This window comes from Talpa europaea (assembly GCF_964194135.1).
Source record: "Talpa europaea genome assembly, chromosome: 13".
Lineage (NCBI taxonomy): Eukaryota > Metazoa > Chordata > Mammalia > Eulipotyphla > Talpidae > Talpa > Talpa europaea.
The window spans coordinates 59,666,514-59,792,718 of record NC_140080.1 but is presented as its reverse complement, the minus strand read 5'-3'; the positions used below and the strand labels follow the sequence as shown (position 1 = coordinate 59,792,718).

Genomic DNA, 126,205 nt, shown 5'->3' with positions numbered 1-126,205 from the left:
GAGTTCGTTCTGCTGCTTCTCGGCTTCTCTTTCGGCTTCAGCTTCGGCTTCTACTGCTGCTGCTGGCGTCCCTGTGATGCCGCCCTTAAAAGCACAGTCTTAGCTCAGCTGAATCCCATCTACGTATGCCCACACCCTATTCCAGGTGCCCGCCATCAGGCATGCATTCAGGACAAAGATCCATCATCTATCCTGATGGCGGAAGGGCAGAAAAGCCTGATATTTTCTTTACCCTACAGGTAATAAAAATGTTTTGAAAATAGAAGTTATAATAGCTATACAACATGATGAAAATGTCATTGAATTTCTGTAAAGGCAGGAAGGCACAGAGCAGGTTCTCTATGGTCCCAGCACATGGGTAGAGTCCAGGAGCCCTCGGTGGCTTTTCAGGCTTTTATTGAGCTTTTACTAGGTACACAGCAAGCAGGAGTGCTGGGGGGCAAGGGGCTGGTGAGTCTTCACTCTTTCTGGGCTCTCTGATGTTCTCTTGTGCTGTCCCTGCTGTCTCTGCTTCTCTGCTGCTTCCACCACTGCTACTCTCTTTCTCTTCTCATTCTCTCATTCCCCTCCTCATTCTGTTGCTCTCGTCTCCTGGTTCTGTGTGATACTGCCCCTATAAGCCCCATCTCTGCCCAGGTGTGCCCACCTATGCATGCCCACACCCTCCTGCAGGTGTCTGCCATGAGGCATGCATTTAGGACCACAGGGATCCATCATTAATGTTAATGGCGAGAGGGCAGAAAAGCCTGAGTTTTTCACTTACTCTACAATTTCACACTTAAAAATAATTGAAGTGACATTTGTCATATCTATTTTACCACGATTTAAAAATATATATATATATATACATATATATACTATAACATATTAAAAACCATTGGATTGTACACTAAGCGGGTGAATGTTATGGCATATGAATGTTACTAAAGTGAAGCTGTTTTTAAAAGCAAGATAGATAGGCTGAATGGATTTTAAAAAATATTAAACATGACCCAACTATATGCTATTGAAAGAGCTTCACAGAGTCCAGCAAGATAGCAGAGTAAAGACTCAAGTCTCACCTTCATATACTCAAAACTAAATTGGGTCAGAACAAAGTCAGTTACCACTGAACGATAAACAGATAACTACAGCATACAATAACAGCATCAGTTCAACAGAAAAGGGCAGGAAAACCTTTATCCAAATAGTGTTCACAGTGATTCCAGTACAATTCACAAGAGGAAAGGGTGGCTCCCATATAAAACCAGCTACAACTGACTCAGGAGAACATGCCTATGTCAGGAACTCTGGAGACCCACCACCACATTGAATAAAAGGTGCACAAATTAACTTGGAGCACTGAGTGCACTATCAAATAACTATGGGAGTAGGAATGCAGTGTGATAACTACTCCCGTGAACCTGAGGCTCCCAATAAAGAAAGTTGGAGCCTGAACTTGAAAGAAGAAACAGGTTGGATGACCTCTCACAGTTCTCATAGAAAAGTCAATTATTTGGGGCCCAAGGCTGCAATATTCTAAACACCTGCCACCTCCCTCCCTCACCCAGGGCCAAAACCAAGAAAACAACTGAACTCTTTCACTACAAGGTTAACAGTAAGAACAGGCCCCCTAGGGTAAGGCTCTGTACTAGAAAATAAAAGAGACAGCTCCCAGCTTGCAGCCTTCTCAGCATAGCCTAGAGGTGGAAGCTGGCATGAAACTACATTAGTCATTTAGATGGGGGAGCTGACCTGGAGGGGGACATCACTGTGGAGCCCCACCAAGCAGTTTTGTACCTACAACAAAGTAAAAACTTGAGTCCATGATGCTCACCAGAGAAGACCCTTTGGTGCCCTTCTGGCTGGTTCCTTTCTACCTATTACCCTTGGTGCATAGCAGTTCTCCAACCATTTGAACAAGTGAAAAGGCAGCAATCTGAGCAGCTATCCCTATCACCACTTATAAAAACTAAAAATGAAGGGACAAAACAACATATCAGCAATGCTGAAGCAAAAACCCAAGAAGGAAGTCTCAATCCTGCAGAACTGTAGAATATGTCTGAAAAGGAAATCAGGGTAACAGTCAAACAATGCTTACTGAACTGGAAAAAAAAAATGGATGATGTAGAACTGGAACAGAAGACCAAGAAAATATGACTCTTACAGCTAATGGATCTAAAAAGTACTATAATTCAATTTTTAAAATACAATAGACAAAAACAAACAATGGAGAGAATTAGTGACTCAGATCTTACATCCAAGTCTTTTATCTACCTCATACTGTGAGGACGGTGCAATTTAGAAAACCAGGAACAACAAACGCTGGCAAGGATATAGTGAAAAAGGAACTTACTTAAACTGCTAATGGAAATGTAAAGTGGTCCAGCCACTTTGGAAAGCCATGTGGAGTTTCCTCAAAATACTAAAAATGGATCTACCATATGACCCAGTGATTCCACTCCTAGGAATTTATCTAAAGGACACAAAGACACTAATCTGAATGGAAACCTGCACTCCTACTTTTATTGCAGCAATAATTGCTAATAGCCAAGATATGAAACAACCTAAATGCCCCAAAACAGATGAATGGATCAAGGAGATGTGGAATACTACTCAGGGATCAAAAAAGATACATTCATGCCATTTGCAGTAACATGGATGGAGCTGGAAGGGATTATACTAAGCGAAATAAGTCAAAAGGAATAAGAAAACATTGAATGGTTTCACTGAGAGGTGGAATACAGGGAAACCAAACAAAGGATCAGGAAAATGATAAAACTTGCAAGTTGACCATGGATCTGAGACATACAGCAGAGGAGGGGAAAGGAGAGGGGTTAAAACAGGGAAGGGAAGACCACAAGGGATGGTGAAGATGGATCACAGATGCCATGGTAGTGGGAGAATTATGTCAACAACACCTAAGGGGGGAAATAAAATACTGTCCAAAAATTAATGATGTAAGGAAATAATTTAAAAAAACTAAACAAGATGGGAATGGAAGGAATCTACCTTAATAAAGTTCCTATACTACAAACCAATAGCCAACATTATATTTAATGTTGAAATACTAAAAGCTTTCCCTTTATGATCAAGAACAAGATAAGGATGCCCACTGTTAGTGTTGTCATTTTTGGAGTTTGTGGGTTTGGAGTGCAGGGTCCTTGGGTTCACTCTGGGAAAGGTTTCACCAGAGCTCCTATTTCATCAACACACAGTGAGTTTCCCTACGAGTTTCTCCATGAGACAGAGACATTAGTTATATTTAAAGGGCAGGTTTATTAGGGAAGGGATAAAACAATTAAAGACACTTGCATAGACACAAACGGACAGGAAGAGCTGACCCAGAAGGGACAGGTTTGCTAAGAGAGGACTACATGGTTGCAGGCAGTCAGCCTTGACAGGTCACAGGCAGGCAAGAAGCTGCTGCCCTGCAGAGGGAGAGAGTTGGTGAGAAGAGGCACCTGAATAGTCAAAGATGGGCAGTGGGATTGCTGCCCCGGGCCTGTGCAGAGACTGCACTGATATAGTCTTCTGTTTGGGAGGGGCTCACTCCTTGTGAGCTGTCAGTTGGTTGTTAATTTTGGATAGATATGTAGAATTTGAAAGGAACTGGAGATTCTACAACTGGCTCAGTCTCCATATCTTTACCTTTGGGGTCTGTTGAGCTCAATCTCCATATCTTGCCTAAGGATACTAGTGTCTACTGCACCGTGCCTCACCTGGGGATACTAGTTTCTGCAACAGTGTGGATGGCTATGCTAATCTCTTCTGCCCCCACTATTCTTGTCCTCCATCATTAGCATTCCTATTTAACTCAGTGTTAAGAGTTCTGGCTAGAGCAATCAGACTAACACAAGAAATAAAGGGAATTTAGGTCTTCCTTGGAGGCACAGGGGTTAAAGACAGCACAAGCTATCAAGCTATCGCCAGCCACTGCCACACAAGTTCGATCCCGGCTGGCCAGGGAGCAACCCACATGGTGCAGCAGACCTCTCCTGCCTTACCCGCTGCTCCCTCAACAGTGTATTTCAGTAGATCTCCTTGTTCTGCTCCCCACTCTCTCTGGTGAATCCTCTCACCACCAACCCCCCACTTCTGGCTTACACCCCAGTTCTTGTATGCATAAATATTTTTAAAAAGGGGGGTGTAGGGTAAGTGAAAAAGTATCAGGCTTTTCTGCCCTCCCGCCATTGGGATTGATGATGGATCTTTGTGGTCCTGAATGCATGCCTGATGGCGGGCACCTGGAGTAGGGTGTGGGCATGCATAGGTGGGCACACCTGGGCAGAGATGGGGCTTATAAGGGCAGTGTCACGGGGACGCCAGTGGGAGTGTTAGGGGGAAAAGGATGTCCCAAAGCAAATTCCATATAGGCTTTGTGGACTCCACCCCCACCCCAGGTCAAAGCCAAAGACACTGGGAACTCCAAATCCCATCACCACCAAAGGGAAGGTGGCTGGGACCTGAGGGTGGGGTTAAGCAGCCAGGTGGATACAAAAGGCAGACACGTGGGCTTTGGGGGGGGGCGCTCCATTTTTGGCTCTCCGCCAGCTCGCAGCGTCCGGCCAGCTCTGAGAGTGACTTTGGGTTTCCAGGTCCTCGGATCGGGTAGGACGCATTAAAGACTTTATTTCCCTATTTTCTCCCTGAGTTGTACATTTTCCTTATTTCTTTTTCTCTTGTAAATAAACCTTTTATTAACCCTTTTGTGTGTTTCTGTAGTAGAGTATTCATAAGTCCCTTTAAAGCGCGCGGGTGAGGACCCACAGCCAGGAACCCGTTTAATATCGGGGTTGCTCTATAACAGGAGCAGAGCAAAAGAGCAGAGAACGAGGCTACGAGAGAATGCCAAATGCCGGTGAGCCCTGAAAAGAGTGAAGACTTGCTGGGGGCTGGGAGGGCTGGTGGGGTTGGGAGGCCTGCCAGCCTCCCGCCCCCACCACCACCCCACCACCCCACCACCACCTCCGGTACCTTTGCCTGCTGTGTACCTAGTAAATCCCAATAAAAGCCTGAAAAAGCCACCGAGGGATCCAGGACTCTCTCCTTCACCCGTCTGCTTGGATCATAGAGATCACTGTCCCTTCCTGGCACTACAGGGGGAAAGTGAAATTATCACTATTTTTAGACAATATGTTATATATAGAAAACCCTAAAGAATCCCCTAAATCACTATTCAAAGCAATAAATTAATATAAGCAAAGTGGTAGGTTACAAAATCAATGTACAAAAATTCATAGCGTTTTTAAATACAAAGAAAATAATTTCATTTTCAGCCATTCCAAAAAAAATCAAATATCTTGGAATTGACCTAAGTAGGTGAAGGACTTACACAATGAGAACAAGATATTATTCAAGAACTTAGTGATATGAGATGGAAGGACATCCCATGCTCACGGTTGGAAAGAATCAATATAATCAAAATGACTATCCTGCCTAAAGCATTGTATAAATATAATGCATCCCCATCAAAATGCCAACAATAATTTTCAAAGTAACTGAATAAAAAAAAATACTGAAATTTATATGGACCCTTATACAAAAGGCCTAGAATAGCAAAAGCAATCCTGAGAAAAAAGGAGATGTTATGGCAGGAAGGGCACGGAACAGGTTCTCTGTGATCCAAGCAGATGGGGTAAAGGAGGAGTCCTAGAGAGTCCTGGAGCCCTCGGTGGCTTTTGCAGGCTTTTATTGGGATTTACCAGCTATACGACAGGCAGAGGTGCCGGGGGCATCACATTACCCGACTTCAAATTTACTATAAAGCAACTGTACTAAAAACAACATGGCATTAGCACAAAACTAGATACATTAGTGGAACAAAATCAAAAACCCAGAAATAAATCCACATGTGTACTAACACTTAATTTATAATAAAGGAGTCACCACCGCACAATGGGGAAAGGAGAGTCTCTTTAATAAAAGGTACTGGGAAAATTGAAAAGCCACCAAAAAAATAATTAAGTTGGATCTCACTCTATTTCCGTGCACAAAAATAAAATTCCAAAGGATTAAAGATTGAGTTATAAGACCCTGTAGGGTAAAGAAAATGTCAGGCTTTTCTGCCCTTCCGCCATCAGGATAGATGATGGATCTTTGTCCTGAATGCATGCCTGATGGCGGGCACCTGGAATAGGGTGTGGGCATACGAGATGGAATTCAGTTGAGCTAAGACTGTGCTTTTTAAGGGCGGCGTCACGGGGACGCCAGCAGCAGCAGAAGAAGCCGAAGCCGAAAGAGAAGCCGAGAGAGAAGCAGAAAAGCAGCAGCAGAAGTAGAGAACGCCAGAGAGCCCAGATAGAGTGAGGATTTGCTGGGGGCTGGGAGGACTGCCAGCCTCCCAGCCCCCCACCCAGCACCCCTGACTGCCATATGCCTGGTGAACCCCAATAAAAGACCTGCAAAAACCCACTAAGGACTCTGACTCCTCCTTTACCCAGTCTGCATGGGATCAGAAAACCTGCACTGTGTCCTGTTCCTGCCCTCCAGACCCTCAACCACATCAGTGATCTGTTTCATAACATCAATGATAAAGATGTTTTTAGAGACTTGGCCCCCCATGGCAAGGAAAATAAAAGCAAAATGGAACAATTGGGTTTATGTCAAAGAAAAATTGGAATCACCTCTACATGGCAAAAGAAAATATAAGGTTAGGGTCTCCCTGCTGGCCTAGGGATTAAGTCTTAGCACTATTAGCACTATGCCAGCCTGAGTTCAACCCACAGCCAGGGAGCTAACCCACATGTGATGCAGCAGACCTCTCCTGTCTCACTCGCTGTTCCTGCTATCAGGGTCTTTCAGTCAATCCACTTATTCTGCTCCCCACTCTGTCGCTGGTGAATCCTCTCACCCACTGCACCACTGGCTTACACCCCGGTTCTTTTATGCAAAAATAAGTAAAAGAATATAAAATTAAAAGACCCTCAACAAGTATTGGAGAGATGCAGAGAAATAGGAACTCTACTGTTGGTGGGAATGTATGCTGGTACAGCTATTATGAAAAGAGATCTGGGTCTACCTGAAAATCAAAAAACGGAAATACTGTGTGACCCAGCAATACCAACTCTGGGCATCTATGTGAAGAATAAAACCATTAACAAAAAGAACTAGGGCCTCCCTGGTGGCACAAGGGGTTAAGCACAGCACTATGAACACATCCGCAGCTTCTGCAGCACGAGATTGATCCTCAGCTGGCCAGGGAGCAAACCACATGGTGCAGCAGACCTCTCCTGTCCCACCCGCTTCTCCCCTCAGCAGTGTTTTCAGTCAATCTGCCTGTTCTGCTCCCCACTCTGTCTCTGATGAATCCTCTCACATTCCCACACCTCTGACCTGTACCCCAGTTCTTGTATGCATAAATCTTTTTTTTTAAAAAAGGAACTATATACTTTACAATGTTTATTGCAGCACTATTCACACTGAGACATGGAAGCAGTGTAATTAACTATCATCAGAGAACTGGATCAAGATGATGTGGTACATTGGAACTATGAAATGCTATTCAACCTTAAGGAAAGATGAAATGCTGCCATTTATAGTAAAATGAAAGGAGTTTGAGGGAAGTATGTGTAGTAAAGGAAGTCAGAATCACAAAGACAAATACTGGACATTAACATAGTGGACAATTTGACAGAGTAAAACGCCTACAAAAACTAATAGGTGTTAATAAATAAAGGGAGGGTTTTGAGGTTAAAGGGAAGGGTGAGGGAGAAAGGGACAAGGAGACATAAGGGATATGATGGGGGAAAAAGAGATCCACTTTAGTATCACAAACACAAATAGTTTGAAAGGGAAAATATAAAGATATTCCATTTTATTAGTTCCCTGTGACAAATAATCACAACCAGGAGACAGAAAGCAATGGAAATTTATTCTCTTGCAGTTCTGAAAACCACAAGTCCAAAATAAAGGTGCCAGTCAGCCTAGTTTCTTCTGGAGCTGAGGGAAAATTGATCCCTTGCTTCTTAGCATCTGGTTTCTGGGTTTCATAGTGTCCGGTGCATCACTCCAGTCTCTGACTCAATCTGCAGGTTGCCTTTTTCTTTGTGTGTCTCTCAAATACCCTCTCCTCTCTTTTCTCTTATAAGGAGATTGGATTTAAGGTTCTTATTGAATTTAAGGTCCATCCTAACACTAGTGTTGTTTCATCGCAAGTATCTTTTCTTTTAATTTTTTTAAAAGTTTATTTATGCATACAAGAGCTAGGGTGTAGGCCAGAGATGCAGTGGGGGGAGGGGGGCAGGTGGGGAGTGAAAGGATTCACCAGACACAGAGTTGGGAGCAGAACAGGTAGATCTACTGAAATATACTACTGAAGGGAGCAGCGGGTGAGACAGGAAAAGTCTGTTGCCCCATGTTGGTCACCTCCCTGGCTGGGGATTGAACTCGTGCTGCAGTGGCTGCGGATAGCTTCATAGTGCTGTGTCTTAACCCCTTGCACCACCAGGGAGGGCCCCTCATTTCAAGCATCTTAATTACATCTGCAGCAAAGACCCTATTTCCAAAAGAGGTCACATTCACAAGTATCAAAGTTTAGAATGTAGACCTATATTTCAGTAGTCACTATTCAACTCAGTACACATGCAAGTAGTAAAGACAGCTGGGGTAGATGGGCTAATAGCAGACAAAATAAACCTTAAGTAAAAAATTGTTCCAGAAGTCAAATACATCAATAACAAGATCAATCTGTGAAGCTACAACAATTGTAAATATATATACACCTAATAGCAGAGTCCTAAAATAAATGATAACAAAAATGAAGGTTTAAATCGTTACATAATAATAGTTGCCATTCAGTAATGACAATTCAATATAATGTGGTGATATGCTGTTTCAGTAATGGATAGAACTATCACATAGAAGATCAATAAAGAAATAAAAGACTCAAACAAAAACATAAGCTAACTACACCCTAAAGGCACATATAGAAAACCCGACCCCGCAATAGAATGCACATTATTCTCAATGGCACATGGAAATTTCTCTAGGACTGACCACATGTTAGGTGACAGAATAAGACTCAGTAAAATTTAAAAGACTGAATTCATACAAAACATTTTATCTGGAAAGGAAAATTGGAAAATTCACAAATATGTGGAAAGCAAACAACCTCTGGTTAAAAAAAGAAATCAAAAGGAAGGTTAGCAAGTAATTTAAGGTGAATGAAAACAAATCCAACATAGCGGAACTCATTCAATACAGTGAAAGAAAGCAATGCTGAAAGAGAAATGCGTAGTTTAAAATGCTAAGACTTAAAAAAGAAGAAACATTACAAATCTTTAACCTAATCATATGCCTTAAGGAATTATGAAAAGAAGAGCAACTGTAGCAGAAGGAAGGAAATAATAAAGATTAGAGAGAAATGAAATAGAAAACAGTAGAATTAATGAAAACAAAAGTTGCTTCTTTGAAAATATCAAACAAACCTTTAGCTAGACCAAGACAAAAGATGCAAATTAGTACAAACAGATTTAATATGAGGTCATTACTGCAAATCTTATAGAAATAAAAGGGATTAGAGACTACTGTTAACAACTGTATATCAACAAATTAGACAACCTAAATGAAATGGACAAACTCCTAGAAAAAGATGCTAACGAAATTCAAAAAAAGAAAAAGAAAATTTTGAAGAGAACTGTGACATTGAATAAAATGCTTATTCCCCTAAAAACCCAGGACCAGAAGTCTTCACTGGTGAATTCTACCATTTAGGGAGGAGTGCTCCTCAAACTCCTCCAAAAAATAAGAGAAAGCACCTCCTAACTCATTCTATGATACAAACATTACCCTGATACCAGTATCAGAGAAAGACAACAAAAGAAAGTTGAGACTCCACCCAGAGTAATACCCTTTGATTAACTCAGTCACTTAATTAAAGAACTTAATTACATCTGCAAAATCACTTTTACCCTATAATGTAACATAGTCACAGAGATGATTTTCCATTACAGTCACTTGTCTCCCCTCAAACTCAAAGGTGTATGCACACCTTATAAAAAGGTGTATATAATAGGGGGAGGAATCTTGAGAAAGAAGGTACACCTTAGGATTCTGCCTACCATGCATCATGATCTTTGATGATGCACAAAAAGATATTGCCTTTACCTGTGTTTGGGTCTCATGACCACCATTCCCACCCCACCGCCCAACCTGGAGGATCATAACCCATTAGTCACACAAGTGTGTGACTCACAGAAGGTAAGTTTGGAAATATAACTAAGAGCTTTTTTTTTTTTCAACTTAAATGAGTCGCCTTGCTTAAGAACTGATTTTAACACATCCTTGCAGTGTTTCACATAATCACTCCACACTTGTTTTCTATCAGTACATTTATTTGTAAGCAAGCTATTTGGGAATTAACAGAGCATGGTGTTTTCACAGATGTCAAGGTGGCCAAAAATATTCCTTTTACCAATGACATATGATCAGAAAAGTTGCATCTTTGCATGAAGGGGAATTATATTGAATTAAGAGAATTTTGAGTCAACTCTTTCTTTTGGAACTCATCTAATTTATTTTGCTTTTTGTCTGTCTTTATGTCATTCTATACAAATTGTGTCTTTATGTCCTTCTTACAGTTTGTCTTTGTCTTTCCCCTGGGGAAGGAGGAAGAGAGGAAGCATCAACTTTATGTTCCTCCTGTTGGGTTACAACCTGTAAATTAATCCTCTCCATAGGAAAGTACTCCCAAATGACTCCAGTTACCTTGGAGGAAGCAGGGCAAATTTATCTCCCTATTATGGATACTACTTGGCTGCCATACCTGAACCTAATAAACATAAATTAACCTTGAGGGAAGCTTTTCACAGATTTTTGCTCAAGACTCCAGTGACATATCTAAACAATACAGATTACGAGTGGCTGGGGAACACAAACTCATCTGCCCCCTCGATAACCTCTTAAGCCTTCAATCAGTTCAACTTGCTTCTTCCCTAGGGCTTCACTTGTGTGCTTCTCTGATCCAATACAACTTTTTACCTATTACTTGAGCAAGTCTTAATTTTAACTCCTTTTCTCAGCTTGAGGTCTCTGGCCTCAATTCCTTGGATTTAGTGCTCCTTCCAGAGAAATCAATCAGTTGGAAATCAGATGGTTAGTGCTAAGGCGGGTCTTTGTTAATGTGAGGGATTATTAGTGTTAAAATTAGGGCTACAATTAGTGCAATGACAATTGAGGAGCTGAAGATCACAGTGAATTACTAATAAATAATTTGGTGACAATCACATATTTTTTATAACACTCCAGATAATACTACAATCTTTTTTTTAATTAAATGTAACCTGGGCCTCCCCTGGTGGCGCAGCGGTTGAGCGCTGGGCTGCGGGCTGCCCGCAGACTCTACAGTGCCGGTTTGTTTCCCTGCCGCTGCCAGCGAGGGTCCCACCAAAAAAAAAAAAAATTAAATGCAACCTATAATTTATGTTTTATTAAGTATGTGTCTTTGGATTTTTAGTTCTGACATTCTCTGTAACAATAAAACTAATTTCTATTAGGTTTCTAACTAATTTCTCTTGATTATTTGCCATATAATTGAGGAAGATAAGGATATGGAGTGTATCCTATTACATATGGAATTTTTTGCTTTATTCAAATTAACGAAAAAAGTCAGAAACATTACTATGAGATTTAATTCTCCCTAAAGACACTCAAGAAGGGCCTCCCTGGTGGCGCAGGGGTTAAAGACAGCACTATCAAGCTATACCCAGCCATTGCAGCACAAGTTCGATCCCTGGTGTAGGGTAAGGAAAAAGTTTCAGGCTTTTCTGCCCTCCCGCCATTAGGATAGATAAGGGAACCCTGTGGTCCTGAATGCATGCCTGATGGCGGGCACCTGAAGTGGGTACACCTGGGCTGAGAGACTGAGTTTATAAGGATGGCGTCAGGGGGACGCCAGCAGAAGCCAAGAACGAACAGAAGCCGAGAGAGAGCCCAGATAGAGTGAGGATTTGCTGGGGGCTGGGAGGACTGCCAACCTCCTGGACCCCCAGCACCCCTGCCTGCTATATGCCCAGTAAATCTAAATAAAAGACCTGCAAAAGCCACTGAGGACTCTGACTCCTCCTTTACCCGGTCTACTGGATCAGAAAACCTGCTCAGTGGCCTGTCCTGCCCCTACACTGGCCACCCGGGAGCAACCCACATGGCACAGCAGACCTTTGCTGCCTTGTCCCACTGCTCCCCTCAGCAGTGTATTTCAGTAGATCTGCCTGCTTTGCTCCCCACTGTCTCTGGTGAATCCTCTCACCACCACCCCCATCTCTGGCTTACACCCCAGTTCTTGCATGCATAAATAAATCTTTAGGAAAAAGAAGAACCTCAAGGAGTCCACATAAAAGAATTATACTCTGAACTCACGTTAAACTTAATATAAATACAAATGGATAGACACAGAAATGTGTGTGTGTATTCTAATACTTAGGAGTTATCAGTTAAGAGGGCTTAAATAATACCCAGTAACAACGACCACGCCTAGTGAACAGATCTTAGTGTCTAAATACCTTTCCTCAACAAAGGAACCAGAGTATATTACACAAAATTTGTGAAGATGTGTTCCTATTTAAAATTTGTCTTCCATTATATCTTAGAATGTTTTGGCCTTTCTTTAGCTATATATCTTTTCATATGACTTCTTTACAGTTAACTTTGTGTTGGTTTTTTTTTTTTTAAAGATTTATTTATACATACAAGAACTGGGGTACAGGCCAGAGTTTTGGAGAGTGAGAGAATTCACCAGAGACAGAGTGGGGAACAGAACAGGCAGATTGAAATACACTGCTTAGGGGAGCAGCGAGCGAGTCAGGAGAGGTCTGCTGTGCCATGTGGGTCACCTCCCTGGTCGGGTATCGAACTTGTGCCATTGTGGCTGCGGTGAGCTTCATAGGTTGCATCTTAACCCCTTGCACCACCAAGGAGGCCCCTAACTTTGTTCTTTTAAAAGACTTTTTACTATTTAATAAATAATAAACGTTTATTGTGACAATTACACAAGAGAAGTGCAAAGAAAAACCAATTTCTCAATGGTTTCTGAAAGCTTAAAACTTCAACTTATTTAAAATATTCAGGGGCCTCCCTGGTGGCACAGGTGTTAAAGACAGCACCATCGCCAGCTACTGCAACATGAATTCAATCCCTGGCCAGCCAGGGAGTTAACCCACATGGGCAGGAGACGTCTTCTGTCTTGCCCACTGCTCCCCTCAATAGTGTATTTCAGTCAATCCACCTGCTCTGTTCCTCACTCTGGTGAATCCTCTCACCCACCACACCTCTGGCCTGTACCACGGTTCTTGTATGCATAAATAAATAAATCTTAAAAAAAAGACATTAATAAATATATCAATAGGCAAACATGAGCAGTAAGATTTGCTAATTTTGAATGGTTTTTTGGAACCTTTTAATATTTTCTATTAGTTTCCTGTTGTTGCATAACAAATTACCACAAATTTAGCAGCTTAAAACAACACATTTGTTATTTAGCAATTTATAAGGTTGGGAGTTTAAGTACAGCTAGTTGAATCTTCTACTCAGGATCTCAGAGCCTGGCCACAGCTAACAGTCAGGCTGTGATCTCATCTGAAGACCTGACTGGGAAGAATCTGCTATCAAGCTTGTTGGCCTATTTCCCTGCAATTGTAGGACTAAGAAACTATGTTTTCCTAGTGGATCCCAATAGTTCCTTGCTATGGAGATCTCTTCAAGGGCAGTTCATATGACTCTGCTTCTTCAAGGCATGCAGGAGAGAAGGAGTCTCTAGCTCTAGTCTGTTAATCTTAAATCATATAACCTAATAATCATAGGAGTGTTGACATCACATCACTTTTTCTGTATTCTATTGGTTAGACACAGCTCCCACTTACAATTAAGGGGAAAGGACTATACAAAGGCATAGATTACAGGAGGAAGAGATCATTGGAGTTTATGTTAAGGTCTGAGTTATTTCCTCATGTAAATTTGAACCAATACTTTTTATTTTAAGGAAGAATATGAATGTTTGTCTAACAAAAAGGAAACCTGGACACCTTCCACCCCAATCATCTCATTTATAAACAAGGAATTGAAGCTTGGAAAAGAGTAAATGATTTTTCTAAATTTGGTGGATGAGTTCAGAGCTGGTTTTGATCCCAAGGTTAGCTTGCTTTCTATGCACTGTGATGCCTGTCAAGTAATTTATTTTACTTTATGTTTTTGCTCTAAGGTTAAGTAAAGTGAAATATATATGTATTTATTAGACCAGGCAGAAGGCAGGTAAGGCATTATAAAGAATGTTATATATAAATTGTCAAGTATAAATTGTCAAGCATGGCAACCAGAGTAAATATTTGTGTACTCAGGAGCAAAAGTCACTGAGTGAAAGAGAATTACTTATGTTCAGGGGAGATTCTTACACTATTTGATTTAATCATCCCAACCATAATGCAACAATTAATATTCTGCTGATGAAAAACAAAACAGGCTGAGGAAAGGTAATGAGTTATTCTCAATACTGGCAATCATCAAGTTGTAATGATCAAATAAATTGCTCACTTTAGGCCCATCACATTTCCCTGTCATTAATTTATATCTTTAATTTAGAATCCTGTGAATTATTTTAGTCTATACGAACCCTTACCTTTTCCCTGTAGCCTGCTGAAGTCTGACCACTCCTGGCATCTATGGATGATAGCAGAACATACACTTTTTTTTTTTTTAGAACATACACTTTTTAAAGATTTATTTATTTTTACAAGAACGGGAGTACAGGCCAGATGTGCAGGAGGGTGAGAGGAGTCACCGGAGACAGAGCGGGGAACAGAATAGGCAGACTGATGAAATGCACTGCTGAGGAGAGCAGCGGGCAAGACAGGAGAGATCTGCTGTGCCATGTGGGTATCTCACTGGCCGACCCTGCTCCAACCCACGCTGCAGAGGCTGCGGATAGCTTCACAGCGCAGCACCCAACTGCCTGCACCACCAGGGGAGGCCCAGAACACAATTTTTTTTTAAGATTTATTTACCCATACAAGAACTGGGGCACAGGTCAGAGATGGGGGGAGGGGAGAGGACTCACCAGAGTCAGAGTGGGGAACAGAACAGGCAGACTGATGAAATATACTGCTGAGGGGAGCAGCGGGCGAGTCAGGAGAGGTTTGCTGTGCCATGTGGGTCACTACCCTGGCGGGGGGATCAAACTCCTGCTGCAGTGGCTGCAGATAGCTTCACAGTGCTGTCTTAACTCCTTGCGCCACCAAAGAGGCCCCCATAATAAATTTTTTAACTCCTTCAGATATGTTACCTCGGGCTTTAATCATGTGGGCATAAGGAAGTCTAGGAGAACCTATTTCAAAAATGGTTTGTTGTCTGTACATTAGGTGACTGTAAATTCCCGTTAAGTCTATGAAGCCAGAACATAAATGAACCATAAACAGACTTAAGAATTGTTTTAATCCCAGTTCCTATTCTTGATCTTCTCACTTATTTTCGATATGTCTTCTTACTTAAGGCATGCGTTGGCTACTAAAAGGATTTACAGAGAGATTTAAAGCAAACTATCAATGTCCTGACGTTGAATCTTACAGCCTTTGGAGGCAACACAACTTCCCGGGGAATGTAGGATACTTTCAGTAAGTAGTGCATTCTCCAAACATATCTCTGGCATTAACACCCCCAAATCTTGGATTAAGTGTACCTCAATCCAAGGCACACTTCCTGAGTGCCAAACCCGGTAGTTTACGGGAAGGATTTACCGAGACCCTGCGCTGTGCGCAATAGCTCAAGGTCACCCGGGCACGTGCCCGCCCCGAGCCCTGAGCGTGTTGCAAGGCCCAGCTCCTTTTCCGAAGTCGGAGGCCGCTCTTGCCCCATTCTTGGGGTGCACCCGGCAGACTACGACGGGTCAGGAGACCCCTCGCAGTCAGCCGTGTGGAGGAGCTTGGAACCCCGCCTCTGGAAGGTTCCTGAGTGGCTGGCGGCGGGGGCGGCTCCGGAGAAGGCGGGGCGGAGCCGGCGGCGTCCAGCGGGCTGGGCTACGCCTCCCGGGGCCGCTCGGCCGCACCCGTTGGCTGAAGCCGCGCTCCGTCCGGCCGCAAACGCTCGGGTGGAGGGTCCGCCGCGACGTCGCGCCGGCTCTCGCCGGATACCCGAGTGGCGGTCCCCTTGCCGCCCTAGCCCGCTTGCCTGCTGGCTGGGCGCCCGCCGCAGTACCCGAGCGTCGCGCTCCCCGGGCTATGCAGAGCTTAGCCATGGACCTGCGGATGCTCTCCCGGGAGCTCTCCCTCTACCTGGAGCACCAAGTCCGGGTTGGATTCTTCGGTTCGGGAGTGGGCTTATCCCTGATCCTAGGCTTCAGCGTCGCTTATGCCTGCTACTACCTGAGCAGCATTGCCAAGGTGAGCCGGGGGGTGGAGCGGGCGCCAAGGCGCAGGGCCGCGGGCGGCTTTGCCAGGAGCGATAGCAGCGAGCGAAACCGGGGTGGGCAGTTGGCAATGATTGGGGCGCTCTTGAGGGCGACCTTAGTGCTCAAGAGTTGTTGACCTTTGCCGGCATCTAATGGACACCCTTGGAGCGCGCGCGGGAAAGCTGACCAGCCCCTGACTTACTGCCCGTGGGTCGGGTCCGGGTCCTTGAACCGCAGCTCAAAAACCCCAATTTCTCCGCGCGAGTGGCACTGCCCTGCCACCGTTCGCTAATGCAACAGTGCTGCTCGGCAGTGCTGTAGCACTTTTCCGAATGGTTCCCTTATCTCAACTCTCATCTTTCTCTCCAGCGGGCTGATGAAGTAAACACTTCTTAAGTCCACTGTGATTGTGATTTGCCTTAGGCTTCCAAAAGGAAATGTAACCCAACGGGTTACGCGCGCGATGGGGACAAGTTTGTGCTCATTTGTCGTTTATGGTTAGCAGAAACTTTGCTCTGTTCTGGATCCTTCACTAATGCTGTTTTTCCCAAACAGAAGCCCCAGTTAGTGACGGGGGGTGAGAGTTTCAACCGCTTCCTTCAGGACCACTGTCCGGTGGTGACCGAAACATACTACCCGACAGTCTGGTGCTGGGAGAGTCGAGGACAGACACTGCTGAGACCTTTCATCACTTCTAAGCCCCCGGTGCACTACAGGAAGTAAGTACATTGACATTTTCAGTCATTTCTTCAAAGCCACAGTATTTTGGATACTCCCAGTTCTCCTCGGTTAATAGAAACCTCTGGTTTAGTAAGTATATAAAAAAGAAAGGGGACGTGAAAGTGGAAGATATAGCCCCCTTATCCAGCTGAAAGAAAATGTTCAGGCATTGATTTTCCCTGTTTTACACGCCGCCCACCCCACCCCCCCACCTCCGCCCTGTGTCCTGATGTAAAATGTTTATTACTGGGATGAGGGGAGTGTTTGGGAGTTACTGTTTGCCAATTTGTCATGCATTGACCCCAGGACCAAAATCCTTTGATGATGTGCACCAGTTCATGAATGGTGGTGGTGGGGACCAGAAGAATACCAATGAATTTGGATTTTGTGTGATAGAACTCTAAAGTCTTCATATTGATAAGCAGATAGGTTTTTGATGATAGTGTCCTTGAAATGCTTAAAATATGACCCAGAATATCAGTAACCAAGAAATTTAAATGGTGCCTATTATTAATTTCCCTGAGTCATCTAGTCTTTCTGGAATCCCTTTTGTTGCCTAGATTTTGTTTGGGAAAAATGTATAGCTTCATAGATACTGTGTGAGAAGTACTTTAAAATGTTAAGGAAGCAAATGTTGTAATACACTTTACCAAGTGAGGGACTGCATGAATAGAGAGCAAGATCAGCGATAGGTCAGCGTTTTACTTATTCATAATTCTCTGTTGAATTATTTGGGTGACCTCAATCAAATAGGGGTTAACTGCTGGGTATTTTAGAGATATAAGGAAATGATTAAATAAACATTTGAAGTATTTGGAAGTTCATTTTTATATATTATCTTTTACTGAAGTTGCTGGAAATATTTTATGGTGCTGATCTTCATAAAGTTTCTATAATAAAAGTGAAATAAGTACATGTGTTAGTGAACATCAAAAAAAGTTATTTTGAGATGATCAAATGTCATAAATTTATAGAATTGAGACATTAATGTTAAGATATGACTTAGAACACTTAGTATGTAATGTCTTTTGAATTATTTCTTTCAGTGAACTTATTAAAACTGCAGATGGAGGACAGATTTCACTGGACTGGTTTGATAACGATAACAATAAGTGTTATATGGATGCCAGCACTAGACCTACTATCTTACTGTTGCCTGGCCTCACTGGAACAAGCAAGGAATCATATATCCTTCATATGATCCATCTTAGTGAAGAATTGGGATACAGGTACCAGTAAAAGATTTTTTTCATTTTTCACTTAATTTATTCTATTTTTAAAATTTATTTATTTATGCATACAAGAACTGGGGTACAGGCCAGAAGCATGGGGGCTGGGAGGACACACCAGAGACAGAGAGAGGAACAGAACAGACAGATTGGCTTATATACACTGCTGAGGGGAGCAGCGGGCAAGTCAGGAGAGTTCTGCTGCACCATGTGAGTTGCTCCCTAGCCTGCAATTGAACTCATGTTGCAGTGGTTGCAGATTGCTTCGTAGGTTGTGTCTTAACCCCTTGCACCACCAGGGAGGCCTACTTAATTTATTCTAAATGAAGCACAAATATATATATATTTTTAAAGGTTTATTTATGCATACAAGAGCGGGGGTGCAGACCAGAGTTGCAAGGAGTAAGAGGTTTCATCAGAGACAGAATAGGGAGCAGATAAAGCAGGTCTACTGAAACACACTCCTGAAGGGAGCAACGGGTGAAACAGGAGAGGTCTGCTGCACCATGTGGATTAAGTCCCTGGCTGGGGATCGAACTTGTGCTACAGTGGTTGTGGATTGCTTTATAGTGCTGCGTTTTAACCCCTTGTGCCACCAGGGAGGCCCCATATCTATGTTTTTAAGAAATACTTATTATTTATTGCATGGCTTAAGCAATTCCTTAAATAATTTTTCTCTGCTTCCTCCTTTTCCTCTTTTTCAGATAGAGACATATTAAATCATCTGACAGGAGATGGCACTTAGTATAATAGACACTCAGCGTATTTTGAGTGAATGAATGAATGAAATTAACATCACCTAGGAATTAAGAAAAGAGCCAGGTCTGAGAAGCAGTGGACCCCATTGGAGGCCCCATTAGGCTACGGAGAACACTCATTTCAAACCCCTGAGAGAGTACAGTGGCTTCCATGTCACACATGTGACACTCTCGGGCCCTGGATCCATTAATTTTTCTCTCATCAACTTATATCCCAAATATAGCAAAATATTCATAATCAGCTTGGAGGTCATCCTTATTTTTCCAAAAGTGACTTGTGCCTCTTCTGTCCACCTGAGTTTGCAGGTGCACATGGCCAGTGTCCAGTTGATGATGCCACAGCATTTTTGAGTAACCATTATTCAACTCAGGCACCAGCTAGAAATTTTTTTTTTTTTTGGCAATTGACTTAGCAACTTTAAATTTCAAGTTTACTTCTAGAATCTTAAAGCAGGGTCATTGCAAAAGATACTGCTTTTTCGTGCTTCAGTCCTTTTTATTTATTTATTTTTGTTTAAAGATTTATTTATTAATGCATACAAGAACTGGGGTACAGGCCAGAGGTGTGGGGAGTGAGAAAATTTACCAGAGACAGAGTGGGGAGCGGAACAGGCGGATTGACTGAAATACACTGCTGAGGGGAGCAGCAGGCCAGCAGGAGAGGTTTGCTGTGCCATGTGGGTCAGCTCCCTGGCCGGGGATCGAACTTGTGCTGCAGTAGTTGCAGATAGCTTCATAGTACTTATGCTTAACCCTTTGTGCCACCAGGGAGGTTTCCCAGTCTTTTTTAATTGATGGCAATTATTATAATGGAACACTGATTTGCATTTAAAATAGAGTTGTATTATTTCCTGAACTTGAACACTTGTTTGAAAAACTTTTTGAGTTATATGTTGAGTTTACATTACCGAAAATAGATATAAAAAGGAAAATGCTTTAATATTTAATTCAATTTTCACACGTTAACTTTGGTCTTTTACAGATAAGGCCTATTTTGTCAATGAAATGAACTTTTCAAAACTATGATACAGTGTTCCAGAATTATGGTTCCAATGAAATTTTCACTAAGCAATAATAAGAATTCATCATTATTGCATGTTTAAGCACCTTCCATGTAAGATGTAGACTTGTTCTAATTTTTTGTAATTCAGCAGTGCTCAGGAAGTATAGACCAAGAAACCTTTTGTACATATTTAAATTGCTGGTCCTATACTTGGCCTGAAATTCTCCCAAGACTTAGAATGTGCTTTTAGCAACAGCTCCAAGAAAAAGAAAAAGCTCCAAAAACTATCCCAGGAAGATTAGAATGAATGTTTCCCTCATGGGATATATGCCATGGTGACATTTCTCAATCCATTCCTGTGCCCCAATAAAAACAAAAGCCCCCCCCCCAAAAAAAAAGGCCCTGAGGAAAAAAAGAAAAAAAATAAAAGTGCTTTTAAAAGCAATGTAGTTGAAACTCAAGGACTAAATCTCATAAGTTCTGGGGATGCCAGTAAGCATGGCTTTCTTCCATCCTTTACAAAAGTTACCAAATTTTATTTCCAAGGCTGTCATTACACTGTTTCAAAAGCTACTGGAAGATTCAGAAATTTTATTGTGAAAATATGATATAAGAAAGGCTTTGTTCTAGGTACTCTGAGGAGATACAAGAGTTTTTTAAGTTGTTCTAGACTCAATGAGGCTATGAGAGGAGAAGACAGTGACCAGATTAAAAGTCAGCTTATTTGGTTTTTGGAAACTAAAACACCAAATCAGACTGGGCTTGAAGGTAGCAGAATGTATGAATATGCAAAGGTCAATAAGCTTTTTAATGGTGGTTTGGTCTTCCCTTTTTCATTTATTTACTTACTGTATTTTATTTATCATTGAAGAAAAACCACAGTAGCAACTTCTGTGTTGCCTTCAATAAGATCAAATAGTTCATCTTTAACATAACTGCCACGCTTCAGAATTGAATTCAATACAATCATTATTACATTATTACTTATTACCCCCATTTATTTTTTTTTTAAAGATTTATTTATTTGTACAAGCACTGGGTACAGGTCAGAAGTGTGGGAGGGTGAGAGAATTCACCAGAGTCAGAGCAGAGAGCAGAGCAAGCAGATTGATGAAGTACACTGCTGAGGGGAGCAGTGGGCGTGGCAGGAGAGGTCTGCGAGCCATGTGGGACCCTCACCAGGCGGCCAGGGAATGAACCGGCACTGCAGAGGCTGGGGGCAGCTTTGCAACCCAGCGCTCAACCACTGCACCACTGGGGAGGCCCTACCCCCATTTATTTTTAACTGCAAGCAATCTCTGGATCTCCTTTGGAGATCCAGTTGAAGAGGGTGTATCAGTTAGCTTTTGCTGTGTAACGAAATATCCCAGAACTTCGTGGCTAAAAGCAACAACCATCTACTCACAATTCTGTGGGTCAGCTGGGTGGTTCTGCGCTGGTCTTGGCTAAGTTCATTGGTGGATTTGTATTCAACAGCAAGGAAGGTCTGTGCTTGAGGGCCCTCTGGAGGAATGACTCATCTCACTTCTGCCAGGTCTCTCATTCACCATCAGACTCCCCTCAGGGTTGTTCATTAGATGGCAGCGGGTTCCAAGAGTTTCCAAAAGCAAAAGCTGCAAGGCCTCTTACGACCCAAGATGAGAACAATGTTGTTTCTGCCAAACTCTAATCAAAGCTAATCATGTGGTCAAAGAGTAAGGATATAGACTCCCCCTCTTGATAGGAAGAACTATAAAATATTTTTATAATCTGCCACAGACAGTTTCAGAAACTACTGGTAGTTTCAAAGATCACTGAGGTAAATAAAAAATGGATTTGAAATTATGGTACAAGGCTGTGCTGAGTACTTACGTGGCAAAGCATCTAGTCATTGATACTACAGCATGGGGTCTAGTAGCTAACAGAGTTTGTTGGAGGCTGTGAAATACCTGGAATGTGCATGGGCTCTGGAGCCAGGCCTGGGTTCAATGTTAGAAGCACCACTTACTGATGACCCTCAACAATTAATTTTTTTATGGACAATTAATTTTTAATTTCCCCAATCAGTTTCTCACTACAGATAATTTATTTTTTTAAAGATTTTATTTATTTATTTATACAAGCGCTGGGTACAGTCAGAAGCGCGGGAGGGTGAGAGAATTCACCAGAGCCAGAGTGGGGAACAGAACAGGCAGACTGACGAAATACACTGCTGACTGGAGCAGCGGGCGTGGCAGGAGAGGTCTGAGCGCCATGTGGGACCCTCTCCTGCGGCCAGAGATCAAACCGGTGCTGCAGAGGCTGTGGGCAGCTTCGCAGCCCAGTGCTCAACCGCTGCGCCACCAGGGGAGGCCCACTACAGATAATTTAAATGAATTAGAACATATAAATTATTTGGTTCAATATATTAAAAAGGGGGGTCTTTAGAAAGGTTTGATTTTTCTTCCTTTCTGTTTCCTGACCAGAATAGAATATTTTTCCATGGGGGACCTCCCTAGTGGTGCAAGGGGTTAATATGCAGCACTATGAAGCAATCTTCAGCCACTGCAGCACAAGTTTGATCCCCGGCCAGGGAAGTGACCCATATGGTGCAGCAGACCTCTCCTAACTTGCCTGCTGCTCCCACCGAAAATACACTGCTGTACTTTTGGTGGATCTGCCTGTTCTGCTCCCCACTCTGTCTCTGGTGAATCCTCTTACCCCCCCATCTCTGGCCTGCACCCCAACTCTTGTATGCATAAATAATAAATCTTTTATAAAAAATAATTTTTTAATATAATTTAAAGCACAAGTACAAGCAAACCTACTTCTTGGGAAATAAAACATTTAATTTCGTTGTCGGAATACTTGAATATTATTATAATGTCCTTATACAGCAGACTTTAATAGGCAGTATAACTACCCCTGTATTATGGGGATGTACTTACCTTTGGTTCCCAGCTACTATCTTGTGTAAAGGTTGAATGTTGAGGGAAAGTCATGACTTCTGTCATGTCTCCAGGAAATTATTGATGACTTACTTGTAAAATACAATTTAGGCATTAGAGAGAATCTAACTCCTGGCATGTAGACAAAGCAATATAAAGGTTGACTGTTATTGCTGCTAAACAATTTTTTCCCCTATACCTGAAAACTAAAAAAAACATAAAACTTTTCTGCTAAGGTTCACCAATTAAAAATTAATAATGGATAGGATGGAAACTAAGCTAAAGATAACTCTGAGTGAAGAGCTTACTAAGTCAGAGATAAATAGAATTGAATAAGGAATATTTGACTGGCCTACAGTGTCCATCTTCACTGGCAGAGTATAGTATGTACTCTCTGGATAGACTTGTCCCTCAGAGGAGAATTGCTGAGCCAAACAGCCCTTCATTTGTCCAAGTTTTAGCAATCAGAGAAGCCCTCCACCTCTTAAAGAATGAAAAAAGTGAGAAAGGCCAGGAGACCAGGAGTATGTTTAGACAAAAGTCCTAATAGAAATGAGAGGGCTGGAGAAAAGGTAGTTTCCCTCTAATAAGTTATACCCATGTGAATAAAAAAGTAGTTATCTTTTTCTTCAAGATTCTTTTTTTAAATTCTCTATTTGGTAACATAGCCTGGCAGATACTATTTTATCTGCCTGAAACGATATGTTTTCTTACTTCTTTTTCCTATTCTCTGAATTGACTTCTAGCACTATAATTAAAACCAAAGAAAAAAGTAGTAACTCTGAGACTGCCCAGCTCATCTTTTATTTGTACTTTTTAAAAAAAGATTTATTTTATTTATTTATGCATACAAGAACTGGGGCTTAGGCCAGAGATACCAGGGGTAAGAGGATTCACCAGAGACAGAATGGGGAGCAGAACAGGCAGGTTTACTGAAATACACTGCTGAGAGGAGCAGCAGACGAAACAGAAGAGATCTGCTGTGCCATATGGTTCAGCTCCCTGGGCAGAAATCACTCATATGGCAGTAGCTGGTGATAACTTGATAGCACTGAGACTTTAACCCCTGTGCCACCAGGGAGACCCTTCATATACTATTTTATTCTACCCATAACTAATATTTTAAAAATGACCTACCCAGAATTATGCAATAATATGTTTATTGAAATCTAGGTCAGTCATTAAGTATTTTGGTACTATAAAGTTCAGTATCAGAAACTGTATTCCCAAAGAGGATGTGGTCTAGTTGAAGTGACTAAGAGTATGCACTGGGAGGGAAGAAATGCATTAGAGAGAACCAGATTTGGCTACAAGTGAGAGAAAATTCAAAACAACAGTACTGAAACAAGTTACAACTCCTCTCTCTCTCTCTCTCTCTCTCTCTCTCTCTCTCTCTCTCTCTCTCTCTATCTCTCTCTCTCTCACCCCCTCTCCGGTAAAAATTCGAGAAAGTAGACCAGGACTTCCATGGTGCTCTATAGTGTCAGAAACTAACTTTGACTTATCCTGTTTCAATACACATGGTTACGCCAGCACCAGCAGTCCTATCTGCCTTCTAATACCCAAGGAAGAGACTGCACCACCTTCCTTTAAGAATGCTTCCCAACCATTGTGTGCACCACCTTGCTTATATCACTTGGGTCTGATCTTTCTTAGCTACAAAGGAGACTTAAAAATGAAATCTTTATTTCAGGCAGCCAGGTACCTAATTGGAATTGGGATATTCTATTATTGACAATGAACAGGAAAATGGATATTGGGATAAAACTGGCAGCAGCTCAAACTGAGTGATCAGAATACTACAAGTGCCAGAATTCTGGAATTTCAGAAAAAAACAAGAGTGACATTTTACAGAGGGAAGGAAGAAATGGGTCAGCAGTGTCAGAGGCAACGGAATGGGAAGGAAAATGAAGACAGATAAAGCAATATTTGAGAAGATTCAGTAGAACAATGAGGAAGGAAGCCATATACCTGGGAATTCAGATGACCTTAGGAGATAAGAACAAGAAGGGATTTCATGTTAAATTTGACAGAGAAGGAGAGAAGCTAAAAGGGATTTTTTAAGGCTGTAGGTTTATGTTTTCAAGACTGTAGGTTTATGTTTGAGGGATTTTTCAAAAGAGTGTAGGTTTATGTTTCAAGAAATGTCTTTCTGTATTTTGTTTACTACTTATAGAAATTACTGATTTTTTAATATGCTTTGACATGAGCAAGATCTTCTATTCTTCACTACAGAGTCTGCCTATTGGTAGTGAGGATGTCATTATTGTGTATGTTTTTTTAAAAAAGGTTTATTTATGGATACAAGAACTGGAGTGTAGGCCAGAGATGCAAGGGCTGAGAGGACTCACCAGAGACAGAGTAGGGAGCAGAACAGGTAGATCTACTGAAATACACTGCTGAGGGGAGCAGTGGGTGAAACAGAGAGGTCTGCTGTGCTATGTGGGTCACCTTCCTGACTGGGGATCAAACTTGTGCTGCAATGGCTGTGGATAGCTTCATAGTGCTGCGTCTTAACCCCTTGAGCCACCAGGGAAGCTCTCCATTGTGTATGTTTTTGAGAGAGATTTGATGTGGGGAATGACTTCATAGTGGTTCAAATTTGACTGCTTTTAAATGTCCCTTTGCATTCTAGTTTGGAGTTTGGCCTATGCATTTTTGATGTAGGGGAAGTATCACCAGTGTATATTCAGCCTTAGGTAACATTTAGCTTTTCTTGCAACACTAGAAGTGCATTGAAGGGTCATCCACTTAATTCTTCCTGAGGGAGGAAGGAAGGGGAGGCTGAACTAAGGAACAGAGGCAGTTAAACAAAAGGGCACGTTCTGACAACTCCCCAGCCTAAAAGCAGTATCTTATATAAGAAGTCATTTTAAGTTACCACCAGAATATTTTTATCTGAAAGTATTTTATCATTATTTTATTGTTAAAATAATTTGTTTTTGAAAAAAGTTTGAGAATGAGTCAGTTAACTGATTATTCATGAGACAAGCTAGAAGAAATGATACATACTGGAAAGCACTAAACAAAGAGTTTAGCTTATTTAATGGTATTTTTGGGAAAAGTTAAGGTGATACTGACAAATGGTCCCATTCTCTTGGGAACTAAATGTTAGATATTCCACTATAAAATGATAGCTCAATTAACTAACTTTCAGAGTGAAAGCTCTTTTTATCAGTGCTAGCTTGCATTTATCTATTTTTTAAATTTTTTTAAAAAGATTTATTTATACAAGCACTGGGTACAGTCGGAAGTGTGGGAGGGTGAGAGAATTCACCAGTGCCAGAGTGGGGATCAGAACAGGCAGACCGACGAAGTACACTGCTGAGGGGAGCAGCGGGCACGGCAGGAGAGGTCTGCGCACCATTTGGGACCCTCGCTGGTGGCCAGGGATCTAACCAGCGCTGCAGAGGCTGCGGGCAGCTTGGCAGCCCAGAGCTCAACAGCTGGGCCACCTGCGGAGGCCCTAATTTGCATTTAAAGGGCATTCTGTTCAGAGCAACTGTCTTCTTTGGAAAAAGACTTTAATGTTACCAGTTTAAATAACATGAATGGACATAGTGAGATCGTTAAGTGGATTTCTGAATCAGATCTGCCAGGGCTCAGCTCTCAGCTCTGTCTCACAGTACCTGTGTTCTCAATGATACATGATTTAATCACTCAGTACCTTGGTTTTCTCAACAATGAAGATATCTATACCTCATAGAATTGTGACATATATGTATATGAAGAATTTGACTAGTACTGGCTTTTGAAAAGTATTTTATGTTGTAATGCAATGTTACAACAAAAAAGAAGATATAAATATTTTTTAAAAAGAAAGAAAGAAAAAGGAACCAGGTCCTTAAATAATGTTGCTTTATTTGAAGTTGGGAGGGATTTTTTTTTCTGTCATCAGCATGATAGGGAAGCAACAAAACAAAATGGCATTATTCAAGGAGCTGCTATACTTTACAAAGGCAACAAATTTTGACTGCTCAAGGTTTTTAGTCATTGGCAGATTATAGGTTTTTTTTTTTTTTTTTTCCCTGAAATACACTGCTGAGGGGAGCAAGAGGTGAGACAGAAGAGGTCTGCTGCGCCATGTGGGTCACCTCCCTGGCCAGGGATTGAACTCGTGGCTGTGAAGAGTTTCATGGTGCTGTGTCCTAACCCCTTGCACCATGAGGGAGGCCCCCAGATAATAGATTCTAATGGAAGCAGTTTAACATCAGAGTTCACATTTATCAACATTTGTTCAGTTATGTATTAAGTATAGTTGGCAATATAAATAAATATATAGGTATATTGATTCACAAGTATTTTGCATTTAAAAATATAAGTTAGGGAACGTAAAAGAGTGAAGCATGCCATTGTCTGGCTTAATTAGGGAAAACCTTACTCTTTTAGTCTGGTCGGAAGGAATGGGTGCTTTCTGCCTAGACCCTCAGTGAGAAATCATCCCAGGAGGATCCAAAGATAGCAATGTGCCTCATAAGTCAGTGGGTGATACAGGGAGTAAGAAGGAAATGCCTTTCTACGGTGGAGAGATTGAGGGATTTATATCCAAGACTTGTCTCTGACTCAGTTTTGGATACCAAAGTTTCCAGTAGTGACACTAGAATAGTGTACAACACTATTGATGTAAAACTATTAAATAGCATTTCCCATAGATTAATTCAACTAGGTCCTTTGTTGACAGAATCTATAGAAATACAAGAGAGACCCAGCTAGAATTCAATGAGTAAGATAAAATATGAGAACACCAGAAAGCAACTGAGTAAATGTTAGGTAAATGAGAAAGCTAGTGGGAAAAAATATAAAATAAAATATGAAATCAGTATGAGAACTCTTCATGCTCATTGTATAATGACTTTCAGCTTCATCACATTTAGAATAACTGACTCTTTTTTTTTCCCCTCATAGCTACAGGTTTTGAGGTATGCCTAACAAATAACATGCATTATATAAATTTTAATTTCTTATTTTTTTTAATTCATAAGGCCACTTAGAGCTTATGATCAGCAAGAGAGAACCAGAATTGCTATTTTGGTTTAATCTCATCAAATTTAACTTTGTTGAATGTCTGCCACATGATAGGCTCCATACTAGGTGCTATACATTGGTTACCTTATTTAATATGCACCAAATTCTAAATATATATTATTATCCCCATTTTACCACCCCCAATCAGAACTCCAGTATTAATAATTTCACCAAAATTAGACAACATGTGACAAGTTAAAATTTCAACTGTGGGCCTCCCTGGTAGTGCAGGCAGTTGAGCGCAGTGCTATGAAGCTGTCCGCAGCCTCTGCAGTGCCAGTTCTATCCCCACTGGCCACAGAGATACCCACATGGTGGGGCAGACCTCTCCTGTCTCGCCCACCGCTCCCCTGAGCAGTGTATTTTGGTTGGTCTGTCTATTCTGTTCCCCGCTCTGTCTCAGGTGAATCCTCTCACCCTCCCGCACATCTGGCCTGTATCCTGGTTCTTGAAGAAAAATAAAGAAATCTTAAAAAAAATTTCAACTGTACAGGCTTGTGGTAGATAAATGTGTGATTTCTATTAGGTCTGTTGAGATGTTGACTATTCTTAAAAACTCTGTTGCTTTTTTTTTTTTCAGATTTATTTATTTATGCATACAAGAACTGGGGTGTAATCCAGAGGTGAGGGGCTGGGGGAGGGGTGAGAGGATTCACCAGAGAGAGTAGGGAGCAAAACAGGCAGATCTACTGAAGTACATTGCTGAGAGGAGCAGCTGGGTGAGGCAGGAGAGGTCCCCAACAACGTGGGTTGTTCCTGGCCAGCTGGGGATGGAACTCATGCTGCAGTGGCTGGAGATAGCTTGATAGCGCTGTTTTTAACCCCTGCGCCACCAGGGAGGCCCACTATTGTTTTTTTTATATCCTGTGATGTCTCATACTTTTAGCTTGCGAACAAATCCCATGATTGTTGTTTATTGGGATAATGTATACCTTTAATAGCATAAGATTCAAATTCAATAACTTTTATTTCAGATATTGTATTTCTATGTTCTAGAATTTTGATTTTTTATAGGTTTTATTCATCTACTTAGATTTTCCATTTTGTTATTCATGACAAGCTTATTTTCCTTTATGTTTCTGAGTGTAGCTTTGAGTAGATGCTTTAAATTCTCATCTATTAACTTTAATATCCAGATTACCTCAGGGTCAACTACGTTCTTTTCTTTTGAGTATGAGTCATGTTTTCCTGTTTCTTAATTGTCTAGAAACTTTGAATATGTACTAGACAGTGTGAATGGTCCATTGTAGACTCTCTGGATTCTGTTGTATTTTTTCCAAAGAATGTTCATTGACTTGTTTGTTTTATCAGGCAGAGAACTCATACTCCTCTCTGGTAGACAGCAACTGAAATAACTATTCATTTTTAATCCTTAATTGAACTACTTAGAGTTCTGATTCACACATGTATAAAGGGACAGCTAGAGCTTTGCACCAGAATTTAGGACACTTCCTTTGTCTCTTTTCCAAGGTTTTCTTCCTCCTTTTGTAATTGTTATAGTTGCCCCAAACTCCATTTCCTGGTTTTTCAAATCCACAAAACTGCGAATTTCGATCTGATTTTTGTCCAGCTAGATAAAAAAAACTTATCTAGGGTTAATTTTTTATTCCAAGTGTCAACTCACATTCAGTTTCTGCCTGCTTTTGGTTGTTTTCTGTTGCCTTTATAATGTCAAAGGTTTATAAATCTTAGTCTACAGAAGAATTGATTCAATAGGACCTATTTTGACATTTCTGGGAATAGTACCTCTTCTTTTCTTAACCTGGCATGTAAGAACTCTTTGCCTATCTTAGTCCTAACCTATTTTTCCATTCTTATCTTCTATATAGCCATATTTCAACTAAGATAATGCATCTCTCATCCCTTAGAAAATTTTGTATATTCCTACCATATCTTTGCTTACATTGCTTCCTTTCTTCCACAATATATGCCATACTTTCTTTCTGCTGAAATCATTCCCTTTTCTAAGTGCCAATTTAAGATCTGCCTTTTCCACAAATCCTTTCCTAATCAACTTTGCCCATCCTTACCTCTTAAGGCTTTTTTTAAAAAAATTTATTTATTTATGTATACAAGAACTGGGGTACAGGCCAAAGGTGTGTGTGTGGGGGGGGGGACAGAACGGGCAGACTGACTGAAATACACTGCTGAAGGGAGCAGTGGGTGAGTCAGGAGAGGTCTGCTGTGCCATGTGGGTAGTTCCCTGCCTGGGGATTGAACTCATGCTGCAGTGGCTGCGGATGGCTTCATAGGTTGAGTCTTAACACCTTGCACCACCAGGGAGGCCCTTAAGGCTCTTTGAGCTATACCACTAATGGACAGTGAATCATATGCTGCCTTGTTATAGTCACAGAACTGAAAATATGGCACATTTCTTTTCAGTCTAACTAGACTGTACTCACCTTGAGGACACGAACCTTATATTGTTATTTCATTTTTTTCTACAAGCTGAACTCAGTCTTTGGTTCTGTATATATTCTGTTTAATAAATTTTTGAAAGACTGAGTCACTCCAAGATTAATATTCATGTAGCATTCTAGAACATGATCTGGTACTGAATAAACACTAGTATATGCTATCTGTTGTTCCTTTTTTAATCTGAAATCAGTGTAATGATCTCTGCATCTTCCTCTCACTCTACCCTTTGTTGATAATTATTTCTATTCTTAGACTCAAAGACTTATGGAATCTTAGAGCTGGAAAGTATTTGAGGTCATCTGATAAAATTCCTTTATTCTGGTTGATCTCTGGGCTTGATCAGATTCAAGACTATTTAGTCCTTTCACTGTAACAGGAGTTCTCAACCAAAGGAGCCCCCACTGCAAAGAATTATTTAAAACATCCATAGTGCTAAATTTTGAGATCCTGTGCAGAGAAAAGTTCTCTGCCTTTTATTTAACTTTCATTAGAGGAGACTTGCCTGCTTTTTTGGTGTTTAGTTGTCACAGAAAGTTCTTAATGCCAGATTTATTCTTCATTTTATATTTTCTTCACTTTATATTTTCCATTTTGAGCATAAAATTTAGATAGTTAAAATAGGCAGGAAAGGTACATTTTGCCAAAGAAATTTCCTCATATAGATACCCTTTACAATTGCAAATATATATAAAGATAATTTGAGGGAGCAGTTAGAGGCTTGTAGAGGCTGATTGACTGTCTTAGAAATCATAGTTATTTTACAACCAGCTCTTTTAGCTTCATGTGTAAAGCTGTATCTCTGGGTGAGTGTCAGGATAGAAAATGGGTAAAATGAAAGAAGAAGCTGATTGCTTGTTACCAGCTAGAGTGGTGAGAGGGATAGAAGGCAGCCCTCATTTTGCCTTCCTCTGTAGCTGCTTTGCTCCCTCATTCTGCTTTATTTCTCTACCCCAATCCAAGGCTAGAAATGTACAATGATGACTGCTATTGAATGAGCATTGTCGGGAACACAGGCCTATGGAGAGGTCAGTACAATTCCTCCTCTAGTAAGAGATGCCAGAGTTGTGATCCACTTTTCAAAGTTGCCTGAAGGAAAGTATAAACATCCCAGTCTGCAGTTTGGAAGAAAATCCCAGCTGTATTGGCTGCTTTTTCATGAGTCTGCAGATCATCCTTTTCTTTCCCTTTATAAATCCTGTTCTCTTCTCTCTGTGGCAGTCACATGAAGATGTCTTGCCTCAGACACTGTTTTTATCCTCATTTAATATTTGCACTTTATTTTTTATTTTATTTTATTTTTTAAATTTTTAAAAGAGATTTATATATTCGTGCATACAAGAACCGGGGCACAGGCTAGAGGCGCGGGGGCTGAGAGGATTCACCAGAGGCAGAGTGGGGAACAGAACAGGCAGATTGACTGAAATACACTGCTGAGGGGAGCAGCGGGCAAGACAGGAGAGGTCTGTTGCATCATGTGGGTAGCTCCCTGGCTGGGGATGGAACTCATGCTGCAGTGGCTACAGATAGCTTCATAGTGCTGATACTTAACCCCTTGCACCACCAGGGAGGCCCCAATATTTGCACTTTAAAATGCTTCTTTGCTGAATGGAAACTTCAAGGTTCAAGGTAACAGGTAACTTTAACTGTAGTTCAGTGTGTAACTTAGGTGTAAATACAAGTTAATACAAGGCAAGCTTCAGTTCTATTTATGTGTAGTTTGTCTTACCATTCTTTTTACCAAGAAAAGATTAAGGATTACTGACCCTGACTTTTCCACATGTTTGATAGTATATTTAAAGCCTTTCTTTGACTAGTCAATAAAACATATTCCTAGCTTTTTCTCAAATCAGATTTCTAAGATTCTTAAACATTTCTCTTCTTTCAATTGGGCCTATTAAAATTTTCCATATGACTTTTCAGATGCCCAAGAGAATTCCTTTGCAGAAACATATCTTTAATACCACATTGAAATCTAACTGCCCTGACTTGTGCATCTTTTGGAAGGCAATCAATTCATTGCTGCTTAGAACCTATACAGTGATCAGAGGCACCCTAAAAGTAGAAAATTAGAAGTTTAAATGATGTAGATGGACTGGATAAGTGAAATAGACAAAAAGAAAATGAATCTTAATTGACTTGACTATGGCTTCACTAAATTAAATAGACACCATGTAGATGCAGTTAGGAATTTTGTTTGAAGATGTGAAAAAAAATACATATCTGGGGATATGGTTGATTAAAAGTTAAATGACAGTTAAATATCTTACTTGAGCAATGACTTTTTAAGCATGCCACCACAGCTACTATTTTTATTAATATCTAACTTTCAGTGTACATTTATTATGAACCAACAGTACACTACACTCTTTACATGACCGTTAACCCAGGAGAAAAAAACAGCATTATAGCAAACAAAGGTAGTCTTTCTTCCCCTAGGTCAACTGAACACGAAGCAGTAGCCTAGCGGGGACCCATTTTACCAGCTCAGGTGTCAGGCTCCTTGCAGTTCTACCTGTGATGTTTTCACCTGGAAGAAAGTTCTGGTCTCCATATTTGCTGAACCTTGCACATGGAATAAGAGATTTTTCTTAGGATAGGAATAGATACTTGTTAATATTACAAATAGAATGGGTAAATAATTTTTTTTAATTTGAGGCAAAACATTTACATTTGACTTTTGACTTACATTTAGCATTATTTTAATAACATTTACTAGAGGTCTATACATATGCATAAAAAGAGGTGATAAAAAGTCTGCCCTTTTGGTAGGAAAATGAACATCATTTCAATATATAATTTTCTAATTTGAACCCACATGTTTGGATACCTGGATTGGACCTTAGTGCATTTAGATAAAACTGTCAAACATTCTCATGTCTGTGAAAGTTTTTTAATAATAACTTAATGCTCTAAAACAGTGACTTTAATATTCTATTGTATGCAAGAATTATATTAAAAATAACAAAAATTACTTTCCTCGTTTTTCAGATGTGTAGTTTTTAACAACAGAGGAGTGGCAGGGGAGAATCTCTTGGTAAGTAAATTTAAATTAATGACAACTTATTTTTAAAAAATCATATTCAGTTTCATAATGAAAAGCATATTAATATTTATTTAAAATAACTTATTATGTAAATAATACAAATTTATTGTGAAAAATATAGACAAGCTAAACAGGAGAAATTTGCAAGATCCGTAATTACAGAAGCAGGGAAATATCCTTAATTTACATTTATCCACACCTTAAATATAAACAAAATATATGTAAAGTGTTTCTAGTATTATAAGAATTAAGGTTCTATTTTGTAACTTTTGTATTTGTTATATTTTAATATCAATACATGTTTATCTATATTATTTTAATGTAAAATACATTTCTTTAAAAAGTATACATTTCTTTAAAAGGTATGAAACAAACCACACAATCTTGCTTTTTTTCATTTAAGAAATTTATTTTTGTCATGAAGCCATGTATTTGTGTATTATATGCCTTTAGTCAACCAGAGTTTACATAAAGGGAATTTTATATAAATCCTTTTGTTTAAATCAGTTTTATTTCCCTCTAACCTCTGGAGTTTTTGCTAGGATAGGCGTTCTTCTCCCTATTAGAATATCATCTCTATTTGCTGTTAAACCTGTGAGTTGGAATGAGAACTATTCACTCACTGAAACTTTCTTGAAACTTTTCAGCTGTTTGTTCCTCACTACTTCAATAGATCAGAGGCAACTCTATTAGAAGTGAAAGAAACTTTTTGAGGGTGTCACTGATAGAGAAAGATATTAAGACTCTAAATAATCAAGTCATGCTGAAAATAAAAATTTACAATCATGTCATTAATATCAGAGCTTTATGATTATTTGGAAGGGAGAGGAACTCTTGTACTTTGCTTTCTAGTGGCTTAAGCCTGGAGGAATGTAGATCAATATGATTTCGAAAGCTAAAGTTATAAAGTGTTTATGGTTTTACTCACGTACCTCCTAATAAATAGTTTGGCACGAAAGTTCATATTTCCTTATTTACTCCAGCTCTTTAAGTTTTGTAGACACATAATAGGTACTCTCAAGGGAAAAATGTATTTTTCACTGTCACCTTGGGCCAAGAAAATTGGTTTTAAGCAATTCTTGTCTGCTATGTATCCTTTAGGTGCTTCTAGGTCACAGAGATAGGGAAGACAAGGTCCGAGGCTCTCAAGAAAATGATGTGACACAAAGTAAAGTCCACTAGATCCCATAAAATGAGTGACAAAGATCTATTTATTCAGCAAAGCTGTGTTGTATGTCTATTAAATCGAGACTGTACAAGGCAATAGGGTGAGCAGTGTACACATTATTAGACATAACCCTAACCAGTGAAAGCTTTAACTGTAGTTGCAGGAGAGTGTCAGATACATAAAAATGTATGTAATACAGTACTAAGTATAACATAGGAAGATTTAGGAAAGAACAGAAGGTAGGAATAAACTGTCTGGGGGAGTTAGAAAAATATAGTGGAGGCAGTGTTGGATGTTGAACTCTGTGTTATTGAACCAAGAGTAGAGAAAGTTTTCAACATAAAGAACAAGGTATTAAAGGGCATGGAATAGCAAGTACTTATTGTGGAGGGATGATCATAATGACATTTTTGTCTAATGTTTATTCAGTCCTTAGGTTGTCTCAGTTATGTTTTTTCTTATTTACCAGCAATAGAAATAAGCCTTGGCTTAGGTAAGCATAAGCACCATCGTTCCCATTATACAGATGAAGAAAATAAGGCATAAATAGGTTAAGAACTATTCTAGCCAAAAATTGAGAGCAAGGGTTCAGACCCAGGTAGTTTGACTATGTACTTATGTTCTTGACCTTCATGCTATTTTCTCTCTCGTTATTTAGAGGTGACAGAAAATCTTCTAGAGGGGATAGGGACAAATTTTGAAAAGAAGTGTGTATAATCCCAAGGAACCTAGTATCAAACCGTCAACTTTTAAAGAAAGTTAGCTTTATTGATATATAATTGACATATAAAATAATTTTACTGTGGTCATGTTTTAGAAAGAGGACCATGGCAGCAATATATAAAAGAGATAAAGGGGAGGAATCTAAAAGCTGGGAAACAAATTAGGAAGCATTTAATACAGATCTACCCAGAATTTGAAAGAAGATGTAGGAGGAAGGGGGAGGAGAGGACAAAAACAAGGGGTATCCATGAAGTAGGAAGAATCGTGTTATTTGTATTGTGGGAAGTGAGGATAGGAGAGATCAAAGTGGATATTTCTATCTTGACTGATTGGTAAAAGATGCTGATATTTGCCAAATAGGAAAATTTTTTTTAATTTACAAGATTTTGGTGAGATAAAAATAACAAGTTCAGTGTTAGATGTTTAGGGTACTTTTTGATGATTCAAGTGGAAATTTCTAGTAGTTGAGTATACTAGACTGGGCCTCAGGATCGCGGTAAGGGATTATCTGCACAAGTGGAACTCGGAGCACAGGGGTGGCTGAGATTACTTAGGGAGGGTTTGTAATGGGGAGAGGTCTATGGACAGCATCTTAGTCACAACAAGTAGGAAGGAGGAAAGAAAAAGAGGCAGAAGCAATTTGAAAAGTCTTCTACTCTTAGCAATTAATTAATTGGAAATTGAAAGAATGGAGTAACCCAGAATCTCATCCATAAACTTTAATTGGATTTTTGAAAAACCTCCAAGAACACATTGAATTCTTATGAAGAGATGGTGCATACATAAGCTTTTTTTTTTAAGATTTATGTATTTATGCATACAAGAGCTGGGGCTCAGGCCAGAGGTGCAAGGGGGTAAAAGAATTCAACAGAGACAGAGTGGGGAGCAGAACAGGCAGATCCACCGAAATACACTGCTGAGGGGAGCAGCTGCGGAGATGGGAGAGGTCTGCTGTGCCATATGGGTCGCCTCCCTGGCCAGGGATTGAACTTGTGCTGCAGTGGTTGTGGATAGCTTCATAGTGCTGCATCTTAACCCCTTGCACCACCAGGGAGGCCCCATAAGCTTTTTTTTTTAATTGTTTGAAAGAATTTGCTGAATTGTAAGCAAGAGGATGAGTTGCTTGGTCTCTGGGATCCTACACTGTACACTAGGTTGAATTCTGATGAACTAGTAGTCCCAGAAAATATCTGTATCATAAAGGCTAATGTGGGCCTCCCTGGTGGTGCAAGGGGTTAAGACGCAACCTATGAGCAGTCCACAGCCTCTGCAGCATGAGTTCCACACCCCAGCCTGCCAGGGAGCGATCCATATGGTGCAGCAGACCTATCCTGACTCGCCCATTGCTCCCCTCAGCAGTGTATTTCTGTCAGTCTGCCTATTCTGCTCCCCACTGTCTCTGGTAAATCCTCTCAACCCCCACACCTCTGGCCTGTACCCCAGCTCTTGTATGTATGAATAAATAAATCTTTAAAAAATAATAAAATAAAGGCTAATTGATATAATTTCAAAAAAAACCCAAGAATATAAAAATGACCAAAATGTAATTTTAATTATATCCATTAGTAGAACTATTGTTCTAAAAGGAAATTTAAGGTAGTACATTAATTATAATTTATATATACTACTTATACCTTAATGGATCACAAAAATGAGATACCAATAGTGATTATTAGAGCTAGCTCTGATATTTAGATCCCTTGATAATCCTTTTCTTCCTGCCTTAGAGCTATAAACAATTATTTCAGACTAGAGGAACTCTATGTTTATTTATACCTCACCTTGTTCCAGAAAGAATTTAATGGAATCAGACTCAGAGTAAGTAAGAGTTTAGGATAGGCATAAAAGGAACAAAAGATGAATCAGCAAAAATCAAACTAGAAGGAACTGTCTCTAACTGCAATTAGCCCAAAAAAGCTAGCAAAGGTATATTGGAATTTAAGGTCAGCAGTTCTCTTAGGACTAGAAATGCAAAAGTGAAAGGTCTGGTGTAGCATGTTGGCAATATACTTAGCATTTATAGGGATACTATAGCTTTTGCAAAGGGGAATAAGAAAGTAGAAATTTTCCACCACTGTATTGTTTTCATTTCCAATTAGTCATTGCAAGATTGAGAGAAAGCCAAAAGCCTTGCTTACTAAGAAATGAGAAAACTGCACCTCAGCCTCCCTGAGGGTGTTAGCTGTAGGAAACAGATCATCCTAGTCTCAGTAGACTGATCCTCAGATATTCCTGCAGGGTTCTTGGAGCCCTAGGACTACATGGTACTTTTTTTTGCTCTCTGCAGATTAGTTTTCAAAGATAAGAATCGAGGAATGCAAGTTTTATGCCAACTCCCTGAAATTATTGATTACTTTGTGAAGTAGCAAGAGTCCAACTTCATCAAGGGTACTAACTTAAAAAGAACTCAGCTAAAATTGAGTTTGTTGAAATCTACATAGTGACCTCTTTCCCTTTTGGTTATAGGATCATACAGAATTCTGTAACTCTAGACCCAACGGGAAAACCTTCCTAGTCACTTTGGAAAACTGTCTGGCAGTCAAAAACTCAAACATAAAGTTATATGACCTAAGTATGTCACTCCTAGGTGTATATCCAAGAGAAAGAAAGTATTTGTTTACTTTTTTACACAATGTTTATTGCTGCATTATTCATAATAACCAGAAGGTAGAAAGAACCCATATGTCTGTCAGTGGGCAAATAGATAAATAAAAGGTGGCATATCCATATTGAAGAATATTATTCAGCATTAAAAAAAGAAATGAGGGCCTCCCCTGGTGGTGCAGGCGGTTGAGCGCCACCCTGTGAAGCTGTCCGCAGCCTCTGCAGCGCTGGTTCCATCCCAGCCGGCCAGAGAGGGTCCCACATGGCGTGGCAGACCTCTCCTGTCGCACCCGCTGCTCCCCTCAGCAGTGTATTTCATCAGTCTGCCTGTTCTGTTCCCCGCTCTGTCTCTGGTGAATCCTCTCACCCTCCTGCACCTCTGGTCTGTACCCCGGTTCTTGTATAAATAAATAAATCTTAAAAAAAAAAAGAAATGAAGTACTGATGCATGCTATAACATGGACAAACCTTGAAAACATTATAGTTTTCTCTCCTCTCTCTCCCTCTTCCACTCTCTCATCTCTCTCTCTCTCCCACTTCGCTTCTCTCCCTCCTCCCCATAAGCACACACTGAAAAACAACATTATCCTGAGAGAAGCCAGTTGAAAAAGATCATATATTGTGTGATTCCATTTATATGAGATAGTTAGAATAGGCAGATTTAAAATGACAGAAAGTAGATTTGCCTATGGCTGTGATTGCCTATGGCTGGGGGAGGGAGTTTCTTTTTGAAGTCATGAAAATGTTCTAAAATTGTGGCGATGGTTACACAATTCTGAATATACTAAAAATCATAAATTATACATTATAAATGGGTGAATTTCATGGTATGTGAATCATATCTTATAAATCAGTAAGGAAGAAAACCCTCTTTCAGGTGCTTTCCTGTTCCAGTTAGAGCTGGTTCAGCAGGTAAAAGAGGCCAACAGGGAAGGTAGAAGCCAGAAGATACTATAAAGTAGTGCTGCTCCAAGTTGGTTTGTGGACTAACTTCCACTTCTCAAATATACCTGTCCCAGACAAGATGAGGGACTCCAATAGCCTGTTAACCAACTTCAGTTCTGAGCATACTATTTGGGTTAACTGATCTTTTTTTCTTGTAGTAATACTCTCTTAGTGAGAGGTGCAGTGTGCTGATTTGTGCCCTGACACCAGCAGTCATGCTGGACTGGCACTAGGAATAGCTCTGCTTCAGAGAGCCTCTAATTCCAAAATCCTCATTTTATAGATGAGGACACTTCTGGAGAGGTAGTGTGATAGGCTTTTAGGACAGGAGCAGATTGGGATTGAGGGCAGGAGCTAATGTCTAGCTAAGAGTACTCAAGTTATTTTCATTATCTTTCAGCTCTGGTTTTAAGTCAAGTCAGCTGAAAATCTGGACATAAAGTTTTTCAAAGAGAGTGCTTATAAAACAATTAACAAAACACAACAAAAAATAACTCTGAGACTCTGAAAAATATGGTAGACCCTTCCTTTCTCACACCCAGTGCTTTCCTACTCAACACCATCACATCACCCACGTCTTCCCTTCCCTAATTGCTCAAAAAAAAAAAAAATCCCTCCACTCTTCACCCCTATCAGAACAACCTAAGGAAGATTGATCTCAGCTATATATGGGTGTGAATGTATTAAGTCCCCTTATTTTTTCTAACATTGATAGTTCCAGATCAGTAATATCAACTGATGTAAATGGTGGATACACAAAGGATTGCACAATTCTCTCTGTATGAATAATTTCTAAGTAAAAGGAAGAGTGTTTAAGTAACTGAAGAATTTTAGGACTGGTGGTCACAATAATTTAACAGTTACTACCATTTATTGAATGCCTAAAAAAGTATGAGCTATTGGGCAATATTTCCCCATGCAATGCAAGGAATCCCTGTAGAACCAGATTTCCCTCTACCCATGGTTAGATAGTTTTATCATTCTTGTCACTACAGTGTCCTTCTATCTTGGCTCAGCTCTCACCCTGTTTCATTATTCTTTCCAAGCAATTGGTTCTCAATCCTGGCTGCACTTTAGAATTTACTGGGAAACTTTGAAAAATACTGATCCCTGGATCCCATCCCCCAGAGATACTAATTCATCTGATTGAGGTGGAAACTAGGTATCTAATTTGTCTTAAAGTTCTCCCATGTGTCTAATGTGCAGCCAGGGGCTGACAACCACTGTGAGGTGGTGGGTAGTATTGGATGCGGCAGTCGCCCTTAAGATACAGGCCTGCCACCTCTAGCCCCAAATCCAGCCAAGGCAGAACATGAGATTTGTGTCATAGAAGTCTAGACTGAGGATAATTCCTTTCTGCCTGACTGACCTGCTCTAAGCCACACACAAACTGTACCCATTTATCAGTGTGATGTGTCATATGATAGCATAAGCAAGTGCCATAGCCATCTAGAACAATAGCAAGAACATGGCACATTTTGGCCTCAGAATAGGCCAGGAAATTTTCTGGGATCCATTATTTTGTGATTAGTTATTTTAAATAGTTAAGAAAATCTCAGGCAAATTTAGGTACTTGGTCATTTGCATGACTATCCATGATTAGGTGAATTCTTTTTTTATTAAAATGCTGGTTTTGTGGAGAGAAAAAAGAAAGGATGACAGGAAGGAAGGATAGATTCATGCTAAGGCACAGTGCCATAAAATGTCAACATCTATGAAATGAGAAAATAATTCTAAAGTATTGTAAAAATATTTTTAAAATTAGTGCTAGGTTTTTATATACTCATAGTTTTGTTTTCCCTAACTCCTTATTTAAACTCATCTCCCAAATATAAGGTCAATTTATCTAAGAACAATTTGGGTTTTTCACTAGGGACTGGACCCAGCCTGGTTGAAATCAAAATAAAACAAAACAATAATAAAAATATATTGGAAAAGTCAATTTAAAAACATAATTTGTTCTCTATAAAAGGGTTATTCCTTTTGGGGAAGCCTATAGCCACTCAAGAATCACAGAGTTCATTAAGGCAGCATCTTATCAAATACTTGAGTATAGGTCATTAAATGCATGAGAGGAAGACTGTAAGATGAAATATTCAAACTCTTTATGATTATCAGACATTACAATTAAGTAAATGTGGAATTTAAATGGTTTTTTTGAAAGATAGTTGTTTATCTTTTTCGGTTTTCTTTTTTCTGGACAGAAAACTAAAATCCTAGCTGGTCAGGCTCAGTATTGGATGTATTACAAACATAGCATTGAGAGCAGGGTCCTAGGTTATGGCTTCAGTAGATTAACAAATTAATCTCTTCAAGAATAGCTAGGGAGGGTCTGGCTGCCTGACTAAACAGTGAATTTATTTTGTTTCTTGACCAAAAAAAGAAAAATTTTCAGTGAAATTTGCATTTTAATAGAGGATAAGAAAATTATCTTTCAGGTTGGGAAGAATCAGTTTGTCCATATTTTAGAAGGTGGTAAAGAAGAAAAGGAAATATATGCTTTATTTTTTTCTCATCTCTTTAAATATGAATAATAAGGAGTTAATTTTACTTCATTAGTATTTTCCATATCTTTTAAAAACTAACTTCTAGTAGCCATTAAAGAAATTACAGTTATTTCTCTCTGATTGTAGTTGCAGTTGAACAACTTGAAGAATCTTGTTTTGTAATTATTGCCAAATTATTCTAACTTATAAAATATTTATGGCCAAACATCTGCTGGAAGGTTATCTATCCTTCAGATTTTCTGCATTTTTCCAGAATACCTTTCTTGTCCTCATTTCACCATAGGGATTGTCACCTATGTGACAACTATGAGTTTACCAGCTGAATTCTTTTTTTTTTTTAAGATTTATTTATTTATGCATACAAGAGCTGGGGTACAGGCCAGAGATGCAGGGGCGTGGGGTGGTGTGAGAGAACTCACCAGAGACAGAGTAGGGAACAGAACAGGCAGACTGACTGAAATACACTGCTGAGGGGAGCCCTGGGCGAGACAGGAGAGATCTGCTGCACCATGTGGGTTTCTCTCTGGCCAGCCAGGGATCGAACTCATGCTGCAGAGGCTGTGGATTGCTTCATAGTACAGTGCTTAACCCATTGCGCCACCAGGGAGAGGAGAGGGACCATCTAAATTCTACAAGGACTCCCTTCATCCATTTTCTTTTTCTTTTTTTTTAAGATTTATTTATTTATTAATATAAGCACTGGGTATAGTCAGAAGTGCAGGAGGGTGAGAGAATTCACCAGAACCAGAGCGGGGAACAGAACAGGCAGACTGACGAAATACACTGCTGAGCGGAGCAGCAGGCGCAGCAGGAAAGGTCTGCGCGCCATGTGGGACCCTCGCTGGTGGCCGGGGGATCGAACCAGCACTGCAGAGGGTGCGGGCAGCTTCGCAGCCCAGCGCTCAACCGCTGCGCCACCAGGGAGGCCCCTTCATCCATTTTCTGATTAGCTGTAGCTTGACCTTTTTTTGTTCTGGCATGGAAAAAGACAGGAATTATTGCAGTATAGTTGTTGTTTGCATTAGCAACCCATATCCAACTGAGAATTAACGTTTTTTTAAAATCACAGAGCTGCTAGTAATATCTTCAGACCTGAAGAAAATTTTTGCAAGTGTCTTTTCTGTGTATTCTATATGAATGTTTTCTTTAATGGGTCTCAAGTTCTGTAGAGAAAAAAGGCATATGATGTTTCCTGTTGCAGCTCATCAAGTAGCAAGAGTTTGTGTAATAGAACTATAATCCTGTGTGCATTAGTGGTAGTCAACAAGTATTATTGACTGTCAGAAACCAGAGACAGAAGTAAGATAGTCATAGCAGGAATCTAGAAAACTTAAATAAGGGACCAGGAAAATGAATAACTATAAGAAAGTGAAAATCAAAATCAACAAACAACTATGAACCAGAGACACTCTATGAGGGGTAAGGGGCGGGGAGGGGAGGGATTGGGGTCAAAATAAGGGGGTTGCAATTGTATGGAGAATATAAAAATAAAATTTATTAAAATAAATAAAATACCACAAAAAAAATATACTTACCACAATTAAAAAAAAAAAGAAGTAAGATAGTAATAGAAACTGACATAGATAGGGACGGTAAGGAAGATAAACAGGTTGGACAGGACAAACTAGGGGTAAAATTGGAAAAATCTGTGAGTTCTCGGTGACCAGTTGCAAGTTTTACCTGCTGTCTGACATTTACTCAAGGCACAATTTCAGCAAGCAAAGTTAACAGTTTCCAAGACACTTGGCAGATGAAGGTTACACAGGTGGCAAAGATATTAAGAAGCCTAGTAGGCAAGAGAACAGCTTTTCATGACCTGACTCATACCTAGAGAAATGAAGAAATATTTCTCATACTAGGGAAATAGTAAAGTACAGAACCATAAAGTACACTTTCAATATTGTGAACAGCCTTGAATGTTTGCCAGAGGAATTTGTGCTTAATTCAGTAGGTAATGAAAACTAATGAAGAATTTTAAGCAGAAAGTCTGTACTGTTGTGATTAGAACTGGAGTTGTCTTTTGTGTGGTTAATCTTACAGGGAATGGGATACACAATTATGCATGGTTACGTAAGGAATGACTGGAAGTTAACCAGGTAAGAGGTTATCTCAATAATCCAGATATGAGGCAAAAAGCCTGATAGCAGAGACAGTTGGTGCCATACCTTTACCACACTTTTACCTGCCTTGGCTCTTACCATTCTCAGGAATGCCTACCTGAGGGCTTTCAGCTAGAAGCAACTGCTGCTCTTCGATAGAAAGGGGCATTCTGGAGCCACTGGAGGCTGCTGGGCCTGTGCTTGGAGTAAATCAGAGGGCCATGGAGTTATCCTCTGGGAATATTCTTCACCAATGACAGAAGGGAACTAGTGGATAAATAACCCACCTCCCTTGCCACCAGGCTGCGATAATTGAGCCATGTCTGTCCAGGTGCCCCAAGGAGAATTGAATCTTCTTTGGTCACAGTTACAAACTGCTTGGTAACATCTTCATTATTGACTTCCTACCTTTCCTGACTTACTTCGCGTCCCCCCCCCACCACCACAGAAAAACACACACACACACTGGGATATCTGGTACCTTCCAAATGAAGTGTTTTCACCTTTCATTGCTTACTCAATTAAGATTCCTCTGCTAAGTGTTTAAGGTTGTCCACAATATGACAAACAAACTTTGACTCAGTAGTTCACTATTTCTCTCATGTCCTTGTCTCAAGGGCCCTTCTGAGAGAATCTAATATGCCAGGGCTTTGCCAAGATGAAAAGAAGGGTTCTTCTGTGTTTCTTGCAGGAATACTGAAGGAGATTAAAGAAGGAAAGGGCAATGTCACCTAAGTTTTGACTAGGAAAATATACACGTCTTTTGTAGAAAAAAATGAGAAGTTAGGAAAAACATTAGGAGTTTTTATGATGAAAACAGTTTTACTTTTGGGCCATTGAGTTTGAAGTACTATCAAAATATCACAGTGAAGCCACCTGCTAGAACTTTGAACTTTGAATTCAGAACTCAAGATCAAGGTAAGACTATGAAAAATTAAGTTTCATTAGGTACAGCTGGTTGTTGAAACTATGGAGGTAAGATCTTCAGCAATTGGGTTGACCAGACTAGGTACAGATGCAGGCTTAAGATAAAACTTTTTGGAAATTAATACTCACATTTGGGGTTGGGGAAGAAAGACAAGAACTGGGCCAGAATTGGAAATCTAGAAGCAGAAGGTGAAGACAGGGAAGCAGCTGGCAAAAAGCAGATCATGCCAAAAAGGGTCTAGATCTGCCAAGTATGAGAGTTCTGGTAACTTTGATCCATATCGTTGTTATCAGTTTTTCTTCTGTGCATTGTGGGTTGCTCCCTGGCCAGCAGGGGATGGAACTTGTGCTGCAGTGGCTGGCCATAGCTTGATAGCACTGTCTTGAACCTCTGGGCCACCTGGGAGGCCACAGTTTCAATCTTAATGTAATCCATTTGGAGAAAAGCATTTAAGGAAAAATCAGTTCCTATATCTGAGGGAATACCAGAGTATGGATTTATTTACAAAATACCTATGGAATCCCAGTGCTTGCAGGGCTTTACAAGAACTAATTTACTTATTAACAAACACATAATCCAGGTTCAGCTATTTCATGACCTTTGGCAAATTGCTGAGCCTCAATGTTTCATGTGTAAATAAGGAACCAGGTACTATCTATAGTTCTTGACACTAAGATTGTCTGATCCTATAATTTTCCGCAGGCCATTTTCTCGTACCCTAGTCCTCTATGTGTGTTCATAGTATGTGTTTGTGTGTATGCATGTGTACATACACATGCACACATACTCCACTTGAATCCTGCATAACAAGAGTACATGCTGATGACTGTTCATAAATGATTTCAGACTTGAAAGCTAAGCAGTGTGAGTAGAGTCATGTGTAATAAAAATGCTGAGTAAGGATGATTTCTTCACACAAATTCTTTTTTTTCTTTTATATATTTTTTACATCATTTTTTCATTTTTGTACAATGTGTGTGTTTTCATCTTGGCTATAGTCCCAGTAATATTCCCACCACCCTTGTTTTGATCCTACTCCCTTCTCTCCCCCGTAATGTGTCTCTGGCTTATAGTTGCTTGTTGATTTTGATTTTTACTTTATTATAATTAGTCTTTTTCCTGATCCCTTATTTAGGTTTTCTAAATTCCTGCTATGAGTGAGACCATCCAGTATTTTTCTTTTTCCTTCTGGCTTATTTCACTGAGCATGATCCCTTCCAGCTCCATCCATGTTGCTACAAATGGCATGAGTTTATCTTTTTTGATTGCTGAGTAATATTTCATGGTGTATATATGCCACATCTTCTTGATCCAGTCATCTATTTTTGGGCATTTGGGTTGTTTCCATAGCTTAGCTACTGTAAATAGTGCTGCTATAAATATAGGGGTGCAGGTGCACTTTTGAATCAATGTTTTTATTCACACAAATTCTTACGACGAGTTTTGCTCACTGTGAGTGAGCATGTTAGTAGATATAATTTTATTTAGATTTATATTGAGTTTGTGCCCCCCAAATGCATTTAATCACAAAGTATGTTTTCAGAGTATCTCAGCATAATCACTTATTAGCTCTTAATGTGTTAGAGGGTTAACTTCTCCAAACGCAATTTCCTAATTTATAATATGAATATAATAATAGGATCTTCCTCAGGGTTTTGTTGGCACAAATTAAATTGTTCAAAAATTGATAGCCACTAATTATCAGAGGAGAAGGATTGGGGAGGTATGTGGTAGGGGGGATTGATTGGTTGGCCGATGATAAGGATGGACTTTTGCTGGTGCGTGTGGTGTGGTATTATTCTGTTGCTGAGGTGAGAAATTGTACACCTGGCACCGATACTGTATTGTAGACTAATGTTACCTTTAAAAAAATTATTAGCTATTTTAAATACTACCAGGCTACATTTGTCTTTTGGAGAGCTCATATTTGCACATCACAAAAAGATAACATCAGTAGTGTTTTAGGCTTGAATTTAATTGGAGGGGTCATTGAAAATTGTGATTTTTCCCAGACTTGTTAATAATTGAATAGTGGAGGGCCATAATCTTCCTTATTGTGATCATGGTTTATTGGTATATGAAAATCAGGATGGTGCAAATAACTGGTTTCAATGTTGTTATCAGAATGATGTTACTAGATTTTATTAAAGTTAAGCTGCTGGTTATTTTATCTCATGTATACTTTAGTCACATATACTGTTACATATATTCTAGAATTTGGATTCTCCTGTCCTCCCAGATCTCAAAGCTGTGAATCTTTTCTGCTAGAAACAGAGCCCCTTTTGATGAAGTTCACATGAAAATCATGTTTTAATGCATTATGTTTTGAGGCATAATGCGCTTTGCATATTTTACATTTTAAGTGTTGCAGTATATCATTGTAAGTGTTGCAGTGTATGGATATATAATTGTAAAAGAAAAAGTTTAATAAGTAGACTAGCTATTGCTTTCTCTGAGGTGAAGGTAGTGCCAGGAAAACACAGTACTTCATTGGTAGACAGCAATCGCTCAGGCTAGAGAAAATGGTTCCCCAGTTAAAATTGATCCAAAGGTTAAGATTTTGGTGGCATTGTTATAAAGTCTTTTTGTTTGCTTACTTTTTTTAACATCCATAAAAAAGTATAATTTTCCACTTTTTCTTCTTAAATTGACTCTATTCTTGTTAAGTCAGGAACACATTTGAATTGGGTACTGCATATCTGTTTAATTCAAGGTATTTGTATTGACCTTGCTCCATTTCCATCGTGCATTCCTTGCTTGAACAGAGCCTTTCTTTGTTAGTGACAACTCAGATAGTGTTCACTTTGTGAAATATATGTGTACTGCAAGATATGAAAAGGATAAACTATTATTACTATGTACAAAGGTTATTTTCTCATATTTATGACTTCTTGCTTTTTTTTGCATTTCTGCATTTTACAAATAATTAACCTCACAATTTTAATTTTTGTGTTTTACCCGTCACCACTTACAGACGCCAAGAACTTATTGTTGTGCTAACACTGAAGATTTGGAGACAGTTATTCACCACGTACACAGTCTATTCCCTTCTGCCCCTTTTCTGGCAGCAGGGGTTTCAATGGGAGGGTAAGGTTTTTCCTTTCTATAATGTCTCCTTCAGAGGACACTTTTGAAATAAATGTTTACTTTGCTTTATCATGTTGCACCACATGTAGCTGAATGAAGTAATTAATTCAGGTGAATTTTAATATTTTCCTTTGACTACTGGCCTCTGTGACAGAAAGGATTCAAGATGTTCAAGGTTCTGTGAGCATGAAAGCCTGTCTGAATCCCATGCAATTGATTTCCATCACTCAGCTGGCTGCCATGTTGACCTTCAGATTCCCTAATGTACTCCTGGTCATCCCTGTAATTGAGTTTTCCATTGAAAATTCAGGAAGCTGAATTTGTAGTGTGACTTTCATCACTGTAATCATAGAAATAATCACTTAATACTATCTCCAAATTGATGAGGTTTTCGACATCATTTTTCTCCAGTGTTTTTTTTTGTTGTTGCTGCTGGGCAAATAGACCTACCCTGGAATGCTCTCCAGAAACTGTAAGGTTTTGTTATTAACCCCTTACTCTCCCTTCTACTTTAAGCATATGAATAGTGTGATAATTTGTGCTACTTGCAATTATATTGGGGGCTATTTGGAACTTTTATTTGCCATGTTTATATTTAGGCTCATTTCTACTAATAATTGTTTGAGGTTTTTTTTCTTCTAGTAATGTGAAAAATCTGGCATTTCACTGTGCTTTCCCTGAACATTTGCCCAAAACTCAGCAAACACATGAGACAGGAAATGATCTATTTTCTCAATTTTGCAATTGATTTATCTATCATTTCTATCTTTAAACATCTTAGGAGTTTATTTACTTGAAAATGAACAACCTTTACAAATGAAGGATTCTGGAAAATAGACTTTAACCACAGCTTTTTAGAATCTGATAAATATAAAACTAAGAAGAATACGTTTCTTAAATTAGCATGGAAGGTCTGACTTGACCTACTAAAAGAAGAAATTGAATCGGTGCTGAAAACCCAAGCAGAATCTCTCTATTGTGCTTAGTGGACAGTATTTTGCTTCTCTTTCCTTTGCCCTATAAATTGAACCTTAAAGGACAGTGTGCCCACTGATCTTTTTTCACCTTAATCATATAAATTCTTGACTTTTTAAAGGCCAGACCTTACATAAACAGGCCCAGATTCTCTATTCAGAAACTCCCAGGAAATGCCTATTCATGTGGGATTGAAGCCTCTGCCCGAAGGCAGAACTTGACCATTAGCCTTTGCAGCTGGTTGAATATTAATGTCTTGTAAATTGTTTGAAGAAAGCACCCTTTCCAGTTGCCTAGCACTGTGACATGTTCCCAAGTGGGCTTACCACTTGGGGATGTGTTTTACAGTTTGACACATTTTTTTCTTTTGGAGATGCAACAGACAAAAGCATAGTCTGTTGAAGATCCTTAGGCGTAGGTGCTCCCACAGAGTGGGGTAATCCTCAAATCTGTGATGCCTGGGGCCAAGTAGGGGCTTTGAGCCAAAACTGACTCTAGCCAAGGAAGCCATGCCACTCTAGAGCAGTCAGATTCTAGTCTCCAAATGCGCTGGGAAGCAAGTTTTTAAAATGAAAAATCCAAGTATATATAAAAGTAGAAAGGAGTATACTCACCTTCCATAATACTCATCATTCAACTTCAGTAATAATCAACTCTCATCACCCAGCTTCAATAATTATCAACTCATGGATAATTTTATCAATATCACCTCACCCACCCCTCCCAAATCTGATTATTTAAAAATAAATCTCAGATATCATTTATAAATATTTTATTATTTTTAAAAGGTAGTCTCAAAAAAAAAAAATCAAGCTACCACAATACCATTATCACAACTGAAAAACCTAACAGTAATTCCCAAATGTCACCAAATATTCAGTTCTTATCACATTTCCTCAGTTATGGGTTTGTTTGTTGCTTGGTCTTTACAGTTTGTGTTTGAGGAAGGAGCCAAAGTCCACGTAATATACTAGTTCTTTCTTTCAAGCTCTCTCTGGTAAATTTTTTTCTTCTGCTTGTGAAAAAATGGAGTCCTTTTCCTATCAAAGTAAAACAGCTTTTAGGGAGACAATATCTTGACATCCTTTTTCTCCTTAGTAATAACCAAGTGGTATCCATACCTACTTGGTCTTCGCTAGTTCTGGAACTTCCAGCTCCTGATAGCTTACCTATAAACCCTTACTATTTGCCAGTTATAAGCCTCACAGCAGTCTGACTTCCAGCCAAAGAATAAGGTCACTGTAGGGTCAGGAAGACCACAGAGCAGGTTTTCTATGATCCAGCAGACCAGGTAAATGAGTCAGAGTCCTCAGTGGCTTTTGCAGGTTTTTTATTTAGATTACCAGGTACATGGCAGGCAGGGGCACTGGGGGGCTGGGAGGCCTGCCAGCCCCCACCAAGTCTTCACTCTGGGCTCTCCAACCTTCTCTCATTCTCTGCTCTTCTCATGGCTCTGCTACTCTCTCAGCTTCTGCTGGCGTCCCTGTTGATGCCGCCCTTAAAAGCCCAGTCTTAGCCCAGGTGAATCCCATCTACCTATGCCCACACCCTACTCCAGGTGCCCGCCATCAGGCATGCATTCAGGAACGCAGGGTTCCATCATCTATCCTAATGGCAGGAGGGCAGAAAAGCCTGACATTTTTTCCTTACCCTACAGTCCACTCCCTCAGGGCTTTCTGCTATACAATCTACATATATACAATTTTCTTAGCAAACATAAGCAATGCAGCCATGGCCCACAAAGCAAATACATCACAATATAACAACAAAATACAACAGAACACAAATAAGCCCAGGCAGGGCCCCAACCTAGTGGCAAAAGACAATTATTGGTACCAGCAGATGATCCACCAAATCTGCTGCCAAAGGCATTGCTCATACAAGGGAGGGGAAATCACTCAGACATCTCTGTCACATGCCAGGAGCCATCAGGCTTCCTGACCTCTGGCTGTGGTCTCAGCTACAAGCCACACACATCAGCCACCCCCAGGATGCACTCACTCTGGGATTGTCGGTTCTATACTGTTGGGGGTAATCGCCAACCCTCAGGGTTTCTGTCTGCAGTTGCTCCAACACTGGGCCTTCATAGCCACCAATGCGACACATAGACCCATGCACTCAGGCCAACCCATTACACAAGCACTTGGGTCGGGGATCCAAACTCTACATGCAGCCTCTCTTGGGTCCCCTCTTTGTCTTGGTCTTCACCCCAAGCCACGTTCCCCACCCATCCCCCAAGGACGGGTTCCTCAGCACCTCACCCTCGCTCAAGAACGAACAGGGCATCACCCACAGGTGATTTTACGAGACTCACTGTCCTTCCTCAGCTGACTTAGTGCTTAACAGCCACTCAGGGCTTCCCAAACTTAGCATCAGCACCAGCTTTTGCCTTCTCAGCTGGCTTTTCTCCTCTGCCTAGCTGCACTGGGTACACAGGCTGCTTTTGGCCATCAAGGCCCACTGGCCACCCCAGATTCCCATCTCCTGGGGTATACAAACAATAGCATCCTTCCCCAGGGTCCCAAAAACTTAACTTGCCAAAGTTCTTCCACCTTCTGGCAGAATTGTCAGTCCAAGTCCATCAGTCCAAGTCCATTAGGCTCTCCCTGCATCAGCACTGGCAAGCTGTGAATCATGGTCCTCTCTTCACCGAAGATTCTTGCTGCGTCAGGGGTCATTGGCTGGTCCTCTTGGGCATCTCCTTCACGTGAGGACTTGTCCTGTAGCTCCCGGACCTTGTCCCTCTCCTATGCCGCCATGATGCCTCCAGCGTTGTCACAGGCAAAAAGTTTGTTACAACTCCTTAGTCCCTTCAGGTCTTCGGAGGCTCCATACCCCTCTGCATGGATCATCTTGCCGACTTACGCCAATTGTAGGGTCAGAAAGACCACAAAGCAGGTTTTCTATGATCCAGCAGACGGGTAAAGGAGGAGTCAGAGTCCTCAGTGGCTTTGCAGGTTTTTTTATTGAGATTACCAGGTACATGGCAGGCAGGGGCTAGGCGCCTCCCAGCCCCCAGCAAGTCTTCACTCTAGGCTCTCCGACCTGCTCTCACATTCTCTCTGCTCTTCTCATGGCTCTGCTTCTCTCTTAGCTTCTGCTGGCGTCCCTGTGACGCTGCCCTTAAAAGCCCAGTCTTAACCCAGGTGAATCCCATCTACCTATGCCCACCCCCTACTCCAGGTGCCAGCCATCAGGCATGCATTCAGGACAGCAGGGGTCCGTCATCTATTCTAATGGTGGGAGGGCAGAAAAGCCTGACATTTTTTCCTTACCCTACAGTCACCAATACTAGAACCCAGAACCTCTGCAGGAGAATCAGCATTATTTTTTAAAATGACTTAGTGAACCTTAGTACTGTATATAAGGTGTAAGCTGTTGTGGTCATTTTCAAAAACAAAATCTTCACTTTTCATCTAAAACTTCATCAAATTTGCCCTGCAAGTGAGTTTTCCATTTGGGTTGGATAAAAGAAAGAATTTTTACATATTTGTCCTATTTCAGAGTCTGGCAACTGGAGAAATAAAAGAAAATACAATGAGAAGCAGGATTTAAGATAGTACACTTTCTCTTACTTTGGAATGTTAAATTTCTCACATTGTTATTATATTAAACTTCATTATTGTCCCTCTTACCAAATAAAACAGGATAGAATCAGGAAAATTAGTAGAACAAGAGGAAAATATCTGATAGGTGATAAGGACAAATAATAGGAAGGAGTAGGAAGAGAAAACAAATTACTTTAGGCCAGTTGCTTGGCCATGACTCAGAAAGTCTGACTCTAGACTAGGGAACTCTTTAGAGACTTGGAGTAGGTATGAGAATGCCTAGGTGGCTAGAATCGCCACCCAGACCTATTACTTGGACTCTCTGGGGTAAGGCATCATAGTAGTTGTAAAACTCCCTAGGTGATTCCAGTATGTAGCTACCCCCACCCCCCGCCATTAGGATAGAACCCTGTGGTCCCGAATGCATGCCTGATGGCGGGCACCTGGAATAGGGTGTGGGCATATGTAGATGGGATTCACCTGGGCTGAGACTGGGCTTTTAGGGGTGGTGTCGCAGGGACGCCAGCAGAAGCTAAGAGAGAAGCAGAGAAGCAGAAGCAGAGCCCTGAGAGAAGCAGAGAGAATGCAAGAGAAGGCCGGAGAGCCCAGATAGAGTGAAGACTTGCTGGGGGCTGAGAGGACTGCCAGCCTCCCAGCCCCCGTCCCAGCACCCCTGCCTGCCATGTACCTGGTAAATCCCAATAAAAGCCTGCAAAAGCCACCGAGAGCTCCAGGACTCTCCTTGCCCTGGTCTGCTGGATCAGAAAACCTGCTCTGTGTCCATTCCTGCTCCTACACCACAGCTATTTCATTTATGCCAAAGATTGGCAAACCGCAGCTGGAAGGCCAAATTTGACCAGCTGTCCATTTTTGTGCAGTCCGAGCTAAGAATTATATTTTGAAATGGGTGAAAATGTGAAAATTATATGAAATTTAAATTTATGTATCATAAATCATGTTTTATTGGCCCACAGCCACATCTATTCATCTTATATTGTCTACAGCTGCTTTTATACTTTAAATCATAAAGTTGAGTACCTGCAACACAGGTTATATGACCAGCAAAGCCCAAAACACTTACGATATGGCCCTTTATTGAAAAAGTTTGCCTGAAACACCCCTCATGTAGTAACTTTAACTTTCTTTTTTTCTTTTTTATTTTTTACATCATTGTTCATTTTTTTTTTTTTTTGGTTTATCATCCTTTATCTTTTTCTTTTTTTCTTTTAATTTTATTTTTATATTCCCCATACAATTGCAACCCCCTTATTTTGACCCCAATCCCTCCTTTCCCCACCCCCCACCCCCCATAGAGTGTCTCTGGTTCATAGTTGTTTGTTGATTTTGACTCTTACTTTCTTATAGTTATTCTTTTTCCTGGTCTCTTATTTAAGTTTTTTAAATTCCTGCTATGAGTAAAACCATCTGGTATTTTTCTTTTACTTTCTGGCTTATTTCACTGAGCATGATCCCTTCCAGCGCCATCCATGTTGCTACAAATTGCATGTGTTTATCTTTTTTGAATGCTGAGTAATATTCCATGGTGTATATGTACCACATCTTCTTGATCCAGTCATCTATTTTTGGGCATTTGGGTTGTTTCCAAAGCTTAGCTATTGTAAACAGTGCTGCTATAAACATAGCAGTGCAGGTGTTCTTTGGAATTGATGTTTCTGTGTCCTTTGGGTAGATACCTAAGAGTGGAATTGCTGGATCATATGGAAGTTCTATGTTTAGTAGGTCCAGAAATCTCCACACAGCTCTCCATAGTGGTTGGACCAGTTTGCACTCCCATCAGCAGTGCAGGAGAGTTCCTTTTTCTCCACAACCTCTCCAACATTTGTTGTTGCTAGTTTTTTTAATATGTGCCATTCTCACTGGTGTAAGATGGTATCTCATGGTAGTTTTGATTTGCATTTCCCTGATTACAAGTGATGTTGAACATTTTTTCATATGCCTCTTGGCCATTTGCATTTCCTCTTCAGAGAAGTTTCTTTTTAGCTCTTCTGCCCATTTTTTGACTGGATTATTTTCTTTGTTTTTGTTGAGTCTCATCAACTCTTTGTAGATTTTTGTGATCAGTCCTTTATCATTAGTGTTGTGTGCAAAATTTTTAAACAATATTAGCTTCCCCCACCGCCTCAGGTAAATTTAACTTTTAACTGAAAGTTGTGGCTCAGGGATTTGTGTATTTATTATAAATCCCTAGTATCATTTTGAGAAAAAGAAAAGAAAACCACTCTCAGGTAGATTTCTCTCATGTTTTTAATTTATAGAAGGACATCCATGTAAGTAGCAAATGTATGATTTGCTTTATTCACAATGTTATTGACTATGAGATAAATATTTTAATATAAGGGAAGAATGTAAATACTTACTTTTTTTCCAAGATAGAGAACTTAAAAACTCTTTTATATTTTCTTCTCTAAGGTTAATATAAAATCCATAGTTAGAAATGGGTTGTCTTAAGAGATGTAACTGAGTTCCTGGAGTTAATCACTGAGTTTCCTGTTCTCTTCATTTCAGAATGCTACTTTTAAATTACCTGGGCAAAATTGGGCCAAAAACTCCTTTGAAGGCAGCTGCAACTTTTTCAGTTGGTTGGAATACTTTTGCTTGCTCAGAGTCATTGGAAAAGCCACTGAACTGGCTACTTTTTAATTACTATTTGACAACCTGCCTTCAGTCTTCAGTTAATAAGTGAGTCATCTATAAAACCTCATATCTGCAAATGTTTTCGATTATGTATCCCAACAGTAAAAAGGCTTAAAGCGTAACACTGCTAACATATGCATATTTATTTATACATTATATGCATTTACTCCTATACCAAAATCTTTTTCATTTTGTAAATATATATGTAATACTTTAAGTGTAATCTACAAATATAGATAAAACTTGTGTTTTCTTTTTGTACCCCAATGGATTATTTTGTACAAACCCTAAAGAACATGCTCCCACTTTGAAGATCACTGTTCTTTTGCTGTTCCAGGTTATTCCAAAAAACTTGAATAATTACTATTATGTGTTGAGTAAAATTATGGATGATTTCCCTGGATTTTCTACTTGTAGATAATCTTATCAGTTCCTAATTCTCTCTAAGTAGTGTATAATGTATTAAGTGCTTTTCAGTGCTGAATAATATGATTTCTTAAGCATGTGCTTATGTGCTTAGTCATGGTTTTGGAAAGTTAGGAGACTCAATGGAGGACTATGGGTATTTTGGTAGTAGGAAAACTATGTTGACCACACCTGAGGACAGAAATCCTATATAGAGAAAAAACAAACAAGAATATAAAATAATGATTCATCATAGATCAAAAAAAGAAAGAAATTTAGGAGAATGCAGCTCACTTGGATAATCTCAGCTCCCACTGCTTTTTTTTTTTTTTAAAGATAAATTTTTATTTATGCATACAAGAACTAGGGTTTAGGCCAGAGGTGCAGGGGTGGGGGGCAGGTGAGAGGATTCATCAGAGAGAGAGTGGGGAGCAGAGAACTGGCAGATCTACTGAAATACACTGCTGAGGGGAGCAGCAGGTAAGACAGCAGAGGGCTGGTGTACCATATGTGGGTTAACTTCCTGGCTAACCCTGGCAGGGATGGATCTTGGACACAGAGAAGATAGCACTGAGATTTAACCCCTATACTACCAGGGAGAACCACTCCCACAGTTCTTTCTTTTTTAAAAAAAAATTTACTTATTTATGCATACAAGAGCTGGGGTATAGGCCAGAGGCATGGGGAGAGTGAGAGGATTCACCAGAGACAGAGTGGAGAACAGAACAGTCAGATTGACCAAAGTATACTGCTGAAGGGAGTAGCAGGTGAGCCAGGAGAGGTCTGCTGCGCCATATGGGTTGCTCCCTGGCTGGCCAGGAATTGAACTCATGCTGCAGTGGCATGGGTTGCGTTTTAACCCTTGAGCCACCAGGGAGGCCCCTCCCATAGTTCTTAACACTACCAAAATATTGTCTATGCATTGGTGTTTCTGAAATTTTTTGCATATCTTCTAAGAGTTAAATAAGTGTGACAGCAAAAAAAAAAAAAAAGATATTTTGTTTATTTTGATGACTGTATCCATGCATTTTTAAAAGATTTATTTATTTATGCATACAAGAGCTGGGATATAGGTCAGAGGGGTGGAGACAGTGAGAGGATTCAGCAGAAACAGAGTGGGGAGCAGAACAGGAACATTGACTGACATGCACTACTAAAGGGAGTAACGAGCCAGTCAGTAGAGGTCTGCTGCACCATGTGGGTTGCTCCCTGGCCAGGGGATCAAACTTGTGCTGCAGTGGCTGCTGATAGCTTCATAGTGCTGAGACTTAGCCCCTTGCACCACCAGGGAGGCCCTTTATCTGTGTATTTTTAAGTGAATTGATTAATAAATTCTCTAAGTAACTGGTACAGTTAATATGTACATTACTTATTGAAAACTGTAGCTCAGGCTTCCTGGTAGTGCAAGGGGTTAAGTGTCAGCACTATAAAATTATCAGTAGCCACTGCTGCATAAGCTCAATACCAGGCCAGGGAACTAATCCACATGGTGCAGCAGACCTCTCTTGCCTCGCCCACTGCTCCCCTCAGCAGTATATTTCAGTAGATCTGCCTGTTCTGCTCCCTACTCTGTCTGTGGTGAATCCTCTCACACCCCACACCTCTGGCCTGTACCCCAGATCTTGTATGCATAAATAAATAAAGTAAATATTTTTTTAAAAAAGAAAACTGTAGTTATCCTGTACATTGACATTAAACATTGGATTAAAGTTAACCTAATTGATAAATTGCAGATGTTGATTATAAAATATTGCTTACAATATTAATCATCATATCATTTTGGTGGTCATTGAAATGGGGGACTGTATCAAGAAAAGTATAGATGATTTAAATTAAAATATTAGTTATACAAGAAAAATGACCAAAATCTTATATACTTATTTCTGAAAATAAGTATACAAAAATTGTAATTTTCAGTATAACAATTTAAAAAATAGTGTCTTCAAGTAATTTATCTAGTTAAAGTTTCTGGCTCAAGTTAGTTCTTTTTGGCAAAATTTGTTTAGTTCCAACTGTGTGTAGGTACAATTTGTTATGAAATAAGACATGTTTATTATTACAAAAAGGTTCATTCTTTGTCAATTAAGGAAAAAGTACGTTTAAAATGTCTTTAGGACAAATATCATGTACTACTTCTTTGTCTGGTTCAGTAAGTATTTATTGGAATACACCAACTTTGTGCTTTATACTCAGCTTAGTTATTATATATTTTAGGTATGATTGAGATGGGAATGACCTTAATTTTTTACTTTTGAAATCTTTCTTTCCAGGCACCGGCATATGTTTGTAAAACAAATTGACATGGATCATGTCATGAAGGTAGGAGAGAAATTTAGGTAATATTTTGATTTCCTCTTTGGATTCCAAGAATAGGTATAATCTGTTTTTGTATTTCAGGCTAAGTCCATCAGGGAGTTTGATAAACGATTCACGTCAGTCATGTTTGGATACCGAACAATTGATGATTATTATACAGACGCCAGTCCGAATCGCAGACTGAAATCAGTAGGAATTCCAGTGTTGTGTCTGAATTCCGTGGATGATGTTTTCTCACCCAGTCATGGTAAAATTAACTTCTTTGTATACATTATGAAATGAATAAACTGTTTTCAAAATATTGTCATTTTTAAAGAAGATACAGTTATAAGAAATAAAATGTCAGTCATGTAATGCTGTCCACTAAAAAAGAAAAGATAGCTACTCATAATTTAGTATCTAAATGTCTCAGATGACTTTAAAGGTGTCAGAGACCCTTATCTAGTCTATTGTCAGAGTCTCAAAAATTGACTCAATTTTTTACTTGTTCTTATTTTTTATAACTTTTCCTTCTTGTCAAATGCACAGTTCTTTAGACAGATTATGTTATGGTATCAGTATAATCCTCAAGAATACATTGCCTCCAGAATATGTTACTTTTTCTTCCTAAAGTGCCTATACTTTGGAATTTTTCTCCCCTTTGGATCTAGAAGAGAACTTGAGAGTTCATAAATATTATATCACTGAACATCTCAAGGAGTATACAGCACATTTCAGGTTACAAAGTCATATTGATGGGAAGTAGTACTTTTTCCTCTGGATTCTGGAGAAAAGAAAATTTATGCCAAAATTAACTTCCTTGCTGCTTTAACTCAAGAAATATTGAATTTGGTATGGAGAAAAAAAATCAATAAACAAAAAATGTGGAATTTGGTAACAAAGATATTTATGCATGTGTTCATGCATTGAAGCAATGTAAGATGATGAGAAGTAATCATGCTATCTTAAGGATCAGTAGACTGGCATCTAATTTTTTCCTAATGACATTTCACAAAACATTTTATAAAAAATGTCACCTTGTTTTCCCACTAAATATTACACAAATATTTTCCTCAATTGTTTCATTTAAAAAATTATTCTGAGTACAAACACAACACATATATATTGTGAAATTTTCAGAATATCCCCAAAGTATATTTTAAAAATTACCTATTATATCTATAGGTGATAATTTTTTATCATGTAATTTATAAGTAATTATAGTTAACTTTAAATAGCTGGAACTTCTGGCCTTTGCCCACAAATCAGAAAATGAAACTGAGCTTTAATATCAAAGAAATTACATGATTAATGTAATTTCATTGGATTAAAGAAGTTTTTTATTTTTCCATCTATTTCTGTATTTCACTAACCCTTCTTTTACCAACCAAAGTTTGCCAACATTTAACCTGATCCACTTGGTCAAAGTTTAAATTCATTATTTCCTATTCTTGCCCAAGCCCTTAATGTAGTCTTATCACTCTGACATAGTGGACAATTGTCTGCATTCTGAGAGCCAGCGTCTGTCACATGACTCAAGTGTGGCACAGCCTTTTGTTCTTCTGACAAGACTGTAACTAACAGTGTTAGAAGTTCCTGAGTGCATCCAGAGTGTGAAATTGGGGCTTTTAATAATTCCACTAGGGGCAAATGAAGTTCTCTACATCTATGCCCTTAATGCCTGATGCAAGAGGAAATGCAAAAATAGTATTAGTCATCTCACCTGCTCCTCCCCTTAAGCGCTCACACTTGATACCAAGATAGGAGATACTCATTTTTAAGTGTGGCTGGCTAAGGATGTATGTTCAGAACTCCTATCAAATAAGGATGTGACTCGCTGTGCCTTGATTTAGGGTCTCTAAGTTTATTTTTCAGGGAGTGTTGTGAGAGGTCAAATTTAGAATGTCATATTAAACAGGCAATTTGTGCAAGCAACAACTCAGTTTGGAAGGAACTCAGTTCTCTATAGTGTGTCAGCTTTCTTTCCTTCATTAGATAGGTGTCAGGTAGGGAGACATTATTTTTAATTAGCTCAAGACTCTGCCAAAGATGTGAAGTCTAATTATTGCATCAACTCTGTTATCTCCATTAAAAAGATAACATGTAGCAGTATCTGAAATCAAAATACTTGTCAAGCCAGGTTGTGATCTATTTGTCACAGATCTTAAGTGAAAACATTTTCACTCTTTGAACTCTAAGCAGAGAAGAAAAAAATAAAACAACTTTTACTCAAATCATTTCAAGTTTTCACTCAGGATAGATTTTAAAAAGCAAATGATGGACCTCCCTGGTGGCACAAGGGGTTAAGACACAGCATTATGAAGCTATCCACAGACACTGCAGCACGAGTTTGATCCCCAGCCAGGGAGTTGACCCACATGGCACAGCAGACCTCTCCTGTCTAGTCCGCTGTTCCCCTTAGCAGTGTATTTCCACCTGTTCTGCTCCCCACTCTGTCTCTGGTGAATCCTCTCATCCCTCCCTCCTCATCTCTGGCCTGTACCCCAGCTCTTGTATGCATAAATAAATAAATCTTTTTTTAAAAAAAAGCAAATGAAAAGACTGTCATTACTGGCAAATTATTTCAATAAAGCATTTATGTTTTCAAAACAGTTTTACTTTTTACTGATTATAAATAGAATTTCAGAGAACAAAGAAAAAAGAATCACCATGTTTATCCAAACAAAGATAAACATTGTTACAGTTCAGAATATTTTATTCTATTCTTTCTTATTACCTATATGTTTTTATTATGTAAATCATATTTATAATTTAATAAAGAGTTGTTTATTTATGCATACAAGAACTGTGGTGCAAGCCAGAGGTGCAGGGGCTGAGAGGATTCATCAGAGACAGAATGGGGAACAGAACAGGCAGATCTATTGAAATACACTACTGAGGGGAGCAGCGGGTGAGACAGGAGAGAGAGGTCTGCTGCACCATGTGGGTTAGCAAACTGGCGGGCTGGGAATCAAACTCATGCTGCTGTGGTTCCTGATAGCTTGATAGCTCTGTGTCTTTAATCCCTGTGCCACCAGGGAGGCCCATATTTATAATTTTTAATCATTAATATACCCACCAATTGGCTTCAGGAATCTAACTCCTGTGTAAAGTTAAGCAAAGTCATACATAATGAATTTATAACTCTCACAAAAGTAATAGCATTAGTTTTTTCCCTTGTGTAACACCTAAGTGGAAATCATGCAATATAGTATAAGTATTCACTATTCCTTGAATTATCTTTAACTTCTTAAAACATGATTGGGCCTATATTTTATGTAATAATTAAACACCTAGATTGAATCTAAACTTGATGGTCTGGCATATAACTTTAAACATGAAATATTATAAGAATATTGATGGTTGATATCAGTTAGTCAGACTTACTCCATTTAGCCAAGTTATAAAAAACTTCTTGATGTTTTATATTATAATGATTGGAAATGATAAAGACATATGATTTTATTAACAAAAACTGGTAATAATTATATTTTTTGTCTCTTCTTCCCTCTCTTAAACTTTCCCTTTCTTTTTCCTCCAAGCTATTCCAATAGAAACTGCTAAGCAAAACCCTAATGTTGCTTTGGTCCTTACTTCTTATGGAGGCCATATTGGTTTTCTGGAAGGAATCTGGCCAAGGCAGTCCACTTACATGGATCGAGTCTTCAAGCAGTTTGTGCAGGCCATGGTTGAGCACGGACATGAACTCTCTACCATGTAGTTCTTCAGGTGCATTTTGTCTGAACCACCGTAGAAAGGCAGCTCAGCTTAGTGCACAAATCTTAACTATTGTATATAAAACAAATAAGCCAGCAAGTGGGGAAGAAGTCTAGAAGGACATGCAAAAACTACTTTTTAGGGAAACAGAATAACTTTGTAGCAAGAAATGAGGTATAGATTAGGATTGTAATTTATGTAGATTTTATTTTTACTATGCCTTACCAAGTATGACCTTAAATAAAGTAGTACAAACATAAAATTGCACTTAACCAAAACTATTGTGTAAACAGATTTTAATTCCTCAGGGTTTTAATTTAGGGTAGTATTTTTTTAGATTACTCATTTTAGGTGACTTAATGGTACTTTAATAACTATTAAGAGATTTTGTTTATTTGAATGTATGTATAAGTTGGCACATTCCTAAAGATATTTATACCTAATGATGATAATGTGAAGACTGAAATAAGATAAAATACAATATGCTAAATATTTTATGTACTCTAACTTTAAAAGGCAGTTGCAACAATGTTAGACTGACTTCTATACATATTCTTTTACTTGGATAATATTAAATTAAGGCTGGATTTATGTTTTTTAATGATTATAGTTCACATGCTTATTTTTAAATAGTGTATGTGCATAATATATATCATTATATTAAAGTAAATTCTACCATTTTAAATTGTTTCTTTGTGAGTTTTTAATCTACAGAAAGGCAATCCCAAGAAAGTAATTTATTATACTTTCATGAATGCATTAGTAAGAAATAACTTTTGTTTTACTATTTCCAGAATATTAGGCTCAAACCGTTTGCACCAAATAAAAATACTTTCAGGAAAAAGACAAAACTTGCAAGCTGACATAGATGTGAGGCATACAGAAGGGTAAGGGAAGAGTGAGGGGTCAAAACAGGGGAGGGAAGAGCACAAGGGTTTATGGTGATGGATCACACGGGTGCTATGATGGGGGGAGAACTATGGGGACTCACCTGAGGGGAGACATCAAATACTGTACAAAATGAAGAATGGGGCTTCCCCTGTGGCGCAGCTGTTGAGCGCTGGGTTGCGAAGCTGTCCGCAGCCTCTGCAGCACCAGTTCGATCCCCAGCCACCGGCGAGGGTCCCACATGGCGCACAGACCTCTCCTGCCGCCTGCAGCTCCCCTCAGCAGTGTACTTGGGTCCTTCTGCCTGCTCTGCTCCCTGCTCTGGCTCTGGTGAATTCTCTCACCCTCCCGCACTTCTGACTGTACCCAGTGCTTGTATAAACAAACAAACAAACAAACAAACAAATAAATAAAATATGCCTCTATTAAAAAAAAATGAAGAATGATGTAAGAAAATACATATATTTTTTTAAGTTTTTATTTTTTTGTGTGTAAAAGAACTGCGCTGTTGGCCAGAGATGTGGGTGATGAAAGGATTCACCAGAGACAGAGTGGGGAGCAGAACAGGCAGATTGACTGAAATACACTGCTGTGGGGAGCAGCGGGCAAGACAAGAGAGGTCTGCTGTGCCATGTGGGTTAGCTCCCTGGCAGGGATCAAATTCAGGCTGTACAGTGATAGCTCTGAGACTTAACCCCTGGGCCACCAGGGAGGCCCTCAATAAATAAATTTAATAAAATAAAATAAAAATACTTTCAGGCACAGGAAGTCTGCCTGACAGTGACTTAATTTTCTTCCATCACAAGGAGTCTCCAGGTATATAGGCCAGGAGTAGATATAGGGCTACTGGTGTCATCAGAGACTCAGGCTCTTTCTGTTTCCACTCCATCCTTAGGGTTGCTAGTTATCTGCTATTCAGAAGGGGTTGTGATAGTGGCTGCTGCAGCTTCAGATATCATATTTGTATTCAGAAAAGCAGACGGGAGGCCTCCCTGGTGGCACAAGTGATTAAGACATAACCTGTGAAGCTATCCGCAGCCACTGCAGCACAAGTTTGACACCTGGCCAGGGAGGTGACCCACATGGTGCAGCAGACCTCTCCTGACTTCCCCGCTGCCACCCTCAGCAGTGTATTTCAGTAGATATGCCTGTTCTGTTCCCTACTCTGTCTCTGGTGAATCCACTCATAGGCCCCCCACACCTCTGGCCCGCACCCCAGTTCTTGTATACATAAATAAATCTTTAAAAAAAGAAAAGGAGAAGGGGAAACATAGGGGGGGTGAAACACATCTGCCCTTTTAGGAAAGTGAAAGTTTTCCCCAAGACTTGAACTTAATATTCATTGCAAAACTCCCGTCACACGGCCACCTGGTAGAGTGGAGATTTGGAAACAGTGTGTAATTTTTTCCAAGTATAGTGGAGGCAAGCAAGGGAGAGGCAATTATTATTTCTCTAGTCCAACAATGGTATTATCTTCCCTAACATTTAATATTGTTTCCTTCTGGTTTTTTTGTTTGTTTTTTAAGAAATCACTATTGTCTAAATGGCTGTCTCACACCACACTTAGTTGTAATAACTCTTTAACTGCTTTTCCCCAGCTGACTGTAAGCACAGTGAAAAGAGGAAACGTACTTTCTTTGTTCTCCACTTTATTTCTTGGGGCCAGTACAGTGCCTGCCTCATATTAGGTTTATTGGTAAATGATAATATTTAATAATACTTGAACCTTAGGCCCTTAACCTCACAGAAACATAGAAGTTACTGCATACCAGGAACAAGAAGAGAGAGGGATTTTTGCAGCCCCTCTCGAAATTGGAACATCTATGACAAGTGTGTGTCCCATGTAGACGTCAGGTCAAAAGGATAATTAAAAAATTATCTCACAGTTGCTCTGAACCTAAAAAACCACTGGTTATAAGGTAAGCACCCAACTTTTTAGAACTTAATTTAGAGTCAATGAGGATAATTTATAAGGTCAGGTTAGGAAATATGCTGTTTTAACTTTAGTTCTCTCTTGAAAGATAGTATTTTGGCCCTAACCTTTTCTAAAGCCAAGGTACTGAATGGAAGTTCTCTTACAATGTGATATTAATGTCAACATTGAGATCTTCCCCCACACTCCCATACCATTGTTTTCACTTGTCTCCCTCACCCTCTTTTGTCAGTTTTCAAGGGTTGGTTATAAGTTTGTCTTGGTTTGACCCGTTGTCTGTTTTCTCTATATTCCACATATAGGTGACATCATCCAGTATTTATCTTTCTCCTACTAGCTTATTTTGCTAAGTATAAGCCCTTCCAGCTTCATCCATGTTGTCACAAATGGCATGAGTTTATCTTTTTGATTGCTAAGTAGTATTCCATTGTGTGTGTATGTGTGTGTGTATTTGTATATAACTACACCACATCTTGTTGATCCATGTGTCTGTTTGGGGGCACTTAGTTTGGTTCAGAATATAGTGCTGCTATAAATATGAGAGTGCAGGTTTCCTTTCAAATTAGTGTTTTTGTTACGAATTGCTTGTAAATTGCTAGCTTGTGTGACAGATACATTTTTGTAAACATTTATTCATTTATGCATATAAGAGCTGGGGTACAGGCCAGAGATGTGGGTGAGGGGGGGTGGGCAGTGAGAGGATTCACCAGAGACAGAGTGGGGAACAGAACAGGCAGATGTACTGAAATACACTGCTGAGGAGAGCAAAGGGCAAGACAGGAGAGGTCTGCTTTGCCATGTGGGTTGCTCCCTGGCCGATGGGGATCAAACTCATGCTGCAGAGGCTGTGGATTACTTCACAGTGCAGTGTTTAACCCCTTGCGCCACCACGGAAACTGACAGATAATATTTTTATTCTTTCAAGAAACTTCCACACTGTTCTCCATAGGAGCTGGACCAGTCTACATTCCCACCAACATTGTAAAATGGTTCCTTTTTCTCCACATTCTCACCAGCACTTACTGTTTCTGATCTTTATGATTTGAGCCATTCTCCTTGGTGTGAGGTGGTAGCTCATAGTGGTTTTGATATGCATTCCCCTGATGATAGGTGATGATGGACTTCTTTTTTTTTCATGTGCCTGTTGGAGATGCATATGTCTTCTTTGGAGAAGTGGCTGTTTAGCTCCTCTGCCCATTTGTTTTATTATTTGTTTTCTTTTAGTTAAATTGTATGTGTTCTTTGTAGATCTTGATATCAGTCCCTTGTCAGATATTTGGTGGTGTGAAGATATTTTCATTTTCTTTTTTTTTAGAATTTATTTTTATTTACTTATGCATATAAGAACTGAGATGTAGGCCAGAAGCGTGGGGAGGTGAGAGGATTCACCAGAGACAGAGTGACAAGCAGAACAGACAGATCTACTGGAACACACTGCTGAGGGGAGCAGCAGGCAAGACAGGAGAGGTCTGCTTGCACCATGTGTGGGTTAGCTCCCTGGCCAGAGATGGAACTCGTACTGCTGTGGCTGCTGATAGCTTCATAGTACTGAGACTTAGCCCCTTGTGTCACCAAGGAGGTTTGGTATTTTATTTTATTATTATTTTTTAAAGATTTATTTATTTATACAAGAACCAGGGTACAGGCCAGATGCATGGGAGGGTGAGAGGATTCACCAGAGACAGAGTGGGGAACAGAACAGGCAGACTGACTGAAACACACTGCTGAGGGGAGCAGCAGGCGAGACAGGAGAGGTCTGCTTGCCATGTGGATTGCTCCTAGGCCAGCGGGGATCAAACCAACTCTGCAGAGGCTGCAGACAGCTTCACAGCGCTGCACTCAACCACCTGTGCCACCAGGGAGGCCCTGTTGTGGTATTTTAAAGATCATTTCTTGGGACAGAAATTTGGTCTTGAGGGCCTACCTGGTGCCTCAAGGGGTTAAGCAGCGCACTATGAAGCAATCCGCAGCCTTACAGCACGAGTTCGGTCCCTTGCCAGCCAGGGAGCAACACATATGGTGCAGCAGACCTCTCCTGACTCACTCGCTGCTCCCCTCAGCAGTGTACTTCGGTCAATCTGCCTGTTCTATTCCCCACTCTGTCTCTGGTGAATCCTCTCACTCCCCACACCTCTGGCCTATACCCCAGCTCTTGTATGCATAAATAAATAAATCTTTAAAAAAAAAAAAGAAATTTGGTCTTGAATTTTATTCTCAGCACTATTGATCCACCATTTGATCTGAGGCAAATGATTTATCCTGTGTGGGCCTCATTCATTCATTCATCAAATGTAGATGGTAATATCAATGTTGCAGAGTTATTAGGATTAAATGATGTGTGGGTGTGTTATACTTTGTAACAATTAGGTGCTATAGAAATATAAGAAGTTACGCCATACGCAGCAATGTGGATGGAGCTAGAAGGAATTGCGCTCAGTGAAATAAGTCAGAAAGAAAAAGAAAAATATTGAATGGTTTCACTTATAGGCAGAATATAGGGGGACCAAATAAGACATCAATATAAAGAAATAATAACAATACAAAAGACAACAAAACAAAAACAGACATTATAAATCAGAGACATCCTGCAGGGGAGGAGGAGGGAGAGGGATCAGAGGGAGGGAGGGAGGAGCACAGGGGACTGAGGTGATGGTGCACAGGTGCATTGGGGAAGGAAACTCTATGGGGACTACACCTGATGGGGTGGGGGAAAGCAAATATTGTTTAAAAATGAACAATGATGTAAAAAATTACTAAAAAAAGAAATTTTAAAAAAAGAAATATAAGAGGTCGGGGTTTCCCTGGTGGCTCAGGGGTCAAAGTCTCAACACTATCAAGCTATCACCACCCATTGCAGCACAAGTTTGATCCCAAGCCATGAAGCTAACCAACATATGGCACAGCACACCTCTCCTGTCTCACCTGCTACTCCCCTCAGCAGTGTATTTCAGTAGACCTGCCTATTCTGCTCCCCACTCTGTCTCTGGTGAGTCATCTCACCTTTCCCCTGCACCTCTGGCCTACACCCCAGTATGCATAAATAAATAAAAATAAAAAATAAATAAAAAATAAAAAAATAAAATAAAATGAAATGAAAAAAAAAAAAAAAAGAAATAGGGGCCTCCCTGGTTTCACAAGGGGTTAAGACGCAACACTATGAAATAATCCGCAGCCACTGCAGCATGAGTGCCATTCCCCAGCCAGGGATGTGATCCACATGGTGCAGCAAACCTCTCCTGACTCACCTGCTGCTCCCCTCAGCAGTGTATTTCAGTCAATCCGCCTGTTCTATTCCCCACTCTGTCTCTGGTGAATCCTCTCAACCCCCACACCTCTGGCCTGTACCCCAGTTCTTGATTCCATAAATAAATAAATCTGTAAAAAAATTTTAAAAATTAAAAAAAAGAAATATAAGAAGTTGCTATAAAAAAGATATTTATTATTATAAACTTAATCAAACCCAAATGATATTTTATTACTCTTGTAATATTCTCTATCAAAACCACTTTAGGTGCAGCGTTGGGAAAAAGTATCCACTGATCTGTATGGCAACATTAACCTTGATCCCTTGGTTGAAGTGATGGCAGGATTAGACAGTGTAAAGTTACTAATTTTCCCTTTGTAATTACTTGATATTCTATGAGAGAGTGCAAAGATAGTTTGAGACTATCTAAATATCTTATCACCACTTAAAGTTCTCCCACTCATTGGTGGATCTTGCCTGCCATGGTTACTGCTGTGGTTATGGTGGTGATTTTCTATTTCCCACATTCCTTCTATGTTTATAAATGGAAATTCTTGTTATTCCTTCTATGTTTATAAATGAAATTCTTTTTTTTTTTAAGATTTATTTGTTTATTTATACAAGCACTGTGTACAATCAGAAGCGCTGGAGGGTGAGAGAATTCAACAGAGCCAGAGCGGGGAACAGAACAGGCAGACTGATGAAATACACTGCTGAGGGGAGCAGTGGGTGCAGCAGGAGAGTTCTGTTGCGACATGTGGGACACTCGCTGGCGGTTGGGTATCAAACCAGCACTGCAGAGGCTGTGGGCAGCTTCTCAGCCCAGCGCTCAACTGCTGCGCCACCAGGGGAAGCCCAAAGTGAAATTCTTAAAGGAAGAATTGTCTTTTCTTTTCTCTCTCCCTCCCCCATATCTTCATTTAATTTTTGTTTTTACTCCAGGTTATAATTCAGTATCATTGCTATTATATTGTTCAAGTTGTTTCAACTTGAGATTTTTTTCCTGTTGGTTTCTATGTCCCTTTGACATGTTTTTTGGTTTTGGGATGTGTGTGTGTGTGTGTGTGTGTGTGTGTGTGTGTGTGAGAGAGAGAGAGAGAGAGAGAGAGAGAGAGAGAGAGAGAGAGAGAGAGAGATTTAGCACTGCAGGCATTATTAGATGCTCTAGGCACATCTGGTATTCTCCCTACTCCAGTCCTGGAATCAATTAGTTCTCCAAGGAGTTCTGGTTCCTTTTATTAAAGAATGGCATTTAAAAGCCAAGATCTGGAAACTAGCAATGCTCATTGCTACTGAGGTCACACTGCTCTGGCAGACAGGAGAGCAAGGCCATCTGAATAGATCTGAAGTCTGAAACAGTATGCAAAATCTGATACCTATGATTAAAATCAGTCTTTTAGCCCCACAGATGATCAAGTATTTAATAACGGGTCCTCAGCCTTTGCATCTCCATAGTATATTCTTTAGAAAGAAAGAGATTAAATCCTGCATTACCTTCCTCTATGCATAGACAATATCCACATATCTTTAGTTGGGGACAACTTAGAAGTCCCTGTCAGGAATAATTACATTTTTAATGTTAATGACTCACTGTTACTACCTATATAAAGTAATTTCAAATTTGTATTTGTTGGAACTGTTCTTGCAAAATAAACTGTTGGATTGCTTCTTGGGTTTGAATCCTCATTTTGGTTATCTAGTAAACTTTTTTTTTTTAAGATTTCTTTTTTTTTTTAAATACATACAAGAACTGAGGTGTTGGCCAGAGGTGCAGGGGGTGACTTCTCACCAGAGACAATAGGGAGCAAAACAGGAGGATCCACTGTAATACACTGCTGAGGGAGCAATGGGCAAGACAGGAGAGGTCTGCTTGCACCATATGTGGTTTGCTCCCTGTTCAGGAATCAAACTCATGTCATAGTGGCTGTTGATAGCTTGATAGTGCTGAGACTTTAATCCCTGAGCCACCAGGGAGGCCCTTTAGTAAATGCTTTACCATTTAGACTTCATTTCCAACACATACATAATGCATATAACACACATATTTATCTGTCATCTATTTGTTGAACAATGGAAATAAAAGTAGATTGCAAATAGAGTAGTAACAGAATTCCTAGCCTACCTCCCAGTGAGAAACAAATTTCCTAAAGTCTTTAACTCTTTTCAGTGTGGTTATGTGACTCATTTGTGGTAAACGTAGATTTAACTGTACCATCTGCATTTTTTTCTTCCTCTCCATATGCTGGTGGATTTTAAATACACAAAATATACTCTTTGTGAAAAACAGTTCTATAGATTTTAATAAAAGAGTGTGTGCCACTGTAACAGTTCCAAATATAACCTTTCTATCACCTGCCTGATTCTCCCATAATACATATTTATAGAAAACCATTATTTTCGGGCCTCCCCTGGTGGCGCAGTGGTTGAGCGCTGGCCTGCGAGGCTGCCCGCAGCCTCTGCAGCACTGGTTCGTTCCCAGGCCTCCAGCAAGGGTCCCACAAAAAAAAAAAAAAAAAAAAAAAAAAGAAAACCATTATTTCCACCCCCACAGTGGCTGGTAAAACAACTGATCAGCCTTCCTCCCTATAGTGTTTTGTGTTTTACAGAGTGTTATATAAATGCAATCATATATTACAAAATCTTTAGGTCTAACTTCTTTGTCTCAGAAAAATGCATTGATTCATCTATACTGTGTAATTTAGTAATTCATTCCTCTTTATTTCTGAGTAGTCTGTTGTATGGATGCACCACCCTTTCTTTATCCACTTGCTGATTTAAGGGCATCTGGGTTGTTTTTAATTCTTGGTGACCAGGAATAAAGTACTATAAACATCTGTATACAGATTTCTATGTGAATATAAATTTTCATTCTTTTTGAGTAGGGACCTGTAGTGGAATTGCTGGGGAATATGGCAGGTATCTATCTAAATATATTAGAAACTGATGATCTATTTTCCAAAGTGGTTGTACCATGTGTATTCCCATCAGGAATTTATGAGTTTAATTACTCTGCATGCTCAAAGAATTTGGTATTTAGACTTAAAAAAATTTACACATTCTAATAAGTGTTAAATGGATGAAAACTAAGCTAGCTCAAGATTAAATTAAAATTATGTAGATGTGTGAATTTTGCCATTTTCTCAAAATGTATCAAAGAAAAATGTGAAAATATCCAGAAATATCAGAACCTGAGAGACAGAAGGAGCTATGGGAATAAAGATACTTATTTTTATATTCTTTCATTGTTCTTAACCTAATGGAAAGATAAATGGTATCTTTATAATTAAATGATAGGCAAAAGTCACTGCATAAAAAGACAAGAGAATTGAGCAAATGGTTCAGATATCTTACACCTTCAGTAATAGCATTAGGGATAGATTAAAGCCAATATACTCTTCTCACTAATTTCTTGCAACCCCAATCCTTTGACCTTTTGGCCTACAAAAGGTAACGTGACATCTCCCAAGAGGAGGCTGTCCATAGACACAGTCCCTATGTTATGAGATATATGTGGAAATACCCAAAACATTAAAAATGAAAGTGCAGGGCCTCCCTGGTGGAGCAAGGGGTTAAGACACAGCACTATGAAGCAGTCTGCAGCAGCCACTGCAGCAGCCACAGCAGCACCCAGTTTGATCCCCAGCCAGGGAGGTGACTCACATGGCACAGCAGACCTCTCCTGTCTAGCCCACTGCTCCTCTCAGCAGTGTATTTCAGTGTATCTGCCTGTTCTGCTCCTCACTGTCTCGGGTGAATCCTCTCATCCCCTGCACCTCTGACCTACACCCCAGCTCATGTATACATAAATAAATAGATCTTTAAATTAATTAATTAATTAAAAATGAAAGTGCTACATGATCCTCAAATCCACATGCAAGTACAGGGGGCCTCCCTGGTGGCGTGGGGTTAAAAACACAGTGCTATCAAGGTATCGCCAGCACGAGTTTGATCCCTGGCCAGCCAGGTTGCTAACCCACATGGCGCAGCAGACCTCTCCTGGCTCACCCGCTGCTCCCCTCAGCAGTGTATTTCAGTAGATCTGCCTGTTCTGCTCCCCTCTCTGTCTCTGGTGAATCCTCTCACTCACACCCCCCCCAACACACACACCTCTGGCCTACACCCCAGTTCCTATATGCATAAATAAATATATCTTTAAACAAAACAAAAAAACAGTTAGTATAAACTGTGCTGTTGGATAGCAGGATAATGATTTCCCTTCTTGAGAGAATCTCAACTAGAAGGCACTCTGGGGGACTTCTTGATTACTGTTAATGATCTGTCTCTTGATCTGATTATGTTGCCCACTATCCACACACTGTCACCCTGACCATCATTTGGTAAGTTAAATGTGAGAGACAGAGCTGAAATTCAGAAAGCTAGTTTTATTTAGAAAATTGGGATTTCTGAGGAGATGGCAGGTAAATGTCCTAGAGAAACCCTCTCAAATCTTGGGGCTCAGGTAGGGTTTTTATAAGGTTATTGAAATAGATCAAAGATTTTGGGGAGATCTCATGGTTTTTGGGGTCTTACCCTTGTGTGCACAAATGCAAGACACAGTTCAATCCAGGGTGCAACAACAATAGGGTTTATTTACAGAGAGGAAGTTGGGATAAGCAATGAATTGCAAATGGCAAACTGTCCTACCCCAGATAGTGCCCACAGTGTATAGTACCAAAGCTGCTGGCATAAGATAGTATTGTCCCTTAATGACAGCCTGGAGCTGGTGGCACACCAGTGAGTGGTGGACCAGGATTCAATAGGTGGGTTGCTGAGGCAGCATCACAGCAGCATCTCTCCTGAAGCAAAGGTCTGTTTCCTGAAGCCAAAGTCAAGTCTCCTCCTAATGCTACATGATCCTCAAAAACATGCAAGTACGGGGGTCTTACGTTTCTTCAAGTTGAGTCAAACTTTATTTCTCAAGCTGATTCAAGCCTCAAACTGATCAAAAATCTTCCCACACAGCCTCAAGCCTCTCCCACGTGTCTACTTATATCCCCCTTCAGAGTACCTGCCTTTCAAACCCAATTGGTCCATTTTCCAAATAAGCTGCTTCCAAGATTAATTGGTGCCTATGCGGGCTTGAATCTAATTGGTGTCAGTGGGAGCTCAGATCTCTTTGATTCAGTTTCAAAATCAGCTTGGGGTTCAAAACCAGAACCCTGGCAGTGGATCCAACCTTCCTGTGTGGTCTCAGGCCAGAGCTGGGCAGGTAAGCTCTGCTGTAGCTGAATGGCACTGTGCAGGTTCAAACCCAACCCGCATGTCTCCAAAACGGCCATGGTTTTCTTTCTTTTCCCCCAAAACTCAAATCAGGCTGCACCAGGGTGGGCCATCAAAGCCAACTTCTGTGGTATAGTCCAGGCTGATACCACTCTACTGTGGGCCCTGGCACCTTCAGAGAATCAGAAGTCATCAGGACTACTCTTAAAATATCTTGAGAAAAAGCTGAGTTTCGGCAGGTTCCCTCTAGTTTTTTGCAAGTTTGGAATTGTTGCATTGACATGTTGGTGGAATGGGTGGTCTGAGTCATATCTCCATGATTCATCTGTCAACAAAGAAACTGAGTGGGGAATGCTGGAGGTTTGTGTAAGGTTTTTAAGGCAGTTAATATGTGAATGATCTAAGGGACACAACTGAGTATTCCAAAGTTTACAGTAATGGCTAACTGAGGCAGAGACTTTTTTTTCCCTATTTGTACTTTTTTCTGCTATCAGTCACATCACATATGGTTCAGATATGGTTTGTGAACTTTTTCTGTATGCATGTTTATAAAAAATCACATGAAAATTCCTGACACTGAGGAATGGGCAGCTGATGAAAAAGTATGTTGGGCCTGCTCTTCCTTTCTATCATGTCCTAGGTCTTCTATTTTATCTTTGGTCTCATCCAGAAATTAAAAGAATTTAATTTTCTTATGTTTTAAGAAATTATTTATAGATCTTCAGCTTTACTGAAAAAAGGTGTTAAATGGAATGATTTTGTGAAGAAAATTATAAAACTTTCTAAGAGGGCCTCCCTGGTGGCACAAGAGGTTAAGATGCAACCTATGAAGCTGCCCACAGCCACGGTAGAACGAGTTCAATCCCCAGCCAGAGAGCTGCCCACATGATGTGGCAGACCTCTCTTGGCTCTCCCATTGCTCCCCTCAGCAGTGTGTTTCAGTCAGTCTGCCTGTTCTGTTCCCCACTCTGTCTCTGGTGAATCCTCTCACCACCCAAGCCTCTGGCCTATACCCCAGTTCTTGTATGCATAAAGAAATAAATCTTAAAAAAAAAAAAAAAAACCTAAAACTTTCAGGCCTCCCTGGTGGCACAAGGGTTTAAGATACAACCTATGAAGATGGCCACAACCTCTGCAGCATGAATTCAATCCCTGGTCAGGGAGCAACTCACATGGCGCAGCAGACCTCTCCTGACTCACTCGCTGCTCCCCTCAGCACTGTACTTCAGTCAATCTGCCTGTTCTGTTCCCCACTCTGTCTCTGGTGAATCTTCTCACCTCCCACCCCCTGCACCTCTGGCCTGTACCCCAGCTTTTGTATGCATAAATAAATAAATCTTAAAAAAAAACTTTCTAAGAAATAGAAAAAAAATGATCTGAATAAACAAAAAAACATTTTAACATGCCAAAAAAAAAAAATGGTTCTAAACTTTTCCAAGTTAATTTATAGGTTTAATGAAATACCAATTAAAATTGAAATGGGATATCTTTATTTTATTATTTTTTTTAAATGTGCTTCCTTTTTTTTAAGAACTGGGGTACAGACCAGAAGTGTGGGGGGCGGGGTAAGAGGATTCACCAGAGACAGAGTGGGGAGCAGAACAGGAAGATTGACAGAAATACACTGCTGAGGGGAGCAGCAGGCGAGTCAGGAGAGGTCTGCTGCTCCATGTGGATCACCTCCCTGGCAGGGGATTGAACTCATGCTGCAGAGGCTGTGGATAGCTTTATAGTGCTGCATCTTAACCCCTTGCGCCACCAGGGAGGCCCAAATGGGGTATCTTTAGAACTCAATAAAGCAATTGTAAAATGCATCTACAAAAGGAAACAGAATTGTCAAAAATATTTTTATAGGAAGGGAAATAATGCCTTACCAGATCTTAAAAGGTAAATTCACTTGTAATATTTTAAACAGACGTAGGTGTAAAATTTGTCAGATCACTAAAAAAGAAAGGAGAACTAGACAGAGACCTTATAGGCAGAATTTAAGCTCCAAAACCACAGTGAGAAAAATGGCAAAAGTGAGGACAATTTATACACATATGCAACAATACAAATAGCTTTTACAATAACAGTGTTTAACCTCCTTCATAAATAACAACTAAAACTATGAAACATTTTCTATTGGATTGGCAAAGATTTTTTTTTCATCTTTTTAAATAATTATATTTATATATTTTTTTAATATTTTATTTTATATATTTCTTACATCATTTTTCATTTTTGCACAATGCATGCATTTTCATCTTGGTTATATTCCCCATACAATTGCACCCCCCCCTTATTTTGACCCCAATCCCACCTCTCCACCCCCCCCGCCCCCGCAGTGTGTCTCTGGTTTATAGTTGCTTGTTGATTTTGATTTGTTCTTTATTATAGTTATTCTTTTTCATGGTCCCTTATTTAGGTTTTCTAAATTCCTGCTATGAGTGAGACCATCTGGTATTTTTCTTTTTCTTTCTGACTTACTTCGCTGAGCATGATCCCTTCCAGCTCTATCCATGTTGCTGCAAATTGCATGAGTTTATCTTTTCTGATTGCTGAGTAATATTCCATTGTGTATATATACCACATTTTCTTGATCCAGTCATCTATTTTTGGGCATTTGGGTTGTTTCCATAGCTTAGCTATTGTAAATAGTGCTGCTATAAACATAGGGGTGCAGTTGCCCTTTTGAATTAATGTTTCTGTGTCCTTTGGGTAAATAGCTAGGAGTGGAATTGCTGGATCATATGGAAGCTCTACCTTTAGTAGATTGAGGAATCCCCACACAGCTTTCCATAGTGGTTGGACTAGTTTGCACTCCCACCAACAGTGCAGGAGAGTTCTTTTTTCTCCACATCTTAGCCAACATTTATTGTTGCCAGTTTTTTTAATATGCGCCATTCTCACTGGTGTAAAATGGGCATCTCATTGTAGTTTTGATTTGTATTTCCCTGATTACAAGTGATGTCCAACATTTTTGTGTAATGCCTGTTGGCCATTTGCATTTCTTCTTTGGAGAAGTTTCTTTTTAGCTCTTCTGCCCATTTTTTGACTGGATTATTTTCTTTGTTTTTGTTGAGTCTCATCAGCTCTTTGTAGATTTCTGTGATCAGTCCTTTATCATTAGTGTTGTGTGCAAAAATTTTCTCCCAGTCGGTGGGGTTTCTCTTTGTTTTGGTTATTTTCTCTTTTGCTGTGCAGAAGCTCTTTAATTTGATGTAATCCCAGCTGTTTATCAGCAAAGATTTTTTTTTTTACCATGAATTGGCAACAGTGTAAGGAATCAGTCATTCTCATACAGTGCTGGAAAATTTAATTGGTGAAACCTCTCCACCCCCATAGAAACAATGGCACAAGTAAAATAACAAAAGGCTGAACTTATTTTTAAAAATACTGTATAGCAAAACTATAAATGTTCAATGATAGGAAAGGTAAAATTATGATTCATTCTCACAATGGAATAATATGTAGCCCTAAGTTAGAAATACCCTATGTACTAATATGACATGGATTCACTGGAGAAAGAATTGAAAAAGCAGGTAGAGAGATAGAAGAAAATGTAACCCGAAGCAAAGATGCAGTATTTGGTGAAATAAAGAAGGGGGATTATCTTTCATTGTAATAGAAAAAGAGGAAATATCCAAATGCAGAGTGAATAATAGAGCTTTTCTTCTCTTTTCCAAAACCCTCTCTACTTCAACTAATCTAGAGGTTCTACTTTTCCTTCCCTTTCTAAAACCCATTTACTCAAAATACTCCCAAGCCACTAAAGCTTTTTATGTCATGTGCAATCTCAGACTACTCAAGGAGACACAGTCAGTCATTTTTCCAATTTTATATTCTTTTATTGAGTTTCAGGTAGGTAAATGAAAAAGGGAGTGATGGTTTCTGAGAGCCATAATCGTTCATATGTGATTTGCACATTTCCATTTTACAAAGTAGATTTAGATAAATATAATGGCAGATATACATAGTGCTTTCAGAAAATTAATTATGATGGGAGCATGGATTAAAAGAGGTTTCACAAAGAAAGTATTATTTAAATGAGACCTTAAAGGAAGATATTTTTGATTGGTTCATATGAAACCAAAGGGATTCCAAAAGAATAAACTAAATTACAGAAGAGAGGAAGCAAATTAAAAACCAATCATTTACATAATTTCTCTTCTATAATGATTTTATTCTCCCATTTCCTACAAGTTAATTTTTCATCCAAATTGACTCTTGGAAAGAGGATATTTCTATCTCAACTTCATATCTCAGTGGCCTCTGGGTGATATTCTGCAGCTTCTTTGTACAAGAGAGAGCAGTGTAAATGAGTTACCCAGAGTAACAGAGAGGATACATAACTTTGGAGAATCCTGAACACAAGATTTAGCAAATCTCTCCAGAGGCAGAAATTCATTAGTTGTAGTTTCTCATTAGTTCTTTATCTGGCTTTCTGCTTAGTCTACTGCAAAAAAAAAAAAAAGGCAACAAAAACTGCAACCTAAAGTGAAAGGTGGAACTGGTTAATAGCCAACATAAAACATAATAACCAGAACAATTTAAAAATATATACATATTTGTCTCTTTTTTTATTGTCTTGTTTTTCCAGGGAAAATTTTAAACATCATTTGAAAATTAATGTGACTCTCTCCCACTTCTAATTTCAAGCTATGCAAGCATCAAGAAGATAAAAACTAGTTGTGGGCATGAGTTGATATTATAGTTGTGTTCAATGTATCTATAGTTTACTGCTCCATTGGCAATCTGTAATCATGGTTTTCATTAGCACTAACTAATCACCAATAAATAAGGGAGTGCAAAAGGGAACTCCGATTCATAAACTCATAAATACACTTATTGTGTTATAAGTCATATCTTTGGTCCAGTTTGAACAGAGTTCCCCCCAAATTTTATTGGTTTCCTTTAATTTGCCAGTATGTTAAGATTCATGTTAGCCAAATCTCTTAGATAACACCAGCAAGAAGAAACAAAGAAGCAATTATCAAATGCTTTAGATGTGCGCAGTTAAGGGGGAAATATCCAATGACAACAAATGCCAGGCCTCTGGCTCAAATCCTAGAACTGCAGAATAGAATTCAAACTCAGATGTAGTCTGTGACAGATCAGTCTGTGACAGCAAATGTGCAAGTAACTCTTGTTTAATTGCAAACACCCTGCTGGAGCTTTTATCTTCACTGAAATTATAAAATCTCCCAGATTTAGAAGGCCTTTTATACAAAAAAGGTAATTTCTGAATAGCTATTAAACTGGCCACAATCAAGATACAAAGAAAACCAAAGCTCTAGTTTAGTTCTTGTCTTTTCCTTTGCATATTTTATTTTGGCTTCTAGAATTAAAATGTTCTCTTGTTGTGTAGAAATTTTTTTCAAATGCATCAAATTCCCCAAAGTAGGCTTAGGGACTGCTTTGTCCTCAAATGGCCAGTTCTAATACTATGAAGGCTTTTTATAGTAAAGTCAGGACAATTGAGGTCTTATTGTCCAGCAGTTCCCATGGTCCAAGACCTACTTCTCCCCTGCAGCCAGTTGACAAGAAGCAATTATTATACTACCACAGTGATTTGGAACAAGAGTTGATTGGAGGGCCTCCCTGGTTGCGCAAGGGGTTAAGCACCACACTATGAAGCAATCCACAGCCTCTCCGGCCAGGGAGCAACCCACATGGCACAGCAGACCTCTCCTGGCTTGCCAGCTGCTCCCCTCAGCAGAGTACTTTGGTCAATCTCCCTGTTCTGTTCCCCACTGTCTCTGGTGAGTCCTCTCACCCCCCACCTCTGGCCTGTAGCCTGGCTCTTGTATGCATAAATAAATAAATCTTTAAACAAAAAAAAAAGAGTTGATTGGAGATTTTGTTTTTGGAGGCACACAGCTTGTTGGAATTTTATTTCGGTCATCAAGATACTAGATGGCATCTCACTTCCTCTGCCAACGATATGCCTACCTAGTATGGTTTGTTCCTCACTAGTAGTTCTGGGATTAATATAGTTAAAAACCTAACTGATATTTAGTGTTCCTAAGTCTTACTTTATGCAGATAAAAATGTTGTCTTATAGTGATTTTGATATAAGCTTGTCATGTTGTAAAATTTAGCAACATTCTAAGAGAAAAAAAGTGCCATCACGCCCAGGAAGCAGTGTTTACTTCAGCTTCTTTAATCTGGCATAGCATGGATATTGTGTTTCCTATTGTTATGGCAACACAGGATAAGATTTATATTCAAATGTCAGATAACAAGTGTTGGTGAGGATGTGGAAATTGGAAGCATAATACATTGTTGGCAGAAAGTCAAATGGTATGGTCACTTAAAAAAACAGTCTAGCAGTTCCTCAAAGTGTTAAGCATGGCTACCATACTATCGAGTAATTCTATTCTTTGTAATAGTAATTGCATTCCCCTGTGTGTATACACAAGGGAACTGAAAACATATTCACAGAAATTTATGCATGAATATTCACGGCAGTATTTCTTATAATAGCCCAAAGTAGAAATAACCTGAAACAGAAAGATTATTGGTGTGAGGGCTGTAGGAGGAGGTTAGAGAGTGATGGCTAAGGAGGATGGGATTTCTTATGGCAGGATGATGGATGCACAACTTAGTAAATGTACTAAAGTCATTGAACTGTACGCTTTAAATGGATAAATTGTATAAAATGTGAGTATCTCAAAAAAAAAATAGCTTTTCTTTTTAAAAATACTCAAATCTCAGGCCTCCCTGGTGGCGCAAGGAGTTAAGTCGCAGTACTATGAAGCTATCCGCAGCCACTGCAGCACCAGTTTGGTCCCCAGCCAGGGAGCTGATCCACATGGTGCAGCAGAGCTCTCCTGACTCCCTCACTGCTCCCCTCTGCAGTGTATTTCAGTCAAAGTGCCTGTTCTGTTCCCCACTCTGTCTCTGGTGAATCCTCTCATACCCTGCACCTCTGGCCTGTACCCCAGTTCTTGTATGCATAAATAAGTCTTTAAAAAATATTCAATTCTCAATAAAAATTCAGGCATATTGAAGACTTAAAATGAGATTTCAGAAAAAATAAGACAAAATTTAGAGGAAAAGAGGTATAATAAAATTGCTTAGAACTAGCAATTGTTACATTAATTTGAACTATAAAATATTTCTCAGCACTAACATAAATATAATTCTTTATAACAAGTCAACTAATTTAATATTTGATGTAACACATTATCTTGATGTCTTCACCAGAAACAAATACTACTTAAAAGTCTAGTCTGTGGATATATATTGCCATTCACCAGGAATCCCCAGTGCCTATTTTCAAATGTCCAATTTCTCTACATTCTTCAGGAAAGTGATTCCTAGTATTTAAAAAATATATGGGCCTCCCCGGTGGCACAGCGGTTGAGCGCTGGGTTGCGAAGCTGCCCACGGCCTCGGCGGCGCCGGTTCGATCCCCGGCTGCTCCCCGGCCACCGGAGGAGGGTCCCACATGGTGCGCAGACCTCTCCTGCCGCCCGCTGCTCCCCTCAGCAGTGTACTTCGGTCCTTCTGCCTGTTCTGCTCCCCGCTCTGGCTCTGGTGAATTCTCTCACTCTCCCGCGCTTCTGACTGTACCCAGTGCATGTATAAACAAAACAAGCAAGCAAATAAATAAATAAATAAATAAAAACAAAAAAACATGCCTCTATAAAAAAAAAAAAAACGATTTAAATAAAAAAAAAATAAAATAAAAAATATATAACAGATTTATGGTCAACTAATCTTTGACAAAGGAGCAAAGAATATGCACTGGAGCCAAGAAAGTTTGTTCAATAAATGGTGCTGGGAAAACTGGGTCGCTACATGCAAAAGAATGAAGCTTGACTACTATCTCACACCATGTACAAAAACCAACTCAAAATGGATTAAAGAACTAGACATAAGACCTGAAACCATAAAATACATAGAAGGAAATATAGGTGAAACACTCCATGATATGCAAATCAAAGACATCTTTACAGACACATCACTCAAAGCAGTGATAGTGAAGGCAAAGATAAACAGCTGGGATTACATCAAATTAAAGAGCTTCTGCACAGCAAAAGAGACAATAACCAAAACAAAGAGAAACCTCACTGACTGGGAGAAAATTTTTGCACACAACACTAATGATAAAGGACTGATCACAGAAATCTACAAAGAGCTGACGATTCCATATGATCCAGCAATTCCACTCCTAGGTATTTACCCAAAGGACACAGAAACATTAATTCCAAAGGGCACCTGCACGCCCATGTTTATAGCAGCACTATTTACAATAGCTAAGCTTTGGAAACAACCCAAATGCCCAAAAATAGATGACTGGATCAAGAAGATGTGGTACATATACACAATAGAATATTACTCAGCAATCAAAAAAGATCAACACATGCAGTTTGCAGCAACATGGATGGAGCTAGAAGGGATCATGCTCAGCGAAGTAAGTCAGAAAGAAAAAGAAAAATACCAGATGGTCTCACTCATAGCAGGAATTTAGAAAACTTAAATAAGAGACCAGGAAAAAGACTAATCAATACAAAGTAAAAATCAAAATCAACAAGCAACTATAAACCAGAGACACTGGGGGGGGGGGAGGGAAGGGGAGAGGAAGGACTAGAGTCAAAATAAGGGGGGGATGCAATTGTATGGGGAATATAACCATAATGAAAATGCATACACCGTGCAAAGACGAAAAATGATGTAAGAATTACATAAAATAAAATATTAAAAAAAAGAAAAAAAAAGAAAAAAATATAACCGTATTCAAACACAACTTCCAAGTACTACGAAGGAAATTTTTCTTCTGTGTCAACAAAAATGTCAATTTAGACATTGGTACACTTATAACTAAAATGGAAAATATCACCTCTCTGTGGTTAAAACAGGAAACTGAAAACAGGTGATAGAGTGGATAAACATGGGATTGTAGAAACATTAAGAGAATGAGACCATAGGCTGTACCTCAGTCAAGCTTGAGGAAATTTGGTCCAAAGAGCTAGCCAGAAAGCCTACAGATAAAGATCCTGTGAACCACTTAGGGTATTTTTGGTTTCTTATACCCATAACTTTAATTTCCAGGACTTTTATCAGTTAACCACCTCAATCAATCTGACCTCCATTTTCTGTAACTTCTTCCCGACTGAGCCCTACCAAAAGAGGCCTAGTTACCAATCTTCTTACTAGAACAGAGAAAAGAACTTTTTTTTTCCCATGGAGAAGATAGGGAAATGGTCAAAGTGTACCAGTATACAAGGGGCAATTGTCAAAATTTTGGAAATGTTATGAGCTGATTAACAGCATATTGGTAGCTTGAAATTGCCATGGTAGGGAATTTAGCAATGCTACTAATTTACCTGCCCACCACAGGTTGACAATAAATGTGCCTTTACTAATTTAAGGGAGTATTTTATGCTTCACTGTTAATCTCTATTCCTAGCAAGCTTTGTTTCATTAACCAAACATGATAAATATCTACTTTTTATGCTCATACTCACCAGTATGATATGGTAATACTTAGACTAATACTTATTTTCCTTTAGCCAAATTTGGAAGCATAGCTTTAAAATATAAAAAATGCACAGAAAAGCTGAATCACCTAAAACTGATATATTTATAGGTCAAGATAAATTATCAGCAATTTAAAATGTTGCAACCTAAGTATGTCCCTCACCTTGCCTAAGAAACAGAACATTACCTTAAAAGTCTTAGGTCCCCCTCTGCTATCACACTCCTTATATTTGAGGTGATTGTTCTCCTAAATGTATTAATCATTCTCATAAACGTCTTTAAAGTTTAACATGTTGGCATCCTTAAACAACTTTTACATGTTTCTTACTTTATATAGTGATATAAAATTATGAGTATTCTGATACTTGCATTATTTGCCCAGAATTGAGATTCATCCATTTTGATATATGAAGTTCTAGTTCAACATATTTTTTAAGATTTATTTATGCATACAAGAACTGGGGTACAGGTCAGAGGTGTGGGGGGTGAGAGGATTCACCACACACAGAGTACAGAACAGAGTAGGTGGACTGACTGAAATACACTGCTGAGGGGAGCAGTGGGTGTCAGGAGAGGTCTGCTGCACCATGTGGGTGGCTCTCTGGCTGGGGATTGAACTCGTGCTGCAGACAGCTCCACAGGTTGCGTCTTAATCCCTTGTGCCACCAGGGAGGCCCCTCTAGTTCTACATATATATATATATATATATATATATATATATATATATATATATAACATATAGGTAGTTAGCTTTTTTTTTCTTTGACCACTAAAAAGTACTGCAGCATTCTTGAATATAACTCCCTGGGTAAATGAGCATTTTGTATTTCCAGATTCTAGAATGTTAAGCATCTACCCTCCCTTATGTTGTTGAACTTTGTGTGAACTTTATCTGTATATTCTTTAGTCACTATTAAATTCTTACTGATTTAAGGGAGTATTTTATATTTCACTGTTAATCCCTATTGCCATATGCTTTACAAGAATCTCTTCCCAGTCAGTGGATTGTAGAAACAAAAGCAAAACCATCTCATTCCCCAATGGATTAGAAAGAAAAGTGGTAATAAAACAAGGTAAAACTCCTAAAAGGAGACATTGGATAACTGAGCTGGGTTGATAAGGAGAATTATGTGATATATATTGCTTATTTATGCTGTATCAAGATCACTTGTATCTACACTTTTTGGATGTGTTTAGGGAAATATTTTTATTTGTATGTTTCTGTACCTACTTAGCCTAGCCAGTAGTAAATATGTGATATCCTTTTATAAATGCTGTTGTATTCTGGTTTGTGAAGTACTAAATTTCCTCTCTAGTCAGATCTCACAGTAATGTCCAATAAAACTCTACAGTGTTGGGGAAACAAACAAAAAAAAAAAGGCAAATGGGCTATAAAATATTCCAGGGGCCAGCAAACTATAGCCTGCCAAGATGAACTCAGTCCCTGACCATTTTATGAAAATTTTGTAAGCAGAACAGTTCGGCCCGGTGGTTTACAAATCGTGCAGTTGCTTTGGGTGAATAGTTGAGAGACCATATGGCCCTCAAAGTCTAAAATATTTACTATCTGGCCCTTTATAGAAAAAGCTTGGTGACTCCTGGTATCCATTCCCCTAATTGGGAACATAGTGGTTTTCCATTTTAATGAAGAATTGTGGGGCCTCCCTGGTGGCGCAAGGAGTAGTCTCAGCACTATGAAGCTATCCGCAGCCACTGCAGCACAAGTTGAATTCCTGGCCAGAGAGCTAACCCACATGGTGCAGCAGACCTCTCCTCTTGCCCGCTGCTCACCTCAGCAGTATATTTCTGTCAGTCTACCTGTTCTGCTCCCCACTGTCTCTGGTGAATCCTCTCCCTCACCCCCCACACTTCTGGCCTACACCCCCGCTCCTGCATGCATAATCTTTAAAAATAAAAGAAGTACTGTGATAAGTATCTTCATGCCTAAATTCTACTTTCCCCCTTGGATTCTCAAATGGAATATTGATAAAAGTACAGAAAATTTTTTTTTAAAGATATGATAAACTGCTTTAAGTTTTTCAATTGATCTTCCCACTATTCTAATTTGAAAAGTTCTTCTATTTTCATAGTGATGCCTGTTACATCAATTATACATTAGTTGACACACTGTCAGTAACAGGGTTAAAAATCCACCAGGATAACTACATTAAATGTATAATTTGAGGGAATTTGTACCTTTATGTTGTTCAGCCTTTTTCTCACTCTGGAATATGACACTACTGGTTTTATGACTCAGGATTTAAAAAAATTGATTTTTCCAATGGTTTCACAAGTGCTTAAAGAGGGTGAAAATTTTTTAGAAAACAGAAAATCTCTATTCTCCTGACATTCACAATGCACATAATCCTTCAAAGACAAAGTGGTTGTAGTAACTCACGTGGCTGTACTTGAATCATATGCATCACATTTCAATTTCTAGATCACAGAATTTCAGACATCAAGTTTTTAGATGCACTTGTTATTTTATGTAACAAAGTTTGCCCATTTAAATGTGAAACCAGATTTAAATTCTTATCATTTGGTATTCTCAATTTCAGATACTAAAATATTTTTTAAAGTCCACCCTAGATGAAGTAGAATTCAAGTTAAGTGGTATGCCTTCACTTTAGTAACAATACATAAAATACCTTGGCATAAACTTATTAGAAGTATGGTCAATCATCATGATCCATGGGTTCACATTTTGGGAGTAGCTGCCTACTTACTAAATTTTAACTCCAAAATCAACATGTGTCACCTTTGTCATACAAGGACTTGCAGCACAACAAAAATTTTGTCATCTGATGTGCATGTTCCCAGAAGTTGAATGAAGCAACACTGCGTTTCAGCTTTCATACTATAAACAAATGCCCTTTCCATGTTCTATTAAGTGGCCTATTATTTTGTATTTTGGAACTCTTTGATGGTTATTTTATTATTTAAAATCTTTTAAGTGTAGAGCTGTCTATTGTTCCTAAGTGCAAGATGGCTGTGATGTATCTTTTAGACAAAATACATGTATCAGAAAAGCGTCACTCAGGCCAGAGTTACATAGTGCTGTTGGTCATGAATTCAACATAAACAAAATATAATAAACAGAAACACACATAAAGCAAGTAATGTATAGGTAAGTTGATGGTAATGTGACCAGAGGTTCATAGAAGTCTAACCCTCTAGGAGCAATGGTTCAGTATTCACTAATTCAGGTTAACAGGGATTTATAAAACATAACTACCACAAATAAGAATGTACTGCATTTGATACCTAGTCTTTGTTATTGTCAATTATAATCTCATTTGTAACCTGAATCTTTTATCATATACTAACCTTATCCAAAACATGAAATACCAAACAAAACCTTAAAACTGCTGAGGCTGGTTTGGATGAATCTCAACACTACATGTTCCTACACAGAAGCTAGAAAGGTTGCAAACTTCCTTTTCAAAAGTTTATTTTCTGGACCCACAAGAATTTTCACATTAATTAACAACATTAGACATACTTTTCTATTGCTGTTTTAACTGGGATTGCTAGAAAATGTCTGCTATTGGTTTAAGGGGGACTTTCTTCATCTTAAGGAAGTATCTTCTAGTTTAGCTTTTCAGAAACAAGTGCTGTTATTGAATGTCATTCTCACATCTATTATAGAGGATCATAATGATGTGTGAATTTTCTGTGAACACTGACTATATTATTTCAAAATACTAAGCCATGCTTGCATAAGCTAGTGTAATTGTAAGTTAAAACATGACATTTTATTTTTCTATTATTTCACTTATAGTTTTATATCTAAACTTACAACTTTAAAATTAAATCTTACATATAAAACCTTAAGCTTTAAAGCTATCAAATGTGTGCAGAAAAAAATGCAGCAGCATGAAGACCTTACATAGTTTTTTAGGAAGATGCTAGGTAAAAGAACCAATTCAGTCTATTGTTGTCTATTGCATGTTGTAGTGTGCCCTGCATAATTAATAATAATGGCAAATAATTGCTTTTTTCACTAAATTAAATGAAGTTTTTTCCACATAAAATTATATAATGACCTCTAGTGGCATAAAAATCTAATGCCCACCACAGTTCAGTCGGACATTTAAACTTTACTAGACTGTTTTCACACTGTAAATATCAAATGCCAAAATTCTCAAAACATAGTTTTGAGTTTAAAACCTGTTATATTGGAATTTGACTTAAAATCAAAATGGATTGCCAATACAAACTGCTTTTAAATCAGCCAAGATAGTGCTCGCTTCGGCAGCACATATACTAAATCAGCCAAGATAACATAAAGTACTCTATCATTTGAATAACCACAACTTGCAAGTACATTATCAATGTTTGGCTCTGCTTCTCTTTAAACTATAAATTTCATAAAGGCAGGAATCAACTTCTGTTTATTCATGGCTATTGCAAGGTTATTGTTTGCCTGCTTCAATTTCCTCTCTATCTTGCTGTATCATTGTTTCTTGCCTTCTATTTGGGCTCAATTAATAGGATCACCAATAGATGAGACACACACAAAGACCACACAAATACTCTTGCTCTCTCTCAATTTATGTAACCCTCTCATAGGGTTTAAATCTTTTAGATAACAATCTGCAGAAAATTTCCTTTTCATTTAAAAAATAAAACTGCATATGCACGATTAAATGAAGATACAGACTTAGCCTCCCTCTCCCCTCCTCAAAGCTAAAAATCCATACTAACAATTGAAACGAATCCTTCATTTGCTATGAAATGAAGTCTTTTTCCCTTTGCTTTTATAAAGCGTTCCTTGTAAAAGTACTTGATAAAGGAATAACTAAGGGGTGCTCGCACATTAACAGGTTTCAACACTGCTTATGATAATCTAGTGAATTATCTGCAGTTTCAACTCAGGATAATATAAAACTATGTTATATTGATAACCTATTTTTAAAAAGGAACAAAACATACATTTATAATGACCACAAAACCAAAGACTTCTGAATTAAAAGATGAAAATAATCTTTTACTAAGTATCCAAATCTCCACAGAGTAAAACTTGGGAAAGGAGAATCATTTAGAGCCCATTAGATCTAAGGACTAGTTTCTGAAGTACCAAAAACAGCTAACTTCACTTGTAGGTAGGTTCCACAGAATTGAGTCAAAATGAAATGCATACTTACTGCATGTTAAGTAAAAAGGTATATATTCTCTACATATGTTAATACGGGAAAATTTTTAGTCTAATAAATTTAAAGCCTAATATAAGAATGGAGTGATTCTGGGGCTGCCTAATAGTAATGCTCAACTCTTCCTGATTTAGGGTCAGTAATATATACATACACTATTAAATTTAATTTGATATAGTCAATAGACAACTGTGCCCTACATTTATGTTTATTAAAAACTGACATAAACAAACAAGGCCTGTACAAAAAATATCCCAAATCACATATCGCTTTGAAACAGTAATCTTGGGCGGTATTATCGCCTCGGACCCCCTCTTCCTCTGCCCCGACCACGTCCTCTTCCTCTTCCTCTTCCTCGGCCTCTTCCTGCAACTGAGGGAAGAGAAAAACAAAAATAAATTCTCTTCTGTATGGAATTAACGGACCACCACAAACTGCATCTATAGTAAATAAACTAACTCAGTCACCCTTCTCAACACACTATCCTGCAGAGCCAAAAACTGCTGGACTGCAGAGATTTTTTTGTAGTGTTTGTTTCATTTGAATATATTTACTGAGAAATTCATCAAGCTTTAAAACATTTTTTTTCTTCTTTGTATTGTCTCAAATTCACCCCCAAAAAGAAATGCAAGTGATCTGAATTTCACACAGATGGAAAAGATATCCAAGCAAACTAATTCAAACTCAAGAAAGTTGCAAACATACTCTATCATATAACAACCTTACGACTCTTCAGACCAAGTCATTTGATCTAACTGATCATAACTGAGTACTTAAATCCACACAGCAACATCCCTGTTACATGGTCATCTTAACTCTACAAAAAATTCATCACCCAAATGAACTTACTTCATCTCCAGACAGCTATGAGTATTAAAAAATATCTTGACATGGTGTCCAAGTCAATCATCTAAATTTCTCTCACTGACCTTAGTCTTATCATCCAAAGCAATAAAGTTGGGGCCTCCCTGGTGGCCTACGGGTTGTCTCAGCACTATCACCTTTATGGCCTCAGTTCGATCCCAGGCCAGGGAGCTAACCCACATATGGCACAGCAGACCTCTCCTGTCACTCCCCTTAACAGAGTATTTCAGTAGATCTGCCTCCCACTCTGGCCAATCTTCTCATCCTCCCCGCTCTAGCCTATACTCCAGTTCTTCTATGCAAGAGCTGGGGTGCAGGTCAGAGATGCAGGGGGTGAGAGGATTCACCAGAGACAGAGGAGGGAACAGAACAGGCAGACTGACTGAAATACACTGCTGAGGGGAGCAGCGGGCGGGACAGGAGAGGTCCGCCTCACCATGTGGGTTGCTCCCTGGACAGCCAGGGATCGAACCTGTGCTGCAGAGGCTACGGATTGCTTCATAATGTGGTGTTTAACTCTTGAGCCACCAGGGAGGCCCCGATTATTCCATTTAATGGAGGGGGGTGGGGGGAAAGGAAGGCAAGCAAATACCTTATGCCAAGTCATTAAGAAATTTCAGGAATAGAGGCAATGTCAAATCTTCCATAGTGTAGGAAGTGGGGGACAAGGTCACGCACAAAGAGACAGGAAGTAAAAATAGCACCAGTCTCTTTACTAGTAACAGGAACAATAATAACATACACACTCATGGCAAGTACAGGCAATTTAAAAACAAAACACAAACCTGTGTTGTTCACTAACGCTTATATTCTGAATAGAGGATTAGTATGTAAAGTACATCATTCACAAAACCATTTATAATCCTTCAAACTTACCAGCTTCCCTTTTCTTAGATTTCACCTTTGGTTCAACATCCACAAGTAGTGTATCCAGAGGTAAGCTGTCTGGCAGAATAAAATATCGAATGTTATTTCCTCGAATACTCAGTGTTTCCAGCTGTACTGGTTCTCTGTTCTTCAGGGTCATTTTCACAGCTTTAAGATGTGTATTCATGCTGACATCTACACCTAAAGGGAAGCAAGAGGGCAATAATTAGCTTAAGGGAATTACTTATCAAGCCACAGCAAATACCATCATACAAATGAATCCAATCCATTTTGCCATAGTACAAGTTTCTATGACAGAATTTAGAGCAATCGATAAACAGGGGAATAGTATCAGTGTATATCAGAAATCTTAGATTTTCCTTAGCCATGATAATGTTTTGTTATTATGTATGATTATAGAAGAGAATACAATAAGCCAGAGGAACCATGACTGGTACATGTGCCTTATTTCAACTGTCCCTATATCTGAAGATTGGCAGTGCTTATTGCATGGGTCCCATTTTCTCCATAACTTCCTCAGACCAAAATTCTACCAGGCTACCTTCATCTTTGTTTTTAACATGAAGTCATGTATGTACTGTGGTATTTTTTTCTTATTACAAGGAATTTAGCAGGGTTTTTTTGTTTGTTTGTTTGTTTGTTTTTAAAGATTTACTTATTTATACAACAGCTGGGGTATAGGCCAGAGGCACAGGAGGGTGAGAGGATTCACCAGAGACAGAGTAGGGAGCAAAATAGGCAGATGGACTGAAAGCACTGCTGAGGGGAGCAGAGGGCGAGACAGGCGAGGTCTGCTGCGCCATGTGGATCTCTCCCTGGGCGGCTGGGAATGGAACCCACGCTGCAGAGGCTGCAGACAGCTTCACAGCACAGCGCTCAACCCGCTGTGCCACTGGGGAGGCCCTAGCAGGTCTTTTTAATTGTGCTTCAAAAAAGGATTATTACTATTTTTGTCAATACTTTACCAAAGTTTTGAACTGTGCGCCTCAAATGATTTTTTCCCTTTAAACCTTTATTTTTTTTTTTTTTTAAGATTTGGTATTATTTATTTACGCATATAAGAACTGAAGTATAGGTCAGAGGTACAGGGGGTGAGATGATCAACCAGAGACAGAATGGGGAGCAGAACAGGAAGATCTACTGAAATACCCTGCTGAGGGGAGCAGTGGGCGAGACAGGAGAGGTCTGCTGCACCATGTGGGTCAATTCCCTGTCCGGGGATACAATGGCTGGTGAGAGCTTGATAGAACTGAGACTTAACCCCTGTGCCACCAGAGAGGTCCCCAAGCCGTGATTTTTAGAATAAGATTTTGCAAAATAAAAGCAAGGTTTTCTGGGCCTTCCCTGGTGGTGCAGCAGTTGAGCGCTGGGTTGCGAAGCTGCCCACAGCCTCCGCAGCGCCAGTTCGATCCCCGGCCACCGGGCGAGGGTCCCACATGGCGTGCAGACCTCTCCTGCTGCCCACTGCTCCCCTCAGTGTATTTCGTCAGTCTGCCTGTTCTGTTCCCTGCTCTGGCTCTGGTGAATTCTCTCACCCTCCCGTGCTTCTGACTGTACCCAGTGCTTGTTTAAATAAAATAAATAAATCTTAAAAAATAATAATAATAAAAGCAAGGTTTTCTAAGATGGATATATGGCATTACAGCAGAAGCACCTTACTGGAGAATTTACCAGCTTATACAAACAAATGAAATAACCAAAAATCTAGTTAACTTCTGTCCACAGGGCCTCCCTGGTGGCGCAGGCAGTTGAGTGCCGTGCTGTGAAGCTATCTGCAGCCTCAGCAGCATGGGTTCTATCCTGGCCAGCAGGCAAGGGTCCCACATGGTGCTGCAGACCTCTCCTGCTGTGCCCACTGCTCCCCTCAGCAGTGTGTTTCGTCAGTCTGCCTGTTTTGTTCCCTGCTCTATCTCTGGTCAGTCCTCTCACCCTCCCGCACATCTGGCCTGTACCCCGGTTCTTGTATAAACAAAATAAATAAATCTTTCCAAAAAAAAAAATAAATTTCTGTCCACAGAAAGCTAAATCTCAACTCCCCTAATATCTATCTCAAATTTCCGGGCATTAATCTTTTTCTTTTTCCTCCCAGTCAGATAAAGTCTTTTTCTGTCCTCAAATTAACATACTTTTGATGCCATTCCATTTTGTTGAGGACTTTAATCCCTATCAAGGGTAAAAAAAAAATGACCACTGTGTATGTCCCAGAAACTATATGTGAAGAACTGTAATCTAATTCTTGTATCCTATTGTGAGAAAAAAATATATATATTAGAATTTATTAATATAAAAGAAACCTGCAACAGTGATTGCGGTGGAGGGAATTCAACTAACTAGATTTTGCTTCCCCAAGTTACTGAAACTTCCCCCTAGGACATCATTTATAGTCTACTATTTCTTAGGGAACACTTGTAATACATTTATGGATGTGTGGTTTATGTGTGTCTTCCATCACTGGGTTTAATATCAGTCTAATTTTTTATGTTTCTCTTGGTTTACTGAGGTGCTGGATTTATGCTTCAAAAATTATTTAGAAATATTTACAATTTAAATACTTCAGAGAAGGACCAAGTGCTAAGATAGCTTTATCTTTCATTTGCCTCATTGAGTCTTTGTACATTTTGAAGAGGAACATCTACAATGAGTGAAGAATCACAATAGTTTTAAATATAAAATGAAATACACAAAGTCATTTAAAAAAGGGGGGGCAGCACTCCATCTGCCTACCTGTGACTATGCAAGTGCCTCTTTTCACCAACTCTCTCCCTCTGCAGGGCAGCAGCTTCCTGCCTGCCTGCCTGCCTGCCTGCCACCTGTATCTGCTAGGACTTCCCTTCACTGACCTCCCTCAGCAGAGGCACCTCTCCTCAAGGCCACCCCCCTGCAACCATGCAGCAAACCTGTCCCTTTCAGGGCAGTTCTTCCTGCCCGCTTGTGTCTATGCAAGTTTTCCTTATTCCTCTATCCCTTTTCCTAATAAACCTGCCATTAAAAAAAAAAAAAAAAGGAAGACAACTAAGAAAATGGATGCAAAGAAAATATTCCAAAATGCTATGCTACCAGTGATTGCCTCAGTTAGATGAAGTCCCCATCACTGTTTTCTACATTTGTTTTTAGACCAAAGATAATCAGACATGGAAACCCCATCCTCTATTTTCTTGAAGACTTTAGAATTTAAACGGGGAAACAAAATTCTAATAAAAATAAAATGTATTTTGTAAGATGCAACATTTCAAACAGAGACATACACAGGCAAAACCATAAAAGCAGGAAAACATGAGTCACATATAGGATAGCCCACGGATTCTAGTTTGGTTGCCATACAATACTTGAAAGTGAGGTTCAAATATAAAGGTAATAAAATAGTCCAGGCTAAAAGTATGACACCTACACTCTGACAATATTCATTAAGTAACTAAATAAGAATTTTGACCTTAGAAGAAGAGAAACTCCTCCCACAGCCCATTATAAAACAATCCAATCTCCATACCTGTGATTGTTCCATGGACCTGTGTTCCATTCTTTAACTCGATGGTTACAGTCTCATGACTCAATTTCATCAAAAATCTATAAAACAATAGAATTATAATAATTTTCACCTTTAAACACTTCAAAAAATCATGCTTATTAAAATCAACAGGGGGCCTCCCCTGGTGGCGCAGCAGAAGAGAGCTGGGCTATGAAGCTGCCAGCAGCCTCTGCAGTGCCGGTTCAATCCCCGGCTGCCGCCGGTGAGGGTCCCACATGGTGCACAGACCTCTCCTGCCGCGCCCGCTGCTCCCCTCAGCAGTGTATTTCGTCAGTCTGCCTGTTCTGTTCCCCGCTCTGGCTCTGGTGAATTCTCTCACCCTCCTGCGCTTCTGACTGTACCTAGTACTTGTATAAATAAATAAATAAATAAATCTTAAAAAAAAAAAAAAAAGTAAAATAAAATCAACAGGGAATTTCTAAATGACATAAATCTGCTATAGCCATTATCTGTACCAATTCCTGTCAATCTGCACAATTTCAGCTTTCTCTGAATTACACCCTGAAAGAGCAACAACAGATGCTATCATTTGGACATTTTTGATTCTCTGAATCATTCTGTCACCTCCAATATGTGCATACAGATACCAAAGTCATTACATGCCACTAAACTAAAATCAAGAAATTATGAGAGTGAAGATGGTCAAAAGATACAAACTGCCAGTTGAAAGGTAAATAAATATTGGGGGTGTAACATACAACATGGTGACTGTAATTAACCAGCTAAATGGTATATTTGAAAGTAGCTGAGAATTTATCCTCACTACAAGGAACCTCCCACCCTTATTTTTATGATATGATGGATGTTAACTAAATTTACTCCGGTAAATCATTTTGCGATGTTGATAAATCAAGTCATTATGTTGTATATCTTAAACTCACACAGTACTGTATGTCAATTATTACCTTAATAAAGCTGAAAATAATGGGTATTACAAAGTTACATATTTATTACGTATGTACAAACAGAATCAAGTAAAAGTTCATAGGGATATTTTTATAGGCCCATTTTATATGCATTCATAAACATATCAATCTTTTAAATATAAATTAGACCGTACTTTAGTGTTCTCTAAAACTGTACCTCTCACTTAGCAGTTTATATAGTAGTATGTGACTAAACATATACGCACCCTCATATATATACAGCTATTACAAATCCATTTATGTAAACCCTCATCCATACTGTTACCAATCTTCTAAAGTTTTATCAATTTGATGGGTAAAAAAAGTAACTGCCTTTCCCTATTACTTGTGAGGGTGAGTATCCTTTCATAAGGGAAATTCGTATTTCTTCTGTGAATTACCTACCCATATTATACACACATTTTCTATTAGATAAAAATTTTCTATAATTTTATACCAGCTTGCATTCAAGTTTGTGTCTTTTAGTCACAGAAAGTCTTTCATTTTTGTTAATTTTGTAAATTCTTCTGAGATATACAATTAATATAGCAAGATGTCTCCTACCCTAAGATCGTAGTCTCTTTGTATACCCATACCATAGCACCTATCATACTAAATGGTACAAGTAACATAATGTATTTTTCTCCCCATTAGAGTAGGATTGAAGACGAGGATCATTACACCTTTATATCTAATTCTGGAATGTAACAGGTACTGAATAAAATTGACTGAAATGTTTCAATGATTAAAAAATGAAGTCAATCTTAAAGTACCACTTTTAGGGGTATAGACAGTAATCAAAAATGAAGAAATTATTGGGTCTCCAGTTTATCACGTCCCAAACTTTTTTAAAGCTCATCTGTCCTCACATAGAGATTTATGTGTTAAATTTATTTTCATTTTTGCTTTCAAGAAAAGCAGTATCTCAATGAACTTGGTAATTTTTATTTCTCCAGACAAAAATTCTTTTCCTTCCTGCCCTCAATTCTTTGTTTCCTTTTGTTATATATACATATACTTTTTAGTTTAACTGTCCTATTCAGTAATAACTTACTTTTACAAAAGTTCTCTGAAACCATTTTTGGAAGCAGGCAGAATTAAAGTAAAAGCAAAATACCTTAGTATTCAGGATATCAAAGAGAAGTGAAAGGAAAAAACAGAAGGGGGAAGAGGGAGGGAGAGACAGAGGGAGTGGGGAGGAGGGAGAGACAGACACACAGACCATCAAAACACATTTCAGAAAGTCCAAAGATATTTCTTTCATAAAAAATATTTATCACTAAATGTTATGTTGTAGTCTCTGTGCTAGAAAGGAAAAAAATTAGCTCTCAAGGAGCTTAAACTCTAATAGGGAGAACAGACACATAAAAGGTATTTTAAAAATTACTAAATAGTAAAATAAAACAGAGATGCATAGGTTCCTATCAGGAACATAATGTAATGTAGCATGGGAAGTAGGAAGTCAGATCTTCACAGACTTTAGTAAGAAGTGTGCAAAGTTGTGAATACAAAGCAAAGAGAGGTAACAGTACAAAGTAATAAAAAAACAGCACATGGTACAGAGAAATTACAGATACTACCAAAGGAATAATATTAAGTCCAAGAAAATGGGTAGGGAAGAATAGGTTCTTCCATAGGGGAAAAGTCACACATTTTGTTAAATAATTCCTTTCAGAGAATTATGGAAAGGTTTTTATCAATGAAGTGGAATGTGAGACTGATATTCATATTTTATTTTATTTGAATATTTATTTATTTATTTATACAAGCACTGGGTACAGTCAGAAGCGCGGGAGGGTGAGAGAATTCACCAGAGCCAGAGCAGGGAGCAGAGCAGGCCACAGGAGAGGTCTGCGTGCCATGCGGGACCCTCCTCTGGTGGCTGGGGAGCAGCCGGGATCGAACCAGCGCTCCCCACTCAACTGCTGCACCACAGGGGAGGCCCGATATTCATATTTTAAACAGAACCTTGAGTAGGGTCAGAAAGACAGATTTTAGAGACAGAAGTACAATCTCCAAGAAGACAAATTTGAATCTAGGCAATAATATGTAGGTTAGTTACAGAAATCGAGACAAGAACTGCAAAAACATCAACAAAATTAAATTGTACAGAAAGAGACCTACATTTATGTAGTTGATTTTCTATAAAGATACCAAGGCACTCCAAACATGCAAAGCAAACTAATGATGAAACCTAAAATAGAATGCATATCCTCTAGTAGGAAATACTGAAAATCCACATAGAAAAAAAAAATGAACGTGGACCCCTGGCCCACACCAATTGCCAAATTAATTTAAGACAGATCACAGCTCTAAACATAGATGTCAAAAAAAATTTTTTTGTTAAAATTATAAATTGTCTAGGGGAAAAAAGAATAAACATCATGGTTTGAGGGTAGACAAAGTATTCTTTGAATTTACACAGAGAGCAATAACCATAAAAGAAAAAACTACTAAATTAAGACTTTCTCAAAATAAACTTCAGCTCACCAGAAGATTATTAAGGAAATAAGCAAATCACAAACTGGGAGAAATATCTGAAAAGGTCTAGTATCCAGCCAAGAATAAAGAATTCCACAACTCAGTAATGAAAAGAAAATACACAACCAAAACAAAACCTTTTACAAAGATACACCAATACCAATAGCCAGTAAGATGATAAGGTAAATGTCTTACACAGTGAAATTTAGTTTACATTTACTGATTTTGAGAAATTTATACACCGGTGACCCAAATCCCTATGAAGACTTGGATTGCCCATAAATGACATTAGTCTCTAGGAAAATGCAAATTAAGCCGTATGAAGAGACTACTACAGAAGCATTTAAGTGGCTAAAATTAAACAACTTTTAATTTTACAAACAAATGCTGGTGAAAGTGAGAAGCAATTGCAATGCTAGTATACTGCTGGTGTGAGTGTAAAGTAGAACTTTACTTTGAAATTTTTCAAACAACTATTCTGAAAAATAATCTGGCAGTTTCATATGAAACTGAACAGATTTATGGTACGATCCAGCAACTCAACTCCAAAGGATTTACCCAAGCTGGGAGAAGAAAAAAGCAAACAAAAAACACACTCTGCTTGGGGGAAGAAAAAAAAAAAAAATCCATCCAACTATAAGGGTGCCCAATAATGTTGTCTTGACAATTCCTGACTCAACAGACAAGAAACGACTTACACACGTCGATGTGGTTATTAGAAACCCTCTGATCCTGGGAGCGGGGCCCCAATGGGTTACAATGGAGGATTACTGGTTCTTTGGTGGTGGGCGTGGTGTGATAAGACACCTGAAGAGGTATGAACCTATACCCCTAAAAAGTGTTGTAAACCAAGGTTAACGTAAAATTAATTAAGGGGAAAGCAAATAAAAATCTCTGCTCTTATGTACCAGGTTCCCCGTCTCAAGGAAAAACAGCAAAATCAAGACCATTTGCGGCCAGTTTTCAAATATTTCAAATCAGTAAGTGAAGACCTCATTAGGCTCAACTAACCAAGTTTAAACACAACAAAAAAATACGAAAGAAGAATCAATTATCTGTGTAACCAACCATTAAAAAGGGAAGAGAATCTGCCCACGTTGGGAGATTTTTCCCCCTAAATAATGGTCTCTTTAAAGGTAACTGCACGTTAAATAATCCTAAACCTAGAGAACAGGAAAAAAAATCCAACTTATTAAATCTGAAGTCCATTCCCAATTTAAAACATTTCAAATGGGTTTTATTGCTTCCAGGTAAATTCCTGCCGCTTCTCTGCACGCTTTGGTGGGTACTTTGCAGTTTTAATGAGGCTTAACAGTTTCATCACCAAAAAAGCGCGTTAATTTAGGCCAGTTACACAAGCCATACCATTTTTCTGAATGAGTCCCACGTTTTCAGGGAACTTGGACCTAGGTATATAGCGGTTTCTGGAAGCTTAGGTGGGCCGGAAAAGAAACCTAATCTAGAGTACGAGTTCTAGTCGAAATGAAAATCGGTAACTGACCCAAAGTAAGAAATCTAAGACTGACGCTGCACCTTTAAAGCCCCGAAGCCACTAGGCGGGAAGAAACGCCTTCGCGTCCACCTCTTGGAAGACACGCGGGACCAGACGAGACCGTCTGAAGCCCTGACCCAGCGCAGGCGCGGCCAAGATGGGGCGGGAGTGGCGGGCGCCGGAGGCCGTTAGCAGGCCGCGCACGCACGCGGCTTTCGCGCCTCTCCCTACAGACACAAGCGGGCCCGCCGGCCCCGGCCCCAAGCTCCCCTTCACAGCCCTCGCTCAGCTAGGTCACCTCCTCACCTCACGAGCTTCATCCTAGCGGCGCCGTCACACTTTCCGAGTGATAGTGCTCAAAACCGGCCTGCTGAGGACCACCCGACCCGGAGTATGAATGGCCGGAAACGCCTACTCCGGTATTCCGACGTAAAGAGCGCGCAGAGCGCGGCGGACGCAAGGCGGAAATGCTGGGGCCGCGCTGGTCAGACGCACTTCCGGTCTCGACTTGCGCCACAGCGGCCCCTGGCGGCTGGAGGTGTGCCGTGCGGCTGCGGAGCACGTCTCCGGTTGTTCTGTAAGGAAATTCCTTGCCTGAAAGTTTTGAAATTAACTTGAATTAGTGGCCCTGTCGCCCTGGCATTTCGTCACGATAGGGCGCCAGCACTAAATATACCCAGGAAGGAAGAGAAGTTCTGAGAGAAGCACAAAGCCGATGGTACTAATTCGGCTCCAACATTGGGAACAGCAACATTACTTAATACACGTAAGAAAATCACACAATTTACATGATTATTTTTACTTTAGGTTTTGACCAACGATCTCAAATAGTAATCCTGCATTGTCCAAAGATCGTGCTGGTCTCCTCCAGTAAGTTCACAAACTATTTCGTGCCTTCTTTCTTCCTTTCCTCTCAAACCTTTTCTGCTTTTCGTACTTTTACAAAGCTAGAAGTATTGTTGTTCATTTCAGAGGCAAATTCCTCTTCGTTGTAGTCTGGATTCCATCTCTGATTTTCTCAAGAATTCACTCCTAAGTTATCCTTCTCTAATTTGAATTGTCAGTCGCCCCTGCCACCAGCTTTTGCATCATACAAATTCATCTTAAACTTTTGATTCAGCTTCAGTTAATGCTCAGTTCTCTTTTTTTTTTTTTTTTTTGGATTTATTTATTTATGCATACAGGAGCTGGGGTACAGGCCAGAGATGCTGGGGGTGAGAGGATTCACCAGAGACAGGGTGGGGAGCAGAACAGGCACATCTACTGAAATACACTGCTGAGGGGAGCAGTGGTCAAGACAGGAGAGTTCTGCCCGCCAGGTGGGTTAGTTCCCTGGCTGAGGATCAAACTCATTCTGCAGTGGCTGCCAATAGCTTCATAGTGCTGAGATTTAACCCCTTGGGCCACCAGGGAGTCTCCTCCTTATGGATACTTTTTCCTTTAATCTAGATGATCTCCAACACCATGGCTTTTTTTTTTTTATTTTTTTTAAAAAAAGATTTATTTATTTATTTACACACGCACTGGGTATAGTCAGAAGCATGGGAGGGTAAGAGAATTCACCAGAGCCAGAGCGGAGAGCAGAACAGGCAGAGTGAGGAAGTACACTGCTGAGGGGAGCAGCAGGCTGCAGGAGAGGTCTGCATGCCCATGGCTTTTATTTTTATCTTCAGCCTGCACCTCATGACTGATTATCACAGCTCTTGGATGTTGGTAATGCAATGTTCAAACTTTACTAAGTGTAGGACTCAAATGGGGGATACTTGACACTGAAAATTCTGATTCAGTTGGTGTCTTGAAAGTCTGAATTTCTAATAAGCCTTCAATTTATAAGTATACCCCTAGTCCATGGACACTATTGGAGTGCTAAGACTATAATATACATTGTGTGCAGCCTTGACAATATTTACTTCAATGTCTTCCTAACAGTTCCCTAATAATCTGTTCATTTGTGTGGTCCTAAGGTAGCTAATTCTAATCTTCACATCACTCATCACATTCCATTACTTGTCCATGGTAGATTTGGGATTTAAACTGATTCAATCAGAACTTTGCAGAGAATGCTCTTTCATTTTGGATATAAATGGAGGAATATAACTCCCAGGGCTATTGGGAACTCCTGAGAACCAAGTAGAGGGTCAGTTTTAGTATAGTTTAAAAAAAAAACAAAACCCATGATGATACTAATGGATCAAACATAATCAAACATAATGTCTGAAAGTGACTGTTAAAATTAAATGAGATAAAAAAATCCAGTTATCATCAATAATAACATTTCTTTTTTTTTTTTTTTAAAGATTTATTTATTTATTTATACAAGCACTGGGGTACAGTCAGAAGCGTGGGAGGGTGAGAGAATTCACCAGAGCCAGAGAGGAGATCAGAACAGGCAGACTGACAAAATACACTGCTGAGGGGAGCAGCGGGCGGCAGGAGAGGTCTGCGCGCCATGTGGGACCCTCCTCCAGTGGCCAGGGAGCAGCCAGGGATCAAACCGGTGCTACAGAGACTGCGGGCAGCTTCGCAACCCAGTGCCCAACCGCTGCACCACCAGGGGAGGCCCAATAATAACATTTCAAGGGTAATAACCATATGCAACTATTGCTACACTTTTGGACACTGCAGATTAGAACATTTCCCACATCACAGAACATTTTATTGGACAGTGCTGCTGTGTTTATTACCATATTTGTTTCCTTTTTTGCATTTAATTGCTATTTTACTTTTTTATTATCTAACAAGAGCCTATAAACTGTGTGAAAGCAGGGAATTTTGTCTGTGTTCTATTCACGGTTGCATCCTCAGCATCTAGAATCACACATAATATGCACAGCATCTACCTTGCACATAATATGTCCTCAGTAAATATTTATGAGATAACAATATCTCACCCATTAGACCTTGTGCATATTGTTCACTGCAGTATTCCTAGTACCAAGCACAGGGTAGTTCTTCCTTTTATCCTCAAGGTTCTTTAGGACCTGCCTACCTCTTAATTTCTTTCCCCTTGATGGTATTAAAATATTTGAGTTCTTGCAACTCATAAAGCTCACTTTCCTCTCTCGATTTTTGTTCATTTGGTCTTTTCATCTGGATAATACCTATTCATCCCCCTTTAAGTGTATGGGGCCAGCATCACTACTTATATATATTACTTGGTAGGTAGTGGTGGATGGGAAATTAAAATGTTATTGTCTGTTGATTTATACCAAAAGTCTAAAAAAAAATTTCTAGCTTGAAATGTAGTAATTTTATAATTTGTATTCTGTTCTCTTAGTATAAAACTTTCAAGAATCCTGAAATAAAGTTAACAAGAATGGAGCAACAACAATAAAAAGACTTTATTTATTGCTAGCAAGAAGGCCAATCTAAAAGTGAGAGCACCCTGTGTTATGGGAATGAGCAGAGGTTTTAGTGTTAACTAGTGTTTAGATTGATCTCAAGAAAGAAAAGGAGAAAAAACAGAAAAAGAACAAGGAAATGAAAATGAGATATGTGGGGCAACACAACGATTCCATTACCAGTTTTTAGAAGATATCCTGACGATAAGTGCAGAAAAGTACATTTTACAGTTTGGAGTCAGCAACAAAAACACACAATTTAAGCAACCCCCTGAGATTACTTTCACAATTTTGAGTTTTCCCAGAGAACTAATAAGTAGAAGTTGGGTTATGAAAAGTACCTTCTCAATTTACAGAACTATAATGTTGAACATCAAGATGCATCATCTGGGCCACAGCATTTGTTTCTAGCATGTTCATATGACACAAGTGGAGCCAATCAGCGCTCTTCCCCAGGACTTTAGGCATTTCTTTTCGCAGTTCTCTGTGAGCTTATATAATCTTTGCCACGTTGTCAGAAGAACCTATTTGAGAATTAAGCCAATGTAGATAAAAGAATAGCTGGACATTTTAGGGATGGCGTCCTGCTGACATGAACTGAACTTCAAGTTTCAGAATGTCTTGAAGTCAGCTCATAACCTGCAGTTCTCAGTTATGGTAACAATAACTTTCTTCTTTTTTTGGTTATGTTAGTTTAGCTGGATTTCAGACATTTTCAATTTAAAGAGACTTGACTTCAGATTACCTAATGCTTATCTTTCTTTAATATCTTCCTATTTTATCTGAAAAACTACTTTCTTATTACTGCAAGTTCCCTTCAGAACTAAAACTTGTTTTCCTTTCTTTTGATTATGATCTGTACTCCTTTACTAGTTAAACAAGAGGCTTCTTATTGACAAATTTGCAAAACCCAAAATCTTTACTCTTTCCTGCAAGGGGCTGAAAGTTTAGTCAAGCAGAATATTTATTCAGTTGATTATGATTATTTTTTAGTAGACAACCATATTAAATGAACCAACCTCCAAGTTCATAGAGATTGTTCTAAAAGAAAACCACTGAAAAAGGCAAAACAAATTTTGTCAAACATTTTACAGAATAATTAAAATTTAATCAACCTACAAACTGGTATTAATGAATCAGAATCATTTATCTTTAAAATGATAAAGAATGCGCAAGAAAGCTTATTTCCCCCCCCCCAGAAAAGCAAGCTATTTTTAAAATTTGCTTTTATTGAGCTCTTAATCTTACAGCTGCAAATCTAAAGTATATGATATGTTAGGTTGATACATGTATTTATTGCAATATGATTTCCACAGTAGCCAACGAGTATTTATTTCACATAATTGTCTTTCTTTTTGTGGTGGGAACAATTAAGATACAGTCTCTTAAACGGAAGTTTATAATACAGTATTGCAAAATCAAACTTTTATACTTTCACAGCAAGTTTAAGCAGCTCACTGTGAAACTTTAGAAGCAAAATGTGGAATAAATTGCAGACACAATTATAAATCAAATATAATTTACTCATGTATGAAATATGCTCTGACATTTGTAAACATTCCTATGCTCCTTATTGGACCCCATACAACAAATATGGTGGAATAGGTCACTCAGAAGAAGTCTATTTTGTGGGAATGGAAACTTGCAAATGTGGTCTGTGTTGTATGCTAGAATTTAAATTGCTAAAGATTAGGTGGTTTATAGGACTAAAAGAAATCCTCCCAGCTGTCTGATAAATCTAAAGGTGAAGGCAAACATAGCTAAGATAGTCTGATGACTAACCAGCTTTAACCAGGTCGGCAGTCTACCCCTGGGCAGAAAGGGGAGACTCCACTTTAAGCCATTATATTTGGGACCAGAGATGAAGGTGGGGTGTGGGCAATAGCCTTACCCATCAATAGCTCTCGCAATTCATTCGTTTTGTGGAAGATATCTGAAAAACATCAGGCCTGACCAACTTAGCGCTCGTTTTGGTTATACTTAGTTTCAAAAAGGAAGAGAGAACCCACCTATCATAACCTCTCCAGATTCTCAAAGGCAATTATCCATTCTCAGTTCTGCAAACGAGGGCAGAACAGCATAGAAAACGCGTATAGTAGTATTGTGGAACCCTCGAACGGTAGTGACAGAATTCTTAAGTCTATCTTCAGAGGCTTAGAAGAGTCAAAGCTTCGCTTCAACACTTGCCCTGACTAAAGCCAGTGTAACATTCTACAATTTCTTGTTGACTCATGCTCCCGTAGACAAAGAGGAAAGTGCAAGAACAGGTGAAGCTCTGCATTTTTGGGAGGCGCTGGAGTGCAGTCGAGGGAAGGAGAGAAAAGGGTCACTGTCTCCATTTTCCTTTACATTAGCCTACGTCGAAGATGAAAGGTATTTGCACTAGAGCTCGCAGAGAATGGTACAGAAACTGACAGGAAAATCCGCGGTGACGGATTTCCAAGACAAATCACCTCCGCTGGAGGGAGGCGGGGTTTTATTCCCAGAGAAGACCCCGGGAAGGCCAGCGGTCGCCGCCAGGAGGCGCCGTCGCTTCCCCGCGAGGCGCCCACCCGCGGTGCGCACACGCGCGGCCTCCCACCGCGCCTGCGCTAGGAATGGACGCTGGCTCGCCTTTCCCCGACGCCGAGCAGTCCCGGCCGGGGTGCAAAACTGCGTGACACGCAGCGAGCGTGGCGGCCATCTTCGTCTTCTGGGCACGTCAGCTGAGCCGGTAAGGGCTGAAGAGGAGCGCTGCGCAAGCGCGCCCAAGACGGTCACAGGTAACTCCCATCTGACGGGCGAGGCGTCGCCGTCGTCGCCGGAAGTTTAGCGTTTCTGCGCCGCGGGAGAGGCGGCGGTCGCGGCAGAAGCCGCTGAATGTCTCCTGGTACCCGGATGTGAGGCCCTCCGCGGGCTCGCGCTGGACCCGCAGCCAGGAGTGGGGAAGGTACGCGAGAGCCTCAGCGCCCCCGCCGCCTGCTGTCGCGCCGCCTGCGCCCTCACCTCCCCGCTGCCAGCCCCGCGGGTAGCCGGACGCTTCTCCCCCTTCCTGTCCCACCCTCGGAGTCGCGTCGCCTCGCACGCCTCTTCCTATTTCCCCGGCTCGGGCTCCGGAGCCCCTGGGAGGGAGTGGGCGGCTCGGAGACGCCGTCGCCTGAGGGAGGCAACAACGTGCGCATCTCGGCCCGCCCAGTCGCTGCACCACCTGCCGCTACTCGCGAGGCGGTCAGAGGTAATAAGGGGTCGTGGCCGCGGGCGGGGCGGGTCGGGGCTCCCCTGGCGGCCGCGAGGTCGTCCAGAGCCCGGAGGTGCTGTGGAGCCATTGCGACTGCCGGGGCGGGTAGGCGCCGGCCCCGCAGGTAGCTCCGGGCCTTGTCCCCGCCCCCGGCGTCTGGCCCCCGGCGTCTCCCCCGAGCCAGCGCCAGCCCACTCGGAGCTGCGGTGCCTGCAACTTGCTCCCCTGCCCCCGCCGCCCCCCGCTGCACCGGCCCGAACCCCCAGGCCCCTGCCGTCTGCGGGGCCGTATTTGGGAATCAGGCTTTAGTCTTCACCCGGTGAGGGGGAGCGGCGGCTCGGGTCCAAGGTCATGCAGTAATTTGGGTCTGGGCACAGGTAGAACGCTCTGGAGTAGAAACGAATGCATTGAGGGCTAGAGTGGATTTTATAGTGATGTGAACAGAAGGGGATTTAATCACGATTCATGAGGTTTTCTTTTTTCCAGCGGAGGTTTGTTTCAGGCAGAATGGGGTAACAAGTACCCAAATTAGAGAACTTGCCTACCTCACCCCCTCCTATCTTCATCTTCCCCCCCCCCGCCAAAAAAAAAAAAAAAAAAAGTTGAGTTCTGAAAACCCAACGCTATGATCTTTTCCGGGAAATGGGGGAGCAGCGGAGGAGAAAGGGATTAAAGCGTTGAGATTTGAGAAGCACCGTGAACCATATTTTTTGTCGCCTTTAGATAGCTGAAATGGAGTGTTTTTTTTTTTTTTTCTCCAACAGGAAGTAATTGCAGCACACACTGTTTAAATAATATTATCAGGTCTTATTTCAGTAGGTAAAAAGCCCTTGTAGAAATCCAAAATAATGCTGCTTAGTGAAATGTTGGATGTGGATGGGCTTTGTTCCCCCCCCCCCATTAATTTTAAAATAACCAGTGTAAAACACGAAATTCAGTTTAAAACACTCCTGTTCCTGTGAACTGTGCTTTATTCAGTCCGTGTTCGGATTAGGTCCATAGCGCCTGCTTTTATACAGGACATAACATCAGTAGCACTTTTTAATTTGAAAAAATTAAATCTCACTACCTAGATTCTAGTGGAATTAGAGTGGGGTGAAAAGTGCTTAGTTTGGAAGCTGCAAATGTACCCCTTAGGTCAGATATGTGACTTTGGGAGTACCGGGTCTTAGACCAGATTTGATCTGGCTTATGAACTGCTTCTGCCCATCTTAATTATTCTTGATCGAGGAAAAATATGCTGTTACTTCACCTTGCTCAGTCAGTATTATAAATCAAATTATGTTTCCAAAACAGCTGAAAAGGGACCCTAAGTAATGAATGACATTTACCCCTTTGCTGGGTGATGCTTTCAGTTTGGTGATTTACTACAGCACAAAATTGATTGTGTTTATTCTGATAATGAAGGTAATTAGCATTGTACACTTCAAAATAGTGGATTGATTTTTTTTTCTGTATTTTTATTTATTTATTTATTTTTTATAGAGGCATGCTTTTATTTATTTATTTGTTTGTTTGTTTTGTTTATACATGCACTGGGTACAGTCAGAAGCACGGGAGGGTGGGAGAATTCACCAGAGCCAGAGCGGAGAGCAGAGCAGGCAGAAGGACCGAAGTACACTGCTGAGGGGAGCAGCGGGCGGCAGGAGAGGTCTGCGCGCCATGTGGGACCCTCCTCTGGTGGCCGGGGAGCAGCCGGGGATGGAACCGGCGCTGCAGAGGCCGCGGGCAGCTTCGCAACCCAGCGCTCAACCGCTGCGCCCCCGGGGAGGCCCGATTTTTTTCTGTATTTTTAAGATAGTTAAATAATTTTTCATGAATTTTATTGACTGATTTATGATCCACGTAGATTTCTTTCAATAGTATCTACTGAAAGTAACTAGAAATCTAGATGGTCGTTAGAAATCAACTAGTAAAATTGTTAATCATAGGATAATTCACGTAATGACAATGTTAACCCTTTGAAACCAAGGGTTTACATTTTCTTGTGTACCCTCTTTTCTTGGTACAGTTAAACGTCTTGGGCTGTATTCTGCCTAAGTTATGTATTTCAGTTATACTGAGACAGTTATTTTTGGCAAATACATCATTCTGTTCATCTTATCCTGCCTTTTGAAGGAGCTTTATCTTATACTAATTGCATTATGGTACATCCTAAGAAAGCAAGGTTTATGTTGTCTGCTTTCTTCAACTTTAAACATTTTGGCAGGATATGTGAGATTCACAAATTAAAAACTCAGGTAGACATTAATATTAAATATTTTATGTAATGGTTCTCTGACTTTTTGTTCAAGATCCCATTACACTCTTAAAAATTATATAAGATTCCAAATAGGTTTTGCTTATATGAGCTTTAGGTAGTGATAGTTATTTTATTCAAAATTAACTTAAGTGTTTATTTATTAAAAGTAACTAATAAGCTATAGGTTAATATGACTAATACGTTTTATGAAAAACAACTATTCCAAACCAAAAAATTGTAATAGAAAAATGGCAATTGTTTCTTACATTTTTGTAAATCTCTTTAATGTTTGGCCTAAAATAGACAACTGGATTCGCCTATCAGCTTCTGCATTCAATCTGTTGTATTTTGTTCTGCTTGAAGTACATGAAGAAAATCCAGTTTCATTGCCATATGTTGGGAGTAGTACTTTAATCTTTTTAGATAATTGTGATAAATGATTCTACAACAAAACTCAGTAAGTGGTAATTTCTTTTTTGGGGGGGTATAACAGTATTTTTATATAATAGAGTTATGTGGTGAATTTTTTAAATTAATTTTTGGTTTTTTAATTTTGTATATATGTATTTTTTTAAGATTTATTTATTTATACAAGCACTGGGTACAGTCAGAAGTGTGGGAGGGTGAGAGAATTCACCAGAGCCAGAGTGGGGAATAGAACAGGCAGACTGATGAAATACACTGCTGAGGGGAGCAGCGGGCGGCAGGAGAGGTCTGTGCGCCATGTGGAACCCTTGTGGGACCCTTGCTAGCGGCCGTGGATCAAACCTGCGCTGCAGAGGCTGTGGGCAGCTTCGCAGCCCAGCACTCAACTGCTTCGCCACCAGGGGAGGCCCTTAATTTTGTATATTTTGTACATCATTTTTCATTTTTGCACAACATGCATTTTCATCTTGGTTATAGTCCCCGTACAATTCCCACCACCCTTGTTTTGCTTCTGTACCTACCCCCCCCCATTTATGGTTGCTTGTTGATTTTGATTTTTACTTTATTATAATTAGTCTTTTTCCTGATCCCTTATTTAGGTTTTCTAAATTCCTAGTTGTGATATAGAATCTGATACTATATAAATTTTTGTATGATATTGTGCTAAAGTTGATTGGTCTGTTCTGAACTTTGATTTTTCACTCATGTGTGATGGATCTAATGAACCCCCTGAAAGGGTCTCTGGATTCCCCAGGGTTCCCATACTACACTTTGAGAACTGCTGCTTTATTGTAAATAATTGAATAGTTTAGATTTAATGTGGTTACTGAAGCTGAAAGGGATCCTGATAATATGTAAATGAAGTTGTCAGGTAGGAATAACTAAGGTAAATACTTCCTTTTTTATGCTATCACTTCATCAAAATATTAGTAATATTATAGCTAATACTTAGTGTTTATAATGTTCCAGGCACTGTTCATAGTGTTTCTATTGTGTCATTTTGTGATGGATAAGTGAAAGGCAAATATAATTTAACATTTTTTTCTACATATAGTATAATTTGACATTTTACTGCATGTATGTAATTATAGTTACATTTTTAGAGGGTATATACCACTTAATTTTTTATAAGGTTCTTGAAGATAGGGAATATGCTTATCCCTAGCTTCTATCTCTGTGTATTTTGAAATACATAGTTTTAGCCTGCATTATTAGCTTATTAAAAGTAGAGTTTTTAAATAACAAGTAGTTTTTGAAAAGATAATTTTATTAATGTGGAAATTTGAAATTTATTGTTTTATTCGGTTGTATCAGTACAGCTAGTATTTGAAAGTTTGTTGTGCTAAGTGAATTTTTCTTCAAAAACAAAAATAGGTAATGTTTTGAAGTTATCTTGGCCTTTTTTTTTTTAATATTTATTGGATTTATGCATACAAGAACTGGGGTACAGGCCAGAGGTGTGGGGGGTGAGAGGATTCACCAGAGACAGAGTGGGAGCTTGTGCTACAGAGGCTGCACATAGCTTCATAGTGTTGTGTTTAACCTCTTGCGCCACCAGGGAGGCCCAGTATCTGGGGTTACTTTAAAAATCTCATGTATATTAGAATTTCAGACTCAGATTTTTTTTTTAAGATTTATTTATACGTGCAAGAACTGGGGTACAGGCCAGAGGTGTGGAGGCTGAGAGGATTCACGAGAGACAGAGTGGGGAACAGAACAGGCAGATCAATTGAAATACATTGCTGAGGGGAGCAGCGGGTGAGTCAGGAGAGGTCTGCTGTGCCATGTGGGTAGCTTCCTGGCTGGGGATTGAACTTGTGCTACAGTGGATTTTTTGGTAATAACTTTATGGAGATAAAAATCCATCCTTAATACAACTCAGTGTTTTTAGTATATTCACAGAAATTGTGCAACCATTACTGCTGTCTAATTTTAGATTATTTTCATTACCCCCACAAGAAGTCCCATGACTCTTAGCAGTCACTTCTCATTTTCTTTCCTCCCCAGCCTTTTACTTCCTTTCTGACTTTATAGATTTGTCTATTCTGGGCATTTCATAAAATGGAAACATACAATATGTGACCTTTTGTGTGTGGCTTCTTTCACTTAGCTTAATGTTTTTAGGGTTCATTTATGTTGCAGCAGTAGTGCTTAATTCTTCTTTACCACTGAATATAATATTCCATAATAGATGTACCACACTTTGTTTATCCACTCATCAGTTAATGGACAGGTGGGTTGTACTTTCTTTGTCTATCATGAGTAATGCTTTTTTTACGTTTGTGTCCAAATTGTTGTGGAGACATGTCCAGATTCACTTTTTGGTTTTCCCAGAAATGTATATTGCGAAACCATATACATGCAGTGTAAAGAAACTCATTCTTTTTGAAGATTTTGCCCTTTTGACGCCATGTTTTATCTCACTAGAGGTAACTGCTGTTAACTTTTTTTTTTTTTTAAAGATTTATTTTATTTATACAAGAACCAGGGTACAGGCCAGATGCGCAGGAGGGTGAGAGGATTCACCAGAGACAGAGCTGGGAACAGAACAGGCAGACTGACTGAAATACACTGCTGAGGGGAACAGCGGGTGAGACAGGAGAGGTCTGCTTGCCACGTGGGTTGTTGCTCCAAGGCTGGCCGGGATCAAACCGGCACTGCGGACAGCTTCACAGCACTGCACTCAACCGCCTGTGCCACCAGGGAGGCCCCTGCTGTTAACTTTTTAGTGTGTATTCCTTCCTTTAGTGTTTCCTATGTGTTAGCACACTTACATGTCACAGATTAATTTACCTTTCTTACAAAATTTGTTCAGTTTATCTACTTTTTTAAAAAAAATATTGAACACTTCACGAATTTGCATGTCATCCTTCTGCAAGGGCTGTATCGATCTTCTCTATGTCATTCCAATTTTAGTATATGTGCTGACAAAAAAGGCTCTCCTTATTTCTAATGACTAAATTCTACATTGGCATTTTACTTTTCTCTTTTGAGAAATTGGGCTTTTTTTTTTTTTGTTCTTGTTAATATAAATGCTGCTGTTGTCATTGCTTTCTTGATAGAATGTCTGTATTTTCTTGATGTGGGTGAACTGGATGGCCATATAATAAATTCGGGGAGACAGACATTGTGGGAATGAATTGACTGTTTGACAGTTGAGTTTAAAGTTCCTTTAAGATGCCTGAATGGAGATGTCCAGTAGTCTATTGGGTGTCTGAGTGATCGCAGCACTTGGGATGGAGTTTTGTCCTGGGGATACTCATCTGTACATTAATGACTTAAAGGTAATAATTGAAAGTGTGTGCGAAGATGAAACTATTTGGTAAGTGTCCTTTGTGATGGAGGACAAAACCAAGGGAATGCTCATTTATGAGAGGTTAGTGAAAGAAGAGAATTAAAATATTGAGGACGTTGAGCATGCCCTGTCTAACTTAGAAAAAAAAAACACTTAATTATCTTGAGTTTTACTGAATACCAACTATCAATCTACTGAGAAAATTATCAGAATTTTATAATTTGTTTTCCTATCAAGGTGATTATGAAAACATTTTTTACAGTGGTATTTCTGCTTCTCTTAGGATAAACTGTATTTGGTGATAGTGAATATCAGTAACTGAAATGCTACTGATTTGGGGCTTATAATTTTCTTTTTAGCATTGTTCCTGTTAGTTTTAGTTCCCCAAACATATTCGGCACTTGAAGTGAGTAGATGATCATGTTAATCACTTATATTTTGGAGCCATTTGTATAATATATTTAATCTTAGAAGTTATGGCAAAAAATTTTTAGGGACAGTACTTTGGGTTATTGTGATGTGTGTGAGTGTGTTTTGTTACATTCTTCTTAATAGTCTATTGTTGCTTCAGTTGTAACCTTTTTTTTTTTTTGATTAGTAGTAGTTAATGTAATCTTTGTATTCCTTAAAAATGTTCATTAATCTCTAAGTGTTTACTAGGTATTTTAGAATTTGAGAAACAATTGGATTCCCTTAAATAGTGGGTTAATGAGTTGGCATAATACACAAAGAAAGGAGAATATAAGGGAGCAAATACATTGATGGAGCTTGATCTTGTGGAAGAAAAGAACAGAAATTAACAAAAACTAGACTTTACTGAAGAACACTATGCCAGGCCTTATTGAAATATGAACATAATTCAGGACTCAGAAGGTTGTTGAGAATGGTGCAGTTCTTGCACTTGGCTTCGCTTGTTTTAATTCTTGTAGCAGCAGGTGTCAGTCAGGTCTCAACCAGGGATGATTTTGATTTTAGAGGACATTGGGCAATGTCTGAAGATATATTGATTGTCAGAGCTGAGTTTGGATACTACTGGTATCTAGTAGGTAGAAGCTAAGTATCTAGTAGGTAAGGATACATTTGATTGTCAGAGCTGAGTCTGGGTATCTGGTAGGTAGAAGCCAGGATACTGCTGCTAAACATCCTTCATGCACAAGACAGTCCCCACAATGAATTTATCAGGTCCAAAATATTAATTAGCATTGAATTTGGAAAGCCTTGCATTATAGTAACTATGTCTTGGCTAGGCGTTAGGTCAGGAACCCATCTTTTAGTCAGCTAAGGGGATCATAATTGATTGGGTAAGGAGGTTCAGAATATAGCTATTTGTGTATTCCTTTTTTTTGTTAAAAAGCAGATTCCTGTGGATTGGGTAAATTTTCCAGGAAGGGGCTGTGATCATGACAAATCAATCACCAGACTTAGATTTTCAGTAAATATTTCTCTCATCTCTGGGATTTCTCTCATCTCTGGGATATAGTGAAAAGTTTGTATGGTTGAACTGGAATAAGAATTGGTGAATTATTAGAGTTAAGGAGATTAAGGATCTCTGCTTATACATGTGAACTCTGTTTATAGTCCATGAGGATGGTAATAGTTTGGTTGGAGAAAAAAACTGTGAAGGGTTTTGAGTATTGAATAGAGTACCACAGTGAAGAAAAACAGAAGGTATAAAAGCAGAATGGCATAAACCTTAAAAGAAAAGTATAAAGAATTTTGTATAAGAGACAAAAAGTGGTTGTGCTGGAAAACTTTAAGTCCCTTGAGAGATACAGCCTGTTTAGGAGAGGCCTTAATAACCTATGTCTGCTGTAACATTATCCCAAACTTGGTGGCTTACAGCAACAGAACTTATTTTCTCACATTTTTGGAGGCCAGTCAGAAGCCAAAGTGTTGACATGGATATATGTCCTCTAAAAACTCTAGAGAAGTCATTCCTGACCTCTCTCATTTTTCAGGGCTGCTCTTGCCATTCTTGGCTTTGTGATTGTATTACTTCAGTCTTTTTCTCCAATTTCATGTTTTCTCCTTTCTGTGTTTGTTTCCTCATCTGTATTTCTTCTAAGGCTACTTGTCTTTGAATTTAGGGTCCTGGGTAATCCAGGATTATCTTATCTCAGAATCCTTAATGTAATTAAGTCAGCAAAGATCTTTTTTTCTTTTCTCTTTTTTTTTTAAGATTTATTTATTTTATGCATACAAGAACTGGGGTACAGGCCAGAGGTTTCCGGGGTAAGAGAATTCACCAGAGACAGAGTGGGGAACAGAGCAGGCAGATTGACTGAAATACACTGCTGAGGGGAGCAGTGGGTGAGACAGGAGAGGTCTGCTGCGCCATGTGGGTAGCTCCCTGGCCGGAGATCGAACTTGTGCTGCATTGGCTGCAGATAGCTTCATAGGCTGTGTCTTAACGAAGCCCTTGAACCACCAGGGAGGCCCCCCCAAGATTTATTTATGCATACAAGAGCTGGGGTACAGGCCAGAGATGTGGGGGGTGAGAGGATTCACTAGAGACAGAGCGGGGAACAGAACAGGCAGATTGACTGAAATACACTGCTGAAGGGAGCAGTGGGCAAGTCAGGAGAGGTCTGCTGCGCCAAGTGGGTCACATCCCTGGCTGGGGATTGAACTGGTGCTACAGTGTCTACGGATTGCTTCATAATGCTGCTACTTAAACCCTTGAGCCACCAGGAAGATCCCTGTTTTGCCCCTTTAGATAAAAGGGGATGGTTTGGAGAGTGTCAGTTTTCAGTTAAGACTAGGAAGTCTAATTTTATTACCTCAGGATATTGAAAGTAAGAAGCTTCTTTCCATTGCAAAAGGGTTCATTAATTTGGGCCCCCAGTAGAAAGCATTATTGAGAAGGGGAGATCAACAGAGGGTCAAGTTGGGAAGAAGACAGTAAGGGAAAAGTAACTGATATGATAAACTTGGATTCGTTTGGTGTATGTGAATGTCTTACAGAACCTTTAAGTTTAGGGATCTGTGCAAATGGAAGGTTTTCAGAGAGAATTCTGATGCTATTGGTAGATTCTGTAGAACCTGCTTTGAGTCAGGCTCAAGATGAGTATTGCTGAAAAGTTATTTTATTGTCTCAGAAGCACAGTTGGCTAGGTGACTTTCTGAATTTGCACAAGTGTTTTATTGAATGAAAAGAAGTTTTGTAGTAGCCTCAGAAACAACCCTTTAAATTATTTTGGAATTGAGAGGTATTCTGAGTTGGATTTTGCAGTAAATCTTCTGATAGAATTACCTTGGGATGGCCAAACATTTCCAGTGATTTTTGAAATAGCAAGAGCAGAGTGGACAAAATAATCCTATGGTTATATAGGGGGAAAAAAGCTCCTTAAATTTGAAGTGTTTTTCTTTGAGGAGGGTGAATGGTTATGATGAGGTGATAGAATAATTGTACTTACTTTACTGGCCCAGGTCATGTATTAATTCAGTCATCTCTGTGTTCTTCTCATCAGTTTTATTTGGTTGCAGTGGACCATTTGTCTCTGCTCATGTTCTGTTAAAAATAACTAATTTATGCTTTTCATATATTTTTTGTATATGAGATTAGGAGTTTGTGTGTGAGTGTTTGCATGCACTTTTTTGCACATTAATTTTGTTATCAAAACAAATGTATTATCTTGGGTAACTTGTCTTTTGCTGCATTCTAGAACAAAAAAATTTTCAGTTACATACACATTGTGATTTGCTTTAGTAAGCTTCGTAAATGCTGTTTTTACACATTAAAGGCAGCATTTAGTAAGCCAGTCTTGCCTCTTTTTCCCCCGGTAGCATGTGATCACATTGTGTCACAATTTGTTAATTCTCACAATATTTCAATGTTTTCATTATTATATCTTTGCGCTTTGTGATTAGTTATCTTTATTGTTACTATTGTAATTTAGGGGCACCGCAAACTGTCCCCTATGAGACAGCAAACTTAACTGATACATGTATGTTGTAATTGCTGCGTGAACCAGAAGTTCCCCCATCTCTCTCCCTCTCCTTGCACCTCCCTATACCCAACACAGCAATATTGAAGTCAGTCCAATTAATAACTGTAATGTCCTTTAAGTACTTGAGTAAAAGGAAGAGTCACATAGTCTTTCACTTTAAATCAGAAGCTAGTAATAATTAATCTTAGTGAGAAAACATGTCACAAACTGAGATAGACTAAAAGCTAGACCTTTGCATCAGTCAAGTTATGAATGCAAAGGAAAGGTTCTTGAAGGAAATTAAAAGTACTACTTCAGTGAATGTACTAGTGACAAAAAAGTTAGAAAACCTCATTGCTAATATGGAGAAAGTTTAGTGGCCTGGATAGAAGAGAAAAAATTCTCATCAGCCAGAGCCTACTCCAGTGCAAGGTACTAACTCTCTTCCAGTCTGTGAAGGCTGATAAGAGGTGAGGAGGCTGCCAAAGAAGTTTGAAGCTAGCAGAGATTGGTTTATGAGATTTAGGGAAAGAAACCATCTCTAACATTGAAGTGCAAAACGAAGGAGCAAGTGATCCAGAAGATCTGAAATAGCTGATGAAGGTGGCTACACTAAACAGCGTATTTTTAGAGCAGATGAAACAACAATCTATTGGAAGAGGATGCTATCTACGATTTTTATAGCTACAAAGGAGAAGTCAGTGCCTAGCTTCAAAACTTCAGAGGACAGACTGACTTTTTAGTTAAGGGTTAATGCAGTGGTGACTTTAAGTTGAAGCCAGTACTTATTACCATTTTGAAAATCTAGGACCCTTAAGTACTGTATTAAATCTACTTTGCCTGTACTCTGTGACAATAACAAAACTTAGATGACAGCACATCTGTTTACAACCTGTTTTTTTTTTTAAGGTTTTTTTTTTTCCCCCAAGATTTATTTATTTATGAATATAAGAGTTGGGATATAGGCCAGAGGTGCTGGTCTGGGGGCGAGGGGGGTGCGGATTGTGGTGGTGAGAGGATTCATCAGAGAAAGAGTGGGGAGCAGAACAGGCAGATTGACTAAAATACACTGCTCTGGGGAGCAGCAGGTGAGACGGGAGAGGTCTGTGGCGCCCTGTGCGTTAACTCCCTGGCTGGGGATCAAACTTGTGCTGCAGTGGCTGTGGATAGCTTCATAGTGCTGAGACTTGACCCTTTTCACCACCAGGGAGGTCCTACAACATGGTTTGCTAAATATTTTTTTTTTAAAGATTTGTTTATGCAAGAACTGGGGTACAGGTCAGAGGCACGGGAGGGTGAGAGAATTCACCAAAGACAAAGCCTTGAGCAGAACAGGCAGACAGACCAAAGACACTGCTGAGGGGAGCAGTGGGCGGGGCAGGAGAGGTCTGATGTGCCATGTGGGTTCCTCTCACAGCCGTGAATTGAACCCGCGCTGCAGAGGCTGCTGACAGCTTCACAGCATGGTGCTCAACCCGCTGTGCCATGAGGGAGGCCCTGTTTGCTAAATATTATAAGACCTACTCAAGATTCCTTTCAAAGCATGATTGCTTGTTGATAATGCATCTGAACACCCAAGAACTCTGATAGAGATATGCAGAGATTAATGTTTTTCATTCCTGCTAACATAGCATCCATTCTGCAGACCATGGATCAAGGAGTAATTTCAACCCCTGTCTTATTAATTTAAAAGTAAATTTCTTAAGGCTATAGTTGCCATAGATAGTGATTCCTTTGATGGATCTGTAAATTGAAAACCTTCTGGAAAGGATTCATCATTCTAGATGCCATTAGGAATATCTGTGATTATTGAGAGAGGATCAGAATAGCAACAGGAGTTTGGCAGAGACTGATTCTAACCCAAGAGGGTTAGAATTCCTTATAAATACATACCAAAAAATCCTCAAAAAAAAAATCCTCATACACTTGCACACTGAATGTAGCAACATAGGAAGGAGATTATATACCACGACCAAGTGGGCTTTATCCTACCAGTGCAAACGTGTTCAACATATGAAGATAACTTAGTGGGGTACACCATGTTAAGAGAAAAAGGGGGGAAACCCATGTGGTCAACTCAATAGATGCAGAGAAAGCTTTGTCAAACTTTTAACACCTGTCTATAAGTGATAAAAACACTCAATAAATCTAGTACTAGAAGAGCATCTGTGAAAAGCCTACATCTAATATCACACTCAGCAGTGAGACTGAAAGCTTTCCCCCTAAGATCAACAATAAGACAAGGATATCTCCTCTTGCCACTTTTATTCAAATTGTATTGGATATTAGCTAGAATATTAGTGAGAGGAAAAAAAAAGAAGGAAAACGGCATATTTATCAAATAAAGGAATAAGTAAAACCATCTCTATTTGCAGGTGACATGATCTTGTATGTCACAAGAGGATCTTGATATGATCCTCTTGTAGGAGAGGAACCTTCAAAAAAAAAAAAAGACCCACAACAAAACCTATTAAAACTAGTAAATCAGTTCAAATTGCAGGGTTACAGATACAAGATCAGTGTACAAAACATAGTTGTATTTATGCACACTATTCCTGAACCACTTGAAAAGGAAATTAAGAAAATAATTTCTTTTATAACAGAATCACAAATAATGTAATGTTTAGGAATAAATTTAACAAAAGAAGTACAAGATGTACATTGAAAATTATAGCACATTATTTAAAAATTAAAAATAATCTAAAAGATGAAAAGAATATGTCTAAGGATTGGGAGACTTTTTAGGAGACAATAATCCTCAAATCTACAAATTTCAGTTCTATCCCTATCACATTTCTAGCTCTTTTTTCCCTGTAGAAATTGACAAACTGATCAGCAAATTAATTCTGGACAACCAAAACAATCTGGAAAAATAATAGCAAAGTTGAGCAATTCACCCTTCCTCAGTTTAAAAACTTGCTAAAAAGTCAGGCCTCCCTGGTGGTGCAAGGGGTCAAGCACAGAACTATGAAGCTATCCGCAGCCTCTGCAGCATGTGTTCAATCCCTGGCCAGCCAGGGAACTAACCCACATGGCGCAGCAGACCTCTCCTGAGTAGCCCACTGCTCCCCTCAGCAGTGTATTTCAGTCAGTCTGCCTGTTCTTTTCCCCACTCTGTGTCTGGTGAATCCTCTCCCCCCCACACCTCTGGCCTGTACCCCAGTTTTTGTATGTATAAATACATCTTTAAAAACAAAACTTACTAAAAAGTTAACAGTAATTAAGACTGTCAAGATCATATGGATCCATGGAATCAATTTAGAGTCCAGGAATAAACCCATACATTTATGGGCAATTGATTTTCAACAAGCAGGTTAAGACAGTAGATAAAGAATGGTATTTTTAAAAATTGGCTATCCACCTGCAGAATAATGAAATTTTTCTCATACCACAAAATGAATTCAAGATGGATCAAAGAGGCCTCCCTGGTGGCGCAAGGGGTTACGACGCAGCCTATGAGGCTGTCTGTAGCCACTGCAGCATGAGTTTGATCCACGGCCAGGGAGCGACCCACATGGCATAGCATGACCTCTCCTGACTTGCCCGCTGCTCTCCTCAGCAGTGTATTTCATTCGGTCTGCCTGTTCTGCTCCCCACTCTTACTCTGGTGAATCCTCTCACCCCTGCACCTCTGGCCTGTACCCCAGTATTTTTATGCATAAGTAAATCAATCTTTAAAAAGAAAAGATGGATCAAAGATCTCAATGTAAACTAAAACTAGAAAACTCAAAGAAGAACACATAGATGTAAATATTTATAGTCTTGTATTAGGTGGTAGTTTCCTAGCTACAACAGCTAAATCAAAAAAACAAAAGATACATTAATTGGACTTCACCCAAAATTAAAACACAGATAAAAGAATTGGAGAAAATGTTTGCGAACTATATACATCTGATGTGAATCTTATAGCCACATAAAGAATTGTTACAACTCAATAAGAAAAAGAATGATGACCTTAGTTTTATAAAAATGAAAAAGGACTTCGAAGACATTTTTCTAAAAAGAAATAGTCGTGATTAATAAGCACATAAAAAAATCTCAATATAATTATTCATTAGGAAAATCATATCGAATTTACAGTGAAATACCATTTTGTGCCACAAAAGAATGTAGAAAGTGTTAAGCATGTAACCCATACATAATTGATGGGATTGTAAAATTATTCAGCTGGTTTGGAAAATAATCCAACAAAATTAAACATATAGTTAGTTACCATATGGCCCAGCAATTAAACTCTTAGTTATATACCCAAGAGACTTGAAACCATGTTTACACAAAAGCTCATTCAGGATTGTTCATAGCAGAATTGTTTGTTCATGATAGCCCTAAGTAGAAACAACCCATCAAACTTTATGACTGATGGTTGTATATAGACACAAGGACATAGCCTTGAGCCATAAAAGAAATTATTTTTGGTACATGCTGCAACGTTGCTTGAACTTTTAAAAAACATTATGCTAAGTGAAAGACGCCAGTCACAAAAGGCCAGATGTTCCATGATTCCAGTTACATGAACTGTCCAGAATAGTCAAATCTGTAGAAACAAAGTAGTTTTGTAATTGCCAGGGGTTAGGGGTAGAGAGAAATGGGGAAATGACTGCTAATGGGTACAGGGTTTCTTTTGGGGGTGATGAAAATATTTTGGAGTTAGACACCAGCAACTGTATTACTCTGCATATACTGAAGACCATTATATTTTATGTCATAAAATGGTGAATTTTATGGTATGGAAATTATATCAATTATAAGATGATTTTTTTTCAAAGATTTATTTATGCATAAAAGAACTGTGGAGTAGGCCAAAGGTGAGAGGGTGAGAGGATTCACCAGAGACAGAGTGGGGAGCAGAACAGTCAGATTGCTAGAAATACACTGCTGAGGGGAGCAGCCTGCGAGACTGGAGAGGTTTGCTGCACAATGTGGGTTAACTCAAACTGAGGTGGCTGGTGATAGCTTGATAGCGCTGTGTCTTTAACACCTACACCACCAGGGAGGCCCATATAAGATTATTTTTAAAAATCACTTAAAATATATGGAATGAAATATTAAAATATTTTAATAAGATTTAAGTGTGTTTTATTATAAAGCACTGTGGGAAATTGGATGTATTCTTAAATTCTTGCTATTTTTTAACATTTGTCTTATAAATTATTTTTCTACGGTAAAACAAATATTTTGGGTTTCTGCACTGATCATTTTTTATGATGTTCAATTACAGTTGTTTTGCCCCATAGTGATTTCATTATGCTAGTATTATTTAACTAGCTTTTATTTTAGGGGGAATCATGTCAGCTTGTTAACAGGTCAAAGAATGTGTCTTGGTTCTTGTTGCAAGATTTTAGTAGGAGAGAGGATCATGAAGTTATATAATGCTAGATTAGATACAGTTTAGCATGTAAGGTAAACTAAAGTGATCCTTAGCATATCTGAATAAAGTATTGATAACTACTGTAAATTTTTGTATCACTATACCTCTTTTCTAAGGTAGATCCCAACTGCCAGATATTTTGCTATATAAAAATTTTTAGAAATTGGGAGTGGGGGGAAGAATAAGGAAATAAGGTAATTTATTATTTAAAAAATTAGAAGTCTTATTACTGAAGTAATAAAGGAAATAAAATGGATTGTCTTCATTTTTTCAAGTTATTATATCTTTGAAGATTAATCTTGAGTAAATTTAGAGCTTCCAAGAAAATAAAAAACCTTAATTGTTAGATGTATTAATTTTAATGCATATATGTACAGAAATGATCCTAGAATTCGGGGTTTATAACAGCAATTAATTTTTCTTGCTTACACATAGAGCAGCTGTGTGTTAAGTGATTTAAATTAGGCTTGACAAGGCAACTCTGTTTTAAGTGTGGGTGTGGGAGTCTTTATTTCCCACTGTAATTTAAGCTTGACACTTCATCTGGAGCCTAGTGACCATTTAGTGCTGTTTTTGTATTTTCATGTTTTTGAAAAGATTATTTTGCTTCAGCTGTGGAATTCTTTTTTTTTTTTAAATATTAGTTCCCAGCATACAAGAAGAATTAGAAAAACATCATTTATTAGAAGCATCATCAGTCAACTTAAAGAGAAAAGTGCTATGTGATTTCTCTTTCAGTCAGGTAAATACCTTTACTTTTATAATTTAGCACCTTCCAAGATGATCAGTGTACCAAATATACTTTTTATTTGCGGAGAAATGTAACCCTTGTTTGAAAAAAATCTTAATAAAACATTTAAGTAGATTTAGTGAAAAGCTTTTTCCACACTTTTGACACTTCTGTTACTCGGAAATCTTAAGAAACTTCTCATACCTAGTGTGCATCAGCAGGTATGTTTTAATACATGTCCTTTCCATTTTTTACACTAAGGGAAGCTTGCTATACATCCTGTTCTGTGCCTTTTTTTTTTTTAATAGTTTCTTGATTATAGACCCACATCAATTATTTATAGCTTGTATTTTGGCACAACTTTATAGTTTATGTGCAAATAAACTCTCTTAAAATGTACAATTTTGATATATTTACACACTCTTGTAACTACTACCACAGTCAAGATACAAAACAATTTCCATCACCTCCAAAAGTCCTCGCTCCTTCCACCCTTTACCATGAACAGTGACCATTTGCTTTCTGTTACTGTAGATGAGTTTGCCTTTCTAGCCTTTAATAAAAAGTGGAATCACATACCATGTACTTTGTGTCTAGCTTTTATCACTGAGCATAATGATTGTGAGATTAACCAGTATTATTCCACTAGTTTGTTCCTTTTGACTGCTGAGTAGTTTTCTGTTACACAGAATCGTCACTTAATATTGTTGATAGCTTCTTAGAAACTGACGGTTATTAACTAAGGCGTATTCTTGAGTAATCAGTCATTTCATTCAACACTGGCTAGGACTTTTTCCTTCTCATCATGTTAATGAATGATGTTGAATGAAACAATATTTGAGGAACTGCTGTGTATTGCTACAACATATTTTGTTTTATTAATTCACCAAACTTGTAGGTTGCTTTCAGATTTTGGTTTTGTGCATAAAGCTGCTTTGAAGATTTTTGAACAAGTTTTTATGTGATGTAGTGTGGATTGAGTAGGATTCCTGCCTAAACCTTTCTTTGTCTACCTAAGTGTCTCAAAAAATTTTGCCCTTGTTTTCTTCTAGAGCTTTATAATTTTGCATATAGTTTGTGATCAGTCTTAAAATTATTTTTGTGGGTTGTGTGGATTCATCTCTCTTTTTTTTTCCTAATTGGATATCCAGTAGTTTCAGTACTTTTTTTTTTTTTTTTAAACTTTCTTTTCCCCATGAACTTACCTTGGAGCTTTTGCCAAAAATCACTTGGCCATAAATGTACGGCTCTATTTTTGGATTCTTTACCTCTGTTCTTTGTCACTATTATACTCTCTTGACTACTGTAGTTTTATAGTGTCTTATGAATTGGATAATTTATTTCAAATTTGTTCTTAAAAAATGCTGTGACTATTGTACATGATTTGCATTTCCATATATGTTTTGAAATCAAGCTGTCAATTCTATATAAAAAGCTTGTGGGAATTTTGTCTGGAAGTCGAATTTCAGCTCTCTTTTGACATGACTGTATGGTATTCTGTTGCATGAATGTAGCATCATTTATATAAAGAGCATAGTAGTGATTCTTGTTTGTTGGGGGCCAGTTTGTTGATACATTGTTACAATGAGTTTTGTATTTATCTTTTTCTTTGTGCATTTGTGCAAGTATATCTGTAATAAAAAGTTCTGCAGTTGTTTAGAATGTAACATTTATAATTTTGATAGTTACTGCTAATTTCTCTTTAATCAACTTTGACATTTCCACAAAGACTTTTTTTACATTTCAGAAATCATCAGATATTTCAAGTATTAATTATTGGAGAACAGCATTTATAAAAGTCTCCCTAATAATACCTGATGTCTAAGTAAAAAGTATTTCATGTTTGTGACATTGAATCACCTACAATAATGTGCAAGTACTTGTCACAAATCTGCATCAAGACTATGTTTTTAAACTTCTTGACCTTTGATCTGATAGGTGAAAAATGGTATTTTAGTTCTGATTTATATTATTGTTATCACACCTTACCACCTGTCATTTCTTTTCTGTAGATATTTATGATGATTAATTGTGCCTGTTATTGTCACTATTTTCCCCTAAGATTTATACCTCTAATTTGGCGTCTGAATTTTAGGACAAGACTGAAAGCCTTTCCCACTCTGAAAATATTAAAATTTTCCAGTGTGGTAACATATATCTGAAGAGGTATGATCCTATACCTCTAAATAATAATGCAGTGTTGTAAACCATGTTACCTCAATGGAAAAAAAAACGAAACAAAACACACATATATAACAACTCAAGGAATGTTTCAGCAAGGCACAGCATGAGATTTAGAAAGGTATTTGAGTGGGAATTTAAGATAATAGAGTTTAGCTTTGTTTCTTTTTGATCATTTCAAAATACAGTGCTTAGGGAATCCAGTGGTTCGCAAACATGAACTACTTTTTACTTAGACATCAGGTATTATTAGGGAGACTTTTATAAATGCTGTTCTCAGATAATTAATACTTGAAATATCTGATGATTTCTGAAATGTAAAAAAAGTCTTTGTGGAAATGTCAAAGTTAATTAAAGAGAAATTCCTATCAAAAAATAAAGTTCTCTTATTTTTTAATTTTTAATGGTTGATTTTTTTCTTAGACATTATCTCACTCTTAGCCCAGAATTTCCCAGATGGCTGACCAGTTGTCCTAATGCCACTCTTGAATGATCTTTTCTTTATTAATTTGAAATTAATGAAATTCGTACCACCTTTATATGTACTAGATTTTTTTATCTCATGCATTGGAGTCTGTTTTTGGAATCTCCCTTTTGTTTCATTAATCCTGTGTCTATTGATGTGTGGAACTAAATTGTTAATTGCTACAACTTAGGTGTATTTTTATATCAGAAAGCACAATTATTTTGTACATCGACTTGTATGTATGTATGCGTTGTTACCAGTGGTATGTGATATTTTTTGTTCTATTGCAAGTTTTTGAATGTTTAACATTTATTTTTTTTCCTACTCATCTTACTGAACAAACATACTGATAATTTTTCTATTGATGGTCTTGGACGTTTTTCTGTAATTTGTCTTTCAAATTTTTGTCTTCTCAGTTACATCACCTCTATAACAATTTTTTTTTAAATATTATTGTATGGAAGAACTGGGATAGAGACCAGAGGTGTGGGGGTGAGAGGATTCACCAGAGATGAAATGGGGAGCAGAACAGGTAGACTGACTGAAATACACTTTTAAGGGAAGCAGCAGGCGAGACAGGAGTGGTCTGCTGTGCCATATGTGGGTTAGCTCCCTGGCCAGGGATCGAACTCAGGCTGCAGTGGTGATAGCGCTGAGACTTAGCCCCTAGACCACCAGGGAGGCCATATAGCATACATGGTTTTTTGGTTTGTACATCCCAAAAGTTAATGATATGAAGAAGTATACATTTGCAGATACCCTTGATTCTTCAACTGCCAATTGAGTGGCTATATATCTGTATTAATAGCAATTCTTTTTAGTTATCTAAATTATTCATAAAAACTTAAGTAAGGGTACACACATGCTCTTGGATGATTCTATGACTTTTTTCTACTTAGTTTCTATATCGATCTTTTTATTAGGGGGTCGCTATATTCTAATGTTTCTAGTTGACTTTGCTTTTCCTTTTGGTTTTCAGAAGTTCAGGTTTGCATTTTTTTTTAAAAGATTTATTTATTTATACAAGAACTGGGGTACAGGTCAGAGGCACAGGAGGGTGAGAGAATTCCCCAGAGAGAGTGAGGAGCAGAGCAGACAGATGGACTGAAGACACTGTTAAGGGGAGCATCGGGCAAGACAGGAGAGGTCTGCCTGGAATCGAACCTGTGCTACGAGGCTGCAGACAGCTTCACAGCACAGCGCTGCGCCACAAGGGAGGCCCCAGTTTTGCATTCTGAATGTTCTTTTATATTAGTTCTATGAATGAATTAGCTTATTTGTAGTTTTTAATCTCTGCATAGTTTGTTTCTTCTACACTGCTTATTTTCTGTTTATTTTTTTTAACTTTTTCTTTGTAATGTGGTGATTCTTTCTTACATGCTCATGGTTAAAGTGAGATACTAAAAATTGATTGGAAACTGCATGTGCAGTAATAATAGGTAGGCTGGTAAACTGCTGATTGTAGTATTCGAGTATGTGTGTCCCTGCTTAATATGGGCCCTGCCAGTATTTTTAGGTATTCTCTTTATTTTTATTTATTTTTATGGGTTTTTTTTTGGTTCAGAAAATATTTATTTTTTACTTAAAAATTTATTGTAAAATAACAGTAGTAATTCTATTACATTTATATAAATTTCATGCTTTTAATAAAAATATTGATATTTTTTAAAATTTGTGAGAAAAGGAGGATGGTTTTGTATTTTTATCATTTTCTTTTTTTAGATATATATTAATTTTATTTTTTACATCATTGTTCATTTTTAAACAATATTTGCTTCCCCCCGCCACCTCAGGTCCATAGAGTTTCCTTCACCAATGCACCTGTGCACCATCACCTCAGTCCCCTGTGCTCCTCCCTCCCTCCCTTTGATCCCTCTTTCTCCTCTTCCCCTGCAGTATGTCTCTGATTTATAGTTTTTGCTTTGCTGTGTTTTGTACTGTTGTTATTTTTTTACACTAATGTCTTACTGGGTGCCCCAATATTCCTGCTATAAGTGAAACCATCCAATATTTTTCTTTTTCCTTCTGGCTTATTTTACTGAGCATAATTCCTTTTAGTTCCATCCACATTGCTGTGCATGGCATGAGTTTATCTTTTTTGATTGCTGAATAATATTCCATTGTGTATATATGCCACATCTTCTTGATTCAGTCATCTGTTTTGGGGCATTTGGATTGTCTTCTCTTAGACTTAGAAAATTCATTAGAAAACAGTCTTTCCATTTGCTTTCTAGGAGGCCATACACTTGGCTGCCATACACAAGGCCATCCTCTTGGAGTTTCTGAGTAGGCAAAGGGGTCTTTTGGGTGGAGAATGGGTCTCAGCAATCATTGTATGTACTGCTAGTTATTCCCTCTTGTCAGACTGATTGTCTACTCTCAGCTGTGCCTTTTGAGCACTCAGACCTTTTATTTTTTAGTTTCAGAAATTTTTATCTCCAGTCTTTGGTTGTTAACGCAGGGTAAGTCTTCTGGTTGCTAGTAATTGGAATGGCAACCTGGAGTTTACCTGCTTTTTTGAATTTCATTTCCATCTCCTATAGAACCTAGTACTGCCAATTAACTTTGAGTCTTGGTGGGGTTAGGGGCATTGTAGTTGTGGTTTAAATAGAACTGCTCCTCAGTTCTCTCCATTTTTGGTTTAGGATTCAGGTTTTCTTGAGTCTAGGGTTGTTATTTGTCCAGTTTTTGATATCTTTTTATTTTTATCATCTGTTCTTTACTTGGAGTTCATGGTTTTGTTAAATCTATTGTTTTTTTTTGGTAGGTTTAACATGAGAGTGGAAGGTAAATCTGCGTTTAAATTTGCCTTTTTAACTGTGTATGAATGCTCTTCTGTGTATATATTTACAATATTTTTCTTCAAGATAAGATTTTTTTCTTTACAAATTTAACATAGTTTTTTTTTTTTATATTTTAAACTTCTGTACAACATGAAATGGATATATATTCCATTGGGTGCATATACCAGAGTTTAGGTTTTAAATACTAAAATTAAGTACTCATTGATATTAAAATGGGCTATGAAGGCTTACTGGTAGGGTGAGTAATATTATGGAATGATATATTTGTTGAGAGGTAAATGAACACATCTTTCCTTTGTCTTGTAAACATTTTGAATTTTTTCTTTTAGGTGCTGTGTGATGTGTTAAGAAAATAATATAAGGAATGATTTTGTCAAATTTTCATGAGTTATGGTGGCTGAAAGACCAATTCTGTCTTGTGGGAAAAGGACTGTAAGTAAAACTTAAGAAATAAACTAATTTTCAACTATTCTATTTTTTTTTTTAATATTTATTTTGCATTAGAAGAATTGGGAAATAGACCAGAGATGCAGGGGTGGTGGTGAAAGGAGTCACCAGAGAGAAAGTGGGGAGCAGAACAGGCAGATTTAGTGAAATACACTGCTGAGGGGAGCAGCAGGCGAGACAGGAGAGTTCTGCTGCACCATATGTGGGTTAGCTCCCTTTTTGGGGATTGAACTCAGGCTATAGTGGTGATAGCGCTGAGACTTAACTACTAGACCACCAGGGAGGCCCCAACTATTCTATTCTTGTATTAGACAAGTTATTGATTATTTCTAGAAATGTACTTGAGATACTTTATTCTGTTATCCTTAAGTATTTAGCTAAATAATGCAAAAGGAGAAATTGTTTTTATTTCTATATAAAACAGGTTTGTTTGTTTATAGTATTAGCATTGCCATATTTTTTGAATTGTACAAAATTTAATTTTTTTTTATTTTTCAGAAATGGCAGCACAAAAGGAAATCTATGTTAATAGAGTATTTTATTAAACGAAAAAGGTTAGATAAGAATTTCAAACCAACAGACCCA

General features: G+C 39.0%; 2 protein-coding genes across 2 annotated transcripts; one reads left to right on the top strand and one right to left on the bottom strand.

Annotated features, from left to right (window-relative positions):
* Positions 1-16,181: 16,181 nt before the first annotated feature.
* On the top strand, positions 16,182-61,113 carry ABHD3 (abhydrolase domain containing 3, phospholipase; the record flags this gene model as incomplete). The annotated part of the gene is made up of 9 exons (XM_084252149.1): positions 16,182-16,343; positions 16,907-17,070; positions 18,118-18,300; positions 33,399-33,444; positions 47,402-47,514; positions 54,564-54,737; positions 57,368-57,416; positions 57,495-57,660; positions 60,935-61,113. The coding sequence occupies 9 exons, from the start codon at positions 16,182-16,184 to the stop codon at positions 61,111-61,113; spliced, it is 1,236 nt and encodes a 411-aa protein (XP_084108275.1).
* A 26,200-nt stretch (positions 61,114-87,313) lies between these two features.
* Positions 87,314-97,494, bottom strand: SNRPD1 (small nuclear ribonucleoprotein D1 polypeptide; the record flags this gene model as incomplete). Its single annotated transcript, XM_084252684.1, has 4 exons — positions 87,314-87,390; positions 88,759-88,950; positions 92,258-92,334; positions 97,481-97,494. 4 exons carry the CDS (start codon positions 97,492-97,494, stop codon positions 87,314-87,316), a joined length of 360 nt encoding a protein of 119 aa, XP_084108810.1.
* Positions 97,495-126,205: the final 28,711 nt, after the last annotated feature.